Source organism: Perca flavescens, chromosome 13 (genome assembly GCF_004354835.1).
Source record: "Perca flavescens isolate YP-PL-M2 chromosome 13, PFLA_1.0, whole genome shotgun sequence".
In the NCBI taxonomy this organism is placed as follows: Eukaryota; Metazoa; Chordata; class Actinopteri; order Perciformes; family Percidae; genus Perca; species Perca flavescens.
Window position 1 is genome coordinate 5,584,259 of NC_041343.1, and position 122,024 is coordinate 5,706,282.

The 122,024-nt window shown below is 40.9% G+C and overlaps 4 protein-coding genes across 17 annotated transcripts; 3 read left to right on the forward strand and 1 right to left on the reverse strand.

Moving 5' to 3' along the window:
- The first annotated feature begins 8,166 nt into the window (after nucleotides 1–8,166).
- On the forward strand, nucleotides 8,167–18,793 carry tiprl (TIP41, TOR signaling pathway regulator-like (S. cerevisiae)). Of its 3 annotated transcripts, none has more exons than XM_028595159.1 (8): nucleotides 8,167–8,417; nucleotides 9,649–9,776; nucleotides 11,471–11,650; nucleotides 11,904–12,003; nucleotides 13,751–13,882; nucleotides 14,846–14,941; nucleotides 15,073–15,135; nucleotides 18,077–18,793. In XM_028595159.1, exons 2-8 carry the CDS (start codon nucleotides 9,652–9,654, stop codon nucleotides 18,206–18,208), a joined length of 828 nt encoding a protein of 275 aa, XP_028450960.1. In that variant the 5' UTR covers nucleotides 8,167–8,417; nucleotides 9,649–9,651; the 3' UTR covers nucleotides 18,209–18,793. The 3 variants fall into 3 exon arrangements, with proteins under 3 accessions (XP_028450960.1, XP_028450959.1, XP_028450961.1); XM_028595158.1 differs by having other exon boundaries at nucleotides 8,168–8,447; XM_028595160.1 differs by lacking the exon at nucleotides 8,167–8,417 and adding an exon at nucleotides 8,470–8,583.
- Nucleotides 18,794–21,656: 2,863 nt separating this feature from the next.
- On the forward strand, nucleotides 21,657–35,425 carry ska2 (spindle and kinetochore associated complex subunit 2). 4 transcript variants are annotated; one of them, XM_028595370.1, is made up of 9 exons: nucleotides 21,657–21,802; nucleotides 25,878–25,970; nucleotides 27,785–27,961; nucleotides 30,253–30,327; nucleotides 31,330–31,383; nucleotides 32,847–32,889; nucleotides 33,719–33,883; nucleotides 34,573–34,699; nucleotides 35,166–35,425. In XM_028595370.1, the coding sequence occupies exons 1-9, from the start codon at nucleotides 21,770–21,772 to the stop codon at nucleotides 35,290–35,292; spliced, it is 894 nt and encodes a 297-aa protein (XP_028451171.1). In that variant the 5' UTR covers nucleotides 21,657–21,769; the 3' UTR covers nucleotides 35,293–35,425. The 4 variants fall into 4 exon arrangements, with proteins under 4 accessions (XP_028451171.1, XP_028451172.1, XP_028451173.1 ...); XM_028595371.1 differs by lacking the exon at nucleotides 31,330–31,383 and having other exon boundaries at nucleotides 21,658–21,802; XM_028595372.1 differs by lacking the exon at nucleotides 33,719–33,883 and having other exon boundaries at nucleotides 21,662–21,802.
- A 684-nt stretch (nucleotides 35,426–36,109) lies between these two features.
- On the reverse strand, nucleotides 36,110–61,786 carry tex14 (testis expressed 14, intercellular bridge forming factor). Of its 8 annotated transcripts, XM_028595752.1 has the most exons (23): nucleotides 61,511–61,786; nucleotides 59,328–59,493; nucleotides 58,992–59,106; nucleotides 57,449–57,614; nucleotides 56,175–56,320; nucleotides 55,091–55,169; nucleotides 53,640–53,776; nucleotides 51,439–51,534; nucleotides 50,987–51,110; nucleotides 50,325–50,503; nucleotides 48,573–48,724; nucleotides 48,004–48,194; nucleotides 47,078–47,228; nucleotides 46,160–46,959; nucleotides 45,905–45,995; nucleotides 45,710–45,800; nucleotides 44,843–45,018; nucleotides 44,276–44,397; nucleotides 43,630–44,036; nucleotides 38,531–38,630; nucleotides 38,233–38,322; nucleotides 37,682–37,791; nucleotides 36,110–36,537 (listed from the first exon to the last, which is right to left on the reverse strand). In XM_028595752.1, exons 2-19 carry the CDS (start codon nucleotides 59,452–59,454, stop codon nucleotides 43,677–43,679), a joined length of 3,303 nt encoding a protein of 1,100 aa, XP_028451553.1. In that variant the 5' UTR covers nucleotides 59,455–59,493; nucleotides 61,511–61,786; the 3' UTR covers nucleotides 36,110–36,537; nucleotides 37,682–37,791; nucleotides 38,233–38,322; nucleotides 38,531–38,630; nucleotides 43,630–43,676. The 8 variants fall into 8 exon arrangements, with proteins under 8 accessions (XP_028451553.1, XP_028451556.1, XP_028451557.1 ...); XM_028595755.1 differs by having other exon boundaries at nucleotides 36,110–37,791; nucleotides 48,573–48,721; XM_028595756.1 differs by having other exon boundaries at nucleotides 36,110–37,791; nucleotides 47,108–47,228.
- Nucleotides 61,787–66,053: 4,267 nt separating this feature from the next.
- On the forward strand, nucleotides 66,054–114,094 carry hlcs (holocarboxylase synthetase (biotin-(proprionyl-CoA-carboxylase (ATP-hydrolysing)) ligase)). 2 transcript variants are annotated; one of them, XM_028596383.1, is made up of 11 exons: nucleotides 66,054–66,521; nucleotides 69,191–69,331; nucleotides 71,555–71,717; nucleotides 73,398–74,431; nucleotides 77,738–77,917; nucleotides 87,652–87,932; nucleotides 106,724–106,791; nucleotides 107,905–108,065; nucleotides 108,313–108,427; nucleotides 108,807–109,020; nucleotides 112,250–114,094. In XM_028596383.1, exons 1-11 carry the CDS (start codon nucleotides 66,249–66,251, stop codon nucleotides 112,419–112,421), a joined length of 2,802 nt encoding a protein of 933 aa, XP_028452184.1. In that variant the 5' UTR covers nucleotides 66,054–66,248; the 3' UTR covers nucleotides 112,422–114,094. The 2 variants fall into 2 exon arrangements, with proteins under 2 accessions (XP_028452184.1, XP_028452185.1); XM_028596384.1 differs by lacking the exon at nucleotides 69,191–69,331.
- The last annotated feature ends 7,930 nt before the right edge of the window (nucleotides 114,095–122,024 follow it).

Genomic DNA, 122,024 nt, shown 5'->3' on the forward strand with positions numbered 1-122,024 from the left:
ACCATGTAGCTCGGGGTCAGTCTACCTCGGATTGTTTAGACATTATGGCTGATATTCTAAATCCTTATGGAGAAAATCAATGGGTTTTTACTTCAGGAGTCGGCTGTGGGCGGGACTGTATAGGGGGTCTATAGGTAAGGTGTTAAGGAAAAACTCAGGAGCAGCACAACTAATTTCACATACGTGAGGAAAGTTCAGGAGACCTTGATGAAATACACAGAAGCATTTAATGAACACTCAATTGAGGAGACAGTTAAGCAGGCAGTAGGCTGCATTTTAACCAAGATGTGGAATTGTGCAGTGCCGTCCAACTCTCTGAAGTTCCTGTCCTCCTGAAGGTGTATTTAAACTCATGCTGGACACGTTACGTTTAGCTGAACCTTTAAGGTAAACAAAGATATTACAGGCGCCATAAACACAGATGCTGAAGCCTAGTTCAGCCTATCTCTCTCTCTCTGGGAAGTATCAGATACAAAAGCCTAGTTCAGCCTATCTCTCTCTCTCTGGGAAGTATAGGCTACAATGTGGCTGGCCCTCCGACCTCCAAAAGGAGACAGTCCTGAGACAAAACATTCCGTATCATACAGCTGCCTAGATTCCCTGAATCTGTAGAGAGAGGAACATAATTATCCATGAGCAGGTTTGGTTAATAGAGACTGGCCTAGTGGCTGAATGTTCTCGTCCCCTGACCTGTGACCTGTGAATGATCTAATGTTGTGTGAGCTTTCCCTTTAGTCTCATCATACCACAACACGGTGTTTCTGGAAATACCAGCACATAAGGTAGCCATCCACAGATACAGGTAAGCTGATAGATTCACTGTGCCTTCCACATGTATGTTTGACATTGAACATATGTAAATCATTATTATTTGATAGCTTAGTATTGTATGCACCATAAAAAGGTATGTGTAACGGCCTTAGGCCGCCCTACATGTTATTGTAGGCCCAGTTTAATATGCAACTTCATTTTATACAATATGAGTAGGGGGTCCATGCTCGTCTCTCTTTCAAGTTTGGGGCCCTTGTCCTAAAAAACGTTGAGGACCCTGCAATAGGTTGTATCAGTCAGTTAGATATCGTTCAAACCTGTCAGCATAACAAGGGACCCCACAAGGGTCTGTACTGGGACTACATATTTCAATCAGGTTTCTGTTTCTGTCTCAACCACCGAGGCCTTCACTTGATAATTAGGGAAATAGTCTGAATCTCACTTTCTTCACTAATGTCAAAAATTAACACTTGACTATAACGGCCAGTGTTACAAATTGTTACGTTAGCCTATTTATTGTGAAATATACCAACCAGCACGTTTCACCCACCTTATGCCTATCAAGCCCGGGCCAATGCGTCAATTTGGATAATGTGACGTCATCGCGTAGACAGTTACGGGGAACGTGTTTTCAGTATTTTTTTAAATACGAAAATACAGTACACTAAAAAATAAGATATTAGATCAAGTCCATCAAATACAAATTACATAATACAATTTTGTATTTCAAATGCTTATTTTCAACACATTTATCAGAAACACTGGCCACTCTAATGACATAGCCTATGCCAACAAAAAGATGCATTAGTTGTCCATGTCAGTCGATTGTGGGACAAAGCAATAGTAGGCTACTCTTTAGAGTTAACTGCTGGGCAGAAAAACTTCAGTACAGCAAAATACAACACAAAAATCTAAAGTATTATAGTTAAAAAAAATCTAAGAAACTCTTAATTAACTTAATTAGGAAATCACCAGGATTGACTGTATTGTCTTGTATATTCATACAAACAAACAACTTTATTCCTAATTGAATTAACATTGCCTTTGACACCAGACATTGACATTTTCATTTACTGTATGGCTGTGTTCTATTGTTGTGTCTCTTAACTTCTTTTATTTGTATTTTGCCTGTGTGAGTTATGTACTGTATGTCTTTATTTATTATGTACAGCACTTTGCTCTACTTTGGTTGTTTTAAAGTGCTTTATAAATAAATGTATTACAAATCACAGTAGAATGTAGTAAGTGACAGTTTGACATGTGCCAGGGGAGCCTAGAGCCTCCAACTTTGGGGTTATGGGGCAACCACTCTACCACTAAACCACAAGCCTCATTGATCTATCAGTAGACAACTGCCTGCTCGATGTCTGATTATCTGATATAAAATACCACATTGCATTGTGGGATATAAATGCCCTTGTAGAGTCCTGTCTTATACATTTCAATATCCAGTGGAAAATAATGTCAAAATGAAATAGCACAACGTGGTGTCACACACACATAAATACAGGAAACACTTGTTTGTTCCTCTGGAATGCTTTAATCCAAATCCGATGTTTTTCTCCACTACCACGGCCCCTGAAAGGACCCTCATCTGGCGGTGCCTGTAGCTGGCTGACAGTCACCTGTTGGCAGCTAAACAACTGCCGCTGGAAGCCGGCGTCCCGGAGCTCTGTAGCAGCTAAATACAACCAGCATCTGCCTCTCGGATTTTATCGTTCTATGGCACTATGTGTTCACGTTACAGCGCTTTACTTAGTTTAAAATACTTATATTGTAGGTATATTATTAATATATGGTCTAGGCAATTGGTGAAGTAGATGATCACTTTGAGGAGGGGAGGATACAGTTTGTCCCCACTGGGGATAAAAATAATTCAGCAGAGGCAGGGAAATGTTGACCAGGAAGGGGGAAATCCCACGCATCCATTTTGACCGATTACAATTTAATCAATTTTTGTGAGCTGGAGAGGTCCTATTACGAGGAAGATAGCTATAGCTCTGTTTGCCATTCATCCAATGGGGAAACATTGCTGCTAGAATGTCGACATGCATTCCAGTGGCGTATTCCTTTTGTTTGTATATAACTGCTGACTCAAATAAAACATGATTTTAGTAGCATCTGTTTGTCAGTGTTGTCTGTTTTGCAGTGTTACTGTGATATATATGTATGGCTATAATTATAATTTTAGGCTAATGTAATAGCCCGTGTTAGCAGCAGGGTTACTCCTGAGTGTACCCTCATGGTTGGTTTATGCCTTAAAATAATGGCCAGGATTTCTGGGAAAAGGTACGATATGTTAGTTTCAAAACATCACTGCAGTTTGATTGTTTTTCGCAGCAGAGGTTGATTGTGGGCGAGAGGGCAACAACACTGTCTTGGTTAGCTCGCCGAAGCTCTACTGCCACTGTCTCGGCAACGTTAGCTAATGTCCGCTAGCTAATGTAGGCTAACTATAGCTAGGGATGGCTGACGCGAAACTGACGTTCCGAAGCTTTGTTGAGATCCCGAAGCGCAGATGTTTCGAAACACTGATCCAAAGCGTGATTCAAAACACCCATGTCACGTGACTTCGGCTAAATGAAGCTTCGGAGTGTTTCACAAGTGTTTTGACAGGTGGCATGGTCCGCCGAATCAGAGTTTGAATCACACATCTGTATAAAAGTGAAGTCAATACATCTTGACCTCTTGGGTTTTTGTGAGAGGAGTTTGATTTTGAGATAGCAGATTTTTGGTGATAAAGTGACATTTATAGTGCGATTTGTTTAGTTATATTTAGGCTTACATTTAAATTTACACATTGACTGATAGGCTAGAGACAGAGTATACATACAGAGACACATTAATAGATAGATATATAGATAGATAGATAGATAGATAGATAGATAGATAGATAGATAGATAGATAGATAAATATGGAAACTCCGTTTTCATTTTCATTCAGAGCCACAAATGTCAACATCAGGCCCATCATAATCAACATCAACACCAGTAGAAACACAGGACAGTTTATGGAATGATCGTATCCGTAAAACCCAGATGATACACAATGCTACAGCTGATGCCACAGTGGAAGTGAAAAAATACCTCAACTATGCATTTTTTGCCCAGAACTCATGATCCCCTAACTTACTGGAAAGAGAGAGCAGTAATCTTTCCTCATTTGTATGTCCTTGCTAAAAGATATCTTTGCATGCCAGCAACAAGTGTCCCTTGTGAGAGGATTTTTTCAAAGGCTGGAGAAATTATCTGTAAAAAAAGAAGTAGGCTAAGTCCTTCCACAGCAGAGAAATTAATATTTTCGAATAAAAATCTATAAAAAAGTGAGACATTGTGGCTTGATTTCTTTTATTAATATTCATTTTTCATGACCAAAATAACATTATGCACAGTGAGCAGCCTACAGGCTTCACATATTAGAAAAATACAATAATACATTTTTTTTTTAATGGCTCGTTGTCAAGGTTGTTTCAGATCAACACCTGCAAGTGACCAGTAGGTGTCATCGTTGAGACGGGTGTCGGATTGTTTCGAAGCCTCGACACAATATGGCACATTTGCTTCAACTGTTTCATTGTTTCACGAAGCCTGGATCTGCCCACCACTATCAGGCACCCATCACTGGCTCTGTTTGTACAATTAACTACGCAACAACTCCTTGGCATTTTGACTTACGCTATGCTGCTACTACTACCTAGCTACACAAAAGCACAAAACACGTCTTCTTTCTGCCCCTCGGTTTCGTGCGCAAGCAGTGATGACGTTGCCGAGAAACCCATGTATAGGGTGATAATATGGTAACCTTGTGTGTACAGATTGTTGGACGCATTGAAAAATTCAAATAAATTCATGTTAAAGCAGTGATTCCCAACCATGAGTAAATGTACCCCTGGGTGTACAGTGCTGTTCAGCAGGATCTATTGCTCAATTCTGGAAAAAATATTTTTTTCCCACATTTTCCCAGTATTTTTTTTATTTTTTATTATATTGTGTGATCAGTATGCCAGGGTAAATGCATAGGGGTGCAGATAGCATACATTGATATTGGTACTAGACAGGGTATTAATAGAACACATGTGTGCACCGGGGTACGAATAGCATTCACTTCTAATTCTGTATCTGAAGTCTCTTTTATATAGACCTTAGTGGTCCCCTAATACTGTATCTGAAGTCTCTTTTATATAGGCCTTAGTGGTCCCCTAATACTGTATCTGAAGTCTCTTTTATATAGACCTTAGTGGTCCCCTAATACTGTATCTGAAGTCTCTTTCCCGAAATTCAGCCTTGGTGCAGAATTACAGCCACTAGAGCCAGTCCCACAATGAGCTTTCCTTAGGATGTGCCATTTCTGTGTCTGTAGCTATTGAGGAGGAGAGAGGGGGGGCAAGGTGGAGGGTGGGGGTGTGGTCTTGACCAACTGCCACTTTGCTCGTTTGAAAGCCGAGCCGTGATGTCTCTCTCTTTCTCATGGGGGGGCCAAATTCTCTGGGCGGGCAAAGCAGAGAAAGGGCAGGTAACCTTGCTCCTTATGACCTCATAAGGAGAAGATTCCAGATCGGCCCATCTGAGCTTTCATTTTCTCAAAGGCAGAGCAAGATACCCAGGGCTCGGTTTACACCTATCACCATTTATAGCCACTGGGGGACCATAGGTAGGCTGGGGGAATTCATATTAATGTAAAAAATACTCATAAAGTGAAATTTTCATGCCATGGGACCTTTAATGCATTTAGATGTTTAAGATGATCTTTTAAATATCAAGTGAAAGTCTCCTACATGTTTAGGATGGTGCTGATGATGATATATTATTGAATTTGGCTCTGATGTCTGATGTAGACAGACTGTCAGTACCTGATCCGTTCCACCTGCACAATCCGTTCTGCGCATGCGCAAGATGTTCACGCATGCGCAGATGATAATACCGTTTTACGACCTGCCCGATCAGTTCCACGCTAGCCTCCACCCAAGCTAACGTTAGTTTAGCTAACAGCTAATTCGGCTAACCGCTAGCCGACAAATAACGCATGCGCAGAACGGATCGTGCAGGCAGAACATACAGCTAGATTCAGTCTAAAATAAACAAACATAATGGGAAAAGCAGGCTACAGCAAAATTAAAACTTTACAGTAACAATAAAGACAAGTATTGAGTGATTGTATTTTAAATGAGCACAAGTAAAGTAGAACTGACGTAACCGCTGTTATATAAGTTAACGTTTGTTTTGAAGTTTTATTTTGAGGGTCGTTTAAAAGTTTGCATGCTGTCTCAGCTTAACTGTGGAGGCTGATGGACGGCAGACCGCTACAATCAGCTAGCGGTTAGCCAAATGAACTGTTAGCTAAAGTAACGTGAATTAGCTATTAGCTAAACTAACGTTAGCTTCCCGGTGGAGGCTTTTTTTTAATTTACAATCTTTATTAAAGCTTTACGATACAAACAGTACAGCACAGCATAAACAATCAGTCATTAATACAGAAAAAAACACATTAGTGAAGAGAGCCAGGGGGAGATTCAAATAAAAACATTAAAAAAAGAGCATAACTGAATGGTTTTAGCAGCATTCTTATTTTTTGAGTCATAGATGGTTTTGATGTACTGCTCCGTTTCCTTACCAAAAGCAATAAAAGAAGGTTTAGAGTTACTAAATTTGGCTTTGTGAATATGATATTTCCCTAAAATGATCAATAAGTTAACTAGATATATTTCTTTCTGTTTTTTACTTTTGTTGTCATGGAAACCAAACAGTACATCTTTCCACAACAAAGAAAAATCAGCGATGAGTTTATCAGTAATGTATCGAGATAAATCCTTCCAGAACATGATGGTATAGGGACATTGCCAAAACAGGTGCACCAATGTTTCTGGACATATTCCACATAGAGAACAGTTAACACATATATCAAGCTTAAACCTAAGGAGATATTGCTTAGCAGGATAATACCTGCGTATGATTTTGAAAGAGACTTCTCTTACTTTATTAGATATTATAAGATATCTCCAGCAATATACTTAAAGTAACTATGTTTCTTCTAATAAGCAAGTCTAAAGGTGAACAGCTCCGAAGTGTACGTGCACTCACACCGCCATCTTGCGCAGCGCCCCGCTTCCCGGTGGCAAAATTACGAATCCCACTATGGCCACGCCAAGACCCGCCCTACGAAGCAGCTCGATTGGTTGGGGTTAGGCATGTCACCCTGAGTGGTTAAGGTTAGGGTTAGGGGATTGGTCAGGGGATAGGACCTGTACATGTAAGCATGGACGCCTGGCCAATAGTAGTGTGTGAACGCTATTGAAGGGCGGGTCTTGGCGTGGCCATAGTGGGATTCAGAATATCGCTTTTCGGTGGAGGCTAGTGTGGGAACAGATCGGTAGTGTCAGAATCATCGTGTCAAAGCGCATGCGCGAACATCTTGCGTATGCGCAAAACGGATTGTGCAGTATCCAGTTGAACGGATCGGGTACTGACCTGTCAGTACCCGATCCGTTCCAACTGCACAATCCGTTCTGCGCATGCGCAAGATGTTTGCGCATGCGCTGCGGTACGATGATTTACGATCTGTTCCCACACTAGCCTCCACCGGGAAGCTAACTTTAGTTTAGCTAATAGCTAATTCACGTTAGTTTAGCTAATAGTTAATTCGGGCGGACCGCTAGGTGATTAAGCGATCTGCCCTTAGCCTCCACTGGGAAGCTAACGTTACTTTAGCTAACAGTTCATTTGGCTAACCGCTAGCTGATTGTAGCGGTCTGCCGTTCGTCAGCCTCCACAGTTAAGCTAACGTTAGTTTAGCTAACAGCTAATTCGGCTAACCAGTAGTTGAGTCAGCATGCAAACTTTTAAAAGACCTTCAAAATAAAACTTCAAAACAAACGTTAACATATATAACAGCTGTTACATCAGTTCTACTTTACTTGTGCTCATTTAAAATACAATCACTCAATACTTGTCTTTATTGTTACTGTAAAGTCTTAATTTTGCTGTAGCCTGCTTTTCCCATTATGTTTGACTTAACGTTATTTTAGACTGAATCTAGCTGTCCGTTCTGCCTGCACGATCCGTTCTGCGCATGCGTTATTTGTCGGCTAGCGGTTAGCCGAATTAGCTGTTAGCTTGGGTGGAGGCTAGCGTGGAACAGATCGGGCAGCGATATTACGAATCCCACTATGGCCACGCCAAGACCCGCCCTTCAATAGCGTTCACACACTACTATTGGCCAGGCGTCCATGCTTACATGTACAGGTCCTATCCCCTGACCAATCCCCTAACCCTAACCTTAACCACTCGAGGTGAAATGCCTAACCCCAACCAATCGAGCTGCTTCGTAGGGCGGGTCTTGGCGTGGCCATAGTGGGATTCGTAATTTTGCGATCGGGCAGGTCGTAAAACGGTATTATCCTCTGCGCATGCGTGAATATCTTGCGCATGCGCAGAACGGATTGTGCAGGTGGAACCATAGACAGTGGAACGGTACGGGTACTGACATGACCATGGATGTATTAAGAGAACTGACACAGACCGGTGTTTAGGACCTCGAGACAGACTTCAACAGCAGGAAACGGACACAAAGAAAGAGCGGAACTACAGCGTCAGCGTAGCAACATACCCGGACAGTTTATACCGGCGCACTCAAGTAGCCTCCATGACAGGTAGCTAGCTAACAGATGACAGCATCCAAGGTAAACAGATTTTCCTTTCTCTTAATGTTCGTTATAACACCCAGTTGTAGTGACTTCGAGTTTTCTGGTCATGGACGGCCGTCTTTAAGGTTCAACCGCCACCTAGACCGCCACGACAGAGTGCTCTCTGAAGCAGGTCTTACATATTACACATGAGGCGAAACTAACTTTATTGTTAAAACATATATTTTTCAGAAACTAAAAGAAAATACATTTGGAAACGCTTTTGATAGTTATTTTTGCTGAAATTAGTGTACCCATTTAACAAAAGAGGTGTACAGCAATCCAATATTCTAAGAAGTGTAGCTAGCTAACGTTAACGGTATTTGAAAAACGGTACAATGGTGGATTAAAAAAAAAAAAAAAAAAAAACTGGCAGCCGAACAACTGTAACGCTAGCTAAGTCTTTTGAACGTTATTAATTAATACATTATTATATGACTTTTTACTTGGTGGAGGCTGAAGAGAGCATTTGGAAATTATGAACTGAATTAAAAACGACACACTTAAAATGTGTAGGTAATTGAAGTGAGCATTAATTGTGCAAACAGTCCATTTATTTGTATTAGTGCAAGTCAAGAAAGTTGGCAGGCCTACATACAGAACACATGGTGTGTATTTCAACGTCAATGAAGAGCAGACAGACAACATGCACCAACAACAGCAAACTCATTCAGTGTCTGTGTAGTTGACATGTAGATTGCATAACGAAAGATAGGTGTGTGTGTGTGTGTGTGTGTGTGTGTGTGTGTGTGTGTGTGTGTGTGTGTGTGTGTCAGCAACTCTGCAGGCAGGTCCCAAGCAATTGGGGTCTGGTGGGCTGGAGGATTATTTTTTTTAATTTTTCCTGCCAGTCCAGTTTTTCTCCTCGATCCTTACCTTGTGTTTGTTTGCATGTGTGTTTCTCCCTACCTACCATTTCCTTGGTAACAATAGTATGTGGACAATTATTAGACCTGCTTTTTGGCCACCCTCAGACTCTGAGGAAGGTGCAGGTCCAGAACTGTTATTTTTTTTTTTACAGGCCCTGTATACATGTTAACATGCAGCTACTGAAATAGGTTCACCGATTTGGTGTGGAGGAACTTGACTGGCCTGCACAGGAGCCCTGACCCCCTCAACCACATCCAACTCAGTCAGCTCAGTGTTTCCTTCCAACAGTTGAGAAGTAAAACTAACAGTCTGCCAATCTCTTTTCTAGTTGATGTTGGCCTCTCTGTCCACGATGATGTCACATGGCTTTAAGAGCAGTAAGCAGGACTACACCTTTGGACCATGGACAGTTACTGCTGCCAGAAACCACATCATGAAATCCAAAGACATTGAACGGTGAGATGTTCCTCTAACAGTAGTTAGCAGATATGTGTAACTGTCTTCTGCCTTTTACTTGTTAATCTCTGTTGGGCCCTCCAGTGGGTTCAGCTTTTACTCACGTTAGGCATCCCAGGTATGTTCAACACAGCAGATCATTCTTTTTTGATTCCATTCTAAGTGTGTATAAAATGATTAGCCAACAAAAGGTAACACAAAAACGTGACACTGTTTCTTTGAGTACTGCATGGGCCCAGTTTTGCAACCTGTACCCTCCTAAACCTGCAGAGCTCAGTACTGGTCTTGTGGGTTGATGTTGAGAGAGAGAGAGAGAGAGAGAGAGAGAGAGAGAGAGAGAGAGAGAGAGAGAGAGAGAGCTTTATTGTCAATGTGCTCAGAGAACAATCTGAATTTGTTCAGCAGCTCTTCCGCAGTGTGCATAAAAAATATATGAATAAATAGAACAAAGTTAAGTAAACGGAACAGACAAAAGCAACTAGAAAACAAATATGAATAAAAAATATATATATATATATATATATATATATATATATATATATATATATATATATATATATATATATATACATACATACATACATACATACATACATACATACATACATACATACATACAAGGTATCTTAAAAAGTAAGAAAACATACAATTGCACACAAACCAAAAGCACCACTGAAGCACAAAGAGCCCTGGGCCGCTGCGTGTGACCATGCCCCCATCTTTAATGAAGGCTGCTGGACAAACACTTCAACGGGCACAAGTTGATAGACTTCAACTACCAATACTGGAACAGACCCGTTCCCCACAGTTATCTCTCAGTCAAGTGGGACTTCAAAAAACATAGCCTGCATACAAACTAGACAGACAACGACATACAGCATACATACAGTCCTAAAAGCCAGAATACAGCATTCAATTAAAGTTCAACGGTAAGCTTATTACAATCAATCAATCAATCAATTTTAGAAAAACATGTAACATACATAATTGATTTAAAATAAAGTCAACTGCAATGACCAGGGCAAAGTTTTACATACACACACACACACACACACACTAAAAATTACAAAGGTCAAGACATTGGGTTCACATTAGATTGCATTTAAAGTGGATTTCACATGTTGCAGAGAAGAAACAAATAGTAGTACAGTAATTACTGAGCAAACTGGCCACAAAGAATCTGTTACCACATGTAAATGAGCAGCAAACATATATTTGTGCTTGTACAACATGAACATTTCAGCAAAACAACTCTAAACTAAATTTTAAAAAGTCTGCTGAAAAACAGACGCTCTGCTTCTGAAAAGCTCCCAGTGGACATTGAAACCGCGATGGAGCCGGAGCGCAGCCGTCTCCTGAAGCCATTTTTTGTTTTGTTTTTTATAATTCAAGTGTTTATTGTTTTTCCGTGTGAGAACCACACCACGTTTAACACCATGTAACAGCACTAAACAAACACTATACAGCAATCTGGGCAACACAAATTCACTATTAAAACACATAAATAAAACAGCTAAATAATCAATAAAATAGGAAAAAAATAAGCCTTTGTGCGCGGTCACCGAAGGCTTGTATCATGTGGATGCACCGACAGTGTTGTTTTCATTACTTAGAATTCCTCATGGGGCAGACAGAAACTACGCACTTTAGCTTTAAAGGTTGAAAAGTGTTAGCCAGCTGTTTGCCTTTTCCAGGTTAGCGGAGGAGATGAATATGCCCTCCCTTCCAGAGATGATGTTTGGTGACAACATCCTGCGCATCCAACACACAGACGGCTACGGCATCGAATTCAACGCCATCGACGCCCTTAAGAGAGTCAACAACATGGAGGACGCTGTCAAGGTGGCCTGTGCTCAGGAATGGCAGGAGAGCAGGCAAGACTAACCACCCAGCGGGGGGGATCCTTTTTGTTAACTTTTGATATGTCAAGCTGTCATGGGTTTCAGACCAGGAAAACATTTAAAATGTGTCATCTGGCCACCACATGACATCACAGATATTCATGTCAGAGCAACTACTGGAGTTCTGTGTTGGAAAACAATGTGAAAGGTCTATAAAGCCGTTGATTCCCAGACACAAAGCGTGTCCCCTGCGTAGTTAACATGAATCTCTGTGATCTCCTTCCAGAGCGGACTCTGAACATTCCAAGGAGGTGGTGAGACCTTATGACTGGACATACACTACAGACTACAAAGGCACTCTTATAGGAGAAAGTATGCAGCTGCAGGTGGGTCATAGCCATTCATTCAACCTTCATTTATACTCGAGAAATCATTGAGGGGCGGCCCTCTTTTTATAAAGACATCGTGTCAAATTACAAAGTGACCCCATTATAAAAAAAAAAAAAATACACTAAAACTTTCTGAATTAGAAAAATGATTTTATAAATAAATTAGGGTAATAGGCATTCGTCAGGGTGCCAATAGGTGTAAGAGGGCGAAAGGCGGAGGTATGTCCCTCTTTGGCTAATGCTGCCGCCATTCGAGCGACTCGCTCGTATGTATTCTGAATGATTCTGAATGTCAGATTCTACGCTTACGAGAATACTTTGATTAGTTGGTGGAAGTAATTACACATGAATGAGCACATATTTGTGAAAGAACAAAGGGGTTTTTGCTAAGAATCAACTCAAAAAATTACACAATGGAGCTTTAAGAAAGTTCTGTAATTTGCACCAATACAACATTTACCGTGCTACATTTTGGCTTTTAAGCAGAGATTGGAACCAAAAGCAATCTCTGGGCACAAAAGTGTTTTTAGCTCCAGTAGAAGAACTAATCTCTGTTTTAAACTAATGGGGCCAAACCAAAATATCCCATCAACATTCTGGTATACTGGGCATAAACAGGAGGCAGCGTGTGTACTCCGCCCGCTGCTGGCAGTTGCCACGGTAACGTCAGTAGCTTAGTCTCAGAGAACGAAACGTCAAATCAGGCGGCGAAACGTTTGCGTCCGTGTCGGTGTTGCCAAAGGTCTCAGTTAGCGGCCAACACAACCCCGCAGATTCCAAACCCAAAGAGCATCAGAAGGGTTTTCAAAGGTCTCTGGTTTAGGGGCTCGGAAACGCCAGAGCAGGGGGAATGAGTAACCTGACTCCGCCAGATGGATTGCTTCGCATTTGCTCGGCATATCCATCTGGGAACTTACCACTGGAGAAGTTTTGGTAAGGGGTGGAAATACTGGTTAGCTGATTGGATGAACCATCTGTCTATTACTTATGTTGGTGATAGATGGGCCAAATCAACCAATCAGATCCACGAAGCGTATGAAAATGCAACCACAAGCCCGCTGCTGCAGGCAAAGCATAGCTTGTTAGCTCCTGCAAGCAAGCAACAAGTTGGTAAAGGATATTTGCCGTTTGTGTAACAAGAATTTAGGAATAAAAGGCACCATTTCAGATTCCCGGACCATATTCCAAAAGAATTATCCAAGAGGAAAAAAGCATTAGTGAGCGGCTAACAGAATTAGGGCTACCGCTGTCTTAAAATACTGGTTAGCTGATTGGATAAACTTCTGTCTATCACCACCTAACCCGCCTCAAAACCAACGCTGATTGGCCCGGTCGTCCAAATTTTCTCTACCTCAAGACTGATCTGCGAGTGGAAAACTGGAGCTTGCGAGATCAGGACGGTCTCACGAGGCTAGGGAATGAGAGGGGGACACGTAGCAAAAGATCTTTGTTTTTAAACCAAAATGTAGCGATGTAAATATAGCCTGAAGTTAAAAGCAGTTTTTCCAAGTTCAGAGCGAGCTCGTGGAACATGACGCAAAAGCCAATCAGCAGAGCGAGTCTGCTAATGTCCTTCTGAGTGACAGAGACGTTCTGTAAGGGAGTGTGGTAGTTTTCCAACAAGATCCTTACAGATGTTCAGTAATGGAATGGAACACCGTGTATTTAACACATTTTTGTTATTTTTGCTATGTGTGTGTGATTTATGTGAGTGTTTTGATTTCCACCTGGGGTTGATGTGAAGGTGGTGAAGACAGCGGAGCGTATCGACATGGAGAAGCTCAAGGCTCGGGAACAGATCATGTTCTTCGACGAGGTGCTGCTGTTCGAGGACGAGCTGCACGACCACGGCGTCTCGATGATCAGCGCCAAAATTGTGAGTGCTGCGTTGATGTTAAACTTTTTTTTAACTACTGCCATCTAGGTGTCGTTTCTGCCCACCCCTTCTGACCAAGAACAGATCCAAATTCTCTTTAGTACCACAAGCCATAAAAGCCTTAAATCAGTCAAAATAAGCTAGATGTCCAGCTGGCCTTATCATACCCAAGGGTGTATAGTGTATTGTAGTGTGCGATGTATGTTCTTCATGTTATGTCTGTCGGTGTCTGATGTATGGACTATTTCTTTGTATCATATGTCTGATGTGCCGCAAACCCAACTGCCCCACGGGGACAATAAAGTTATCTACTACTACTATTGATCAAAACGCCGACCAGATTTAGTAACATTGGTTTCCCACGGTTTGTGAAAGCGGGGGGTTTAGGCGTCCGTCCTCAAGAAAATGTGACATTTTTCTATATATATATATATATATATATATATATATATATATATATATATATATATATATATATAAAAGCAATTTACCTATATATTTTGTGTCTCTTTTTGGGGTCTTTGTGGTTATTTGGCATCTCTTTGTAGCCAGTTTATGTCACTTTGTGGTAGTTTTGAGTCTTTTTTTTTTTTTTTTTTTTTTTTTTTTTTAAAAAAAGGTCATATAATTTTGGACCGTTATTATCACCATATCTGTGTCTGAAACTAGAGCAGATAATCATAAATAAATAACTCTCAAAAGGCTTCAAGACAAAACTGGCTAAAGAAGTCCGACTCCAATCATTAGATCTGAGAAAAGTCTTTAAGTTACATTCATTCGGCTTAGTTGCTGCCCAAAACCTTATAATGGTCAGGAAAACCCTGATTTAAGAGGAAGACTGAGCTTTGAATCTTTTTTTTTTTTTTTTGCATTTCTGTAATATACAGTTTCTTGATGCATGCGAACAGTTTGAAAGAAGAAATTGAGTGTAACCTGTTGCTGTGTGTCCTGTTGCTGATGCAGAGGGTGATGCCCACCAGTTTCTTCTTGTTGCTGCGTTTCTTCCTACGAGTGGACGGAGTGCTGATCAGAATAAATGACACACGACTGTATCACGAGGCAAGTTGGTTTCCTCCAGCGGGGACCAAGTACAGCGCATGGTGCAATTTAAATGTGGCCGCTGTTAGCCACACTGACTAATGGTAAAGGCTCTAACGAGTAATTGGTGCTGTTGCTGTTTTTGATTCCAGGCTGGGAAAAACTTCATGCTACGAGAGTTCAGCACGAGAGAGAGCCATATAGCAGAACTGAAGGTGAGCTGTGACCCATCATGCACTCACTAGGGCCGGGACGGTGGGCTTTTGTCCCGATTGGATTCTCCTCGCGCTACATGGGCGCCGATTTGGATTTGGATTGCGATTTCCGTTTATTGCGATCCTAGAAGTATTGCGGTTGGAAAGTATTGAGTATTGCAGTTTTCTTTTCCTTCTTTAACAAAAACAAAAGTTGAATAATACACTTCGAGAGACAATATGCTACGAGACATTTCTAAAAACTGATAGTTTTCTAAGAAGAATGCAGATCAAATGTCAGTCAGTCTGACATTTATTTCATTTGTAAAGAAGAACATAACATGGATTCTCTGTCTGTTTTGCTGGAAACAGATATGATGTAGTTGCTGTCAGTGGTACCGTATGAACAGAACATATTTAGGTGAATCATTGGTTAAAAAAATTAATAAATCATCGTCCTTCTCTCCCCCCCCACCCGTATGATGAAGTGGGTGACACTAGGCCAGTGTATTGTAAGCCTGGCGGCCCACCAAGCCTAAGTTGCCCCCCAACAGGCTTAAGCCACTGGGAATACTTTTTTTTTTAGGGCTGTCAAACGATTAATTGCTGAATTTCTATAGTTAATCGCGATTAATCGCATGTTTAATCACATGATTAAAATTCTTTTAAAAAAAACAGTTTTTAAGTACATATTAACAATGGAAAGCAATTCTTACCAGTGTATCTTGATTGGGAATCAAATGAATGCAAAGAAAGAAAACTTGATTTTAAGATTTGTATTTGTTTATTATTTATTTATTTATTTACTGTAAACAAAAGAAAAATGTGTGAATCTAGTCACACATTTGAATCTAGAGTCAATATTAGGGTTGGGTATTGTTTGGTTTGGATACCGGTGCTAAAGTGGTACTTTTAAAACGGTACCGGTGCCTGAATCGATACTTTTTAAGAATGTAAAAAAAAAAAGAAGGGTACTAAACAACAGTTGGCGACATTAAAGAACGGCTTGTTTATTGCTAAGGCCATATGGTCAAAATTAAATGATTTAATAATAATGTAATAACTATAACAATAACTTATTTCACTAGTAAATAGCTGTTGAACGACAAAAACAACCACCAGATGGGAAAAGGACATTTAACAATAACTTTGAATGTGTTACGAGGAAGTATGGCAAAGGGTCAAAATTGTAGCCTGTTAGGCACGACGAAAAGCAGAGTGAAGTGAAAATAAATGAATAAATGGCGGCATGCGATTAATGCGACTAAAAAAAGTGTTTTTAGCTCCTGTAGAAGAACTAATCTCCGTTTGGGTGTTTTAAACTAAAATGCCCAAACCTCATACCTCATCAACATTCTGATATACTGGGCATAAACAGGAGGCAACGTGTTTACTCTGCTTGCTGCTGGCAGAACTTTGCCACGGTAACCTTAGGAGCGTAGTCTCAGAGAAGGAGACGTCGTGGCCGATAAGGCCGGCTGAACACTGGCTGCGTGGCGTGAGCGTGTCCGTTTTTATTTTGGCTCCCATGTTAACAGGTTAGAGTTGCACACTGCCTGCGTGACACGCACGTCTTAAGGCCGGGACACACGTTCAGACTCAAATCTGTTCGGTGTGTCCCGTGCCGTCGTACTTCTGGGGGGCTGTTGGCGTTCATTTTGGCCAACCTGAAATGTTCGGTCGGCCTCAGGGCCGTCGGGACTCACCCGGAAATGACGAGCGGAATGAGGTGACTAGAGTCTCTCAAAATCTGATGAAAATCTTTTAAACTGACCTTTTGTTGATCTGAAACGAAGACAGATTCAGCAACTGCACGGCCTATTTCTTGCTTAAAATTTTTTCAGAAACACGTTTCAGTGAACTATTTTAGTACAATATGAGATCGTATTCTGAACGAGCCGCCATGACAGTCTGGCTTTGGATTTCCGGAGAAAAGAAACCCATGTGACGCGTTAATAATACAGAGTAGCGCCGCCTGCTGCTATGGAGACGTATTACGTTTCTCAAGTCGGTGTTGCCTCACTGTGTTCCGAGGCAGTTTTTTGGACCTCGGGGACCCGACTGATCATTCCGACTGGCTTTTCTGTCGACGGTCGGCCGTCTGGTTGGTGTGTCTTGGCTATCAGGCGCGGCTCGAGCCGCACCGAAAAAGCGTGCATGCTAGAAATAGGACCGACGCCTATTTTTCACGTGTTTCCAGGCAAAATAGAATAGGAAAAGCTGTTTTATGTTATTTTGACATGAATACATTTAATAAATGACATTTTGATGTTTGAAAGTCTCTAGGTTTTGACAAATGCAGATATAAATGTAATTTAAAGTAATAATAATAATAATAATAATAATAATAATTATCGATTTTCAAATATTGCACCTGTCAATACAGAACAAAATATTCTGTAGCCTATTTTGCCGTCAATACTGCCGACGTTGTCTTTGCTGTAATCAGATGAGTATATATTTATGTTTAACATGGTATTTCATTTTATCAATGGGAAACATCCATGTGTCCAGACAAGGCTAGCAGCAGCAGCGCCGCGTCCGACACCTTTCTGGTGTGTAAAGACAGGAAACGCCACGCAGCTGACACGCTACAGAAACTCCACGCTCACGCCATGCAGGCAGTGTGCAGCCGGCCTAAGACCCAGTCAGGCAGCGAAACGTTGGCGTCAGTGTCCGTGTTGCCAAAGGTCTCCGTTGAGACTGCAACGCAGCCCCGCAGATTCCAAACCAAAATGGGGTCAGAAGTGTTTCCAAATTTCCTCCGGTTCCTCCAGGGGCTCTGAAACGCCAGAGCAGTGTGAATGTGTGGTGCAAACTTAGCAAAAGATATATATATATATATATATATATATATATATATATATATATATATATATATATATATATTATTTTTTTATTTTTTTTAAACCAAAATGTAGCGATGTAAATGTAGCCTTAAACCTGTTCCTCTCTCCTTCAGAATGTTCCTGCTGCACTGTACACAGAACCCAATGACATCGCCCAGCACCTAACGCTGAAGCTGACGGAGTGTGAGAGGCTGGAGCTCCCTGGGATGCAGCCTGGGAGCGCTGTCAATGACGTCCTTCCGTGACCAGTATACTAAGAGGTCCACAGTGATGTGTTGCATGATGAAGAAAACGGGAATAGTAGTCCAGAAGCACATCCTTAATCTTACAGTATCATACCAACCATTGATCTCCCCTGAAGTATCTGTACAGGAATAGTTTTTATATGTGACCACTATGATGGTGTGTTCTTAAAACTCAAACGCAACCTGACTTTAGACAGTTTGTAATATCATAGAAACTTTAACCCCCGGTTAAATACTTCGGTCAAGCTTCCTGCTCTGTTCATATTTGAACTGATTTTGTTTTATGAGACTTTTTTTTTTCACTCTCAAAATTGATCGCCCTTTTGACATGAAAGACATATTAGTAGGTAGGATAGCTGCTTCCACGCTTGTAATATTAGTATGTCGCTAATGTGTTTGTAAAAAAGAAAAACCGCTACACAAAACAGCACTGTATTTTCTGAAGTCATCGAGAATTTCTGTAAATATGTCTACTGTATTTTCTACGGTGACTTACGGAAGGTGAAAAAGCTTGTTTTTCCATTTGTGAATATATCTTCAATATGGCCAAATAAATTCTGTTTGTGCAAATGTAGCTAACTGCCACCTGCTTGTGCTGAATTCTTGTTTTCGTTTCTTGTCAAAAAAAGGGTTGGTGAGAATCGTTTAAAGGTCCCGTGGCATGAAAATTTAACATTAATTTGCGTTCCCCCAGCCTGCCTATGGTCCCCCAGTAGCTAGAAATGGTGATAGGTGTAAACCGAGCCCTGGATATCCTGCTCTGCCTTTGAGAAAATGAAAGCTCAGATGGGCCGATCTGGAATCTTCCCTTTATGTCGTCATAAGGGGAAAGGTTACCTCCCCTTTTTCTGCTTTGCCTGCCCAGAGAATTTGGCCTGCCCATGAGGAATAGAGCTACAACCGTGGCCGCAAGCTGGTCCCCACCCTCCACCTTGCCCCCCCCTCTCTCCTCCTCAATAGCTAAAGACACAGAAATGGCACATCCTAAGGAAAGCTCATTGTGGGACTGGCTCTAGTGGCTGTAATTCTGCACCAAAGCTGAATTTTGGGAAAGAGACTTCAGCTACAGTATTAGGGGACCACTAAGGTCTATATAAAAGAGACTTCAGATACAGTATTAGGGGACCACTAAGGTCTATATAAAAGAGACTTCAGATACAGTATTAGGGGACCACTAAGGTCTATATAAAAGAGACTTCAGATACAGTATTAGGGGACCACTAAGGTCTATATAAAAGAGACTTCAGATACAGTATTAGGGGACCACTAAGGTCTATATAAAAGAGACTTCAGATACAGTATTAGGGGACCACTAAGGTCTATATAAAAGAGACTTCAGATACAGTATTAGGGGACCAGTGGTAATATAATAATTTATATTATATAAAAGCATCCAAAAAGCAGCATGTCATGGGACCTTTAAATGAATCCAACACTCAACACAAATCAAATTTCATCACCGATAAATGTTGATATGCAAATCAAACTGTGACCTTTGTTAAGTTTCATGACATCAGCAGTGACCATGGAGCACATTTGAAGTTTTGACGTTACAGTAGGAAATGGGACGCAAACGATAGGAAGTATCCTTTGAGTGAGAACCCTTGCTAATTACTAAATATATATATATATATATATTACTAAAATACGGAATTATTCATCGAACAAGATAATTCCCCTGAGAGTGGGTATAATCGCAAAGAAATAAAAGAACAATTTTAAAGGCACAATGAACCACACTGTTGCACTGGGTGACATGTTCCGTTATTATGAATACACAGTATTTTATTTTTTGACTCAATCCCACACACACACCGTCTCGCTGCACAAAATAGTTAGAACGAGAAACTCAGTAAATATGTTTTTGTGACGGTGCCATGCTATGCTGCTAGCTAGTAACCATTGACTTGAGCTGAGAGCCACAAAACAAAGAACAATGCCAACCCTATTGCTGCTAGATATTTCAAATTTTACAGAAAGAAAGTGCATGGGAACATTTGAATGAATGAAGAGGGAAAACGGAAACTTAAGTTTTTGGTAATTTCCTTGTCTGTTTGGGACTTCCTGGTGTCCCTCTAAAACACCCGGCCCCTCGCAAATTTTCATCCGGCCCGCATATCAATTTAGGTTCACAATAACGTTTGGCCCGCCTAGTTGTGCGCCAAACCGAAAAGACCGGAAACTGCAATCACGCAACACTTAAAGCAGAATTTGGCAGATTTACTGACTCCCAGAAGCAGAGTTTTCATATTCAGCCTGTGAAACAGGTTGCTGTGAGTCAGTATTTTGCTTGATTTGATGATTGATAAACTCTTTGATGGCTACGGAACTTACTCAGGGCTTCATGTCGGTCAAACTGTAAGTAAGAAGACTATGTAGGACATGGAATAATACAGTCAAAGATATTAGACTTTTTCGTTTAAATAAAAGCATGTCAATAAAATACACGTTATGATGTCGTTCTCATGTTCCAGTGGCCCCTCGTGAAGTTGAGTTTGACAGTCCTGCTCTAAAAAAAATCTAATTTACTGAAAGGTGGATGCCTGGTGTTACAGGGTTATTGCACAGGGATGATCCTGACACTGTAGACTGGTAAGTATTTTTCATAGTTGACAACATTCCAAAACGTGTACTGTTTTGAATCTGCAGAAAGTATTAAACAATGCAGCAGATGATTGAATGAGTGAATTAATAATAATAATATTTAAATGAATACAGACAGTGGCATGCAGAAAAGGCACAAAATGTTGCAGAAAAATTCACCAGAATGCAGGAAATGAAACGTTTGATGCTTGAAATTTCCCCCTGGATATAATGTGCCCCCCCTCCGACCCCCCAATGTTGGACACAAAGTTACGCCCTTGGAGCATGGTGATGGAGACCAGTTCCAGGTTGTTTTGACCACAGATCAGTCCACACATCAATGGACCATGCAAGAGGCCCAGGACTAAAACCAGCAACATTAAAAAAAAGAATGGCTTGTGATTTAAAACTGTCATAATTTATATATATATATATATATAGGCTATGTAATTCATAAACCAAGTGTTTTTGCTGTCTAAAAGATAGCCTAGTTAAGCTGAAATCAATTCGAAAAACTGTCATAAAATGTTTGTTTTTTCTGATATTAGAGAATATCATGGATGAGCTTCAAGTGCTTTTGTGATGGAATATATCAAGTAAATAAAGTTTCTTTGAATAAAAAAAAAATGCAGCTATTTCACAGAAGAGACGGACGCGATATTATTACGAATCCCACTATGGCCACGCCAAGACCCGCCCTTCAATAGCATTCACACACTACTGTTGGCCAGGCGTCCATGGGTCCTATCCCCTGACCAATCCCCTAACCCTAATCTTAACCACTCGAGGTGAAATGCCTAACCCCAACCAATCGAGCTGCTTCGTAGGGCGGGTCTTGGCGTGGCCATAGTGGGATTCGTAATTTTGCGAGACGGACATCAATATGGCGCACACACTGCCAAAGCGGTCCAATCGGCTTTCTCCATTCCTGACAGCTGGCCAATGACAGAGCCCACATCAGGCTGAAAACTATTCAACATGGAGACAACAGTTGAAAAGCTTGAGGCGATGGTAAGCACAGCGTCAAACTGTTTGATTTTCTGTAATATTCGCCTTCTGAATTAGCTTTTTGTCCTTGGTGAACGATTCCAGACACATTTGGCAGCCCATTAATTATCGACGAGGTGTTCATCCTATCACAGTGAGAGCAGCAGGTCATGGTTTTCTCTTTGTATTAATAAACAATTCAAACTCCTTTGCGCCATTCAGCAGGCCTGTCTACGTAACGTTAATATGATATCCCTCCGTCTTACTGACTAGTACTAACGTTATTAAAACAACAGCGGAAGGCCAGTTCATACCTAACGTTAAGCTGTCAAAAGCCGCTTCCTTCTTCAAAATATAAAACATGGCCACCATTAAAACCTGTACGTTACGTAGCTGTCGTTCCGTGTGAAAAAGTATTCATGTCATGTAGCATCATAACAACAAGCCAGCGGTCAGTCAACACAGCTGGCCACAGCTCAGCGTTAGGTAGCTCGAGACTAGTCATTTTCACTATAGCTCAAATATGTTCCCGTTTGGTTTTAGCCCTTTCCAATTAACAGACAATTAACTTTTATTCCAGACATACCGTTACGTTTTTCAAAACTCTACAATAATGTTCGTAAGTTAGCTCTGTAATTAGTAAGCAGAGGACTGCAGATAGTCCAGTAAAACAGGTATACAATATTTGACCAAGCAATCTCAACTCATGTCCACTAACTAACTTTTTCCAGAGCTTTCAACATCATCTTGCCATTTCCCATATCCTTAATACAGTGGCTTGCATACGTTTACACACCCATGTTAAAGTTGACTAAAAAGAGGAATAAAAAAAAAACATCTTTTGGAAATTGATCTTAATATAAAAAATAGGAAAATTCCAACCTTTGAGAACACCAATTTTCTTTGTGAGTGAATAATGTATAGTAAATAAATAAATGTTCTTCCTTAAAATACAGGGGAGCATAAGTACAGACGCCCATATGTTAAATTCCCATAGAGGCAGGCAGATTTGTATTTTTAAAGGCCAGTTATTTCATGGATCCAGGATACTATGCATCCTGATAAAGTTCCCTTGGCCTTTGGAGTTCCCCCCCCGCCTTCATCACATCCCCTTCACCATACATAGAGATTGGCATGGTTTCAGTTAGCCTAATAGCTGGTTTGATTTGCATTGAGAGATGATCTTATGGAAAGTACCCCATGCCAATCTCTAGGTATGGTAAAGGGTATGTGATGATGTGGGGGGGCTATTTTAATTATGCATTTGCAAATGCATAGTGCATTTGTTATGCACTCATACGGCTATTTTAATTCCAAAGGCCAAGGGAACTTTATCAGGATGCATAGTAGCCTGGATCCATGAAATAACTGGCCTTAAAAAATAAAAATCTGCCTGCCTCTATGGGAATTTAACATAGGGGTGTACTTACTTATGCCCCCTGTATTTTAAGGAAGAACATTTATTTATTTATGATACATTATTTATTCACAAAGAAAATTGGTGTTCTCGAAGATTTTTTTGACTGTATAAGTGGAAACCTTGACCTGCTGTCAGCGCTGAAGGATAAGTCCCCAAGATTTCTCCTTGGGGGACCTTGAATGTCTGTACCAAATGTTATGGCAAACAGTTGTTGAGATCTTTCAGTCTGAACCGAGTGGTGAACTGAGCGTATAGGATATATTACACACAACATATGCCACACATTCTGTTTGACACAGCGAGATATCTTCTCACATTCATGTGACACACTGACTCCCAACTCCCTGAGCCGTGAGAACGTCCAGCCTTTGGCTAAGCCAGCGTTCTGTCTGTCCAGTGCCCCTTTTATATTGTGCTACTGGTGACCCTTCTAGAAAAGCAGTGCAATGTTAAAAGGGCATTGGCCAGAAAATGGTTACAAGCGATGGAAACGTCTCAGACTCTGAAGCTTCAGCTGTTGGCAGATGCTCTGACTTCATTGCACTACTGTATCAGACAGCTAGCAGTGCAATAGTATTGTCAAAGCATCTGAAAACTGCAGAGACCAGCTGCACTGACTACTTTTACATTTCTAGACTGTATCCAGTCCAGTGGACATGATCTTTGGACCATTGTGTGGTCTGATGAAGTGGGTGGGACTAGGCCAGTGTATTGTAAGCCCGGCGGCCCACCAGGCCTAAATTGCCCCCCAATAGGCCTAAGCCACTGGGAATAATATATATATATATATATATATATATATATATATATTTTTAAATATTATTTTTCGGGCATTTTTAGTAGTGCATTGAATAAATTCTTAGTCGACTAACACTTATTCAATTGTATCGACTAATCGATTAGTTGATTTAATTGACAGATCTGTAAATCTGAGTTTCTCCACAAAGAGTCATGCAAAAGCACCACTTTAATTCTTGTGTTTACCAGAGATGTGCTCGTACGTTTCTTGGAAATAAGTCATTCAGCATGAAAAAAGCATCAAACATGACTAATTGACTAAAGAGATCTAAGTTGATTAAGACCAAAACGACCGATTAGTCGACTAATCGACTAAGAGGGAGCAGCCCTAATTTTTAGGCCTATATTTTTATAGGACAGCTGAAGACATGAAAGGGGAGAGAGAGGGGGAATGACACGCAGCAAAGGGCCGCAGGTCTTATTCGAACCCGCGGCCGCTGCATCGAGGAGTTAACCTCTATACATGGGTGCGCGGCGCGCTCCACCAGCTGAGCTACCCAGGCGCCCATTTGTTTTCTGTATTTTAAGATGGTTTTTAAACTACAGTGGGGTGGCTCTGTTGGAAACTTAGACATAGTCATATTTTTTGATCTCCAGTTAGTTTTTAGCACTGACTTAATGTAGGGCTCTATGGAATCTGTGTTTAGCTCAGGGCTGTCAAACTCATTTTAATTCATGGGCCACATACCCGTGATTTGATCTCAAGTGGGCCGGACCAGTAAACCTCCAGAAAGATCAGAACCTTTATCTGCCACAGAGTTTTTTGTCAGCATGATGTTGGAGAGAGGGGGAATATTTTGAGAAAAAACTCAGAATTTCTAAGATTAAAGTCGTAAATTTACAGAAAAATAACTTGGATATTCTCTGAGATTAAAGTGGTACATTTGCAATTGGAATTAGTTACTTCTCTGCAAATTCCACACTTTGCAAAGTCATTCAGTGGGCCTGATTGGACCCTTTGGCGGGCTGGTTCTGGCCCACGGCCCGTATGGTTGACACCCCTTTTTAGCTTTTTTAAATTCTCAATTTTGCAATTCCGCCCATGATTCTGTTATTACCCAAACTATTGGGCTCTACGTTAATGCTGCCGTCAGTCTGGGACTGGTCCCAGCCGGGCCCTCGTTAGCCACCGGGCTAACCTTCTGTGAGTTTGTGCTACACTCCACATGATCCAATTATCGGGCTTGTTCAAAACTGCTTTCAACAGTAGCTGATAGATAAATGCAATGCTAAAGGGCTAAAGGACAGAATGTCATTTAGTAAAGTAAGCCTGGCTTAACAGCTGATCTCACTTTATGAAATACCCTTTGCAGAATTGAACTAGGGCTGCAACCAACGATTATTCCCATTGAAGATGAATCTGTCCATTGTTTTCTCAGTTGGGCCTAATCGATTAGTTGTTTGGTCTATATAAATGTCAGAAAATGGTGAAAAATGTTGATCAGTGTTTCCCAAAGCCCAATATATTCAGTTTACTGTCACAGAGGAGTGAAGAATCTAGAAAATATTCACATTTTAGGAGCTCGAATCAGAGATTTTAGACGTTTTGTTTTTCTTAAAATATGACTCGAACCGATTAATCAAATATCAAAATAGTTGGCCATTTATTTAATAGTTGACATCTAATCCGATAATGGATTCATCTTTGCAGCCCTATATGTAACCAGTCTCATCAAACACCACTGCAACACACTGGCTATAGTTAGACAGCTATAACTTTTGCCTCTTTTTTTATCCACAGAAACTGAATAGGCAATGTTTTACCAGTTGCACACTGTGTTATGGTTTTATTTATTTCAAAACTTGCCCTACTTAAAGCAGGCTATATGTGTGTGTGTACAGCAGTGTACTAGCAGAGCGTAAAGCTGAGTGTCTTTGCAGTTCCTGAAGTCCGAGGCAGACCTGGAGTACATCGAGAAGCGGCTGAAGCTGGACTTCATCAACAACGCTGCAGAGAATGGATGTCCCGCTGAGGTGATAACTGAAACCACAGCTGTTCTCTCTGCTGACATTCCCACCCAACTAAAGACAGGGTTCCATCCAACACCATCTGCAGTCTGCAGGATGTTAAAAAAGCTTCTGTAGGTCAGACACAGGAATTATCGGTGGACAATATCTATGGGCCATTGTAGGGCTGGGCAATATATCAATATTATATCGATATATGTAACTAGATATTGTCTTAGATTTTGGATATCCTAATATGGCATAAGTGTAGTCTTTTCCTGGTTTTAAAGGCTGCATTAAAGTGAAGTGATGGCATGTTCTGAACTTACCAGACTATTGTAACTGTTCTATTATTTGCCTTTACCCACTTAGTCATTATATCCACATTACTGTTGATTATTGATCTAAAATCTCATTGGTAAACAATTTTGTAAAAGCACCAGTTCTCAACCCTACAATATCGTCGCAATATCGACATTGATGTATTGTATTGGTCAAGGATATGGTCATATCTGATTTTCTCCATATCGCCCAGCCCTAGGCAGGGGCGTAGCACAAAATTCTGGCCCCTGTAGAAAGGCATTCTCTATGGGCCCCTCCCCACATCCACAGCTATTCATTCTAACATCATTTTGGGCCCCTCCTCACACAAGGTAGTACAAATGTTGAGGCACTTCTACTTTACTTGTCTTTTCTTTTCGTGCCACTTTCTACCTCTACTCCGCTACATTTCAGAGACAAATATTGTACTTTTTACTCCACTACATTCATCTGTTACAGCTTTCACATGTAGTTTATAAAATCTGATGTTTGATTCTAAGGTAAACTAGCCTACAATATAACGGTCTACAAGTCCAGCTGAGATGATGAGACCATTAAACACACAACTGGTCGGATCCTTTACTCTTTCTACAATGGGAGGAGAGTTCTGCATCGACTACTTTTACTTTTAATACTTTAAGTACATTTTCCTGTTGATACTTACGTACATTTACTTAAGTAATATTTTCAAAGCAGGACTTCTACTTGTAACAGAGTATTTGTACGGTGTTGTATTAGTACTTTTACTGAAGTAAAGGCTCTGGATACTTTCCACCCCTGGTATAAACCCAGTGCATTGAGGATGTGCTGGCAAGTTTTTTCATTTGTGTGTTTGAAACACATCACACATTAAGTCGTTTGTGGGGTTTCCCCATTTCTCCTACTAATATAGACATTTTAATTGTACGCTTTCTCATACATGAAGAAAATAATGCAACACAAGACACAATATTTTAATAAATGAATGGATGGGCGTAACTGCACGAAACAGATCAGACACGTAGAGATAGCTACATGTCCACAAAAGACCATTTAAATACCTTATACATACAGCATAAATGGTAGAGCACATTTTCACAATAGAATAAGTAGGACTATTTAGTCCCTGTTATCTTTCATTCATTGTATACGTTATGAAATGTTAGACCAAACTTCATAAAACCTGCACTGGTAATTGTTAGTTCCATCCATTAGAGGCAATGTCCATCATTCATTTTAACCTTCAGCAACACTAAGCTGTGTCTGACTTAGAGCTGGAACAATTCCAAATGTTGCCCTACTATTAATTGTCTGAGAAATAATTGCCACTAACAATACAATTGTCTCTTTCAGTCCAATTTAGAAAGACTGATTGATTAATGTATTACTTTTTTTAAACAAATTCAAGTTTAGAATGAATCGCAGGAACCATCTTTTGGTTATATATCCCTGTCATGTGACCCAGATAAGGTTATAACAGCCTATGAAGTAAACCACACCTCTTTTATTATCGTAAAACCTATTTTCTGACCGTATTGCAGGAGAACCCGGCGCTGATGCTGGAGAATCTGAGGGCCATCAAGGCCAAACACACGGCCCTGTGCTCCCAGGTGAAGGAGATCTCAGCCGCGCAGAAAGAATCCATGGCCTCCATCAGGAGTGACCTCAGCAGTGCCATGGAGCTGGTCCAGCACCTCCAGCAGACTGCTGATGTGGAGGTACCCACGCAAACACACAGCTCACACACACCACCATATGTACTCCTACTCTATACAGAGGAAAGGTTCCATATTCTACAGTCTTTTATTAGATTATCATGCCAGCGATGACTTCCGATGCACATGACTCTTGTCAAAAAAAAGCCATTTGCGAGCACTATTCACACACAGATTGCAAACTGTAGCGGATTTACGTTTCACAGAAGATCGTGGCTCACAAACGGCAGATACATTTGCAAGTCCTGCATGGTTTATGCACGCTGTGTGTGTTGATTGCGAACAATGAGTCAAAGTAAACATGAGAGGAAATGATCTCATGCTGCAAATTTCGCTGTTTGCACGTTGGAAGTTTTGGAGAAATGGTGCAAAATTGTACAACCATTGCAGTTAAATGTATATGGGTCTGTACATTGGCTTTCACAACTAGGGGTTAAGTGCCTTGCTCAATTACACACTGGTTGATGTATCGCAGTGGGATTCGAACCCCGGTCTCCCGCACCAACAGCGTATGTCATATCCACTGCGCCATCACTCCCCCTAGAAAGATAAAGCCAGCAACGTTCCAGATTCGGTCTCTGAAAAGAACTAGACAAACAAAAATAGTGCATGGTGATCATACAGGATACCCGCGGGGCCTTAAAGTCTTAAAAGAAGTCTTAAATATGGGCGCCTGGTGGAGCGCACGCCCATGTATAGAGGTTTACTCCTCGATGCAGCGGCCGCGGGTTCGACTCCGACCTGCGGCCCTTTGCTGCCCTTTGCCTCCCTTTCTCTCTCCCCTTTTATGACTTCAGCTGTCCTGTCAATAATAAAGGCATAAAATGCCCCAAAAAAAACTAAAAAGAAAGGGGGGGGGAGTCTTAAATATAATTTTGAAAAATAAGGCCTTAAAAGTGTTAACTTTAGAGATGCACCGATAGACTGGCCGGTGACCGGAATTGGCCGGTTTTCACGTGCTCGGCCATGACCGGAGACCGGCAGGTCAGTCTGACATATGGCGATGTCATGCCGGTCAGCGCTACAGTTAACTGCCAACACAAGTTCTACGAGTTACACTTCTCAAGGACACACGCACACACGGTCGCGACAGCACAGTCTCTTCTTCCTTTCTCTCAACTTCTCCGCCGTGTGTGGCTCGTACCCGCTCGCGGTGTGAAGCGCATGTCGGCGCTATTCTCGCACACGTAGGGAACCTCGTGAATTAACCTGCAACATGTCAGCTGTTTGGAAATTCTTCAGCGTGTGGGCAGAAGATAACAAGTTTGCAATATGCAACACCTGCAAGGAGAAAGTAGGGCGTGGAGGGACGACACCAAAAAACCAAAATCACATTTTTTTAGTGTGATATTGGATGTGAAAAGAAAGAAATGGTTCTGACATTGCTCTTTAGATGTGTGTGAATGTCCCACACCAGGAGTCATTTATATAGTTCTATTTTATAGTGATCCATTATCTGTTCAACTCTATTAAAGAAAATAAATATTTGTGTCTGCTGAAAGTGGTTAGTAAAAATGAAATCGGCTAAAATCGGTATTGGCTGGCCTAACTCTAGGTCACAGCATTTGTATTGTCCTTTTTATAAGATTAAATGACTCCTTCATTGTTTCGTCACAAAGCATGTACTATATCTAGGGCTGGGCGATATGGAGAAAATCAGATATCACGATATTCTTGACCAAATACCTTGATATTGATATTGCGGCCATATTCTAGGGTTGACAATTGGTGCTTTAACAAAATATCTTCACACTTAGACTTTAGATAAATTATCATCAGTAATGTGGATATAATGACAAAGTGGGTAAAGGCAAATAATAGAACAGCTAGAACAGGCTGGTAAGTTCAGAAAATGACATCACTTTACTGTAATGCAGCCTTTAAAACCAGGAAAAGACAACACTTATGTCATATTACGATATTACGATAGCCAAAATCTAAGACGATATCTAGTCTCATATCACGATATAGATATATCGATATATTGCCCAGCCCTAACTGTATGTATTGAGTACTACGATAAAATGTTGTTTACCAAGTACTTTATCTTAATACAATTATTTTTATAGCCTACAATGGTTTCTGATATTCCATTATATGCTACGTGTCATGCGTTTGCCAGAATGTCCATGAAGTTGGCATTAAGTTATATTCTAAATGGTGTTAAAAAAGCTCTTAAATTGAACATGTGCATAAGAAATGGGAAACGTGGCGTGTCCTCCTCTTATTAACCCCTGAGTACACCACAGCTGTGGGTACCAACGGTTGACCGTGTCCTTGTTGGCGTGCTGCAGGTTCCGCCGCTGACGGCGCCGGAGCAGGAGGCAGCGGAGCTCCTGGGTACAGCAGCCAGTGGGACCACAACAGAGGTAAGACCCAATCACTACCCAGAAACCTTTGTGGTTATTGCTAACCTTCGTCACCACTTCATTGGCTGCATCCCAACAAACCCCCCCCCCAGCGGTTCACTGAGCAGCACGGCTCTGTTCTAGGCTCAGTTTATGAAGGGGGGGTGGGGGGTTCATCCTATCACACTTTGAGTTAGATGAAGGGCTTCTCACTGTGAATCAAATAATATACCTATATATATTTCATAAAATGGAAACCATATTGTTTTTATAGTCTTTTGAGCTCCTCCAGGATTGTCACCTGTTCATCTTAAGAGGAGACTATCTTAAACTAAGCTGTATAACTATAGATATTACATACTGTCCATTCTCAAACTGTGGACAGGGATTTGATTTATCTCAATTAGAGAAAAAATAAATAAATCTAATTGCGGGTTTTTTTCTGCCAGATATTGCGATTACGATTTGATTTGCGATTATTATTGTTAAAGTTCAATATTCACTGTGTAACAGATAAAACATGTCACGGAGCATTATAACATGAGACACCATCACAACTGCTCTATATTCTTATGCAAGGATGAGAACATGGATATGAATTGCCAGCAATAAGTGTTTTCCTATTAATAAGCATGGAACAGTCAAACACAGAACATTTATTACAAAAGCTAAAGTTATGAACTATATATTAAAAACATATCAGTACTTTCCTATAAAGTGAAATGTCTGATCTGCCTCAGTTCAACAGCAGCATCTCCATATGGCACCTTCTACCATCATGTTAAATAAAGTCATACAAATAAATTAAATGTCCACTGAAGATAGGACGTTTCTGTAAACAGTCTGTGATACGTAACATTATTCCAGCATTTAGCTTATGGAAAAACAGTAAATATGATGATGAAAAGAGGAGTAAAACATGTTGAACCAAATGTTACACCAAACACTCAACTAAATATTGCACATTGGATTAAACACAGTCTTCACGCTTGGCTCATCGCATTCTTTCAAATCTCGATTTAGATTGGAGAAGGATTAATGGCTCAGCCCTATCACGGACTCTTGCAGCCTACAGAGGTATTTTGCTGTTTTTTGTCAAGATGTAGGAAAGTTTCCCCTCATTGTGGTGGAGGATTATGAATATTTGGTGCCCTTAGAAGCCCTCCCCCCTCTCTCTCTCTTCCTCCCTCCCTTCTTGAAGCTGTCCATGGCCTCCAAATGCCTGTCACGGCCCTGCCAGCAGTTTCAGAGGGCTGCTACTGTAAAGACTTCAGCGGTTCAAAGGCAGTAATCCTCTCCTTTCTAGTAGACTTTTAATTTGAAAGGTCTGTCCAGGAAGTGTTGAAGCTCAACACTGGCCATGGCCATGGCGGCCCCTGGCTGTTATTTGAGCCATAGTTTAAATACTAGCTTTTATTATGAAACCTGCTGCTTTATAGAATTAACATTTGAATATAAATGCATATGTTGGATTTTGTTCTTCAGGATTCTATGATTTGAGAAATCGTACATGCTTTAGCAACACAAGCCAAAAGATGTCCCTAAGGATAAATCTAGATTCACAAAGTAAGCCTGTATGTTGTGACAGCAGATGTGTTGCATCGAGAGATGAATGTGACTCAGCACTATACGGGATCCAGCCTGGTCCAGAACACCACCGGGTTTGCTGTACAATTAATTGTCTCAGAAATAATATATATATATTATGGCTGTCAATCGATTAAAAAAAATTAACTAATTAAGGAAAGGTTCTGCTAAGTTCAGAATGTTTAATATCTTTCAGAACAACAGCAGCAACAATTTGGCTTATTTAGTCCTGCTGAAGGCTGCTGAAACGGCTACAAACTGTCTGACTTGAGAGCAGATTTTTGTCACCGTCCCCGGCTGCTGTCGGCTGCTCTCGTCTACTTTACAGGCGAGGAGCAGTTCATCTCCAACGAGCCGAGAAATTAACGCGTTCATTTTGACAGCCCTAATATATATATATATATATATATATATATAATTGTCTCTTTCACTCAAATAAAAAAATATTAATGTAATACTTTTTTAAAACATATTATTAGTTTTGAATGATTCCCAGGAACCATCTTTTGGTTATATATATATATATCCCTGTAATGTGTCCCAGATAATGTAATAACACAAACACACAGCCTATGAAGTAAACCACGCCTCTTTGTTATCATAACTTTTTATTATCATACATTTTTTCTTTCTAACTGTTTCCCCCCCTTGTCATTTGTGTTGCTTTGAATATGTTTAGGGTAAAGTCAAGTGCCAACAGCTAACAATTAAAATAATAAAAATATATAGACCGACCAATAATCACTTATATAATTACAATTTGGCATATCTAAACAAAATCAACAATTACCAGTCATACGCCTTAAGACCTTTAGCTAATGTTAGTGATTCATTGCGGTTTGACAAAGAACCAATGATTATGTAAAACAACCCAGGCCTACATGTAAGCGTGTTAACATCCCCAGTCTTCTATCCCACTGATCCTCTCTGCTGCTGCTCTTTGTTTTTTCCAGGTGCCTCCTGCTGTAGAGGCTTCTGGCCCCCAGCAGCCACTGAGTGAGTCTCTTACCTTCTTAGTCCTCCCCCCCCCCCCACCCCCAATACTGTAGAGATGGCAAGAGTCAAGTCTGTCTGCTGGGTCGGTCCACAACCTTAATCCAGACTGAAATATTGGATTGGGTTACCATGAAATAGTGAACATTCATGTTCCCCCTCAGGATGAATTGTGCTAGCTTTGGTGATCCTCTGTCATCATCATCAGGTCAACCTTTTCATCGGTCTAATTCTTTAGTTTGGGACCAAATACCAACAAAACAAAGGCCATTCATATCAGCCTCAGCTCTACTTTGTGTTTAGTGCTAGTTAGCAAATGTCGGCATTCTAACACAACTAAGCTAAGATGGTAACCATGGTTAAACTTTATATTAACATCAGCATGTGAGCATCGTTATTTTGAGAATGTTAGCATGCTTAAATAACTAAAGAGCCAGCACTATCGTGTCCTGGTCTCAGGCTTTGATGGCAGCCAGGGCTCCATGTGTATAGCACATTCTTTTTACTTTGTATTAAACCCATCCAGGCTTTGGTCAGTATTCTACAGTCTGTAAATGTTTTACAGGTCCATAGGAATTTCGTTTTTTTTAGTTAGCTTACAAAAAGCTGAGTTGTTAACCCACCAGTTAAGAAATATTTGCACAAAATAGTTCTGAAATCACAGCTAGGAAATCTAAATTCTAGAGGCTCGACAGGGCCTCTACTGTCAGACTTAGATCTTTGCCTGCCATTTTTGATTTTTTTAATTTTTATTAGACACCACAACTTGAAGTTCAATTTGTCAGGTACTTCACATAAAGAATGTATTTGTATATATCATCAAATGCCACAGGGTGCCTTGTGTGTGGGTGCCGGATAACAAAGCAACAAAGCGGCGGTATTGGAAATATGAAAGCGCTGCCGTTATTGGCTGGGGGGGTTACACACCCTTCACGTGGGGCCCAAAGGCTCTTCGATGACAGCCAGAATCATCCCGCACACAGCAAAATAAGAAGAGGTAATCCAGGCCCGGGGCAGATACAGACAGTGCCACACACATCAGAAGTGATGATTGAGAGGGATTACTTTTGTAGTAGTCTATACGTTGTTTATTTAGGAAAACACTGCATATCACACCTTTTTAAAAGTAAGATGTAGTGGCCGGGTTAGCTCAGTTGGTAGAGCAGGCACACATGTATAGAGGTTTACTCCTCAGAAGGTCTAGTGTTCGAGTCCCACCTGTGACAATTTCCTGCATGTCTTCTCTCCCCTTTCATATCTAGCTGTCCTTAATTAAAGGCAGAAAATGCCCCAAAAAGAATAATTAATAAATATATATATTTTATTATTGTTATATTAAAGGGTCGGTTCACTCAAATTTCAAGAAATATAATTTTTTGGAGTCCCCTCTTGTGGTATCCATGCAGATACTTAGTTTTATTTGTCCATGTTGAAAGTAGGGTTTAGGATTACCATTAACAACCCCCGGACTATTTAGTTAAAATGTTTAAAATCCAACCCCAGACAGATCAAAACCTGGACAAATAAATCCCAAACTATCTCCATGGAAATAAGTAATTAGGGGACTGACCCTTTAGTGGAAACTACAAGAAGCATGTTTTCCACCTCCGATCAGCTGGACTGTACTTGTGCAGTTGACCTGTTCCTCCGTGAGGCTGACGTCTCGGTGCGTGTGTCCATCCCCAGGCTGTGAGTACGAGGAGCTGAGCGAAGCCACGTTGGCGACGCTTCCTCCCAGCGTGCGCTCCAACATCAAGCTGGCCGACCTCAACGCCTTCTACCAGCAGCTGCAGCAGCACCTCGGCAACAACAGGTTGGAGAGCTACTGCAGTGATTCGTTTACGGTCATATGCACAATAACATGTTCATATTCACACCGGTGTCCTACATGTGTACTCTCAAGTGATGTATCTTAAACAGGGGAAGTCACCCTACCTTTGAGAAGGTTTCGGGGCATAAGACCGCGTTCAGACTGCCTGCATCGGCCGTCCGAAAGTCTTTCCATTCATTTTGAATGGGGGTAGTGTGTTAAGGCCATGAAGTGGCGTATGTATGACACACCAATTCGTATGCCATTATTGGTGTGTTGTCAAGACGCGTACTTGCTTTTTAGCGTGTCTATCAACGCTATTTGGCCTCTGTTGACTTACATTACCTCACGATTGCGTGTGAATTGCGTGCAGATTATCAACATCGTGCTGCATCATTTAATTGAAATGAGGCCTGTTGAATTGATCAGCTTATTGCAGTGCATGTCTGTTTCCTGTTGTCCTGTGCAGCGGCTCCCTCAGTGTGCAGAAGATGAAGCAGTTGAAGATGAAGGGGAGCGATGCCAAGCTGAAGGTCCTGCAGCACCTCTCTTTAGTCGAGTTGGACAGGAAAGGCCACGTTCGTCTCGCCATGTGAGCTGGATCAACCAATGGAGACTGTTAAGTGGGTGGGTGTTGTTACTGGCTGGGCTGGATTTGGCCGCTCCTCCACCTGTCCCACCTGGAGTATGGAGGGGGGGGAACTTACTGAAGGATCAGACTGCAGAGGCTCTCGGAGGTGGTGGTGGTGGTGGTGGTGGTGGGGGGGGTGTTTGATTGGCCAGACCAGATGCATCCAGGCCACCAGATGTTTGTGGGCACATGGGTCATATTTTCAGTCCAGATGCCGTTCATTCTTTGATCAGGTTTTACCCGAGGTATATAAAAACATGAGATAGATTTGAAACCACGGTAAGGGCACAAGAATTAAGGGTTTCATACCCCGGCCCTATCTGTAGGTCATTTTATTAAGTGACATCTTCTTTAAACTCTGGAACTAACTCAAGGAATCTGAGTTGAGATAAATGCGTGGACGTCTGATGATGTTAATTCTTGATAAATGTCTTCATATGTCTGCATATGAGTGATGCTGATATTCCTGTACTACTGTAGACCGTAGTCTGATTGTATCAATCAGTCAAAGGGGATACCTTTCTGCCACAAATATGGAACCCAAAGGAGAATTTTGATTGCCATTAATGGGCTAACAGTCATATTCACCTACACATCTATGGTCAATTCAGTGTTCAGGTGCGTAGATTGAAATTCAGAATGTTGAAGATTAAATGGCATTCAACATCTTTGCTTGTGCCGGTGTTCTTCTGAGGAGAGGGCGGAAGGACTGTCACAGGAAACAAAGGTTAACCATAAGTGGGAGGGGGGGGTGGGGGGATTGTTTAAAATCAGACGGTGTGTCTTTGTATATAATTTTTATTTGCATATCCTTAAATAGCACAATGTAAAATAAAAACCTTTGCAGAAAAATGGCTCTAAGGTTGGAACCTGATGACTCATTGGGACTTTTTTTTTTTTTTAACAAACAATCTGTGTACATCAAAAAGACTTCTGAACAGATTTCATTAAAGTTCTTTTAACAATTCAAATGAATACAGCTGCGATTTCAAACATTACATTAATAGTTATTTTATGCACAGCTTTAGAAGCTGTTAGCGTAACACTGTGAGAATGTTACAGGATAACAAACCTTGCTTAAAACCATCAAACTAGTAACAGTGCTCTACAGACACAACTTCCCTGTAAATGCCACACTAGTAACATTAAAGAAGGTTTCCCTTGCTGATTTGACTCCTGAAGAGTCTGGTGCTGCTCCGACACACTCCTCCTGTACTCACAAACATACAGAGTGGGAAAGGCACTGGGAAATCATTTTCAATTTGACTTGTTTACAGAACCACAGGGAGATTATCAAGTCCATTTTTTCAATCATTACTGGCATCAAAGTCTTGCACTTTAAAGTCTGTTCTGATATGGGCGCTAGAAACCAAATTAATTGATAATACGCTTAATGACGGTAATTGAAATATCACTAGTGATGGTAGCTGACGGATTAATGTGATCATTTTTATACAGGTGCTATAAATAATGACAACTGCTGTAACAAGTCTGTGAAATGGCACTCATTTCCTGTTGTTTGACTGGCTGGTGGAGCAGAAACCATGTGTACACACAGCTTTATAAATCTGTCCAAAATAATGTGTTTTAACAAGCCGCAACAGAAATGCTGGTATTTTTTCCCCATGTTTTATACCCCATGTATAAACAATGCCTTCATTTTTATCCTGGATTGTGAAGCATTTTGTCAGCTTTAACAATAAGCAAATGAATCAATGACTGTTTACATGCACAAAATATATATGTTTAAAAGTAGGTGCGTTTCTCCTTTCGACCAGAAATGTGGACTTTTCTTTTGGCCATGCATCTCTACGGCAGCCCTGCAAACTAATGGCTGGTTGGTTTGTGTACAATAACCATAGCAACGCACCAAGCTAACCGTAAGCCCTAAACAGGCAAGAAGCTGTAAATTGTCACAAACTGCGGTAAAAACCCTAATTGAGACGCATATTCTGAATGTGCTGTATACATGCCCATGAAAGCTTCTAAAACCCAAATAATACCAGCACTCTTGCTATTTTTTGAAAAAAGGCCTAATTCAGAATATTTAAACGGAATATGCCGTTTAAATGACCTGTAACTCAAATTCATCCAACACTGGTGCTTAAGGGCATTTCTACATCTATTTATAGCTACCTGTGCCATTGAAATGAGGCCCGTGCACATGCACCCAGCTCCACAATGATTGAGATTTATTAAACAGAATCAGGTATATGTGTGGCTTTATGAATCTGACAAAAATAATGTGTATGCATATTTCTGTTTTTGTGCGTACACACAGGTTTAGTGTTGAATCTACACAGAGTTTTATGCACCGGGCCCCTGGTGTTTGACGTGCCCACTTTAAACTTTACCAGTTGAGACGGTTTTCAGGTGGTGGCTGAGTCATCACTGGAGCGGACTGTGTGCATGCTCTCCTGCTGGGTGTTCATCATCACCAGTCTGACCTTCAAACAGCTGACACCTAGCAAGGGAGGCACTCTGTTAGGACATTTCTTGTCATATTTGTCTGTTACCCCTAAATTCCACCAGGCATGTCTGCGCTGTGTTCCGGCGCCTGGTGGAATTCTAGGGTTTTAAGATTACTTTTTGGGCATTTTATGGCCTTTAATTGATAGGATAGCTTGAAGAGGGAGAGAGAGGAGGGACAACATGCAGCAAAGGGCCGCGGGTGGGATTCGAACCTGGGCCGCTGCCAAGGCCTCACCCCGCATAGGGTGCACACTCTACTGGGTGAGCTAGAGGTCGTCCCAAAATAATTGACTTTTTTGCCTGATTAACTGTGCTGTCTTTAACTAGCAAAACAAACTGAAAAAAAGTTAGGATATGAATAGAAATTGCATTTGAAACGAGTAGAGAGTTTTAGTAGTAGTTAAGTCATGCCCAGTCTGTACTTGAAACTCACAATGTGGCAACCCTTCCACTTGTTCCTGGGCTCTTCCTGGTGCCCTCCACTACAAAGCCCTGCAGCACATCATCTAGTGTTGAATTGGCTCTGGAAAAAGAAAGGAGAACACACACACAGAGAGTAGTTGCATTACCAGGACTCTGCTACAGGCGTTACAAAATCGGAATAAACCTGGAATGCTGTGTTTATAACTCAAAGGTAAGCAGATTGACATCGTTAAGACTAAAAAGGCACAAGCGGGAGTGGGTGGAGGTTCTGGCACACCCGTGCAACAAACACAGCTGCTGTCACCCACCTTTTTGTGTCCTCCAATAAGCTGGGACCTTGCTGTGACCCTAGAGACACCGTGAGCTCTTCCTTCCGATCTGCAGACACTGTGCCGGCAACAAGCTCACCTGGATGGACAAATCAATCCAAGACTTTTGGAATTATTGTCTTGACACACTACCACGCTATTCCCAATTCAACTGTAGGCCAGATTGTTGAGTATCTGTTACAGTGTCTACATTTTGCTTACTGATCTTAACCAAGGAATGGCCCCCTGTTTCTTCCCCATTGCCAAATAATCCTGTTATTTCCTTCCTCCTGTAACCAATATCTTCTTCATCCTCCACTTCTGACCCCACATTTTTAAAACAAAGTCAAATGCATAAATCTCCAATTTTCTATGCAGTGGTGAAAGGGATTGAAATTATACTACGGATATTGATTTTTTTTTTTTAATAGATATTTGAAGTTTTGTTTGCAGTTCAATGTATTATATACAGTATCTCACAAAAGTGAGTACACCTCACATTTTAGTAAATATTTTATTATATCTTATATCTTTATTAAATGACACTTTGCTACAATGTAAAGTATTAAGTGTACAGCTTGTATAACAGTGTAAATGTGCTGTACCCTCAAAATAACTCAACACACAGCCATTAATGTCTAAACTGCTGGCAACAAAAGTCAGTACACCCCTATGTTAAATTCCCATAGAGGCAGGCAGATGTTTATTTTTAAAGGCCAGTTATTTCATGGATCCAGGATACTATGCATCCTGATAAAGTTCCCTTGGCCTTTGGAATTAAAATAGCCCCCCCCACATCATCACATACACTTCACCATACCTAGAGATTGGCATGGGGTACTTTCCATAAAATCATCTCTCAATGCAAATCAAACCAGCTATTAGGCTAACAGACATAAAACCATGCCAATATGAGATACTGTATATATTAGCAAATAAAAAAAACTAATACAATACAATATCAACTGATGTTTGTTTTTTGAATGACATTACATAATATTCTTAGGAATGGAAGGAAGGGTGGTGGGGTTGCTATTTATGTTAAATCTAAATTCAATGTGAAGTTAGTCTATTCAGAATCAATCGGTAAGCAGCTAGAATTTTTGGCAGTGAAAGTGGAGTTGGCCAAGGGCCTTTACGTTACTTTTGTTGGGTGTTATAGGCCTCCTTCTGCCCTGAGTACTGCATTGCAGACTCTTATTCAACTCTTATCCAGATTGGATTACTCTGAAATTATTTAAGCAGGTGATCTAAACTGGGACTGGCTGAAACCTTGTTCAGATGAATTTAAGTCATTTTGTGATTCTGTTAATTTTACACAGTAAATCAATTCTCCCACTCGTTTAAATGTTTAAGTGTCATGAGAAATCCACCTTAATTGACTTGATTTTGACTAATGTCCCGCACAAATTTTCTGCTGTTGGTGTTTTTTGCAATGACCTAAGTGACCATTGTGTTGTTGCTGCTGTAAGGAATACTAAGATACCTAAATATAAACCTCGCGTAATATGTAAGAGGAATCGCAAAAAATTTAATGAACAGGGCTTTTGCCATGATTTGTTTAATTGTGACTGGAGTAGAATAGAGCTGATTCCCGATGTGGAGTCAGCCTGGATCTTTTTCCGGGATAGCTTTTTGCAAATTATAAATAGACGCCCCACTAAAGAGATTCAGAGTTAAGGGGCGGGACAATCCGTGGTTTTCCTCTGAGCTTGGAGATATTCTTCGTGACCGCAATTTAGCTTGGGCCAAAGCAAGAAAAACGGGCTCTTCGTCTGATTGGCTTATTTTTAAGCAGTTAAGAAATAAATGTTCTTCTTTTATTAAGAAAGCAAAATCTGACTTTTATTTGTTAGCCACAACTAACACCTTAAATGATCCAACATTTTGGAAGGCTATAAAATTACTTTCTCTAAACAAAGGTAGTACTAATGTTCCTTCTTTTATTATGAAAGAATCTGTAGTAGTTCATGACAAGCTGGAGATATTGAACCATTTCAATGAGCATTTTATTCAGTCTGGTTCTTTGTTTGACACTGCTTGTCCTTATACTGTGACACCTTGTAGAGATGAACCAGTCTCTACAAGTGTCTTCAATCTCACTCCATTCTTAGTGGCTGACGTTCAAAAAGCCTAAGGGCTGGTTCCTGAAAAACCTCCAGGACCTGATCTTATAGAGCCCTACTTCTTAAAAATAGCTGCTGATTGTGTAGCACAGCCTCTAACGTACCTTTTTAATCTTACTTTAGAGAGCAATACTATTCCCAAAATATGGAAATCTGCATTTGTTTGTCCCTTATTGAAAGGGGGTGATCCGTCAATTTTAAATAATTACCGGCCAATTTCTAATTTGTCTGTTTTGGCCAAAACGCTTGAATCCCTGGTGAGTGATCAGATGAAAAACTTCTTGCATGCTCAGGACATTTTATCCCCAGTTCAGTCAGGTTTTAGAAAAAAACAGTACCATCACAGCTGCAATGAAGGTGATAAATGACATCTCTGTTGCTCGTGACAAGAAGCAGCACTGTGCATCACTTTTTATTGATTTGTCAAAAGCTTTTGACACGGTTGATCATGATGTTTTAAAGATTAGGCTTCTTAATTCGGGGTTTTCAGAGAATACTGTCTCTTGGTTCTCAAACTATCTTAGTGACAGAACGCAGTGCATTAAGTATGATGGTGTTCAGTCTGGTATTTTACCAATCCTTAAAGGGGTTCCACAAGGTTCTGTGTTAGGCCCTTTTCTATTTACTATTTATATAAAGAACCTTAATCGGCACGTGTTTGATGCAAATTTTCATTTTTATGCAGATGACACAGTTATTTACTGCTGTGCACCTTCTCTTAAACAAGCCATTGCACATTTACAGAATGCCTTCACTGTGGTCCAAAACACGTTGCTACAGCTGAAACTTGTGCTCAATACAGAAAAAACCAAATGTATGCTCTTCACGGGCCACTGAATGTTCCCTCAGTGATTACTCTTGACGGACGTGAAATACAGACTGTTACAACTTATAAGTATCTTGGTATTGTAATTGATGATTGCCTATCATTTAAGCCTCATGTTCACTGTCTAGTGAGAAAGTTGAGCCTAAAATTGGGTTTTTACTTTCGAAATAAGCTGTGCTTTTCTTTTAATGTTAAAAGACGGTTAGTGGCATCCACTTTTTTATCTGTGCTGGACTATGGTGATATATATGCATTCATCTGTTCAATGCCTTCATATGATTGACGCAGCCTATCATGCATCGTTGAGATTTATTACTAATTGTAAAGCTCGCACCCACCACTGTGGGCTTTACTCTCGTGTAGGTTGGTCTGCTCTGGCCACACGGAGGCTTTGTCATTGGTACACATTTATATATAAGGCTATTCTTGGTGTGCTTCCATCCTATTTATGTTCACTTCTTATGAAAAAAAGTGCTGGTCATTATTCTCTCCGTTCTCAGGCTGTTGTCTTGCTTTCTGTCCCACAGGTCAGTACTGAGCTGGGTAAAAAGGCCTTTGTTTATTCTGCTCCCTTTACATGGAATTTGCTGCAGAATAACTTAAATCTTAGTAAATTGATTCCTTTGAGTGCTTTCAAGTTAAAAATGAGGTGTTTTGAGTTGAACTCCCTCACTTGTCAATGTTTTTAATTGCAATTTCCTTGTAAGTGCATAATTGGCTTTCAAACTGTTTCTATTAATTTAATTTATTTGTCTTTATTTTCATGTTTCTTTTTTTGTGTCTTTGTACGTCTGTAATGATGTGATGTAACTTAGCTGCCTATCTTGACCAGGTCTCCCTTGCAAAAGAGATTTTTAATCTCAATGGGCTTCTCCTGGTTAAATAAAGGATAAATAAATAAAAAAAATAAAAAGGTCCCTTACATTTAGTTAGTAAAGCTTTCATGTTAAGATTTCCATTGAATCAAACCCAGTTTTTGGATGGTCAGCAGCATTGTTTCAGCAGTAGCCACCTGTTCACCTTCCTTGCTCAGCGTTGACAGGATTGTCACAGTTTGGAATTCTACTTCTTTGATATCAGCCTCCATGTTTACTGTTGGATGAAGTCAGTGCTAATGCTAACTCACTGTTGCTGCTGCTCCACATTAATTTTTTCCCCTACTGATTTCAGCTCTTAATGGTCACAAAAATAGAATAATCCACAAAAACAATGATATTGCACATTACGTTTTGCAAGTCAACTTTCGAATGAAAAAAAAAATGTTCAAATGGAAAAGTATTAAAAGAAATCTACAGTTCTACGTGTTTTCATTGTTGATTTGTTGAACGTTTTCACTGTTTTTTAAGTTCAATAAATTAGGGTGACCAATCGTCCTCTTTTGCCCAGTCATGTCCACTTTTTACCTACTGTCCATTTTTTTTTTTTTTTTTTTTTTTTATAAATTCATGAAAATGTCCGGTTTTAACTGTTTTTAATGGGACCATTAAGCGTGTACTTAAATTGACTGGCGCTTTGCACACAATACTACGGTACTTTGTTGTGTGACGTAATTCGCGAGAGGCTGCCATGTTGCACGTACTGTCCCGGTCGGGACCGGACAAGTGGAAGGCGGACTGCACCGTATGCAAAGCTGGCACAAATGTTTCAGTGTCTTTATTATTTCTCTTATTACATTGAAAAGGTATTAAGAGATATTTTGTTGAAGCTGGATCTTCTAACAGAAGACGTCATATTTAGAACATTATTTCATATTATTTATTTATTTTAAAAGAGAGCTATTATTTTGTTACAGATTTTATTTTATTTACAGAAGTTATTTTTGCACCATTGAGGCATAATAAAGCATGTTCATTAACCTCTGAGAAGCCGGTCTGGATTTGTGTCTCAAGTCCGGGCCAAGCGTCCTCTTTTTTGGAAATCAAAATATGGTCACCCTAAATAAATGTAACATCTTTCCAAAAGACAATGAGTAATTGAGTTAAAAAAATGTGATTTCAACAATTTTTTCCATATGGAGCGGCCCTATGTTATCATTATTTTATTCCAAAATGTGTAATGCTGCAGACCAGGGCTCTGTGGTGATACAGGGATCTACTGCATAAAGCCTGACCACAGGGGGACTGTTCATCAGACATGTTGGTTCTCACCTCTCTCTGGGTCACGGCAGCCACGCTCTTCTTCCTCACTGCCTTCTTCAACATGCCTTCCTCCCTCCTCCTCTTCCATGTTTTTTTTCTTCTTCAGTGCACCCTTTGACCGTCTGCAATCCTTCCTCCATTTCCTCAAGCTCGTCTTCTACCCTGTCCTCCTCTTCTTCTGCCTCCACAGATGGTTGACTAGTTCCATCCATTTCCTCCTGCCTCTCTTCAATCTGCTCCTGTTCAGACACTCCTTCTTCCTCTTCTTCTTCCCTTTCTAGTTCTTCTTCTTCTTCCTGTTCTAGCTTCTGCTCTCCAATGCAGCTGGGAGATATAGTATCTGACCGCCCTTCCTCCTGGCTGGCTGTGATGAAGCCCTGGGGACTGCTGGCTGGGTCTGCGTCGAAAGGTGGAGTCTGAAGAATTGACAGGTAACAGCAAATATGGCTCAGCTTTAAGAACTTTTTTTCTCTTGGTGTCATTTCTAATCTTCTAGAACCAACACAAAACAATTATGTAAGACATATACAGTATGGGGATGTTAAAGCTGGAGTGAATTAAAAAGGAGGCAAGTTAACACTTCATTAAAATGCTTTGGGTCAATCCAGGGTCCTCTGCAGAAACCCCCACTGGTGAATGAAATGAGTGACTTTACCCAGCTTTCTCTTGGTGTGGTGAAACTCTCAGTCCTGAGATGCACAGAGCTGAGGTGGCTGCAGACAGGGGAGTCCACGAGATTGGCCTCAATCATTCCTGTCATCACACGCCGGCGTACGTCTGTCAAAACACAACACGAGCAACATGGAAAGACTTTATGTCACTTATGTTCTCCTTTACTGGAATTTAAATGGTTATAGTTGTCCATCAGTGGGTTTACATGCATGTAAGTAGGCAGGTTACAGTTGCCTTCCTCCAGTGAAGTAGTGATTTCTTGAATGCCATGTAAATGTAAATCTTCTTGTATCTCCCCTCCTGTCCATCTACTCTCCTTGATGTTGATCCTACAGTGTGGTGCTATGTGACAACTAAGTTACAGGGGCATAGCTAGCATTTCTTATGCCGATTTAAATGTTCTAGATATTTGATCCATCTCCACCTGTTATTACTAGTAGGTTTAAACATGGTGGGACTGCCTAAACATTTATGGGTGAAAACACCCAAGTCAAATGATGTGAAAAATAGAGGTACTTTTCACTATAGTGCACATTGTGTGTGGGTTTACCTGGGCTACGTGGGGTACTATTACAGGGTGGGGCTTGTACGCTCACAGAGATACTGTAGAGTTTCCCCTGAGGCTGACCTGGAGAGTATGAGATGCTGTAAAGTTTTTCTTGAGGCTGAGCTGGAGAGTATGAGATGCTGGAGAGTTCAGCCAGCCCAGCCATGTCAAAGTGAGCCACACACACACACACACACACACACACACACACACACACACACACACACACAACACACACACACACACACACAGACACACACACATACATACACACACCAGATAGTTTTTATTAAAGTTAATTAATTGTATGAGCGGCAGCACAGATATGCTCCTATTAATATTGTTGTTAAGCTGATATGCTGTTATCTGTTCCACAGTGATTATAGTTGTTAATAGACTTGGAGGTGATTAGCAGACTAGTTTCTCTGTTAGACAGTGACTCTTAGATGTTATTGTGGACAGTGTTATATGTGCTACTAGCAGGCCATTTTATATCCGAGCAACGTATATTTGCCCCCCTTGAAGGTCCCCTTCCCTATATGTAAACATTTACTTCACAGGCATCAGTAGGCCACCTCTTTACAGTAAGCAATTCCTAAAGCTTTCACTGCATTGTTTATGTGTGTTTTTCAAAAAAAAGAAATCCTCCCTGACTTCCTGTGTTTTGATTGACACTCCGGGAACAAGGGCCATCCTATATATCCGAACATATCCTTTTCTACAATTGTCTTTGGCCTTATCGTGGTGTAGATGAGCCTTAATTATAAATAGTTTTCCTACACGCTACACTATGTAACCTCATCCAATCCCATATAAATCCTCAATACTATTTACAATATATAGCACTTAGGTCCATGTCAGTGTCCTTACGTGTTAGTGTTGGGTGTATACTGAGCCTGTGTTCCACTGATTTCAGGATCAGAGTCCGTTTTATCAGAGTTGTTTGGAAAGCTCTCATATTCTGGGGAGGAAAACATTGAAACAGAGTTAAACATTTACACTGGTTCGCATACATCGTCCTCACACATTTTCACACTTCAGTGGTAGGAAATATCAATGACTTACTGGTGTTGTGAGTATCTAGCAGTAGACTCCCACTAGCTGCTGGCCTGCACACCTCCATTGTAACGTCTGCATTTTCTTGTGAATTGGATTTCTGGAGGAGACATTTCACAGTTTACTCTTACTTGAACTGTTTGGCTTGGGGCAGTAACTCACTCCCAACCCGGAGAGAACAACAAATTAGGGAACTCAGTATAGGGATGTGTGTCTAACCAATTGTAAAACACTGCAACAGTCTTGTTGAGTAAACCCATGTACCTGCTGCTTCTTCCCAGAGACGATGTTGAGAAGGCTGCTGTCCAGAGCTGATCTGTACTGGCTCAGATCCTCTGTGCTGTGATCAGCTACCACTGAAGGGCTCTCCGTCATGTAGCACCCTGAGGAAAGCCAAGGCAGCGACCAGCCCCCCTGATACTGCTGCTGTTCAGCTGGATAGCGACTCAGCCATAAAGCCAGCTCTTCCTGGCTCAGCAGTTCCCAATCTCCGCTCAGAAGCTGGGCCTCCAGGTTCCTTCCCCAGTGATCTCCCCTGTTCGCTAAGAGACAGTACTGCTTTGAACGTGGTCCAACAGCAGCGCTAACTCCTGAAAGATTTGTGGTGGACATAGAGAAGGAAGAAAGGGAAGAGGCACAAGAAGCGTCGGTGTGGATATAAGAAGGAGCATCTCTGAGCCGGGTCGCTGAGTCTAACCCTCTGTGGTCCAGCTGCCGGTGTTTCTCCACTGTGTCTAGACTCCTGTTGGCCTGCTGCAGCAGCTCCCGGGACACTTTGAGGTTGACCGCAATGGTGCTGATCTGTTGATCTGAGATCAGTTTCAGGCCATCCAGGTGCTCCACTAGCTCCCTGTCTATGTCTGCCTCTGGTTCAGGTTCTTCCTCAACACTAACTGAGTCAAAGTCAGCAAGCAGATGAAGCATGTCTTTGTAAGGGTACACCTGATGGAGCATCGTGTCTCCCCCCATACATTCATCTCTGTCTCTCCCCAGCTTTGGTTCTTCTCCTCTGTACAGCTGTCTTGCCACTACTGTGTCTGCCTTGACTTTGACTGGCCTGGCAACTAAAGGAGACGGAGGGATTTTATAATCAATTTGGGATGAATTGTGTGCCTGTCTGAAGCACATTAGTTGTGTATTTTGCACACAATATTAATCCTTTTTAGTACACATGAACCCTACATGTCCATGTTTGTGTGTTGTGCTCAGTACCTCTCTGTACTGGTTCCCCCACTATGGTTTGCTCTGCTGTGGTCTGAACTTCAGATAGCCCCAGATCTTGTTCTGGGTAAGCACACAGACCACCACTCAGCTGTTCATCCAGGGAGAACCTCTGCAGCACACACACACAAACAAGTGTATCATGTCAAGTCATTTCTCAGGATCATAGTACAGGATGGAAAATGTTCGGTGTCATGCGGTGTCATGCAAAAACTCAATCTTTGATATTTGTCTAATGAGAAAGAAAAGTTTAAACGGGAAAAGTATTAAGGGAAATTTCGCAGTTCAAGGTGTTTTCACTGTTGATTTGATTAACTGTTTTACAGTTTTTAAAATTAAATAATTGCAACATCTTTCCAAAAGTCAATGAGCAATCGTATTAAATAATTGTATTTTCAATATTGAACAAAGTATGTATTGTGATTATGCTTTTTTCCATAAACGATCAGCCCTAGTCTTTTAATACCAAATTCCCACTTTGGGTTACTATCCCTGTGTAACAGTGTCTGTGGAAGCACAAAGAGGAAATTTCATACTAAAAATACTGGAAGATTTCTTCCACTTTTTTTTTAACTCAAGCTAAAGTCTCATATCAGCTTCATTTGAACTTTGGATTGCATTTTTGCACAGAATGACTGTGGATTTTGTCCCCATCACTTACATTATAAGTGCTTGAGGAAGGGCTCTCTTTGCAGCCAGTATGGACAGGGGGAAAACATTACAGCAATCAATGTATTGGTTTCAATGTACAAATGGGCATGCCAATATTATTTTAAGATATAATTAGAACATTGTGAACTTGTCCTTTAGCGCAGAACAATGAATCCATAAATACACATACACACACCTTGACCTTGCAGAGACTGAAGCATATAGTGCGAGGCTACCTTGATGTCCTGTTGTAGCGTGTAGCACAGACTCTGCAGGCTGCACGTGCGGTCCCGTGGGTGTGGCTGCAGGCCTTTCAGGACCACATCATAGTAAGGCTGTGGAATGCTGCTGTCTACTGCCAGGGCCCGTCCTGCATCCATCGCCTGTTTGATTCCGTCCAGGTCCACTGTGTCCCATGGTTCTCTGTCTGAAACGATGTATGAAATGTTGGAGACTGACGTTATCTATTTGAACAAACTGTCACCTACTGTATAGCCTATCCTAAAACTACAGAAAGTGACTCCCTGCTGTCGATTTATTTGTCTTAATTTCCTGGTTGAAATACTCAGTTGTGTTCAATTTTAAGTTCATTAGGCCAGTTTTCATTTGATAGAGAAAAGGAAAAGCAGAAAAAACACACCATGTTATTTACAAAATTCTATTCTGGTTTCAATTCAATATTTTCTGAGACCACAATAACTGTGAAATCATCTCAACAATAATTTATTAATAATAAAAGGCAACAACATATTCCCTGACATACAATGTTGAAGTCCAAAGTGAGAAGGCAGGAAGTGAGAGCTACCTGTGTAGAGTTCCAGGATCAGAGCACATAGACTGTAGACGTCAGCTAGCTTTGTGCACGGCCGCTGTTTAATAACCTCTGGAGCAGCCCATCTGTAGAGGCTGGGGGGCAGGACTGTGTGCATGGGGGGTTTCACACATGTACTTTGACTGCTGGACACACACACACACACACACACACACACACACACACACACACACACACACACACACACACACACACACACACACACACACATGGAATATGATTATACCCAGCAGTGCAGTGAAAAACATTTTATTCAGGATTTGAGACCGTCTCCATACTCTACTATTGGGAAATATTGACAATCAAGCAAGTCAAGTCAAGTCATAGCTTTGGTCAAGCAAGTCACAAGTCAAGTCATACCAAAGTTTCCATTTTTAAACAAGCTAAAGACAGTGGTTATGAATTACTGGAGTTTTATTTGCATTTTTTACTCAAAAGACATCCGACAGCGTCCACATACATCTGAAGAGTTTAAATTAACACAGATAAAAAAGCACAGCCTAAAACTGATATTAGGCCAACAATAAATCAACATTGTTCAATATAAACTCAAACATGACATCAAATCATGAAATTCCTTCAAACAATTAAAGTATAATGGTTCCTAAGTCAAATAATATTCTAATAATATAACATGCCTCACTTTTATGAGACAGAAACACATCCTTTAACCATTCCTTCTCTTAAAGAACAAAACATATTCTTTAAGAGTAGCTGAATCCCACCACCTTTGCTTATCACATGGAATGGAAAGTATATGTTGATATTTGTCAGTGTATTTGTGAGTGAATGTGTGCGTGTTTGAGAAAGAGTGAAATGTTATTAATATTGGTGAGTGCATGTGCGTGTGTGTGAGAGTGCAGAGTGTGTTGTATGTCTCAAGTCTCAAGTCTCAAGTCCTAAAATTTGCGACTTGAGTCCAACTCGAGTCAAGTCATGTGACTCGAGTCCCCCATGTCTGCTACACAGTAAATAACATGTTTCCATTCATGGTACCTTGTATTCACTACAGACCACCAACTGTCTGGCACTGACATTGAAGCCCCCCCTCTATGTTATAAAGTTTGTAGAAATACTCTGCTATGTACAATATTTTGTTTAACATGGTTTTTGTTTCTCCCTCATTGAGAAATCTGATCTGGCCTTGCACCCCGCCTTCCACTACGCTATGTTAATCGGTGAAAGAGCAGTGCGCATCAAGATGGCTGAAAACATCTGAAAGATTCAGCCATACATGTTTGAGCCTCACAGCAGGTTGAGACAGCCTGGAGCCCCCAAAGTTCTGCCCATTTCCTTTCGGTGCCCATGCTAACTAACTGGGCTGTTCCGACCTGGCCACGATCTGCAATACTTTCAGCGTGTCAGTCAGACTCAGATTAAGAGTCTGTTGCGCACCAAAAATCAGCATCTAGCAGACTATCAGAATGGTAGGTGTTGTAAGCATCTGTTATTTGTTTGTGTTGTTTGTTAGCCTGTTAGCCGGTTAGCTTGTAACTGGCCGTGGTTGACAGCTACGATGATAGTGTGTTTTCTTTCTCTGTAGTGACATCATAGTCAGACTAAATATTGAAATGGTCATTCAGTATGAATCAGGCTACTAAAAACAGATTTTTTTTCTAAATTCTCAGATATTTATTAGAAACACTTTTCATCAATCAGGAAGTTAAATTTGTACCTCCTCCATTGAGGATACATTGAGCCTGGTGTAGGCCTGGGCCTGCCTACCTGGGGACCATGAAGCATAAATCAGTTAGTTTGGCTACTGTGAACTTTGTGAGGACCACACTGTGGGAAGACAGGGCCCTCATCACCAGGCCTCCCCTGTGGATGTACTGCAGACCTTCACAGACCTGCAAGATCACTGACAGCAGCCACGTGTTCTGCAGCACTGGAAACTCTGTACGCTGCAGGGACAGGGAGTAGACAAGACACACACACACACACACACACACACACACACACACACACACACACACACACACACATCCATCATTTACTTGTGGATTTTACTTGTCCAGTGTTGCTGGACCGACTAAAATTCACTTGCGAATGTGCATAAATGTTAGTATGTATACTACCGGTCAAAAGTTTGGGGCCACTTAGAAATTTCCATTCCACTCCATTATAGACAGAATACCAGCTGAGATCAGTTGCATCGTTTTTTTTTTAACCAGGGCAGCAGTTTTCAGATTACATTATGTGCTTACATAATTACAAAAGGGTTCTCCAATTTTTTCTCAGTTAGCCTTTTAAAATGATATCAGATTAGTAAACAGAATGTGCCTTTGGAACACTGGATGAATGGTTGCTGATAAAGCCTATATGAATGGTATGTACTTTATGTGTCTGACAGGAGTATAAAATAATCCTCCAGGTGTCTCTGTTACCCTGTTGTGCAGCAGGTTGTGCAGCGTGCCAACGTTGACTGGTTCAAACACCAGACTGGTCCTCTGGAGGTCATCAGACACACTCACTGCCATCAGCTGCAGCAGCTGTGGGTGGAACAGCTGGCTGACACACACACACACACACATACAAATTTAATTTTGGTCATCAAGTTAGTCATGAAATTAATGTTAGTTTGCAACAGCTGATATGCAGCAAAATGCTCGCACTGTAGAGCCCTGATACCTATATCACAATGTTCTCTTCAGTTTAATCTTTTTGCATATGTTTACTCCTTTTATCCTGTTTCTCAATCAGGTTGTAATTATGATGTCAAAAAAGGAATACAACAAGTATAAACTATTATGTTGTTATGTTACTTTAGAAAATCCACAAGTAAACAAAACCACAACCAAAAGAAAGACATTCCTACACACATCCTGTTCTCTCTCACCTACAGTACTCTTGTTCTATGAGGAGCAGGTCCAAATAGGCAGTCTGACTGTCCCTCATGGTTTTCACTGTCACCCTGGAGCCCCTCCAGCTGTAACTGAAACACACAGTGGCGCACAATTTGGTCATCAATGTAATAAACTATCTCTTGGTTGAAGAGCAGGTCTGACTGAACCCATTAAGCATTTGTTTCTTAATGATTGTTTCTTAATGGATTACATACTTGAGTATAATGTTGATACAAGTTTCCTTTTATCCTTATTTTTATACTTATCAATGCATATGTCAGTATCCCTTTAATTAACTTAAGATTGACTGACATATTTTCCAATTATGATTTGATAAAAGCACAGTTAAAATTGATACCAACATATATATGAATCAATACGTCAATAATAAATGAACTGTAGTTTTCTAGTTCGCACCTGCCCCCACTGCTAAAAAAAATCCTAAAGGAAACATTGAGCTGAGCTACTGACAAACAAAGTCAAATTCCTTGATTGTGTCAACATTCTGATTCTGGTGTGGTTCTAGCTATGGTTCTGAGTGACTAAGGGCCAGTGACTTAGTAACGCGTTACTCTAATCTGACCACTTTTTTTAGTAACGAGTAATCTAACGCATTACTATTTCCAAACCAGTAATCAGATTAAAGTTACTTATCCAAGTCACTGTGTGTTACTATTTTTGTCATTTTCCTTAGTAAAAATATATATTTTTGCTTTCTTTCTTGCGTCTCGGGGAGTGCAGTCACGTATGCGACAAGTCACGTTTTCAGCATGAGGACAGTTCACGTGTACCACGCAGCGACACAAACGTATTACAACAATGGAGGGAGGAGAGAGGTGAGCGTTTTCTAGCTGGAAATACAGTCACTATTTTGAGTTTGTGTCAACTAAAGACGGCAATATTAAGGTTTGTTGTACACTCTGTGCTGGTGGCGAGAAAGTGCTATCTAGCTACAAAAACACTACATCAAATCTGAAAAAACATTTGGAGTCGCAGCACTGCAGTCAAACTTACACAGCAAGTCCCAGCAGGTGGAGCGAAGCAGAGAGGAGGAGGTCCCCCCACCACCTAAACAGCAAAAGCTGGACTTCGGTGCAAAACCAGTAAGTGGGGGAGAGTTGAAGAAGTTGGTCGGGCAGTATGTTGTAGTGGAAATGCTGCCCTTAAACACGGCTGACTCACTCTCTTTCGTGCCATAATAAACCAGATCCTACTACTGGCAATGCCGAGCTGCCTCACAGTAAACCGGTTGTCATTTTTATGTTGAGGCTGTGGGGGTGTTTTCGGCAGCTGCTGAATGTAACTAATAAAGTAACTTGTTGTTAAAATCAAGTAATCTGTAAAGTAACTAAATTACTTTTAAAATCAAGTAATCTGTAAAGTAACTAAGTTACTTTTTTAAAGTAACTTTGGCAACACTGCTAAGGGCGCTTCCACAACTGCCTGATTTAGTTTGGTTGAATCGTTTGGCCAGGTGAGAACGCGGCAATCGCACTCGGATACGCACCAAAAGCGCACCAAACAAGTGTAACGAGACCTGCTTGATGAGGTGTTCTCATTACACTTTCAAACGAACTCTGGAGCACTTCGTTTGTGGTGAGAACGTGATCCGACCTCGAACCGCACCAACTATATGTACTCCGCAAGTCTAAGCTAATCTCTCTGTAGTAGGGTTGGGCGATGTCTCCTAATCAATCAATCAACTTTATTCAAGACACAGAGGTCCATAGAAACAACAAAATACAAATATATATATAAATATAAAAACAATACAAAACATTTAAGAATGTTGCCGATGAGGGATCATTTTTTAAAACATATACAGGCTTCAAGTCCATTGTTTCCAAAAGCAAGATGTATACCTTGTGTCATTCTTAGTAGTTGACGATGTTTACAGTAAAACATGGCGATGGACGATGATATTGTCGTGAAATTAGCTGGTTTGACAATGGATATGCAAAAAATATTCACTAGTCCAGAACACAGGACCTTCTTCCTGTATTTACTTTCTTGCCCCCGCTCCGGACACATCCGACCAATAAGAGGAGTGAACGTTCTTCCGTGATTTGTAATGACACATTTTGGTACCCTTGGATTTTTTCTGGAAATCACTCCATGTTTCCAAACTCATCAACTGCTGCAGACCAAAGCAAACAAACTATAGGTGTGAAAACGCCCTAAGTAATGCTCTTACTTGGTCATGGAGGTTAAAGAGCCACATGTGAAGGAGAGCAGAGGTTCATCATCATCAGCCTGGCTCAGATCACTGTCTCTGATCAGTGGAATAGATGCTGGCACAGCCATCGTCGGGCAGGGCTTGTTAACACACAGCTAGACAAACATACACAAGGAGAACACTCAGTCCACTAGTACTACAGCGTGACTTATTATATTACAGTGACTTTTCAGTCTGTGTCCTATCCACACAGGCTTTCCAGATAACAGGGAGAGTATGGGGAATATCCATAACACACCACGCTCAGCCTGGTGGTGTGGACAATCTCAATCTACATGTGCATGTACCACAACTAATTGTTTTCAATTTTTTTCCCAAATGTAAAAACATGTAAAGCTGCTATAATGTAATGCAATGAATGATATAAGAAATTCAAATCTTATTTGGTATTAATTGCAGCAATAACTTAATAAACTCTCTACCTTCCAACCTGAAGCTGTCCAGGTGAAAGCCACAGTGAAATTTGAACATTAAATCCATCCAAAGTCCGCCTACAATTTAAAAACACCGGAAGTAGCCTCCAGAAGTCTGAATAAGTTGGTTTTCATCGCTGAACATGTCAGTAATACAAAATTCAGAGACATTTGTGCATCAATGTGGTCAAGAAATGAGTAACTACTGTACTATTCTATGGGTCCAACTCATGTTTGGCATGTAGAGGGGAATGACAAATTACATGTCTTTGGAATGGCTATATCTGGTTGTATCGATGGCTTTTTAAGCCGAGTCATGTGGCTCAAGTGTGCCATACTCTGACTTCCGTGGAAATTTGCTTCTGTATGCTGTCAGAGCTTGTTGAAGCTGATTTGGGTTCTGTTCAATCACAAACAAGAGTTGTTGTCCCTGCCTTTTTCCCGTTTTGTGAAATGTTGTTGTGTTTTCTGTTTTGTTGTTTTGTGAAATGTGTTGAAAATAGCATGATTATTATGCTTAGTTGGCATGCACATTATATAACAGGCACCAGGAGATTGTCCACCCTTAGCTTGGCTCAGACTGCATACGTAACAATGTGTAAATCAGCATCTACTTTACACTGTATGAAGTAGGATTGGGCATCGAGAACCAATTCCTACTTGGAATCGTTTCAAAAATTACGATTCCAACTGAATCGTTTCTTTATTGGAATCGTTTGGAAGTGTTCAGAGGATTTGGTTTCAAATCCGATCATCGCTTCCCAATTTAATATGCGCAAGTTTTGGTTTCCGTTGCGGCCAGGCACTTGTGTTGTAGCCATGGAGCACAGTAAGCTGCGCTCTAGTGTGGCTTTATTTTACATTGAAAAAGCCCAGTAAAACTGCAAACCACCATTGAATCAAAATAAAACGTTCGGAATCAAAAGGAAGAATCGCAATTGGAATCAGAATTGTTTAAATCCAAACAATGCCCAACCCTAGTATAAAGTGAAATACCTTTCCAAAACCTAAACAGTGGGCTGTTGTACCAGAAGACTTGCTGTTTGTCCTCTTATTGAACTGCTTGTGATGTCCACTAAAATGAGTAGAAACACACAAACAAACAAAAATATCAGTTGATTAAACATTATACAAACAACAACAGTACTATAGTGTACTGTACTGTGGGTAGGCAATCATGAAATAATGTTTATTCTAACTAGCTATTATTTCATATACGTTAGATTTTGTGGTACATTTTTTTGTAGAATAATTCCTCTTAAAGTACCCTATCTTTGAAGTGGACAAAACACAATGCACACCACATTATCATTATCTGTTCCTCTGTTTTATAGCATATCCTCTAATCAACTTTAATATGTCTGAGTGGGTATATGAGAGTGCATGGCCATCTTTATAGGTCTGACCTGAGGGTTATTACGGTGTGCAGGGGCAGAGGCATCTGTTATCGGCGTGTTTTGCACCACTGTTTTTGGAAACTACTCTCATCTGTCACATTACACGATACTCTACCTGTTGGACGGTGCTCTGCACACTGAGTTAGGGATGGTGATTAAGACACTTGTTGAACCGCCTCCTTGATTTTCAATTACAGATTTTGCTCTGCACTTAGTTTTTTCTAAAGTATACTAGAAGGAAGTAGAATTAGTCAAATTCCTGGGAAATAGCGGGACCTTCATTTCCAGTATTAAATTGTAGTATTTCCTGTATAGTAGGAAGTGCATATCTTTGTACGTCAGAAGTTGTGTGTAGTTCACACAGGATGTGGTTTCCCATCTGTTTAGGGATGATGACCACAAGACATTCCTAAGCAGAAATGGAGGGTTCATTTAATTGTCTCCTTCATTACATTGACTTCTTGGTAGAGCCATGGTTTGGTTTCTGTCAGCATGTCTTGTGTAACAAATGCTTTTTGGTTTAGAGCATCTGCTCAGGCCAAATGAGCATTAACAAAATTATATAATGTTCTTCAAAAACAAAATTCTGGATAGAAAACGCCTCTAAGAAAGCAAAAAGACTTTAAACATGAAAAATGATGTTGTATAGATGTATGATCCACATGGCGTTTTGTGCACCATACCGTGCTTTGAGACGATCCAGCAAAGATACAGGGTGTAGCAAGATGGATGTTGACATGTGGGACGAGCTAGAGTTGAGCTTCGTCGCGGCTGGGCTCTGACACAGCTGTTGCATGGACGACATGCAGCTCTCCAGGAACTCCTGCATCTAGTGAGGTAGAAGCAGTTTGAGTTCCAGGTCTTAACCAAACACTGATGCAAATGAGTAGAACACTGATTGAGCAATCTAATTCATCAGCAGTCATTTTGGACTTGCCTACCTTTTGGACATACCTAACATGGTTCAAACATCAGTGATCTATATAGTTATGCAAGATGATTTGGTAACCATGGACACATATGGATTTTCCTAGATCCTACATCAGAAAAATCAGTTAAAACAGATGTGTTGTGCTTGCGTATAACCCCACGTGTTTTCGCAATTCTACAGTAACAAGTTATGGATAAACGTGTATTCCCATTGACCAGATGTAGCTCATTCTAAAGGATCACTCCACTGTTTTTGCACATGAGGGCTGGTTGGTTAGAACTTCAGCCAGATGTATTTTGTCCTCTGTTGCTCTGGATGAGCTTTGTTAACTCTGAAGAAGTGTTCCGACTGATGAGACACAATTGCATATAAAGTCCATGAAAAGAAAAAGGAGAGCTCTCTGCAGGATAAGAAAAGAACTTTTGGCTATGTTTTAAGATTGGTAAGAGGCTGCGTCTGAGCTGTCAGTAAATACACTGCTAGCTAGCTTGCAGCTAACCTCTGCAGTTGGTACATTGGCTGTTTGACTGCAAGACCATTCTGAATGTTAGTCACACGGGTAATACAAGCTGTAAATTCACTTTGCATTCTGTGTGAAAACAACAATTACTAAACAATTCCTGCTGATGTCATCAGTTTAGGGTTTGGACAGAGACTGCTTTACTAACTGTAGGTGTGCACAACAGTTTGAAAGATGTTGCTTTTTATTGAAAAATGCCATCAAGTCGGATTTTGCGAAGTGGATAATCATAATGACAATGTTTTTGGAGTTTGACACATATTGACTACAAGTCAAGATACCACTGCCTCTGTTGCTTCAATTTGGACATAAAAATACACTCCCTTTACTTTATGGAAGTGCAATGCTAAATCACTGGAGTACCTCTTTTATCAGACAAACTGTCCGCTTCCTTTAAGTTCTGCCTCCACTGTTGTTGCAAATGTGCATGTCCCCTTCACCAGCACCCAGTGAGAGAACACTGACACGCTCAAACTAAATTGAACTGTTTCCATTCAGCAGCGTACCTTGTCACTGTCTTTCTGCTTCACAGCCCTGAGCCAGTCAAAGGGTGTCCTGCCTTCCACATCATGGAGTCTTAGATCTCCTCCAGCATCCAGCAAGCCACTCACCACTGAAGGGTTGCAGGAGAATACACCTGCATGAACTGGTGTGCTCCCGTCCTCACAGCGACTAGAAGAAGGTAGATTGTATTTCAATATCCTGTCACCTGATCATTCTCGGGGTTGTTAGACTATCAAACAACTCATTGTTTTGCAAGTCACAAATAAGTCTAGGAAGTTCAGAGTCAAGTCCTAAGTTACGACCTACAAGTCTCAAGTACCTGACACATTGAAATGTCAGCTGTAGCCTACTTTAGATTCATGAGCTAAATGATTATTTCTGAATGATTAGATTGTTATATTGATATCATATGAATCAAAGTTTAACTGAAAGATTTCAGCCACTGAAATGTATGTGAAGTGGCTAGATATTTTCACTAGAGAGGAGTTGCTACTCTGTTGAGGGTTTCCACCAGTGGGCCTTGAAGCCCACCAAGCCTAAGTTGCCCCCCAACAGGCCTAAGCCACTGGGAATGATTTTGTAATGTATTTTTTAGAATGTTTTTACAGTTAAAGTGGGGCGGCTCAGTTGGAAACTTAGACATAGTCCAATTTTGCAATTCCTTTCATGATTCTGTTATCACAGAAACTATTAGGCTCACATTATACACATACATTAATGCTGCCATCAGTCTGTGACTGGCCCAAGCCGGGCCCTCGTCGAAAAAAAGACACTTGCCACCGGCATAAACAACTTTTCTGGGGGAAACACTGCTGTTGACCTTGTCTAAGACATACCGTCCACTCAGGATATTGGAGTGACATTACAGTTTTACCTCACTAAAGATCTTTGGCTCAGTACGGACACCAGCTTGCAGAAAGGACACGGACCAGACATCAGATAAACATTTAATTCTGGACTTTTGGCAAGTAAACCACAGCTGTTATAATCTGCCGTCCAAGACGTTTGTGGTTTAAACTGGCCAAAAAATAAAAATTAGAAGTCTACTTACTGGAATGTTTTTGGGGTATTTTCACATTTAATGGATAGGAAAGCTGAGATATGAAAGGGGAGAGAGGGGGGGAGGAGGCGTGGGGGGCGGGGGGGAGACATGCAGGAAACTGTCACAGGTCGGACTCAAACCCTGGACCTTCTGAATCGAGGAATAAACCTTGACATATGTGTGCCAACTGAGCCAACCAGCCACTACTGCAATATTTTTAGTGTTCGAATGTGATACTGTGCTGGTTTGCACTGCCAAACTCATCTATCCCTCCTGCTTGTGCAAAGGCTGCTGTTAGATTGAATCAGCTGTGAAGAGGTAATACGAGGCACACTTTTGTTTTTTTATATTTGGGCTTGGGGAGGGATTAAGCCATTCCATGTCCGAAAGCTAAAGTCTGAGTGAAGTCAAGAGTCATTGTTGTTAAAGTCAAAGGCAAGTTGCAGTTCTTTTTTTTTTATATCGCCTAGTCGAGAGTCTATCAGATTTCGAACCAGACTCACTGGTTGGGATCAGCTCCGTAATGCAGGAGCAGCTCCATCACCTTGACTTGGCCAAACAGAGCAGCACAGAACAGTGGAGTCTGACCCAAGTGATTCTCACAGTCCACATCAACACCTGGAGCACATCAGAAAACACTGATACCATGGTTTTGTTTAGCATTTTGAAGTACAGGCGTCCCTTTATTTTAAGCACTCTGTGTGTGACTTAAGAATAGTATTGACTTTTAAGTAGTACTTTTTTTTAAATTATATTTATATTATGCATGATGCCATACATAGATGTATAACTGGTACAAGTACAACACAATACTAGTACTATTACAATTAGTTACATACCCTTATTCAGCAGTTTCTCCAACTTGGTCAGATTTCTTTCCAAAGTGTATTTGTGCAATTGAGCGTGTGCACCTCCAGTGGTCACAACACCCATATGTACAGGACAGGGGAATAGCAGTGCATTCATCCTGTTTCATCTGGTCCACCCAGCTGTCAGCAGATGGCGCTGTGAACACAGTGAGGTCAAACTTGTCAAAGCTGGTTTGTCTTTATGGATGCTTTCATATCTAACATGGTTGGTGCAGTTCAAACATCAGTGACCTATATAGTTATGCATGATGATTTGGTAACCATGGTCACATATGGATTTTCCTAGATCAGAAAGTAGGAGTTAAAACAGAGATGTATTGTGCTTGCGTATAACTCCATGTGTTTTAGTAGAGAGGCCCGCGAGGTCATGATGTTTTAGCGGTTGTTGCAGTAATTTTAAGCCAGGATAGGGTGTCTGTCAGTCGGGTACAGAGCTCAGCCGGAGTTGGGGCTTTTATGACTGTCAACATAACCAGCATCTAACATTAGCTACTCCGCTGCGCTGTGGAGTAATGTCTGGCTATGTGAGACTAACGTCTTGCATAATTTGCATCAGTCACTAGAATTTGATGTCTCCTCCTGTATCCATGTCGCTGTGATGATGCAGGGTGACAGAATTGTTTTTACCTGCGGTCCATGTGACCATAGGACCTGTCACGACCTGGCTCAAAGGCATGACAAAAGGTGGAGACCACACATTTGCTCAACCAAATTCAATTTATTGTAATAAACAAAGATAAACGTGCAATCAGTTAATCAGTAATGTGTGTAATGTAAGGATGTGTGTAGATGTATCAAGGCTAGAACGCAAAACTAACTAAACCCAAAAGCCAAAAAAACCAAGCAGCCTTGAGGAGGGAGAGAGGAAGAGCGACTGCCCTGGCACTCCTATTTATGGACATGTGAGCAATCAGTTGATCAAGGTGTCCATCATCAGTCCTTATTAGCCAATCCCCAGATCCCAGCAACCAAAGGGACTCAATAGGTATTGAGGCCTAGGAGCCGTCACAGACCAACAACGTGTAATTTTCCCCTTACCAAATAAACTAAACTACAGGTGTAACCCACTGGAAGTGAAACATACAGCTTTTCTGCTGTGGCCCTTGTACTGCACTGTACAAAATGTGTGCAGATTAATTCCTGGTCTGTTTATTGGTTTTATTTACCAAAATCAGATTCTGTGAAGGCACAGGGTAAATTATTGAAAAAAAAGTTGACCAAATATTCAAAGTGGATTCTCTGTATATGGGCAGGCTTAAGTAAGTTCAGTGGTGGAATGTAGGCAATACATTTTACTCAAGTACTGTGCTTAAGTACAATATTGAGGTACTTGTACCTTACTCGAGTATTTCCAATTTTATTCTACTTTATACTTCTAATCCACCATATATCAGATAAAATTGTACCTTCACTATTATCTTACTTGTTACAGGACATAATAGTGTTAACACTTGTTAGTGTTAATATTAACACTATCAATTAGAATTATCAGTAAATAAGAACTAGTACTTTTACCTAATAAAAGGTTTGAATTCAGCCCTCTATTCATCTTCTTAATTTCATTAATTTAGGCTATATTATTTTCTACTTGTGACGTTTCTCTCTGAGCTGTTCTGTTTTGTTTTGGGTTGATGCAATACAAATGCAGGACTTTTACTTGTGATTATTAATTTTTAATATTGTAATAACTTATTGCTAGTTTGAATTGAGCAAAGCATCAGCATATTTCATCTCGCCCCGGTTTCTGCTATCAAAAAAAGCATCCTCTCTGTAGGGTCGTCATTTCTTGTAACTAGCTAAGTTACTAACGTTAGCCATAACATTTTTAAAATGTGTAACGTTAGCGTGTGTGAAGTTGCTAGTTAACGTTAGTGCTATTAAGGTTAATTACTGGATGTAACGTTAACACCTTCCATCAGTTTTCAGTAAAGATAACAATAAATAAATCCAAATAATTTGGCAAATAGCTAAATTAGCAAAACTGCTAACGTTAATACCATGCTAACGCTAGCTGTCTAACTTTATTTTTTTGTATAACATTAGCTAAAGAAACAGAGACCAGTAAAATAAATCTGACAACTGACAAAACTAAAGTGAATACCATATAAATGCCTCACAAGCAATGTTGAGAAATAAAATGAAGACATACATACAGATAACCGTTGTGTTTAGCTTCTTTTGGACGCAGCAAACTGTTCTAATGGAGTAACAGTAGGCTACCTAGCTAGCTAGCTAGTCTCTGACCCGCTGGCTCGTCACTTTCGGCCAATCAAAGACGAGTCACGGTTACCTTGACAGTCTATATTTTCAATTGTTTCCAGCATAAATTGATGTAAACTATTGTGCCTCTCTAACCTCTGTGCATCTCTAAATGTAACTGTAAATAATTCATTAAATGTTTCATAAAATGGACGCATGGGCACAGAGGATGAGGGCCAAACCTTACTGGGCCTTGGCACAAAAAAAGTTTGAGAAAGGCTGTGATATGACACATGCACAAAATGAGCAATGCTGTGTCTTTTGTCTTGCTGTTGGTATTTTTCAGTCTATTTTCTGCTGGACCTTGTGGTGGGGAAAGACCTTGATTGAAGAATGAATTTCTTGGTCTTTGGCCACCTGGTATTCCTGGTGTCCAAAAAAAAATGGTTATTTCTGTTTATTTAGTTTGAAAGGATTAGAATGTATGTAAATCAGTGGTTTTCATTCTTTAGAATTCCAGTGGTCCTAGTAGATCCCTTTGGTAGACCAATGTTAATTTAACTTTGGGTCCCTGGTGCCTACACTGAGAACCACTAGTGTGTGTGTGTGTGTGTGTGTGTGTGTGTGTGTGTGTGTGTGTGTGTGTGTGTGTGTAGTAGTAGTAGTAAAGAGAGAGAATGGGACCCCCCTAGGGAGAACCCCCCCCACATAACAAATCACAATTTAAACCCTGACAGTATTGATGCTGAGTGAGCCAAAGAAATTTGCTTTGTACGCAGCAAAATTTGGGTTCGCCCCACCAAATCTCACTCCAAGGTTTTTGGAAAAGTTGGTAGCTCTGCTTGACTCATAGTCCAGTCATTTTAAGCCAAAACCATAGACTGTTAATATTAATAATATACAGTCTATGGCCAAAACGGGGGTCAACCTTCTTATAAAGCCTACTGTCTATGGGGTCAACCTAGGCCAAATTGCAACAGAAGCAAACTCAAATGATTTTGTATACTCAATATGTCCTGAGTAAGGGGAAAAAAAGCCCTGAAGAATCCGGGGAAAGTTTCGAAAAAGACCCAAATATAGCCTATTCATACAACTGTTCATTCTTTTTCTCACGTGATTAGGGTAAAACTTTTTTTTCAATTACTAAGTTGATTACTTACATCAAGACAAACAAAAAAATATTTTTTTAAACTTTTTTTTGAAATATTTTGGTAACATGAGCAAACGGTGTATAATAATGCTAAAATACCACAACATATCTAAATATTGGATATAGCCAGGTGAAATGGTCTTGTAGAATCTTGTTGACATCTTACAGTAAAAGACTATCGAGGCAAACACATTCAGTCACTCATTCAAGGTCCACTCAACTGTCACTCAGGTAAGAAAGATTTCCTTTTGTTTCTCCTCAATGGATTATTCAACCTACATTAATAAAACAGACCTGGTGATCAGCTACAATTAACTGGGAACATCTGGATCATGTGTGTTGAGCTGTGCTACGACTATTATTGGTGAGATGCACAAACTCAATGCAGATGGCCTGTGACGAGAATGAAGATGAGATTCTGGGTAGATGCGTAGCCTAAATGGGTTCCATTCAGCCTTTAACATTAAGTCTTTTACTGTAAGATGTCAACAAGGTTCAAGACACAACAACAAATAGATTATGCACCGTTTGCCCATGTTAACAAACAATTTCAAAAAAATTGTAATACATTTTTTGTTTGTCTTGATGTAAGTAATCAACTCAGTAATTTTCATGGTGATATCGAAAGGTTAAAAGTTTTACCCTATTCACGTGAGAAAAAGAATGAATAGGCCTATGAATAGGGAATTTGGGTCTTTTTCAAAACTTTCCCCTAATGGGATTCTTCTGGGCTTTTTTTTCCTTACTCATGACATATTGAGGAAACAAAATCAGTTGAGTTTGCTTCTGTTACAATTTGTTCTACCTTTTTTATAAACGACTGGACTATCATAGATATAAAACAATGTTATATTACTATATTATTTCTATGTTTTAGACATGCCTTGCACACCCAGAATAAAGTTTATAAAACTAGATATAGACTGAGATAGGCTCCCTAAAAGATATAGTAAAATAAATGCCACATTGAGGTTTCTGTAGTTTCACATAAGGCTACATTGTGCTTTAATGATTCAAACTAAATTTAATTTGTACAAAATTACCACAAACTAATTGCCACACAGTGACCTTTGGGCCTTTAAACAACCCAAGTCGCATCAACATTGACCTATATTTTCACAAAATACCACAGTACAAAAAAAGGCTTAGCCAACACTGCCACCTAGTGACCACAACCCAAAACTCTCAGAGTGAGCTACCCATATATGACAATAGGCTAATATGAAAATGTCGACAGAGGTATTGTATGGTGCATCTTCTAATTCTGCAGAAACTGGCTAATCAGTAAGCAATACACTTTGGTATAATTCACATCACTGTCAGCATTTCTAATGTTCTGGTGATAACAGATGTACAAACTTAAGCCATTCCAATTATCCAATAGTCACATGCTGGCAAAAATTGTGAGCTAACAATGTTTGTGAACTTTCATCTGGTATTATAAAATCATACGGCTTTCAGCTCTTCTCCCAGCTCCACACAGCTTTCTAACACTGCAGGTAATGTGCTGCCAATTTTAAAGTCCGGCCTAACATGAAATGCATATATTATATACATAGTAAGCTCAATTTCAAATGCAGCATTTGGGTAAAAAATCTGCTACATCTTCATGTACATGTACATTGTACAGGTGTAACTCAACAAATATCAGTAATGTTTTAATGCACATGCAGGCCTACATTGTGCTGACTTTAAGATGATGCTGCACACAAAGATGAACATGGTGCTTATGAAAGACCAGAAACCAAAGTTCCAGATGTTGGCCTCCCTGAATTCTCGGAGGGCAGGAGAGCAGCGTGTGCAGGACGGTCTGCAGCTGGAGCCGTGAACATCCCAGGAGGAGTTCAGGAAGTTTGAAGACAAGCTGCAGGACAAGCAGTTCTTCCAGCAACAAATCCCTGTGGTCTCAGTCAAATTAAAAAAAGCTTTAAGTTTTCACAGAAATGTTTACCAGATTCAGCCAGACATCAAAAATCCTGTCCATGTATTCTTTGAAAATCTAACCACAAAATGAACTTCTATCTTTGCAGAGTTCCAAACTGAGTCAGAATCTTCCAGCTGACCTACTTCAGGAAGCCCAATTGTATTCACAAAGGTCAAAGATCACTAAACAGGACTAATTTTGCTCAATGGTGACAACAAAGCAACACTTGGGAGAACTCTGGTGGGTTTCCACATGGCACAAGGACAACTTCAAAAGTAATGTCTCAGTCTGTGTTGTAGTCGAGTCACCAACGGTTGAGTCTGAGTCCTATAGTCCTAGTCACCAAAGAAGAGTCAGAGTCAAGTTGGGGTTGAGTCACCATTACCTATGTTTTGAGTCTGAGTCGAGTCACGAGTCCAGAGAATCGTGACTCGAGTCGGACTTGAGTCCGAGTCCAGGACTCCACACTGGTCTCAGCATTGTTCACACAGACACAACTAGAGAATGAATGGGATAATATTTAAAAGGTGATTCCCTAAGATGGTTAACATGAACTAAACAAAACTGGGGAATTCCAAACAGGTTTAGTGAGTTAGTTTGCATTGAAAGGTTCATGAACTTTGACTCAGTTTTCAGAAAATAATTTCAATGTGGGGTATGGGGACCACCAAGGGGTCCTTGAGGGGATACCAATGGGTCCAGAGGAAAAAGATTATAATTTATTTTCACTATAATTCCATCTATTGGTAACACATCAGCAAATGTGTTGTATTTGTAGTTTAAGAGAATATGCATGCACATTTTCTTTTTTGTATGTAGCGTAATGTTAGGTGGAGGCATAGGCATACAGTCTATGGGCTTGTAAATAGTCGTCTCGTGTTTTTGTATATTTGTTCTAAATGTTCAAAACACAATACAACAATTAATGGACACTGAGTACAAGATGAATAGAGTATGATATAATTTTATAAAACAGAGATTGGATTGGATGTAAATGTATAAAACTGTCAAGTTCATTTGTTGTCCAACAGTATGGCCAGTCATGAATGAGGGCATTGTAAAGAAAACCCACCAGAAGAAGGTGGTGCAGTATGGGTGCAGTAACTGGCTAGTTCCAGAAGGATGCAGCAATGCAACATTACGACTGCCGGTTGCCGTAAACCTCCAAAAAGAAGAAGTTGTTGTTGTTGTTGTTGTTGACTTCCGCCATCTTGTCCGAGCCAGGACAAGGGTTACATTTTTATGTATTCCACCCATAGACTGTTAATATTAATATTTACAGTCAATGATTCCACCCGAACTATAGAAAACGGGCTTTTATTTAGAAAAATAAAATTAGAAATACAATATTTGCAAAGAACTTTAGAAAACTGACTTTTATTTTGAAGGCGAAGAAAGCAACGTGCTACTAGGCATGGCTTGACTGCATGAACCGCTGGTCCACACTCCAGCGTCTAGGTGGCAGTAATGCGCTTTAACGCTTGTTATTACCCGCTTTTTTAAATACATAGACGAAATGTCGTTGCAAGTAGCTTGACAGTTCGGCAGTAATGTTGTGACCGCTGTGGTCGTCAATTTACATGGCATTAAAATACGGCCACGATGGCACCCTTCGTGTATGCCGGTTAAGATGTTAATAACCCTGTGCTACGTCTATCTGTGGGTGCGCTTTCACAAGTGCTACTCGGTGCTGATCCGCAACAGCCTGTCCAGACTGAACAGCAGCACCTTCGGCTTCAGCTTCAGAGTGTGCTCCAGCCCGGCCTCAGCACCAGCCGCAGCATCGTCGACTGGACGCCACACAGCACCCAGGCAGCCCAGCCCGGTCCCACTCGAGGACAGCGTCTTCCTTCAGCTGGGAGACAAGGCTGTCTATGTCACGGAGCCTCAGGTTGGAACTTGAGCTAGCCTTTAAATGACATATATCGCATGTATACAGTTTGTGGTGACTGCACTGCTTGGGCCTGGCACAGCCTTGTTTACATTTGTCATTTACTTCCGGACAGACAGTGCTGCAAGAAGCACTCAGATCTTTTACTTGGCAACAATAGCCTACATTCAAAACTTTACCTAAGTCAAAGTACAAAAGTATAAACATTAAAATATACTTGGAAGTACTCAACTCAACTTGTTGGTTGTGATTAAGAAAATTACAAAATTAAGACAAATCAGCAGTGTTTGCCTGGTACTGAAAGGGTTTCCATACCTAGCCCTGAAGCACAGATTTATGTCACAGGTACACTTGAGTCAGGACAGGAGAGACTCGTCTTGGACTTGTGAGACTTGACTTTCTTCACTACTTGAAGACTTAACTTGATATGACACCTGAAGGCCTGTTAATCGGTTGAGCCTGTGATCCAGAGCACTGCCGTACAGGTGTAACTAATTGATAACATACTAGGGATGTCAGTTGCCAGTGTTTCATAACTTAAAATTAAAAACTTTTAAGTCCTGCTGGCACCTTTAGATCATTTAGTCTTCTTCTATCAGAGTGGCAGGCTGCGGCCCGGATGTCATTGTGTCACTCTCTACTCTCACCTTGCTTTTACATAGGGCTGGGCAATATATCAATATAAATCGATATCTTGATATGACACTAGATATCGTCTTAGATTTTGGATATTGTAATATCGTGATATGACATACAGTAAGTGTTGTCCTTTCCTGGTTTTACAGGCTACATTATGGTAAAGTGATGTCATTTTCTGAACTTTCCAAACAGTTCTCGCAGTTCTATTATTTGCCTTTACTCACTTAGTCATTATATCCACATTACTGGTGATTATTTATCGCAAATCTCAGTGTGTAAATAATAAGAGTGTCACGATTTCGATTTAAATTCGAAATCGACCGAAATTAAGTCACAATCTCAAACTTCGAATTTAAAACAAATGGAATCTTCGATGCTGCCACGCCCCCCATGTCACGTCCGGTTGGCTTGCCATGCGGAAAAAAACACATACGTGTTGAAGTCAAGGGGTAAGCTTCTCCTTGGAACGCGTAGCTCCTATGGCCTCCTATAGAGGAGGAATTACCGTATAGTACATGAGAAGCTCGCAGACAGTTTGGACTTACATTAGCTGTTTAAGTTTAATTACTAATGTTAACTAGCATTTTAGTTAGCAATAATTAGTCTGTGCCTATGTTATCTTATGTTATCTCCTTACATATACCTGCAGAGACGGAGAGCCCATCTCTGCAAGATTGGGAATGATTGAGATTTCTATTGGCACAGCTACCAGAAGACTTCCAACTTTCAGACAGGTTGCTCACGTCACATCTACGTCGTCAAGCTCAGTTGGAGGCTGCGCAGTAACGCTCAGCCCTCACCGGGAAAGTGCTTCTAATAGACTTCGTTCTCCGTTCAGAGCAATGGGATCTTTTGGTCCATTTTATATATGTCAATGGTTGAAGTGCTGCGAGTCAAACTCCTCTAACTTAGCTACAGCCAGTCAAAAGATAGCACGGCAGATGCAGGAGACCCATCGACAGAACTTGAACCCCCTCCTCTTTCACTGAAGTCGCCGGTGTGGAAGTATTTTTGGATTTCCAGTGAGTGAAAACGTTCGATAGTAGTGGCAGCACCGCGTGGCTTAGTTATCAATGCCGTCAGCATCGTGGCTAACACTTTTGTTGCTTTATTTTTTTACAAATCGTTTCGACTGTGCTTTCTAACATGATGGCATTGTGCTAACCGAGCACCGTTAGCCTTTACAACAGAGCCGCTTCACTACACTTGTTAGATCATGTTTCATCACAGAGTTCTCTGTTTGTCGCTGTGTGCTCGTGGGGGAAAATAATGTAAACAGAGAGTGGCGTGTCGGAAATGCGATGCACTGTGACGCAGATCCCTTCAAGGCCAGGCTGATGTTGGAAGTCCCTCTAGCGGACAGAATATGTAACAACAACCACACGCTTATTCAATTTCAATTTTTCAATTCAATTTATAGTATCAATTCATAACAAGAGTTATCTCAAGACACTTTACACATAGAGTAGCTCTAGACCACACTCTGTAATTTACAAAGAACCAACAATTCCAGTAATTAAAGAGCAAGCATTCAGTGCGACCAGTTATAACGGCATTGACAATGCATAAGCCTGAGTAGTGTAGTACATATTAATAACAGGCTGCATTGAGCATTAAATCTTTGAATATTATTAGACTAACGGTATAGCAACCTGTGCTTTTAAAAAAAAAAATGTAAAATTCGAGAATCAAATTGAACCATGACCTTAGAATCGAAAATTTAATCGAATCGAGGATTTGGAGAATCGTGACACCCCTATATATACATATTTTTTGAGAGCACCAATTGTCAACCCTAAAATATCATCGCAATATCAATATTGAGGTATTTGGTTCTAAAATATCGTGATATTTTTTTTTCTCCATATTGCCCAGCCCTAATTCTACATAGTGTTCCATATGACTTGATGCCATTCTGTGCCTTTGGCCAAAGCGTGTGATGACTCTTGTCACTAACTACTAATCAATGTGTGTAACAGCCTTGTAGTGTGTGAAGTTCTTCTTTTCTGTGCTGTCTGTGCTGTCCCCAGGCATGTGATGACCTCAGCAAATGGACTGTGCTGTTGGGGTCCTCTCTGGTTTGTGGTCCACGAATAGAGAATATTTCATTCATCATAGAAGCTACAGGACACAGAGTGGGCTACCATTCTCCTCACACATCGAATAAGAAAGTAGGCACCACACATTGCTTAACAAGTAATATTCTCACAACAATTATTCTAATCTAGCAAAACTTTTAGACCTTTTAGCAAAGATATATATACAGTGTATGTAAAAAAAACAAAAAAAACCATTTGGGATTTAAAAAAGGAATATGTACCTTTAGTGCATTATATGGTCATTTTAAGACACCGTAAAACTCTGAGTTGTAAATGGTATATAGCATATTTAATATATGTATTTCTACCAGTCAGAATAAAACATTCTGTAATATCCTAACAGCTGTGAGCTTGCAGCCAATAAATGCTGAGATATTTATAGCAAGACATTTTATTTGTTTACAATGAGAGTGCATGTTGCGCCCCCCAGTGGCCTAACACTACCAACCTTTTTACAGAATTTCTGAATCCACAGTTGCACACACATTCAAAATGATGTGCTGATACAGCACTGCCAACCTAGTCTTTTAAATATATATATGCCTATTTATACTGCAGCACCACCTATTGGTGAAATGCCATCACATTTAGCAGAACTGTTCACATATGAACCACATATTTGGTTACAATTGCGTGATGCATTCAGGAGTTATGACAGTGTTTTCTGGCCACATGGTTGTGTCACAATGTGTGCATATGTTGAGCACATGCCCAGGGTGAACCCATGTGCCAGCGACAAATACACAAAATTAAAAGAGCAGGCAGGGCCGGACTGGGACAGTAATTCAGGCTGGGACACTCGCGTTAGCCCAGGACAAACTGCACATTCACAACAGAGTACAACATGTATGCTGTGACTGTTTTGTTGAAGTATTCTTTCATGTTTGATGTTTGTGCCAGTAGCATATCTTTTTAGTTGTATTACTTAAAACCAAAACTTGACACACAAAGAGTTAGTCAATTGTACTTCCATAATAAAGGCTACAGGACCATAATTTGTGTGCACTTTTAGAGGTTTTTCCTCAGAGCTCTGAATGGACTTGTGGCATGTGGCTCTGAGTAACTGGAGGTGATTTCACCTGAGAATAAAGTGCACAGGTCTTTATTTTCATTATTATCTCCGTTCATATGCATCTCCTGTCTGCGTTTCTACAGAGCATGATTAAATAATGCCATTTATTCATTTTCTAGTAGTTGTTTCGTTATGACATGCTGATTGTGGCTCTTCTGGCATGTTGATTTTTATTTTTATAAACCACTAACCATGGCCTTTGCTCATGAGCATACCTTTAATTTTGCAGCATTTCGTAGCACTTTCCCGCAGGGCTTTTCTCCTTTTTAATGCGCTCCCTCTCACCTTCACTTTCTCACCTTCTCTCTTTCTCCTATGCTTGTCCATTCTTTCCTCCACACAGTTCAGCCATGCACATCTATGCGCTGAAATGTTGTATTTCTGCCCTGTGTTGTTTCTCGCTTTGATTTACCCATTTCACTTTGCATTTTTAACACTGGCCTAACAGTCCGGGCTGATCAGCCTGACAGCAGCTACCTGCTCTTTAAATCTGTGTATACATCTGTTTTTACGTCATGCGAGTCCCTTTACGATTATAATATTTGGAATATTATAAGTACAAAGATAGCGAAATGCAGATGGCGTTCAACCAGAAGAGCAAAAAAAAGCAGAAAAGTGCAATGTGATATACAAGTATAGACAGGTGGTGCATAGGCAGGACAAGACCTCTATTGCAGTGTTATACATCAGTATTTCTACATCAGTATTTTGTCCTCTAACATGTGTCGCGAGACAAAAATCTCATACAGCATTGCCAAACTTTTGTTGCTCCGAGCATGGTACACAAGACAAAGGTTAGTTTGCATTATGCACACCAATGGGACGCTTTTCTTTCTCTTTAATACCTTGGCTTGGTCCTCCCCCCTCTGGTCAGGGAGGGTTGTTTCTTGCTAACCAGTCAGAGGTGAGAATCTTCTGATTACATCTAGGTGGGAATGCCCTGTTAGCAAATGCAGTCAGGTCAAGATTCACTCAGTCAAAGGTTACATTGACAAATGATTCAGCATGATCTAATACAACAGACGTTAACCTAATTACATGCGTCTGGCCAAAGGTGATTTCATTACAGCATGATCAAAGAGTTTCCCTCACACTTGTAACCACCTAGTTGCTCTGTACATCTCTCTCTCTCTCTCTCTCTCTCTCTGTGTAGCAGACGGACATAATGAACTCTGTGGATCGGTACTGGGTGTCAGCTAACCAGAAACGTGTGTTGTGTGCAGGTGCTGAAGTGGTCTGACTACTGTCTTCCTCTGGCCTGTAGCCCTGGCCAGCCATTCCGGGCTGTAGCTCAGGCCAGCGTAGACAACTTCAGTCGACTGGGGGTGGCTTTTATCGAGGATCGCCTTCAGCTGGACAATGGACTTATGCCTTCAAAGATAATCCGTACGTTGCCTTCGATTAACTTTCGTATTTCCCTTTATTATATTTTATTGTATTTTCACATCACCACCTCAGAACACCTTAACTTATGTGTTGATTTATCTCTTTGGAATGCACATTTCATTGAATTTGTTATGCATTACGTTCTATTTTGTGAAGTTAATGAAGTAAAACAATCAGTTCACCAGCAAATGTGAGCCGTAACAAACTGTCTTTATTTCATCTACATTTTGCAATACGTTACTTGTAGTGACAATGCACATATAGCATTATCACAACAAACTCCATTCTCATTAACCTTGTTCCCAACACGCAGCTGTTTTCAGTAAAAAAGCTGTGATAGACCTGTCCACTAGCTGTTGAGCACCAAACATCAGACCGACCCAGTTAGAGACTAGCTGGTGAACACAGTGAAGCTTTTAGCAGCTAAAGAGCTAGATCTTTTTCTCAAGAGTCGATGGGAACTTGAATATTGAACTTGTAGTCATAGTGACTGCAAATGAATGCTAATGCTATCTGGTAAATATGCACAACAACTGTTTAAAGGTCCCATGGCATGAATATTTCACTTTCTGAGGTTTTTTAACATTAATATGCGTTCCCCCAGCCTGCCTATGGTCCCCCAGTAGCTAGAAATGGTGATAGGTGTAAACCGAGCCCTGGGTATCTTGCTCTGCCTTTGAGAAAATGAAAGCTCAGATGGACCGATCTGGAATCTTCTCCTTATGAGGTCATAAGGAGCAAGGTTACCTGCCCTTTCTCTGCTTTGCCCTTCCAGAGAATTTGGCCCCCCCATGAGAGAGAGACATCACGGCTCGGCTTTCAAACGAGCAAAGTGGCAGTTGGTCAAGGTCACACCCCCACCCTCCACCTTGCCCCCCCTCTCTCCTCCTCAATAGCTACAGACACAGAAATGGCACATCCTAAGGAAAGCTCATTGTGGGACTGGCTCTAGTGGCTGTAAATCTGCACCAAGGCTGAATTTCGGGAAAGAGACTTCAGATACAGTATTAGGGGACCACTAAGGTCTATATAAAAGAGACTTCAGATACAGTATTAGGGGACCACTAAGGTCTATATAAAAGAGACTTCAGATACAGTATTAGGGGACCACTAAGGTCTATATAAAAGAGACTTCAGATACAGTATTAGGGGACCACTAAGGTCTATATAAAAGAGACTTCAGATACAATATTAGGGGACCACTAAGGTCTATATAAAAGATACTTCAGATACAGTATTAGGGGACCACTAAGGTCTATATAAAAGAGACTTCAGATTCAGTATTAGGGGACCACTAAGGCCTATATATATATAAAAGAGACTTCAGATACAATATTAGGGGACCAATAAGGTCTATATATATATATATATATATATATATATATATAAAGAGACTTCAGATACAGTATTAGGGGTCTATATGAAAGCATCGAAAGAGCACCATGTCATGGGACCTTTTAATAACGTTCAAATATCAACTTTGTAAGGCAGCTTTTGTGCTCCCATTTGTCCCCCAAAAAAATCACTTAATATAGTTTGAACTATTTTCATAAGTAATGTACGATTATGTTTAGTTTGTTAAGGCCTCGTTAACAGAAATACTTGTTTGTACTTGTGATGTTTACAAAATGTCGCTGGACTGCACTCACATTTTTGCAAATGTTTGTGACATTCCTATAGCTGTCCTCCTCCAAGAATCCACTCTCAGTGAGCTGTTGGAGAAGCAGTGTCCAAAGACTGAGACGTCATCACATTGGCTCTGTGGCCCCCAGTCTGGAGAAGGTGTTGCTGAGCCTTTGCATTGTCGGCTGTCACCCAACCACCAGCACCTCCAGTGCCGTAAGGGCAGCCTCCGCCTCACCCCGGAGCTAAAGGGGAGGTTAGAGGAGCGGCGAGGGTCCGAGCCGCTCCGTGGCACCAAGGATCCGGGAGCTGCTTGTGACTCGGAGGACCATTCCCTGGGGAGTCATCACCACATGGAGGGCCACAAACACCACCTCCATCTGTCCAGCTGCCACGAATGCTTGGAGCTGGAGAACAGCACCATCCTCTCTGTCAAATATGCCTCCGCTGAGAACATTCCAGACCTTCCCGATGACAACTCAGTCGGGCTAGATAGTGGAGATGAGACTCTGGATGATGTTGAGCATGATTCCAAAAGGTTTTCTGGGCAAAGCGGTGGATTTGACTGTAAAAGCAAACCGCCAAATATTCTGCTGTACACGGGTGGTTGCCAGGAGCGTTTTGAGGCACTTCGCCAGCTTTTATCCGAGTGTATAAACATGGAAAACAACATAATATATCCGCTCCAACCCCAGCAGGCTCTGAGCGACCCTTGGCTGGACAACACCAGGCTCCTGGTACTGGCAGAGGAGGAAACCCTCACCCCCCAACTTCAGACCCGTTTCCTTACCTACCTGAGCCAGGGTGGCAGGGTCCTGGGGCTAGCCTCCACCCTGTGCCCGGCGGGCCTCTGTCTGAAAGTCAGGGAGAGGCAGCGTGGGAAGGTCAGCAGGCTGAGCTTCACCAGGGAGGACAGCACCGAGCTGGAACTGAGCGTGTTGGCGAGCGGGATGGTCTACGTCAGGGATACTCACGGAGGAGGGGAAGTGGAGCTCTGGGGCGAGCTGAAAGGGGACAGCCCTCATCAGAGGGATATGGTTGTCGTCAGGGTAACCCACCGAGGGGATGACGGCGAAGCTGTCCTCTGTCAGGTAAAGACGTATGGCATTATTGAAAGCGATGCTTGTAGTAGTGTATGGGGTTGACTATTGTTGGAAATGTTTCCAAGGTGCAATTGTTTAATTTGTCTCATACTCAAACAGCTCAGCGGCAAATTTTTTAGGTGCACCTGTTAACTCTAATGCAGGGGTGTCAAACTCAACTTCAGTAAGGGCCACACTGTTAAATAATAATCACATCAAGGGCCAGACATGTTTAGTTTTTTGATATGCTTTTATTTGATTGAAAAAGTCAAATATCTTTGACTGTATTATTGCATGTGTCATATACTCTTCTCACTTACAGTCGGGTCGACATAAAGCCCTAAAGAAGTCACGAAAAAGTTCGCAAAAACGTTGGAAAAAGTGACAAAAACATCCCAAAAAGTGACAGAAACGTCAGAAAAAGCAACAAAAACTAGGCGGGCCAAAATGTTTTGTGAACCTAAATTGATATGTGGGCCGGATGATAATCAGCGAGGGGCCGCATTTGGCCCGCGGGCCTCGAGTTTGACACATGAGCTCTAATGCAATCCAATACAACAGCTCAGTCATAAATTCTACATTATGTTCCGTTTTGATTGACACTGCCAGGCGTTGATTTAACTGAATGTTTATTGTCGTGGTTGCAGTGTGCAGTGGTGTTTCTAATGATTCACTTACGTAGGCGAGAGGGAATATTAGAAATGCATTTCAAAAACTGGGCTCCACTACAACACCACCACCCACTACGGACCCCAGTAGTGAACATTCTTATTAGAATGATCCCCTTAGTTTGACCACACATCTTAACCTCACGCTGCCTTATATTTCCATCCTCCTGAGTTGCATGCAGCAACATGGCTAGTTTGTACGGTACGTCACTCAAGGGCAAATTTTGTTGTCCAGCATCACTATGATATATAGCTTGTCACTACTTCCACAGACTCACTGACTGCATTTATGCACATAATATTCAGTTTTTTGCCCTTATTCCAAAAAAGACAATATTCTGACTAAGCTGTTAACATGGTGAAACAATGAAAATTAATATTCCACTAATATTCCTGTTTACATGCAGCCATGCAAAAAAAATGTTGCTAGGCAACGCGCACGCTTAGCCGGTATGGTAGTTCCTGTGTTAGCTCTGTACAAATGTAAGCCGATTCCACGTGGTTAAGCTAGCAGCGCTAGCTCGGAAGCTACGTGTGTGTGTGTGTGTGTGTGTGTGTGTGTGTGTGTGTGTGTGTGTGTGTGTGTGTGTGTGTGTGTGTGTGTGTGTGTGTGTGTGTGTGTGTGTGTGTGTGTGTGTGTGTGTGTGTGTGTATATATAATTAGTAAAAGTAGAGAAGAAGTGTAAAGAAAAGAGGCACTCTGATCTTAGTTATCGAAAATGACCAGTTTCCCTCAGCCCCTCAGGTCTGACTCTGGACCACACGTGTAGTTAGGACAGACTGAGACTTTTGACTTATCGAGGGAAACGGCCACTATAACCACTCTAGTGGCTAACAGCTGATTTACCGCGATTATCTCGTGGACAGTAACTAAACTCCGTGAAAGGAGTGACTTAGCAGGTAGCGATTACAGTTATACCCAGCTACTTAACACACATAATCAACAGTATCGTGATCAATTATACATTCACAGAAACAGATTAATAATCACATATGGACCATTACATGATTACAATCAGATCACATTAATGGCAACAATGGTAGCGAACCCTTTGCTCATTAATAAAACAAACCAAACACACTAGTTCTAACTAAGTTCTAGTTCAAGAAACGGAGCGTAGTCCTTTCTTGAATCCGGGCTGATTAAACCCGCTGCAGATAGAGGAAATACTGGGCCAGTATCTCTCGGATCCCCTTTGTATATCAGAAAGATATAAAATGTCCCAGCTCAATCTCAACCAGCAAGGTGACGCTGGCTAAGCCAGTCCGGACTGCCTGCACCTCCTGTCGGTAAAAATTACCGTGGAAAGCAAAGAAGCACAAACGCCGACAGCTTTTATCCTTCCTCCACCTCCTAGTGGCGGGGTGGTGCATTCAAAGGCCCGACGGCCAATGGGAAAACTGGAACTTTGTCACAGGTGTGAAGCAGTTCTTTGTCTCACCACCAGTCTGCCTTGTTCCTCACGTGTTGAAGGTAGATTCTCCATTTTGCGAAGTGGCGGCCTGTAGGAGTTTGGTGAAACTGACTTCTGGTGAAACTGGTTCACATGTAGGCCAAGATCCTTTGTCTTGCCTTCCCTGTGTCTTTTGTCTCTGCAGTCAGCTCAATCTGAGCCAAAACTGTTTAACCAGCTTCTTGGTCCCCAACATCGTGCATATCTAAACACCTGTTAATATCCAAATCTTTCATAATGTTTAAAAGTACATAGGTACGTTTCTCCATCCGACCAGAAATGGGGGGGCTTTTCTTCTGGCCATGCATCTTTACCCCAGCCTTGCAAACGGTTGGCTAGTTGGTTTGTGTACAACAACCACAGCAACGCACAGCTGCTAAACTGTTGCAAACTGCGGTTAAAAACCCAAATTAAGAAGAAGCATATTCCGAATGAGCTGCATACATGTCCAATGAATGCTTCTGAAAAGTGATATAAGTGCGGCAGATCTTTTTTCAAGGTTCGCCTTGCCGATATCCTCGGTCCCGACGAGAGCAGCATCCGGCTCCCGGCTTAGAACACCATTAAGCTCCGTCAATGCTGCGTTTTCCAGCCCGTTTCACAAAGCAATAGTCAGGTCAGGCGCTCACATGAACATTCAAACTTTCCTTACTTGCTGTACTCATTCCTCCTTTCCTTGCTGAGCTGCAGTGTAGGGGTAGTACCACAAATAGGGGAGTTTGTACTAAAAAAGACAGCAACTCAGCCACATATTGGCTTCAGTTAAATGTTGGAATGCATTTTGCACAAAAGGAGGACTGTGGATTTTTGTCCTGCATCACTTACCTTAAAAATCACATTAAGACTCTCACTGTTCACACTGTGTCAATGTAACTCCAGCCAGGTGCACCTGTTAGAGATATATTTTGGTAGGTAAATATTGTTGAACATTCCTGTGTGTCTTGCTGCTGTGGATGTTGAACTTCCGTGAGTGTTGGAGTTGCTCTCTGAGCTGCTCAGAGCAGCAGTGCAGGCAGTGGTCAGTCCCAAAACTTGAAGAATTTGTTTTAGGTATTCGGTTAGTGTTTAAGCTGCAACGATTACATTTGAATAGGTAGACCATACACAGGCTGGGAGTGAGGGCTGACTTATTGTATTGACTTAAGTAAATGCATCAACGCTTGTTAGACATGCTGTATGTTCCCTGTCTGCAGGCCCACCTGGAAATCGCTCCCGACTCGCAGAATTTGACATCGGACGGATTTGATGAACTGAAGGTCAGCAATGCACTGCGTTATGAAGTCCTGACAGAGATCCTCACCTCGCTGGGCCTCAGCTGTGAGCGAAACCAGACTCCAGCCCCAAGCCCAGTCCACCTGCTGGCCACCTCCCAGGTAAGAACCACACTGCTCATCTCTCGGTATCAGTCATTCGTTAGATTTGTCTGTGACTCTCGTGGATTCTTTTTGTCACACCATGTCCAAACTAACACGGCCCATCGTTCCCTGCAACATCAAGTACACAGACATAAGCAGGGGTGCCTTCGTACAACTTTTCAGTTTCTATCTTTGATTCCCAAGAATGTAAAAATACAGTTAAGTCTAATGATGAAAAACATATTTCTTGTTATTTTTACATTTCTATTGACATTCTGCCCCTGCATGAGAACAAAAATCTATTCATCCATCATCATTATCCATTAATGACGTTCGAATAGTCTTTTTTTTTTTTTTTTTTTTTTTTTTTTAAAGATTATTATTTTGGGCATTTTAGGCCTTTTATTTTATAGGACCGCTGAAGACATGAAAGGGGAGAGAGAGGGGGAATGACATGCTAAGGGCCGCAGGTCGTAGTTAAACCTGTGGCAGCTGCATCGAGGAGTAAACCTCTATATATGGGCACACGCTCCACCAGGTGAGCCTCCTAGGCACCCCGAATGTGTCTTCTAAAAAAACACATTGGTTTGAATATATTCAAATGTTTATTTATGTGCATTATGTCCATAAGGGGGCAAACAATTACAAAGGGAGACATAACTAAGGGTATAGGTATATTTATTTTAACATAAACATGTATTTTGAAAGATCTACATACCTACACATTACAAAATAAACCAAATAATGTCCTATATAATGTAAAACTTAACATAAAAACCGTAGACCTCTCTCTCTCTCTCTCTGGAGCGTGCAGGAGGCAAGACATGACGCGGATTACACAGAGATCACGTATCTGGTTTGTAATCTGGTCAAAAAAAAAATAGGGCCTCTTGCCGTTCCTTGAATTTGTCTGACAATTTTGGCGTCGGTCCTTACCGATCGAAGTTCCAGAATCTAGTTGTCTCTCCAATTAGACATTTTCCAACCCTTGTTGGTTTACTTCTGATCGTCCGCAGCATGATAGAAAGTTCATCAACACCCCCACTCGCTCGCTGTGAAATCTCCGGACTACCCGCTGGGCTCAGACAGACAGGTTTAAGGTTTTAGGGAGCAGCGACCCAGACCCACCCGAAAAAACGTGCGAGGCAGGTCCCGCAATATTCGAAAATGCAGTTTCATATTCGAATGCCTGTTTATTTTTTTACTATTCGAATTTAGAGTATTCGTTGACAGCCTGAGAACACACACGCACACGCACACGCACACGCACACGCACACGCACACACACACACACACACACACACACACACCAGATTGTTTTTATTAAAGTTAATTGTATGAGCGACAGCACATATATGCTGCATATTACACGTGCAAACAATTTGGCTTCCTAAATGTATGCAAATATATGAGCATATATGCAGCCGGCTCACAGCAGGTCTGTGTACAGAGGGCCAATACAAACGTGAGGGCAATAAATCAGTCTTTGATCAGCCTTCACGGTGACTGACCGCAGCAAGCGCTGCTCAGTTTGGGTACCATACGGTTAGATTTTTGCAAAACATTGAAGTTCATTCTAAAAAGGCGGTCTAATTAATAAAAAGCTAAAAGACTATTTTTGGAATGATTGAAAAAAAGTAATTTGAAGTGTATAGGTATAATGTGTATCTAATCTGAATCCTAATTTTCAAGAAGGATTCAATTAAGTAATTCATATTTACAGATATTTCTTCTGGAAAATATTTGTATGGATGTGTAAGAAAATGACAGCAATAGCAGCGTTTTCATAAGACTGAGAATGTTTGTCAGGAATGGTGCGTTTGTCATAGTGTTGGAGCTCAAGAAGAGCCACTAGGGGGAGTCAGAGCTCCAGGTTGCTGAGATACTGGAATCGAGGACCTGAGTCTTCTTCAGGGCCACCCTTCCAGTGGCTGGTGTCAGTGATGGGAGGTGTCCTATCTGGGCACAGAGCCTGGGCCTTCCTTAAAAAAAAAACTAAAGAGTATTATTGTAGTAATATTGGTAGTAGTTGTACTTTTTGGCTTTATTGTTGTATATTTGGATTGGTGTGCGGCCTTTGACCTTGCCCCACCCCCCGAGTCCCAACGAGAAGCGGGCTTATGGAAATTGGGGGCTGCAGAATTGTTTCCAGATTGTTGTGTAGGTTGAGAAGGAGAGCTGGTAGCTGTGTACCTCAACATGTCTGTAGAATGGCTCCTCTGCTCCTGGTGTACTTCGCTTGGCTTGGTTCCAGTAGCTTTTATTCAGTCCAAAAGTTGTTCGGGTTGTTTTTGTCAATTGATGTTTTGGTCTTGAGTGGTCTTAAGTATGAGTGGTGGAGGTTTCCATACGTGCTTGTTGTCAGGCACTGCTACACACTCTCAGCAGGTTGGAAACTCTTTACCTGAATATGTAGAATTTTACACATTCCTTCCCATTCATGTGACAAATATTAGTAATATTCTCACCAGGACTTTGAAATCAACGTATTTGGAGCCCAGAAATCTAATCTCTGCAATCTTTGCTGCTTTTGGCTCTTATATATATTATTATAATTGAAATAACTGAGTTTTGGACTATTGATCGGACAAAACAAATACACGTGAATGTCAGCAGAAATTATAACGGACATTAGAAACTTAATGATTATTTTAACACTTAGTAGACCAAAGGATTAAAAATAATCCACAGATTAACCGATAATGGATTTTTTTGTAGATGTAATCATATTGGAGCCAGACCGATATATCGGCGGGCCAATATTAGGCATTTTCCAAACTATCGGTATCGGCATTTATAATGGCCGATAAATTAACATTTAAAAAATAAAATAAAAACGGACGAAACACCCTTCGACCATGTTGTGAGTTTTGGCATTGCATAGTCTGTCCACCAGAGGGCGCTCTACAACCTCCCTGTTGGCAACACTGATTCTTTTTTTTTTTTTTTTTTTTTTTTTTTTTATGTATTTGTTCAAAGGACTTTAAGTTTCATATCATAAGTTTGTATTTTTATACATTGAATTTATCAGAACTTTAATATATTTTGATGTTCCTCTGTTCTGTTGCGACAATAAAACAAACAAGTTTATTTTTGCATTATCATATTATTTCAGTGAGGACTCCTAAATAACTACAAATAACTAATGTTAGGGAAATCTGATTAGGTTTTGCTACGCGTCTCTGGATTTAAAAAAAAATAATACATATTGGTCGATATGTCGGAATATCGGATTTTTAAACCACCAAATATTTGTATCGATATCGGCATTAAAAATCCTTTATCGGTCGGGTATAAATCATATATAGTTGTTACTGGGTATAATAAATTGTCCATCCATCCATCCATCTTCGTCCGCTTATCCGGTGTCGGGTCGCGGGGGGAGCAGCTCCAGCAGGGGACCCCAAACTTCCCTTTCCCGAGCAACATTAATCAGCTCCGACTGGGGGATCCCGAGGCGTTCCCAGGCCAGGTTGGAGATATAATCCCTCCACCTAGTCCTGGGTCTTCCCCGAGGCCTCCTCCCAGCTGGACGTGCCTGGAACACCTCCCTAGGGAGGCGCCCTGGGGGCATCCTTACCAGATGCCCGAACCACCTCAACTGGCTCCTTTCGACGCCGAAGGAGCAGCGGCGGCTCCGAGCTCCTCACGGATGACTGAGCTTCTCACCCTATCTCTAAGGGAGACGCCAGCCACCCTCCTGAGGAAACCCATTTTGGCCGCTTGTACCCTGGATCTCGTTTTTTCGGTCATGACCCAGCCTTCATGACCATAGGTGAGGGTAGGAACAAAAACTGACCCGGTAGATCGAGAGCTTTGCCTTCTGGCTCAGCTCTCTTTTCGTCACAACGGTGCGATAGATTGAATGTAATACCGCACCCGCTGCGCCGATTCTCCGACCAATCTCCCGCTCCATTGTCCCCTCACTCGCGAACAAAACCCCAAGGTACTTGAACTCCTTCACTTGGGGTAAGGACTCATTCCCTACCTGGAGAAGGCATTCCATCGGTTTCCTGCTGAGAACCATGGCCTCCGATTTAGAGGTGCTGATCCTCATCCCAACCGCTTCACATTCGGCTGCGAACCGACCCAGTGAGTGCTGAAGGTCACAGGCCGATGATGCCATCAGGACCACATCATCTGCAAAGAGCAGCGATGAGATCCCCAGCCCACCAAACTACAACCCCTCCCCATCCCGACTACGCCTCGATATCCTGTCCATAAATATTACAAACAGGATTGGTGACAAAGCGCAGCCCTGGCGGAGGCCAACCCTCACCTGAAACGAGTCCGACTTACTGCCGAGAACCCGGACACAGCTCTCGCTTTGGTCGTACAGAGATTGGATGGCCCTGAGTAGAGACCCCCTCACCCCATACTCCCGCAGCACCTCCCACAGTATCTCCCGGGGGACCCGGTCATACGCCTTCTCCAAATCCACAAAACACATGTAGACCGGTTGGGCATACTCCCAGGCTCCCTCCAGGATCCTTGCGAGAGTGAAGAGCTGGTCCGTTGTTCCACGACCAGGACGGAATCCGCATTGTTCCTCCTCAACCCGAGGTTCGACTATCGGCCGAACCCTCCTTTCCAGCACCTTGGAGTAGACTTTACCAGGGAGGCTGAGAAGTGTGATACCCCTGTAATTGGCACACACCCTCTGGTCCCCCTTTTTAAAAAGGGGAACCACCACCCCAGTCTGCCTTTCCATTGGCACTTTTCCAGACTTCCACGCAATGTTGAAGAGTCGTGTCAACCAGGACAGCCCCTCCACACCCAGAGCCTTGAGCATTTCTGGACGGATCTCATCAATCCCCGGGGCTTTGCCACTGTGGAGTTGTTTGACTACATCAGTGACTTCCGCTTGGGAAATTGACGACAATCCCCCGTCATCCTCCAGCTCTGTTTCTAACACATTCAGGAGTTCCTCAAAGTGCTCCTTCCACCGCCCTATTACCTCCTCAGTTGAGGTCAACAGTGTCCCATCCTTACTGTACACAGCTTGGATGGTTCCCCGCTTCCCCCTCCTGAGGTGGCGAACAGTTTTCCAGAAGCACTTTGGTGCCGACCGAAAGTCCTTCTCCATGTCTTCTCCATGTCTTCTCCAAACTTCTCCCACACCCGCTGCTTTGCCTCTTTCACGGCAGAGGCTGCAGCCCTTCGGTACCCTGCAACTGCCTCCGGAGTCCTCCGAGATAACATATCCCGGAAGGACTCCTTCTTCAGTCGGACGGTTTCCCTGACCACCGGTGTCCACCACGGTGTTCGTGGGTTACTGCCCCTTGAGGCACCTAAGACCCTAAGACCACAGCTCCTCGCCGCAGCTTCAGCAATGGAAACTTTGAACATTGTCCACTCGGGTTCAATGCCCCCAGCCTCCACAGGGATGCACGAAAAGCTCCGCCGGAGGTGTGAGTTGAAAGTCTGTCGGACAGGGGCCTCCTCCAGACGTTCCCAATTTACCCGCACTACACGTTTGGGCTTACCAGGTCTGTCCAGAGTCTTCCCCCACCCCCTGACCCAACTCACCACCAGATGGTGATCAGTTGACAGCTCTGCCCCTCTCTTCACCCGAGTGTCCAAAACATACGGCCTCAGATCAGATGAAACGATTACAAAATCAATCATTGACCTTCGGCCTAGGGTGCTCTGGTACCAGGTACACTTATGAGCATCCCTGTGTTCGAACATGGTGTTCGTTATAGACAATCCATAACTAGCACAGAAGTCCAACAACAAACAACCACTCTGGTTTAGATCAGGGAGGCCGTTCCTCCCAATCACGCCTCTCCAGGTGTCTCCATCATTGCCCACGTGTGCGTTGAAGTCCCCCAGCAGAACAATGGAGTCCCCCACTGGCGCCCCATGCAGGACTTCACTCAAGATCTCCAAGAAGGCCGAATACTCCGAACTCCTGTTTGGTGCATATGCACAAACAACAGTCAGAGTTTTCCCCCCCTCAACCCGCAGGCGTAGGGAGGCAACCCTCTCGTCCACCGGGGTAAACTCCAACGTAGCGGCGCTCAGCCGGGGGCTTGTTAGTATCCCCACACCGCTCGCCAACGAGCCCACCGTCTGGGCCTGGCTCCAGACGGGGGCCCCGGGCTTCCTCCGGGCAGGGTCACTCCATCTCTACCTCGATCACTCATAGGGTTTTTGAACCATTCTTTGTCTGGCCCCTCACCTGAGACCACTTTGCCTTGGGAGACCCTACCAGGAGCACAAAGCTCCAGACAACACAGCCCTCAGGTTCACAGAGACACACAAACCTCTCCACCACGATAAGGTGATGGTTCACGGAGAAGTATAATAAATTGTGTTTTGCTGAAATTCTTCTTCTTGTGTCCAGGTGAAACTGGGCCAATGTTTTTTGTTTTTTTTAACAATATTTTTGGCAGACAGACACATTATTGCAGTATTACATAAAACAATATAATAATATAAACAAGCAAAAAAACTAAACAAGGAACAGTGCTGTAATAACCACTCAACATAATAACTGGACTGTATAACATGACATGCTCAAATTCCGAACAATACATTGACATGGGCAATGTTATCGGACAATTTTATATTATTATTGGTGTGCATACACGTTGGCTGATAAGTAACAAGACATGCCAGTACAACAGTGTGAGAGACACTGTATACATATGTCGATATTATAAAGCAGATAAGAATTAGATCATGTACAATACCCATGGAGAATGATGACCATTCAACTGGCACTATCCCCTGGCATAATATGCATACATCTCACTTGTGTCATTTTCTATCTCTCCATTAAGGAAGGAAATGGGTCAGTTGTGTAGTTTTAAAGGTGTGTGGGGCCAGGGTAACATTCTCGGCACTTGATCGTGCCACTGCAACAGCTGTGAGACTGAGACACTCTGCTGTAGTCGGTCTAGTAGCAGGACTCCTTGCAGGTGATGAAAACCCTCTCTAGCACACACTAATGCATTCAGTGTGGTGGTGATCAGTGCGGCTGACTTCCATCACCGCTCAGTGGGTGTTCCTGTTCTCTGCCATGAGGTGGTAAATCACCATTTCCCTCTGTCTGGAAATGAAGTGGGTTCTTGAGTCAAATAGAAGCAGGACTGGAATAAAGTAAGTAAGTGAATAAATATTCAGATAGAATTTGGTTGGAAATATACCCAGGGTTTTACCACACTGTTTGGAGGTTTCAAATGTCAAATCTCGTTAGAAATGAGACTTCTACTCAAACGTTCATTCAGAATACATTATACATTACGGCCATCCTTTCACTCCTTCTGCTGTTACATACATACAGGAAGTTGAGTTAAAGCAATCCTTGTCATGTATCAGACTTACAAAGATGTCGGACACTGCGACCAATCTGTCATGCTCAGCCAATCCTGTGACAGGATTTGATGAGAAGTATGGTTCATCTTAAAGCTTTAGTGTGTAACGTTTTGATATTAATGAACGTCCGTTACATTCCAGCCATCGCCAAATGAGTTGCTACAAAGCTAATTAAGCCTATCAGCTCCACACAACTCTCTCTGGATTTCTCAGTATGGCTACGTTTAGAAGATTGTGGCGTCCAGTGACTTTCGGGCACAGAAACTCGAGTGAAGATAATGACCTCTTTTGAAGAGTCCATCATGTTGTTTTTAATCCTCCGTGTCATCCTTGGCTACTAGCAACTGCGTGGAGGAGGGCGGGAGGAGGTGGGGCTTGATCACTGACCATGTTGCCGTCATTACTTAGAATTCCTCATGATGGGGGGGGGGTGGGGACAAACTACTATTGCTGTGCTCGATTGAAGAAATTCTTAGTCGACTAACACTCATTCAATTGTATCGACTAATCGATTAGTTGATTTAATTGACAGATCTGTAAATCTGAGTTTCTCCACTAAGAGTCATGCAAAAGGAAGCATATATTGAATAAGATAATAGCCTCCTTTGCATATTTAAAAACATTTCAGAAAACATGTAATCAAACAAATAACTGCCTTAATGAAAGTAATCAAAGTAGGTTTCACAGTGATATCTATTAGGTAAAATGTCAACTCTTAATTCTTGTGTTTACCAGAGATGTGCTTGTACGTTTTTCAGCATGAAAAAAAGCATCAAACGTGACTAATGGACTAAAGAAATCTAAGTTGACTAATCGACTAAGAGGGAGCAGCCCTAGAAACTACGCACTATAGCTTTAAAATTAGTTTATCACCAGTCTATGAAATGTCAGTATCATACTGAGTGCAAACCATATCCTGTTATGTCTTATGAGGATGACTTCATGTTAATGTCAAATCAAATCAGCTTTTATTTACATTTTCAGGCAGAATTGCACAATAAAGTGCTTCACATTATTACGTCACATACATTAAGATTACTAACAATGACATAATCAAGTCAAATCTGATAAGAGAGAGGGGTGAAGGAAGTCCATAACACAATAATATATTCACCATAGAGAAAACATAGTAAACATTCAGACAACCTGTTTTGTGTGTGTAAGGACACCGGAGAGAAACCTGATTGATAGGAAGTGACTGGAACAGAGCAGACTGGGACTGCTGCCTAATTACACCATGTCATTGATTAGCCACACACACTGAACAACTCATTCAGCGCATTTATTTCTAAGGGAAAATCCATCAACTACATTACAACTCTTATCTTGGACAGATGATTCTGAATATGAACTGTTTCTCTAAAAGCTTGGAAGGAAAGATGGTGCCGGATATGAACAGCCAGTTAAATACAGTATGTGTGCATGCTCACTGACGGGATTATTCGGCTAAGTAATGCCAATAGCAGAACCCCTTAAAGCAACTATGAGGAACTTTTGAAATGTTTCTGAAACGGTTACATTTTCCATCTGATCATCATAAATGATCTGTAACAGCAAACAAGACTAACAGTGAAAAGAACGCTATTTTTCCATAGTTTTTATTAATGCCTTTGCCTGGGTCTGATTTTTCTCGCAAAGTCACAAAATGATTTAAGGCAGGTAGACGGCGCTACAGTAACACATTCAGACGGGTCACAGATTACAGTGCAACACTGAAAAAAAGCCTGTGTTAGCGAGTATCCAGCAAGGTAAAAGGTAGCGGGAGATTTCTTATTGTATTTTAATGTTATTTAAGAAGTTATCTGCTGTAGTTAGGGCTGATACTGGGGCAGGACCATCACAGAAAAGAAGGAAATGAAACGAAGAACAACTAAAAGCTAAAAGGGAAAGTGAAAGACAGATGGAGACAATTACAGGATTGTAAAGGATTCAAAACTGACCCTGAATTGGGATCTACTAACAAGTATAATGTGTGTTTCCAAAGCTTGACATATCTTATTCCTCTGTACGACAGAGCTTCACGTTGTCCAAAAAAAAAACTATTAAAAACACAGCGATGAGCCACACGATTCCACTGAGTGACATGTTCCTTCATTACCACGAACCCTAAAAACGGTCCCCAGCTAAACTATTAAATTACACAAAAAGATTTAGATCTTTAGTAAGAACCAATAGGCTCGTAGCTGGGAGCCACAGAGTAAAGGAAGTCAGAAGGTTCTGGCAAGGATAGCCTAAAATAAACCTAAGTTTTACTGCCCGATGTATAATTTAAAGCGAAAGCAATTCCAAACTTTTCTAAGAGACCTCAGGTGGTATATCCAATAACATTACAGAAAATGTGTGTCTACAGAAGACAAGGGTACATATTATTTATATTTCATATAAAAGAAATAACTGATGGCATTATTGTCCTACTCTGCTCCTCACAGGAGACCAAGGCCATCTTCCTGAATTGGCTGCGGACACGTGCAGATCAAAATGGCCTCCTCACATTATCCAAGGCCTCCCTCAGGATGTTGTCCTCTTCTGAGCTCCAGGATGGTCCTTCGCTGCCTGAGGGCTCTCTGGCCCTGGTCACCAACTCTTTAGAGTCCCAGAGCTGGCCGCACTTCAGTATGGAAACCTACAGCAAGAACCTGAAGACCAGTCTGCTGGGGCACACTGTGCTGTACGCTGAGGTGGCCACGTCTACCATGGACCTGCTACAAGGGTAACACATGCTCCTCTGAGCCTGTTTAATGTTTGAAATGTACACTGAGGCTGGCAGCAGTGTGTTCTCACAGGCAAAATGGTGTCAAGACATGCAACGCTTGGTTTTGATTGCTGCAATGTGCACAAGCTAACCAGCTGTAACTTTCCACCGCCGCTCTTATCATTGTAAGGCACAGTTCCCCGCAGCTAGTCAAATAAACTAGTTCAGCTTACCGGCAATAGTGATTGTTCAGAGCCCCCAAAGTACAGATGATATGTTTTTATCCTCTGGTATGCATCTTGTGAGTAAAAGGGAAAAAAGAGCTTTTTAATGGTCACATTCATAGGTTGATTGTGACCCAGATGAGTTTAGGGGTTTGAAATGTAGTCAGCTGTCATTGCAGCATTGGTTGTCACACACCAACTGGGATGATAATTCACATTGTGGATCTGGCGTCAGCCTCCAACAATCACACACATTCTCAAAAGTAACTATTTGGTTGAAAGATTAAGGGTTCCTGTGTAATGCCAGTTTGAACAAAAACTGCTTAGAAAACATCCAGAAATAGTGCCAAGTGTCTTCAGTTTCAAGAATTGTTAAATTTCCATAATTAAGGGGCTGACGGGCTACAGGTCTGAGAGAGTGTAGCTGCCCCATGTCGTTGTCATTTTGATGTACCCATTTCATTTTGTATTTTTAACACTGGCCTGACACTCTGGGCCAATCAGCTGGCCAGGCCAACGGTGCAACTGATGAAACTTAATGTAACCTTTTAAGCCACTTGTGAAAATGGTGCAACATAGTGTATTATGTCTCTCATAGTTTTTTTCAAGCTGTGACAGGTTGCTTTGTTCATCTTTACAGTTAAGTAACTGTTATGAAAGAGCTCTACATGTGGAAAAGCCATCTGCAAAATTCATAACATAACTTAATTAATGCATAACTTAACTTGGGGGCAGCTGTTTGATCCTATACATGAAGTTAAGTTCACAGCATTGACATCAATATATATTCACTAAATATATCATCGCACTGCAGACACCGTGTTGTATTGACAAACCTTGTGAAAAGGATTTGAGCTGAAACCAAACAGCTTTTGAATAAATTAACAAATAAACACCCTGCGCAGGAAACAGACCACCGACCACCCTATCTGAAATATTCACTCACACGTGCATGCATACAGTACATGTTATGTGTGAAGCATCACCATTGTCAAGACCTCTACAATACTACCGTTCCTCTCGGAGAAGGTGGACTCAGAGCCTGCAGGTGGATGCTGGGGTGGAGGTGGGGCTTTTGAATAGCTACATCACCAGCAGCAGTGGTATTAGTAGCAGGCAACGACATAGCTTTAAGGGGAATGCTGTGGCAACAGAAGAGCGAGCACAACACCGGCGAATTAAGTCCACACCCGTGACTAAAAGGGTGTGTGTGTGTGTGTGTGTGTGTGTGTGTGTGTGTGTGTGTGTGTGTGTGTGTGTGTGTGTGTGTGTGCGTGTGCGTGTGCGTGTGCGTGTGCGTGTGCGTGTGCGTGTGCGTGCGCGTGCGTGTGTGGACAGGCTGGAACTAATTTAATGCCTAAGTGACCTTACTGCAGCAAAGGCAAGTTGCACCTAATAGACTTCTTTGTCTGCATCCACACGTGAGTAAAAGTGGCCGTTGAGCGAGTCCACCAGGCAGCAGGTGGGAGCAATTAAAACTGTCATAAAGTTTGAAAAATGGATTGTGGAGCAGCACTGAGCTGATTGGAACAGACAGTGTTGTCATTAAGGTTATACAAAAACTAATGCAGGGTGAATGAGGAGGCCATATAACCCCAAACCTGTTGCTGCAGTTTGATTTCACTGCTAATGTTTGAGTTTCCAGATGTCCCTCTGGAGCAGCCTTGATTAATGTGATTATCATGGAATGTCTGTTTTATTTCTTCAAGCGTTTGTGTTTATTAGGTATTCAGTATGTACTGAATATTTTCAGAGAAAATCCACCTCTTTGGTAGGATTGACAGTTTTAAAAGGAATGCTAGTGGGAGCTAACGGAGAGAATTGCATTGACTTTTTGCTCGGTCGCTGTTTTTTTTTCGGTATTACACGATGCGGCAGTGAAACTGTGTTCTGCGTGTTTCGGTGTGGCCACTTACTAACTGCATACTATCAAACAAATGTTTTTTGTTGGACAATACTCAACGGATTAAAGGGGCACACTTTTACAGTTTGATAATGTCCTCTGTGGCTCCACTTTGTCAAACTGGGGCCAGGAGAATAGTAATTACTAACAGAAACCCTGCAGGATCCATTGTTTTAGAGTTTGACCCATATTAAGGACTAAAGTCAGGTTATCTCGGCCTGGCTGCTCCAATTTGTAACCTTTTTTGTGTCTCTTGCATCTTTTTTTTTTTTTATTTTAAAGATAATTTCTTTGGGCTTTTCTAAGGACAGCGAGGGGAGAGGGGGGACATGCAGGAAATCGTCACAGGTCGGATTTGAACCCTGGACCTCTGCGTCAAGGTATAAACCTCTCAGTATATGTGCGCCCGCTCTAACCACTGAGCCAACCCGGCCTCGTGTCTTTTGAATCGTTGATGTTCAATTTTAAATGACCGTAGTATCCCATTTTAACGCTTGATATTGATTACATTTTTGTCATAATCTAACATTTAAATTAGTTTTAGTCCCATATTAGTATAGCACCTTTGCTATAAAAACTGTAAATGTAAATGAATAAAAATAGAAAAATTAATAAAGAAACTACCCAAAGGAAGGACACACAGGTGGGTCGGTCCACAGATCTTCAGTCCAAAGTTTAGGATTAGATTGAAGCCCGGAGCCAGGAACTACCAAGAAACCGTGATCTGAGCACCTCAGGGACCTGCTGCTGACATAGGGCTGCATGTCTCTAATGTAGCCAGGTGCCCGACCATACCGAGCGTTACAAGCGATAACAAGAACTATTAGAAGACTTCAGTTCTCAACTGGCTGGGGAGTCAGTGAGAACGATATCAGGGCGAGACCTTTTTGATCATGTGCTCAAAAGCTTAGCAGAAGCGCTTTGGGCCACATGGGAGCCTTGCAGAGATGTTTTGTTGAGGCTGGTGAAAAGTTGGGACGGGAAGACAAGTGTGAATAATCATCTCAGCTGACACAATAGGCCTCCGCAGTGTTTCTCATTTGTCATAGCCATATATTTGGTTGGTAGTAAGGTTTCTTTTATCAATGCAAATAATTTGGTTTAGAATTATAATTTTACAAATGCATATCTACATTAGACATAACGTAACAATACAGCACAATAAATAGGTACCCTAATAAATCCCCCATCAGGTATGGGTAAATTAAATATCAGTGCATTCTGTAAATCTGAAGGATGATCAGCTGCAGCATTGTGAGAACAATTTAATTGAAGTAAGAATTAAGCTAATCTTTAGCATTGACACAAATATTGTACCTTGAGCAGCACCGCTGGACTGGACATGGCATTTTTCTCGTTAGTATTACATTTTTTTTTAAAGTATATTTTAAAAGATTGAACGATGTAATCTAAAGAAATATGAAAAGATGAAGTAAAGACTGAAAAATATGAAGTATATATTGACTGAATTGAATGAAAATATCAGTGAATTGGGGCGTCCTGGTGCCGGAGGGGTTAACATGCATACCATGCAGCTGGTTGGAGTCCAGCAGGGCGCCTTTGTCGCAGGTCACTGCCTCTCCGTCTCTACTCGCCTTATTTTCTTGGCACATGCTTTATATCAGTGGTGACTCGGTGAAATATGGAAGTAAGCTCCTCTTTGTGTGAGTAATAACTGGATGAATTAATTTGCAGTTTGTCACTCACAATTAGAACATACACACACAATATCAGAGATGCAAGTAATACAAAAAAACATATACAGTGCTCAGCATAAGTGAATACACCCATGCTAAAGTTGACTAAAAAGAGGAATAAAAAAAAAATCATTTTTTTTTAATTAAGGCATTAAGATCAATTTCCAAAAGAAGATTTTTTTTATTCCTCTTTTTAGTCAACTTTAACATGAGTGTTTTCACTTACGCTGAGCACTGTACACAACAGTACATCACATCCACCTGCAGATGAAAACAAGCATGTATGGCTAAATGTGGCACATGGCGCATTACATGATTGACTCAAGTGCCTATGTTAATTATTGTGCGTAAAATACACAAATGTATGTAGAGCTGCAAAGATTAGTCAATCAGTTGTCAACTATTAAATTAATTGGCAACTGTTTTGATAATTGATTCATTGATTTGAGTTTAAAAAAAACAACCTTTGTTGTAGTTTCTTCTCTTCTCTGTTAAAGTAAACTGAATATCTTTTAAGATGTGGACAAAAAAAGACATTTGAGGACGTCATCTTGGGCTTTGGGAAACACCGATCCACATGTTTCACAATTTCCTGACATTTTATAGACCCAACAACTAATTGAGAAAATAATTGTCAATGAAAAAAATTGTTACTTTCGGCCCTAAATGTGTGTTTGAAAAGTATAAAATAGATATGCTTAAAACAAGGTCATTTGTGTACAATGCAAAAACCAGACAAATGCAGTCAGTTAACATTCCTGAGGATGTTAATGGAATAGTATCTCAATTAAAAGAAAAATAGGGTTCATTGTTCGTCAAATAAGCACATAGTCAAACAGAAGATGGGATTTCGGATGAGTCAGTTATTAAAGAGTCCTTTGAAGTGACAATGACTGTGGCCTTTCTTCTATGTGGAGTCTAAATAAAGGATTGAGAGGGCCTAATAGGCAGAGAGGGAATTGGTTTGGAGGCGAAGCGCCTGCAGGTCAGTGCCGGCTGAAATTGAGGAGCTGATGAAAACACAGGTTCAGCCACTTGAGTGCAGAGGCTCAATGGCAGGCAGCCTGTGTGTTTGTCCAGGGTATTAATGCTTTGTTTGGCAGGGAGCGGCTAATAATAGGCCAGTACTGAGACACTGAGGATAGTGTGCTCACAAGGGCACACCAAACTGGAATGTCAATGCTTTTTAGTGAGCAGCGTCACACCCGGCAGCCCTCGTACACAGTGATGGCCCCGTCATGTGTCCCACTTACACAGCTAGTACAGGGTGGGCACCGCTCGGCATGAGGACAATATGTGATCACGTTGAATATCGCGATAACGATATTACTTGCGATAAATAAACAGATATTAAAATGTAGTCAGTTCTGCTTTTCTGCTACTTTCAGTATTTTGCCAAAATACAACCAATATGCTTTTTGAATTAAACACAAATGGAATGAAATCATTTCCAGCATTCTTTTATTGAACAAATTGAACATTGAATTGAATATAAAAGGCAACACTTAAAAAAAAAAGTGAGTTAAAAGTGGAGTTTTCTGCTGATATTTTCTTTCAACTAACACAAAAAATTTGTTTCTTTCGTGATATGTCGCAGCCTTTCGCAATGTGTTTATTATTGATTGTGTTTATTAATCCATTAGTTATTTAAATAAATAAAAAAAAAAAACGGTATTTTGTGCAGCCCTAGTGAGGGGTTTCAGTGCAGTCTCGGCATCAGTATTACTGTTCGTTAAAACATTACCAACCCCTTCATTTAAGTCCAAACATAGATTCAACATGACCAATATTGGTCATTACGCACAATACAAATACAATAAAACACACTCATACTACATACACATATCGTGGTTACTTTAACAACAATGGAGTTTTTTTCTGGCTTAGTTATTAATAGAGAAAGTTATAATTATAGTGTGTGTGTGTGTATGTATGTATGTATGTATGTATATATATATATATATATATATATATTTTTTTTTTTTTTTTTTTTAGTTATATATATATATATATATATATATATATATATATATATATATATATATATATATATATATATATATATATATATATATAAGAACTAAAAATGGATTTTGAGAAGAGTTTAAAATAGTTGTTTCAGTCATCCCTCTGTTTGCTGTATTTCCATGTTGAGCATTGCACATCACAGGTCAATTTAATGACACAAATACAAGGCAACAGAATTACTAGGGACAGCCTCAACAATTTTTTATTTATTTATTTTTATTTCATTTTTGTTATTGATTGCTCAGTCTAATTGTTTTTTTGTATTTATTTTCAGGAAATTATGAAAAATGCCCGTCACGATTTCTTACAGTCCAAGATGTGTGTCTTAAACACATCTTTAAAAAAGCTTATGTTGTCCAACCACAGTCCAAATCAAATAAATGTTCAATTAAGTGTAGAAAAAAAAAAAGGAAAATCCAAGGCACTCTTTTATAAAATTATTTAAAAAGCCTTTATTTTACTGGCTATTTCATAAAAGAAAATCTAAAAGACATAGGGAGAAGCAACATAACAACATAGTTGCTTCTCCTTATGTCTTTTTAAATGGTCTATTATGAAATAGCCAGTAAAATAAAGGATTTTTAAATAATTTTGAAGAAGAGTGCCTTGGATTTTCATTTTTTTTTGTCTTTCCAAATAAATATTCCCTTTACAGTGTTGCTAAATCCCCACATTTCGAGAAGCTGGAACCAAAGAATAGTTGGGCGATCAATCAATTATCAGAGTTGTTGGGGATTCATTTTCGGCCAATGAACTGATTGATCCATCCGCTGCTGGTTACGGCCCTATTTGTGTGAGTGTGTGTGTGTGTGTGTGTGTTAGCAACAAGCTGTTGGTGTTTGGTTAAGGACAGTTAACAGTGTGGAAGTGTTTATTTGTGAGAAAGCTGGGATAAGAGACTATAGGGGTTTTCCTAACACCACTTGGCTGGTCCAGAGAGCATAATGATTCTTTTCCTGCTCTGCTGAACTTGATCCCTGCGCCTGGAGCAACACACTTCCTACTTGTTGACTTTTTCTTGTAAGAGCTTCAGGCTCAGACATCAAAACCCAAGGGCCCACTTTTACTTTTGTATTCTTTTTTTTACCCCGCTTTATTTTTCTCTGATGCATAAAGGAATCGAAGCAGCGCTAGATGTAAATGTGATTCTGATTATTTTCCACTTCTACTTGTGGTCATAGAAATTCTGTTTTCCATACTGTCTGCACATTGGAAAGGTGTGTTTCGCATTTACCCAGTTTTTTATTTTATTTAAACACTGTCATAATGTCACAGTTGCTGTGACTGAGAGTCACATAAAAAGATAAAGAGTACCTGCAGTGGAACGCCTTCATGTTCTGGAAATCTGAATAGAAAAACAACCTTAACAACGGATTCTTCTACTTAAAGCTGTTCCAGTCGTTGGGCAATAGCCCTGGCGATCACTGTTTGTTTTGACAAGCAATCCAATATCCAAACTGACACTGTATGGAATTAGAGTCCTGTTTCCTGTGAAAAATACAAACCACAGAACAAGCAGTGTGGGGGGGGGGTTGGTGCAGAGAAAATGGATTCCTCATAACTGTGGCAACAGGTTTGACCATAAAAATCAAATTGGCCCAATTGACCTTGCATGCTCCACCTGCAATTATAAAAGATTGTAAGCAGATGCCTAAACGTCCCCATTTCTTATTCTGGGGAACATATGGCGCAGTGTTTGACTTGCACTTCACATGTCCAGTGGAAGGTATGTTATACTCTAGAGCCTTGTGATGTTGAAGTTCCATAGAGTCGCACGCAGGGTCCGCAGCTTCGACAAGACTACACCGACCTGTCAGCAAGCAGTGTAATCTGTTAGAATCCAAAGGCTACATTTAGTGTGAGCAGGTAAAACTACTCTCTCTTGTGATTGGTTCCGGGCAGGGCTTTCCCTGCCATTATCATTTTTTTAGGTCTAGCACTCAAGCCGTTTTGTGCAGCACCTAAGCCCAAGAATGTAAAATCAGTGTGAGCATCAAAACTAACGTAAAGACTTTCCTCAGATCTTATCGTAGTGGGACTTCTTTGACTTTAATCCTTTTGAGTGCTATACCCCTAAATAGCTATAGTCCTAAACCCCCCAGCCGAATACATCCACCTAAGTCTTTTCTTTTTTTTAAGATTATTTCTGGGGCTTTTCTGCCTTTATTTGATAGGACAGCTAGGTGAGAAAGAGAGGGAAGACGTGCAGGAAATCATCACAGGTCGGTTTTGAACCCTGGACCTCAGGAAGTATATGTGCGCCTGCTCTACCCTCTGAGCCAACCCGGCCACGTGCACTTTTATAAAGCTGAGGAAAACACTGTAGTGTATTGAAATGTTGACCAAAAACAAGCCAATGGCTGCATTTGTACAACATAATACAAACCCTCTTACTTAAGCTTAATTCAGTTTTTTTACATTTGACATCTTGCTGGGAGCAGACTGTCCAGCCTCCCTACAGCAGCTCCCTTAAAGGATCATTCTTGTTCACTGCAACTAGGATATTACTTTCAGAGGGTTGGCCATTGTTTCTATCAGTAATAATAACATATACAGGAACATGATGACATCACTCATAAAGTCTGATGGGAAAAGAAACATGACTGCCCTGGGGCCCCCGAAAGCCCCAGGAACCCTATGAATCAATCACTTTGAGGTGATTTTGTTAATTGCAAAAGTGATATGGAATGTGCACCGGTAATGTACAAGAGGAACTCAAATGACAAGTTTTCATATTGTTAAAAGGCGGGGCTTGCAAGAATCTTCAGGCCTTGGATCAAAACCCAATTTTTACTTAATATGGTATTCCTAAATGCATATATGTTGTGTTTGTACATATACAACAAATATACTCAAACACAAAAAAAATGTGACTACTTGTCACACCTGTTTTCTGTTATATAGTGTGTTATAGACTTTACATAAGGTAAACACAGATGTCATGCCTAAAAATAGAAGCATGCATACTGTCTAGCCTCAGTTGAACTGGTGCATCAGGTAGTTATAAAAAAGTAGGGATCGACCGATACTGGTTTTTCAAGACCAATACAGATACCAATTATTATTATTATTATTAGTTAATGAAACTGATAACTGATATTTGGAACCAATATGCATTTACAGTCCAAATTAAGATTTTGGAATGTTACAAACTCCAACACAAAACGTTGTTTAGATGCTTGAAGCAATCATTTAATAAATGAGAAACTTTTAACATAATACCCAGTAAGAGAGAGTCAGATGGTGTTGTGGGGGGGGAGTCAAACCCCTGTCCCGAAGCAGAGGGACAGACACAGAGCTGGAGCCCAGCCAAAGTAGACCACTTGTTAATTCATTCACTTTATCGGTTATCAGGCAAATAAAACGCAGATACAGATCATCTGCACACTGCCAAAAATTGGCCGGTGCCCATAATCGGTCTATTCCTAAAAAAACAAACAAAATGAAACTGAATGATAAATTACAAAAAAAAACTTCTACTGGCCACCTCTCATCCATATGTTGAGCTTTATCCCACACAACGAGCCCCGTTTCTTAATGAATTGAGACTAATGTGACAGTGAACACTGCTGCAGGACTCATATGAACATATAATATATACTGTACGTTAACTTGCTTTAAACACACTGTTCATCATAATCACACCTGAAAACGGATCACTGTGAAATGAACATTTGCTCATTCGGTTCAGTTCACATGTGTACTAAAGTTACAATAGTGACTTTTTAACTGGCATCTTTTCCAGGACATGAAAGGTATCGTTCATATTTTTTTTTATAACTACCTGCAAGGATTTTTTATAAGTCCCTGCAAAGCAAGGTAAACTCTGTGGGCTCCAAGTGGAACACCACAAAACAGTGGTCTCTTCTTCTGTAGTTTGCTCTCCAACAACGGGCAATTGCTGATAACCATAAATCTCTGTGATGTTTGTCGATCTGAATTTGACAAAATGTAACTCTAGATTTGCTACTTCCTCTACTTGTGCGGCATTTATTTTTTATTTTTTATTTTTTAAACACGTCTGGTGGATAAAAATTGACTTTGAGACTATCTCATGTGAAAGTGTGTAATAACATCTACATGCTAGCAGCTCCAGCTGTTGGAGGCTGTGACGTAGATTGCAGGACCTCAATAACAGGAGACTTGCTTTGGCCTAAAACGCAGAATAATGGCCATTTAAAGGCATGCATTCAGTCTAATGGATTATTTCGTATTGCTGCCCAGAACCTCTGCCAGACCAGGCAGGCCGAGTCCAGACAAGCAGTCAGCAAAGCAAGGTCATGCATTGGTGCCTCAGCTGCCCTGTGGTAATGGAGCTGCGCTCTCTCATTGATCACTTCCAATAGTGCTATTTGGAAATGATAATTTCTGCTGTCCCTCAGTAAACAGGATTAGCTCAATTAATCACATTTACAGATTAGTTTGTCCTCTCCTATTGATCATGCCTTTGATGCCGCTGAATGATCAATGCAAACACGCTTATGCACGGCAAATCCTGTTTCAAAAATGAGCATCGATGGCAGAAATAATCTTTTAATCTGAGATATTTTTAATCTGGGAAGTGAGAGGTTTTTTTTTGGGAGGAGAATGGTTTGGGACATAAATGGCTTTCAGAAAAATTATATTTTAACTGACCACTTCAAATTCACCCATGTAATTAGTTAGATTATGTGTTTGTTAGGAAATGTAATGATAGAATCTGTTTAATTCCATCCTTAGTAGATTAGTATCTTTACATCTGTCTGTAAATATGACTCAGCTTTATTTCCAAAGTGACAGGTGCTGTTGGAAAAAAAAATTTCTTGATCAGGTGTGTTTGAGAAGACCTAACAGATTGATGTGTGGGGCTGCTTTAAAGAAACCAGAGCCCCCACTCTCTCCTTTTTGTTTGCTGCCATTGGCCTGCCTTGTTGCGGTGTGTGAGAAAGATGGCGACATGCACGTAGCTTATGATCACAGGTCCTCTTCCACCTTTCTTCTCTCGGCTGCTAGGCGTTTATCCTCCTGATCCGCTGTATCTTAGAGGTGACCCCTGTGGCTTAGCTGCCCCCCTAAAACAAAGAGTCCTGAGCAGGGATTTAGAGGCCCATGTTCCTCCTCTTGGGACAATGCCTCCCCTCTCTGTCTGTCAAACGTGCTACTTTGTATGCCTTTGTTCTGATCTTGTTGGAATGAATGGATGACAATGGTCACAGAATGATCTGAGGACATGAAATGGGTCTCAGCAGTGAGAGTGACACCACAGAGTGCACATTTTCTGGACGGCTTTTGATCACCTTCCTCAAATAACCTAAGCCTGTTTTCCTTTGCCTATTGCACATCTGCACATTTTACTACAACTAGAGCTGCAACTGTTATTATTATTATTATTATTATTATTATTATTATTATTATTATTATCATCATCATATAAAGTTAATCATTTCTTGACAGAAATTCTTTGGTTTGAACTTACATTTTCTGTTTTGTTTGTTTTCTATTATTGTAAACAAAACAAGACACACAGATTACTCGATAAGCAAAATAATGGTTTTGGTGCAGCCATTATTACTTATAACTTTGTTCTTATTTAGGTTGTTTTAAAAAAAGTCCTGCGGGTTACCCAAAACATCATTGTAAAGATCTATCACAGTCAATATACCAATTTCTGGCTTGAAATTTGACTAATGATGGGAATCTCAAAATAGAATTTGATTCTGATTCTTGATTGTGGGGGCTCTAGGTTCATTGCCAAACCATTCTCTTTTGTCCTTAGTCAAAAGAAAATTGCTAAATAAGATGTAGCGAAGTGATCTTTATTAAGCTCACTGATAAAGCTGTATTTCTTTAAACCAATGAGAACCATCCTGGGCGGCAGTAAGCCCTGGTTGCAGCGACGTTGCCCTTGCAAAATAGGTAGCGTCTGTTCTTTCATTATTGCTATATAGTATTGTATGCCAATAAATACAGGCGTTTATACATTTACAAATGGATTCCACACTTCAGAGATGCATTCTTATTAGCCAATGCAATTGTTCAGGTAGCAGCTTCCTTATTTTTTAGCTGGCTGTGACCATCACCAGTTATAATGACCAATCCAAATTGCAAAGCTTTAAAACTGTTAGCAGGCTGTACGCTGTTTGGAAAGGGTTACATTAGTATAGCACAATGCAAACCTTGTATGTTTCTCAGTACTCTAGTTTTCAGATTTTTCCACTTTAGCGTGGCTGTAATTTTAAAGTGGGCTCCCACTAGCCAACTGGACTGGTTTGTTCCAGTCCTGGAGGGGCGAGCCAGATCCTACATCTGGCAGTCTATCATTTCGATCTGCTTTGAGCGGGTTCGTGAACCGCTGTTCCTGAACAATGCAAGTACCTCATAAGAGAACCCGTGCTCATATTAACACTCTTGCACAGTAATTTCCTAAACCAGCTGGTCACTGTAGTTTTTATCACACGCTCCTCCAACGGGGAAATAGTGCATTCGTGGGGACTATTTTCAACGGTGGATTAATCAAGTAAGTATCTAGGGGAGTGGGAAGGTGTAGGTGGGATTGAGTCCAAATAAAGTGTGTGCGTTCATGTTAATGAATTCACCCAGTGCAACAGTGTTTTAATAACATAATAATACAAATTTTGAAATATTTTAAATAAAATAAACATTTTGGAGCTCAATGGCACACAGACACTGCTTGTTAATAGGATACTTTCATTCTCGTTTGGGTGTTATTATGGGATAAGAAAATATAATATCTCCCTTTCTCACCCTCTCTTTTTTTCCCCTCTTCATTTTTTTAACAAGCCATGGCGGCATATTTGTGTTTTAGGACCATAAGTAGAGAGTGCCTGCTCCGATCCAAACATACATGATTTGTGAACAGGCTTGTGATCCCACAAATGGATTGCATTGTAATGTGTGCCCACGTGCTGTTACCTGCTGTTCCAGTGAGAGTACTGATGGCAGTCGTTTCCATCAAGCCATCGTTTTGAAAGAATGTGATTAGCTTATCGCAAAGACCTCGATTAATCGAATGTGTAATATTTGGTCTAATTTAACCTTTTTTATTCCTCTTTTCATTGTTATATTTACCGTTTTTTCATAAGATAAATGCTGGAATAATGTTACATATCACAGATTGTTTACAGAAATGTCCTATTTTCAATGGATTTATCTTTTCTTTTTTATTACTTTAACATGATCGTAGATGTGCAATATGTAGCTTTAAAAAAATCGCAAATGGAATCGTAATCGCAATATCTGGCAGGAAAATCGCAGTTAGATCTTTTTCCTTATATCGTTCAGCCCTACCACATAGTCTGTTTCCCTCATTTGCAATCTTTTTCTTTTACTTTTTGTCATTGTGTGGATGTAATTGCTTATTATTGCTACTTAGTTTGCATCCTTCTATGGAGCCGAATGATCATTTTGGTATTACATTAAAGGCTTTTCTCCGAGCTCGCGGTGGCCTCTGTAACATTCAGTGGATGTGCTTTCAGAATGAGATTAACTTTCTCCAGGAATGCAATTGCCCCCAGCGTTCCAGCTTTGAGCTGGCCTATGTACAGATCACTTGAGTACTAAGGAACGCATTAAGACACATAACCACAGCACTCACCCTCCTCCTTTATTGACAGCCACCCATCGAGTGTGTAAGAGCATTAAAGTGTTAGGACACAAGAGGGATATGATTTGTTACTGATCTCATAATTGAGTTCCAGAAATGAATTTGAGCTTCTTTGCATGTTGAGATGGCCATGTTGGCTGAGAGAGTTTCATTTCTAAATAAGACACTTTCCAACTTTAAAGGATCGGAGGCGTGGTTCTCTGACCCGTTGCAGAAAAGTCTGAGCAGAAACCCACCACAGAAATAATATAAGACACATATTAGGACTAGACCATTTAAACCCATTTACCTATTCTACTACACAAGCACTAAGGTAGACATCAGTTAACTACAATCAATAATACAGTCGTAATAAAAGGTGTTTTAGTGGGCTTCCACCTTATTTTCCACAACTTCCATATGCCGGTGGTCCTGATTCAAAACTATGAAGATAGGTTGCACACAACTACAGTACATGTAAGTACAGTAGGTCAAAGCTGAAGCAGGACGTGGGTCTGTAAGATGTTTACAGTGTATATTTTGGGAAAATAGTTTCCCCCTCCATTTAAGTTAGACTAACTTGGAGGTTTGTTCCCAACCTGTGGGATTGACTGACTGCTTGGGTTTCGTGGTGTCCCCATGCACTACATACATCTTTCATATCACTTGGTTGTAACCAAAAAAAGAAGGTTGGGAGTCTTGAGAAATGTGTGTTATATCTATAATATCATCTTTTTGCTGATCCAGTCCGCACGGATACATATTTGATCATATAGACCAATCCCAATGTTTGTTTCCAATAACTTCCGGGCAGAAACCCCCCCGTGGTCCCGTACATATGATTTAACAGCTGTAAACAAACAGGGACGAGGAACAGCTGGATATACTCTCATCTCCTTCATCTAAGATGCGTGTTTGATGCTCCACACTTTGGCTAACGTTAGCCTGTAGAGCTAATTTACCTGTAAATCTGTAAATACTATATACAGTCTATGATTGGGCCGCAGACTAAAGAAAAGGACACCACCCAACCTAGCAGTGTGTCTGACCGGCGGTGACATGTTGCTGTTCCTGGCACTAGATTTGGTTAATCAAAGATGCTAGCAAAGCTACACAGGACAGAAAATAAGCCCAGCAGAGAGGACCCAAAGGTTAGACCTCGGTGTTTAAGTTTGCCGAGTTCACATATCTCCATATCTCCGCAGTTCTCATCAACTGCCATTTGTCTACCTTTAACCCCTTGACGCCTGAATTTATTCACAATTATATAAACAAAATATTATGTGTGTTTCTGGCTCCAAGCTGATGCCTATTAAGTTGAGATTGTTAATTTGTCTATAGCATATGGAATAGATATAAATTTAGGTATGATGCAAATTAGCGACAACAGGCATTATGGTAAAATTCTTTACAAAATGGTAAAATGAATAAAACACACAGTAGATTTCATTCATGTCACAAAGTTGTTAGAACTTCTAAACTGTAAATGACAAATACATGGATCTTGACAACGGCAAGAAAGAAAACACTCTCCTACTCCCTAACATTGACAATAGTTTCTTTAGGGTTAGGATTAGGGTTAGTTTTAGGGGTAGGATTAGGTTTAGGGTTAGGGTTAGGGGTTAGGGTTATGGTTAATTTCGCTTCCGTGAACCGGATGTATCTCCCACTCCGACCGGTCCTACGAGAAACCAGTGCATGCAAAAGGTTCCGAGGTATGTATCGCATGTAAACACACCGGCATTGGGGGGAATACACACGCTATCTCGCCTGCAGTCGGAATGGAAGGGGTCTGATGCAAATTAGCGACAGTCGGCGTTAAGGGGATAAGGGATTTTTGTGTTGGTGTGACGTCACGGGATTCGGTCTTTTGCGCTTGAACATAATGTTATCACTTCAGCATTTTTAACTGATAACTTGATAATTGTTGATGGTAAAAGTATTAGTGACAGGATCAGAAATGAATTAGGAATGGGCATCTTAGTGTTTTGCAGTGTGTACATTGATCCACTTCTACAGTTCAGGCCTTCACAGATTGAATGGGGTACGTACGTTTCCCAAATGTATTCCCAGCTCTGTCCTGTGTCCCCACTTAGTGCAGACAGCAGGGTTTCCCTGTCATAATAAGGCTTTGGTGCAGCACCTAAGTAAAGTCAATGTGAGCGTCAAAACTAAAAGACTTTTCTCAGATCTAATGATTGTAGTTGGACTTCTTTAACGAGTTTTGTCTTTAACCTTTTTGAGTGTTATTTATTTATTATCTGCTCTAGCCTTTCCACTGTTTTAGACACAGATATAGTGATAATAATATGTAAATTTTAGTGAGGGAGGACCCCTAAACCCTAAAAGAAATCTAAAAATCTTCCACAAACCTAGGGGAAAACCCTGGACAGTTCTGCAATAACAGAAGAGGCCAGCTCTTCTCATATAAAGCTAATTTCTGAAGCACGAGGACTCGAGAGAGCCAGCTGGGCCCCTGGTCTTGGTCTCCGTGGGGGTTGATTGTCGGCAGAGACCTGTCAGTCACGGATCAGGCTCATTCTCCGGTGGTCCTGCCAAACAGCAGCATCCCCCAGTTCCAACCTCAGCAGGGACTAACCCCCTCCTAACCAGCCTCACCCTCAGCAGGGTCATGCTCCAGCTAATACGGGCGTACATTAAGATCTCACACAGTAAGTGCTGGACCGGGTTCCACTCTCATCCCAGTTGTGTGTGTTTGTCAATTCATATCGAAATATTTAAAATTCTAAAGATTTGTACTCCCAACATAATTCAATCACGTAGAAAAAATACGTTTTTTTTTTTTTTTTTCTTGTCTTTCCCAGTTTTCTGCATATGCAGTAGGCTATTAATATTCAGTTTGCAAGATGACTTCCTTCCATCTGAGGCTAAAGACGATAGGTTTTTGACAGCAGAGACCCAGGGTTTTGTTTTTAAAATCAGTTTTTTCTTCATCAGTGAGCACATGTTGGCAGTTACTTGGCTGCAGAAGCGCTATACAAAACGTCCACTGTAATCAGCCTCAGTTAAGTGAACAAATTCCTGAAGCTGTGAGCTTTTTCAGAAAAACATCCCCACATGTTTTCTTTTGCCCTTAGCTATACACGTCTGGCTGACATATTTGCATAGATTAAAGGATTTGCAAATAGTGCTGTTATAAAAAAAAAAAAAAAAAACCTCCACAGGTGAACTTTAAAGGATAGGTTCCCATTTTTTTCAAGGCTGTCTTAAAACAATAGTCAGGTGCCCATATGAAGATTGAAAGAGATTTAGCTTGCTGTAATCATTCCTCCTGTTCACACTGGCCACTTTCCTAATGGGCTTCAGAAGTCTGAGTTAATCAAATCAAGTGGGTAACCAAAGTAGTAACAGTGGCGTAATAAGAAGGCTGTAACTTTGGATGACACTTGATTCGTCTAACTTGGTTCATTAGCTTCAGATCAAATTTGAATACATTTTTGCACGCAATAAGGACTGTGGATTTTGTCCACCATCCCTTTCATTGTAAGGGCATTAGGAAGTTACATATGGGCACTTGGCTATTGTTATGAGATTATTCTCGCATTGCCAGACCTTCCTTCACAGCGCTGCAGAGGAGGATCTGGCTGGTCCACACAGCATTCCGGCATGGGAGAAAAACGTTCTCTGGTTTATTGGCATTTCTTTAAACCAATCACAATCGTCTTGGGCGGCGCTAAGCGCCAGACGGAGCCACGGTGCCACTGCAAAATAGCCTCGGGAAGGAACTTGTTTTGGTGGAACGTGTACGCTCAAAAGTAGTTTTAGTCGTGCAACAGAAAACTCTGATTGGACAGATAGTCTAGCTAGCTGTCTGGATTTACCCTGCAGAGATCTGAGGAGCAGTTAACCATAGTCCTCACAAATCCACCGGAGGTTAGAACGCCAACACAAAGGAAGAGGAAGGTAACGAACATCCGGCCGAAATGAAAGACATCCGGCGGAATTTCCAGCGGCACCTGAACAATCCCGGAAGTGGAACGTCGTGGTTATAGACCATTATAAGATAGACGAGAAAATTGGTGAACTGCTTTTCATAATCAATCGTACCGATCACCTGTAGTTAACCTGCCTGAAGGCTTATAAACTTGATGCTAATTTAGTCTGCAGTACAAAGTAAACAGCCTGTCACCCCAAAATTCCCTGAGCTCAGAATCTAGATTGAGCTATCCATCTATCCCTTTGATAAACAGTTCTTAGAGAAGTCTGTTACAAAGCTCTATCCAGCAGCCTCACACTGGGACTGTGCTTAAGCTGATTTACCACTGACCAACTTTGCATCACAATAGCAGAAAGGCCTTGCTCGCTTGCTTTGGCAGCTTCACAATCTTTGTTCACTAGCCAATAGAGGGCAGTTGCTTTGGGTCACTGGATCAGCTTTAATTGCATTTGGAGATGAGAGAATGTGCAAACATTTTCTCTTTGGTTTCTGGTAGTAACACAGCCCCCCAGTTTTCAAATGAGCATTGATGAAATGCTGACTGCCACACTGTGCTAATAATTACAACCTTGCAGGATGATCATGGCAGTACAACCACACTTCAAGTTATAACTTGCATTAACGTTATTAAGGAACTTCATGAACCGTAAAGAGAGAGAGAGAGAGAGAGAGAGAGAGAGAGAGAGAGGTTTAGTAAGTGACCATCTCCGCTGGCTTTAATGACAACTGTAGCTGACGAGTTCAATCAGTTGGCCAAACTGCAAAATGAAAAGTGCTTCTGTCTGGTTAATATGCTCTCTGCATGCTGTGTGTGTTTAGTCTCAGCCAAAGACGGTTTGCTCAACAAAGAAGCAAGTCCTTTTTTCGCGGTTTAGAAAGAGTACTTAATCTTGTAGTAACTAATTAATTATTATTTTCATCTATCTATTATTCTGCTGATTATTTTCTTCATTAGCGGTAATTGACTGGTATTTAAAATTATTTGTTTTCTTTCTTTTTTTTTATAAAAAGCACAATGTTAATATTCTCAAATATCTTTTTCTGTCCAACCAACTTCTTTGAAAAAAATGTGTTGATTATTAAAATAGCTGCTGATTAATTGTCCTTTAACTTAAGGGAGTAATCCGGTCACCCTGCTGGCTCTTGCTGGATTGTTGTTTTGGAAGAATAGCAACGGCAGCGGGTGTTTAATCTGTGCGACAGCAATAACCTAACTGTTGGCGTAGAGAAAATGGCTGTGTAGTGTCCAAAAGTTGTTGTTTTTTTCATTTTATCGCTGAGCTCCCATAGAACTCCCCGATTATAGGGAGTAGTGAACCAGTGAATGATTCCAGACACAGCGTAGGTGTCCCTTTTTAAGGCACTTTGAAGAAGGTTTTAACTAATTTCTGTGCTCATCGTTCTTCTCTCTCTCCAGGCTGACTCTGCACTTACCAAAGGATGTGGGATTAATAGCGGTAGCTGCTCGACAAAGCCAGGGCAGAGGTCAGTGCTCCAGCACACTGTAAACCTGCACACACACAACGATCGCACACACACACCTCAAATGTATTACCATGGCAAAGTTTGACTTGCATTCAGTTTTGGTTTTATTCATGGTATTTGTATTTTGAAAGGCTGCGGCGTATCACGATAGACACTCTGAGAAAGTTAGTTGAAAGTTGAAACTGTCATTCTGTTTTTAGTCCTCCCTTTTACATTTAGTTCAATTTGTTCAATAAAAGAATGTTGGAGATGATTTCCTTTCATTTGTTTTAAATTCAACAAGCAATTTGTTGTATTTTAGCAGAATACTAATATTTTTTTTCCCTTTCCTTTATTGTGTTATATATCTTTTCGTCTACCTTATAGGTTTACAAAGTGAAAAAGTCCAAAGTCCCCCCCAAAGGGACTTACCATCTCCAACAGAAAACACTGTTCACCAACTGCTCCAAACAGCTCTATTGTAGTCCAGCCTTTACTTCAGAGACCAACGTGGTCACTTTGGAACACACGTTATAATGCTCACCTAGCTGCTAGCATGGTACACCCTCATACTCTGCTTCTGACTGGCTAGTAGTCCTTACCTAGGTACTGTCAGGGCACACCCTCATACTCTGCTTCTGACTGGCTAGTAGTCCTTACCTAGGTACTGTCAGGGCACGCCCTCATACTCTGCTTCTGACTGGCTAGTAGTCCTTACCTAGCTACTGAGCATGTGCGACTCCCAACAAAGATGGAACAGAAGTGAGATGTCTCACTCTGTAGCTAAAACAGAGAGCTCAGCATACAGGGTGAAAAGAGGAGCTGCAGCAATGTGCAGTACAACAGAAATATGGTGTTTTTGGAAAATTAAACCATGTAAACCTATTCTGAAATTAACCTCTAAATACAATTATGAACCTGAAAATTAGCATAATATGATCACTTTAAAACAACAGAATGGCAGCACTGAGTACACTTTAGTATCTGTTTATTTATCGCACTTAATATCGTTATCGCAATATCCAACTACATTATCGCATATTTTCCTCATCTCGTGCAGCCCTATTTGGTACCACTTAACGTCCCCTTGCTTAACGTCCCCGTGTATGACCCCTGTGTTTGCTGCGGCTGCAGGTCGGGGCGGGAACGCGTGGCTCAGCCCCCTGGGGTGTGCCATGTTCACCCTGGCGGTCCAGGTTGAGCTGAGCTCCAGGCTCGGACAGAGGATACCCTTCCTGCAGCATCTGGCTGCTCTGGCCGTGGTGGAGGCTGTTCGCACGCTTCCTGGATACGAGGTATCCGCCTACACACTCTTCATTTATACCAGCTTCCTCAACACTAAGATATTATTAGGCTGTATTAGCCTACACATACTGTCTACTATATACATTCTCAACATCATTCAAATAGTTTTCCGGAGCAGCAAAATATCATATTGTATCACAAAGTGATGGCATATTTAAGACCACTGCATTGGGTAGTAAATGAAAATGTCTTCTGTAAATGATTGATGGTGTGTGCACATATTTCAACCTTCATCAGGACATAGACCTGAGGGTGAAGTGGCCCAATGACATCTATTACAGTGACCTGATGAAGCTCGGGGGAGTACTGGTGACTTCCACTGTACTTGGATCAACTTTTCATCTGCTCATAGGTAACAACCTCCACCGCAGCCATTACTTTTTTTCCCCTTCCTTACTTCAGTTGATTCGTCTTACATACCATATCTATAACAGTTACGGGGCATTCACGGAAAAAAAAAAAGTGATCCGGCGATTTGCCGCTGGGTTGTGCGGCGGGGGGAGTGTGAATGAAACGGCCCATTTGTGTGTCGTCATGTTGTATTCTTAATTTGTATTTAGTATTTAGTGTGCTTTCACCTTACCCCTACTCTATCCATAATAATAACGGGTGGGACAAATAATTAGTCGCTAGTAATAATACAGGCTTTTGCAACGCATCATCCAACAAGTAGCAGTGAAATACAGTCTCTTGACCTATCACTATTTTCTTGCCCATGGTATGCCCTGCAGGCTGTGGGTTCAACGTGGCAAACAGCAACCCGACCGTGTGTATCAACGACCTGATCCAGCAGTACAACACGGAGCATCGCTGCAGCCTGCAGCCGCTCGGCGGCGCCCAGCTCATCGCTCGCTCCGTCAACTGCCTGGAGACGCTCATCAGCAGCTTCCAGCAAGGGGGCCCGGACGCCGTTCTGCCCACCTACTACAAGAGGTGGCTGCACAGGTGAGCCACTGCACACACCCCCACTGGGCTTTGTACTCAGGTTGTACTTCTCATTTAGTCACCTTTTTTTTTTTTTTTTTTTTTTTTTTTTCATGTTTTCAAACATGCATACTGTACATACAAACATTTTGCGTATCCATATGCTGTTCATGAGAGATCATTTTTGGGCGCTTTTTCTTTATTAGATAGTATAGACCGATAGGAAAGGGGGGGGGCGAGAGAGGGGATGACATGCAGCAAAGGGCCGTGGGTCAGATTTGAACCTGGAGCCGCTGCAAACTTTCTGAATGAAACGAATCAAACAAAGAAAGAAATGAAGTGAAATACAGAACACATTGTTATATGTATTTTTATGTATGCATTTACACTGTCACAGTCAAATGAAACATATGTTGAAAGGACAATTATTTAACTTTTTGTCTTAATAACCGAATGCATTGTGTTGTGAATTTTCCATGCCACATTAAAATCAAATCATAACACAGAAAACAAAGTGAAGAGTGCCTCACATGTCAGCGTTGTCTAACCGTACAGCATGGAACTACCAATATTAAATGCTAAGTACTGCCAGTTTTCATGAAGAGTAGCATAGGAGCTGTTTCCTTTTTTTCTGGAGATGGAGACACATTGCCCATGTCAAAGTGATAAACAATCAACTGACCAATCCCAGCTTGGGGGCAGAACCATGGGTGGAGATCACCGTTGTCACAGGCATGTAGTCAAGTTGATTTGGAAATCAAACATCAGCCAGTCAGAAGGACATGAATTCACTTCCCATGTTGCTGTCTTTGGATAGTGTGTAGCTAGCAACAATTCTCACTCTTCAGTCCCTCCAGAAAAACGTGATTATGCGATCGCATAATTCAGTGCATAATCAGCCAAAGTCCGCATTTTTTCAAATACGTCGCACTTTCGCCACATAAATTGCCGATTTCCGCGCAAAATATGTGGGGCTTGCATGATTTCATAATCCCCGCATTTTCGTTTCAAAAAAGTCACATATATCTTAGCAGAAAGTTGAAAAATGTTGCGTTTACTTCACACAAGAGCAGCAATTTTCCCCTGTTGCCATGGGAACGTTATGAAGTGGCATAATTACGCAACGTGAACTTCATCAAAATGCAGGGTGTTGGGGGGGAATTTGACATGTACTTTGAGTCTCTTAAGTTGGTATCAGAAAGCTATCTTAATATCTGATGTCTACTGCTGTCTATATTATTAACGATTTTAGAAAGTCTGTCTCTTTTGTATCTTTTATTTCCCTCTGTTTAGACTTTTAGTATAGTATTTGTATATATTTTTGTATCTTATTTGTTTACGTATTGCGATGACTGAATTTCTGTAAACTATTTTTTGAAATGAAGTTTTAAAAAAAAAAGCAGGTTTTGGGCAGTGTTTGGGAATCACTTTTGTTTTCTTTTTCATCAAGCCGCAGTTTTTGCAAATTCCCCCAATTTCATCGCATAAAATTGCATAAATATCCCGCATATTCACATTTTTTAAGAAAACGTGCCGCATAATCAAGGATTTTTCCCCGCAACAGTCACAAAACAACTAATCTTTCTGGAAGGACTGACTCCCTACCTGTATCTATTGCTCTGTTTTGATCTTTGTACGGAAAGTGTGTCTCCATCTCAAAAAAGAACCGTTCCCTTACTGCTTGTCATTACAACTAATGACAGCGGTTTGTGTTTAGTGGTGAAAAGACGTGTAATACTCCTCCTCGCATGGAAAGTGCACGTCTAAACGGCTGAATCATTGCTCTTTTAACACTTTTTTAAGTTAATCACGACACAATAAATTCAAAAAAATACACCCATGTTCCAGTGTGTATTATATTTTACTTTAAATACGAACAAATCAAACACCGAAATCTACGATTCTAATGCAGTCTTTGGCTCTGATAAAAATGTGCATACTGTACAGAAGTATTTGGATACAGTGAGCATAATGTGCCGAGGACAGGAAATGGAAGGCAGTGAAACATATGACACATGGCAGTCAGTAGTAGGGAGAACATGGCATGTTGGGTAATATTGTTTATCAGAGTTATTGCCTAAGGAAAGAAGCTACGGAGATGACGGGTAGTCTCCAGTCGTTTTCACATATGAACTCGGGACAACATCCGAGGAATCGGGTCCCGACGATAGTTGGAAAATAGATAGATTTTTTTTTTTTTATTGATCCCAAAGAAATGGGAAATAGTGGTGTTGCAGCAGCAAAAATATCAGACACACAGCACACATACAGAGTATACATTAAATAATAGGAAACAATATACATTAAATAATAATTGAATACTACACGAGCAATATTTAAAATATATACAATTTGGAAATAAAATGTAAAACCGATTGAACAGATATAGATAACGTTAATGTACAAGTTGGGGAGTAAAAATGTACAACTGTTTGCCTAGTAAAGATAGGATGTAGATAAACCTATTGTGCAAGGTTGTGCAAAATACTCTGGTTTAAACAAGGGGTGGCGCTAGGTAGAGCATGCAGGAGACGGGACATGACGCCGATTACACCGCGTCACGGAGCCGATGGTAATTTGGTCATAAACAACGAGTCTCTTGCGGTTCCTTAAATTTGTCGGACAGGTTTTGCCATCGGCCCTTATCGACAGAAGTTCCCGAATCTCATTGCCTTTTCGGTTAGACATTGATGTTGTCGTCTTCATGTAAATCACCCTTTTTCTTCACCCTCGGACGTTTGTTTTTCTTCTGGTTTGTTGCGAGTTTTGCCCAGTCTAAATGTCATCAACACACCCACGCGCTTGCTGTGAATTCTCTCTCAGTCATAGATTACACTGGTTTTTCCATTAGGCAGCTGGCAGGGTAAAGCCTGTTTGATGTCCGATCCAACTGATTCGGACATTTGCGCTACGCTATGTAATGTGTAGATAACTTAAGGTTCGCACTGTGTGTGTGAAAGGGGCTGAAGTCTTTAATCTTTAAGGCTCTCACTCTTGATTTGTTTATCTGTGTTTTAAGCCCCCAACGTCTCCTTCCAGGCTGCCTGGAAGGCACTAGGATTAGGCTATGGTTAGGGTTAGGTGCCTTGAAGTCAACGATCGCAGCGCTGCCTGGAAGGAGACGTTGGGGGCTTAAAACGCCATCGAGCTCTTGATTTAGGCTGAGAAGCGGATACCACTTTGAGTTGCAGAGTTTTGTAATTCCCGGGAAGCAGAAGTGTGACAGTGGCTCTCTGTGCTCTGACCTCAGCGGGACCCGGGTGCATCTCTGGAGCGAGGACGGACTGGAGGCTGAGGTGGTGGGTCTGGACAGCAACGGCTTCCTCCAAGTGTACAACAAGGAGCAAGGCACGGTCTCAGTGGAGCCTGATGGGAACTCCTTCGACATGCTGAAGAACCTGGTGGTCATCAAGAAGCATTAGGACCAAATTCAGCAGACTGAACCAATAACCGTAACTGACAGAAAACTTTATCTACCTGTATAAATGTATCAGGGTTTTCTAATTGGTTAATGCATAGCTGAATATGTTGCTGGTTTACAGTGGGAGTACGGGTTAGCGTCTCCTTATGTTAACCTGACATACATTTGAAGTAGTTTGGGGTTATTTGTGGGAAGACATCCAGTGATGGTAACTGGCTTTAAAGGCAGCGAGTAGCACATGCATCAGTGATGGATCACAAGCACATCCATCCCTTAGATTATGACTTGCTGATTTGGGACCACCAGTTCAAACCATCACCTAACAACGTGCACTACTTTGTGGGAGCAGTATGTCTTGTACCCCTCATCCAAACAGCTAACCTGAACAGGGATCATTGCAGCTTTTTGCTGTTGCAAAAAAAAAAATAAAGATTTCCACAGAAAAATGTTGGTCATGTCATGTCAAACTAACCAGATTCTGTTCACTTACCCGGTCACAGCGGTTTTACAAAATCCCCGATTTGTCAAAGAACAGATGAGTCCAAGTCAAAAAGATACATGGAGAGAGAAGGACCTGCTCGAAAGATCATCACTCATAGTGATGTGTCCTAGCATCTCAAATATTATTCAATCAGAAGTCTTACTGAAAGTAATATAAAAATAGAAATAGTAGCTTGGATATATGTAAAATTCTGACCGTTTCACTGAAAGGAAAACCTGAAAAATAGTCTAGAGGCAGCGTTGTATACACTTTATCACCACTGCAAACATTAACATAGATCTCTGATAGTGTCGATCACAACTGAACATTACTATCTTTGTGGCTAAGCTGTTGTATTGTATTGCATTACAGTTTACAGGTGTACCTAATAGGGATTGACCAATCATCGGCCTGACCGATATTTTTTTGTTTGCAGATTATCTGTATTTGTGTTTTATTTAATCGATAACAAATAAAGTTAATTAATTAAAAGGTGCGCTACTTTGGCTCCGCTACAGTTCTGTTAGCAGTCTGCAAAACCTACAAACAAACTGTTAGCACATTAAAACTTCAGGAAGCTACTTTTTGACTGTGTATTAAGTTTAAAATAAATTCATATCGGTTCCAAATTTCAGTTTCATTAACTACTAATAATCGGTATCGGTATTGGCCTCGATATGCCGGTATTGGTCGACCCCTGGTATCTAATAGAGTGGCCACTGAGGGGGTCTGCATCACAGGTTTCCTCTGATGGATTCCTATAATATTGAGTGTATTGCATTGTGTGATATCTTTCTGGAGAGGAGTGTCAGTGTGTATCTTCTGTGGCAGAAAGCTTCAGAGAGGAGTTAACACATTCTCTCTTCATCGCCAACATGAGAAAATAACAACGCTGTAACTGAGCTGCACTTCTCCAAGAACCCATTAGGAGAGGATCATACATGTTGTGGCGTAGACCCAGGGTTGTGTTCCTCCAACTCACGGTTACCCTCAGCAGTTCTGTCACCACTGCTTATAAACCCAGGCATAAGTTTGAATAAGTATTTAGTTTGTGAAAAAAAAAAGATGGTCACGAGTAGCTGTAATTGCAATGAGTTGACTGATACTGAAAGGGGAGAAAAAGTCTGTGAGCTGTTAAAGGAATACTCCACCGTTTGTTGAAATAGTTCTTATCACGGTCTACCCTGGCTGTAGATAGGTGGGCCAACGCATTTTTTGTCTCAGTGCAAGTAATTAGGTTGCTTTTTTGTCTTTTGTTGGCTCACTTTTACTCACAACATGCTAACCGCCAACATAGGATTCCATTCACTACGCTAAGCTAACTAGCGGCGGCGCTGCCGGTGTTGAACTGGACTAAAACAATCCATGCACAAAAAATGCGTTGGCCCACCTATCTACAGCTAGGGGAGACCGTGATAAGCCCTATTACAACAAACGTATCCCTTTAAAACAGGTAGATCTATATTTACATCTATATACAATATATCTAGATTAATCTATTAAGCAAGCATCAGATCAGGCAAATTGGATGACTTTGGTTTCTAGTAAACAGATTTCTTAAATCACTAAGGAAATCCTCCTGCTCAGGAGCAGAAAACCCTAATAAAGTTTAAAGGACAATTCCGCCGCAAAATGAACCTAGGGGTTGATACATACATACAGTATGTGTACCGAGTCGGAGGTTCTCTGGGATATGTTTTCATGCCCCCAATGGTGTTTCTCAGTTAATATTCATGAACTTTCTTGGTATGTAGCCTACATATCTAAGAAATAATATTAAAAAACATTGAGTGAGTTTCGTGGGGGACCAACCGTTTCAAAATGTTATTGATCATTCTAGGATGATTTAAGGGCTTTCTTTAAGCGGTGAGAAGAACCAACTTGAATGACCGATATAAACTGTACGGGGGACATTTAAAAAAAAAAAAAAAAAAAAAAAAAGATCAAGAGGTAAAGAATTGAAGTAGAGCATTAAAGCAGACTGTCTCTCTATTCCACAATCCCTTCACTCATCAAGAACAATATCAAGCCCAATATTCAGATTATGTTGCAGCCACCACTTCCATCTGAAACGGAACACAGCAAGTTATGTACTTCCATATTAAACATATCATTGTTCACATTTTTGCCTTCCTGGTGTTTTTTTAATTATTACAATCTCTGGATAGCTCAAATGTGCTCATTTAATTGCAGTGTGTCGGGCAAATGACAAGATCTCTTGTGCGCCGAGTTGACATCTTGAGTGTCTGAAATGGAAAAGATTTTCAGAAATTCATAATGTAAAAGCTGCAGATAATCGTGTAATAAAATGTTGAGCCAATAATATAACGTTTTATTTTCCCATCGTTCTTCTATATATGAATGTATGTATATATAACCTTTATTTATTCAGGGAGGGCCAATTGAAAGCAACCTCTTATTTCCAATAATGATGCCCTGATTACATGCCATATAAAATTACAATACATCTAAAAATTACTGAACATGGTAATTAATATATAATATGCAGTTGCAATACACCCATCAAACAATTACAGAATGTTAAACAACTCAAAGTGCACATGTACATTTTCATGGCATTCATGTAAAGTGATTAAATGGAACCAGGCTGTTCCATTTTCAAAAGAATATGCATGTTATTCCATTTATATAGAGCACAATAGTTGAATGCAGTTTTGTCTAATTCTGTCCTAACAAATGGAATATTTAGGATTTAGTGATACAATTTAAAAAATTCAGCAAGTTTGTTAAATATACAGGCTTTTTTTTTTTTCAAGCAAGGCTTTGCAGATGGATAAAATGCAATGTTGCTCCCTTTATCGAGCCAAAGAAGTCCAGCCTGCGTTTTTGATAAAGGAGACAGTTGTGGGTACTGAATCCATCGCCAGATCTAGATCTTAGGACAGAGTGATAAACTGCAAATGGCTTCAATGTGGAGGAAGGCGCATGCATATGAACGATATCCCCCGTAATCTAAAACTGATACAAACGTAGTTTTAACAATCTGTGTGCTACAACTTGGGGTGAGGCAAGATTTATTTCTACAAAAGAATTTTCATTTCTTTTCATTTCAGTTATGTGTGGTTATAATGTTATACAGCTGCAACACAAGGCTCCATTTGAACGCTCGTACATGATAGGACAGCTCTGATGACATCACATGCATCCACAGCCTGAGAGCAAAGGGCCAGAGCTGAAGGCGAGCGCCTTCAAATAGCCTCGACCTGAAGAACCTTAACCCTTGTGTGGTTCTCGGCTCAAATTTGATGATGATGATTCGCAGGTTAAATTAATGATTACTTTTATTGAATTTTAGGTGTTTAATTCAATTTTATAGCATTTGAAAAAAAAAAAAAAAAAACATTTTAAATGTTTTCAAAACCGTATCCTGACTAAACTTTGAGATAAGTGAGTCTGTGATTCACTCAACATCCTGTGATCATAGCTTTTAGTCAAAAACAATTCATTTCTTCTCTTTTTGTAAAACTCAAAAATGAGGTAATTGACCATGAATAAAAAAGCTTGAAAAAAGAGACAAAGAAAAGGAAAATGTAATCTTTAATTTTGACCCGGAAGGATAACAAGTTAATGGTGGACGGGAAGTCTCCTGACCCTCTTCAGCCCATATCTGTCTCTCACAGGTGGACAGTAACACATAACATTTACTCACGTTACTGGAATTGAGTTGTTTTTTTGTGTACTTTTACTTTTTAAAGTAGTTTTTAAAATCTGTACTTTTACTTTTACTTAAGTATGTTTAGTTTGAAGCGTTATGTACGTTTTAAATCACCTTCGTTACTGAGTAGAAAACAGTAAATAAAAAAGGTCTCCAGCGGGGCAGCCTCTAGCTCACCTGGTAGAGTGCACGCCCCATGTAGGCTCAGTCCTTGCCAGCGGCACGGGTTCAAATCTGACACGTGGCCTTTGGCTGAAAGCTGCTTTGTACCCTTATCAAATCGCAAAAGATAAATAAGTTTAAAAAGGAATGCTGTTAAATGAAACAAAGTAACTTTTATACCTATTCTCTAAATTTTAAATCCGCTGCTTTTTACTTTTACTTGAGTAGATTCTTATACTGGTAATTTTACTGTTACTTACTGTAAGTAGAATATGTGTGTACCCTTTCCACCTCTGCATCAGAATAGTCAGATGTGCAGGAACACAATTTGCAGCAGTTTACACACAGTTTTACAAGTTTTTCGATTTTATTTTATTTTTGTTGAAGTATCCTCTCAACTGTGGTCGAGGGTTTTCATCCATTTGAATGATCTTTCTTATATGTGTGGTTTTAGAATCTGTTAAGTCTATTAAAATGTGACTATTTTAAGCCTTTACAATTTGACTTTTACATTTTGCTATAATTACCACAGTGTGTTATGTTCCATTTCAGAAATTATTATTATTATTATTGTTATTAGGTAGTGTCATGCACACAGGAAAATGGACCCACAGATACACGACTCAGGTATGTAAAATTCAATGCGTTATAAGCAACCTAATAAGTCCAAGCAACAGTGTCCAGTAAACGGCAGGCGTAGGGAAAATCCAGAAAAACAGGCAATGGTCAAAATCCAAGGGAAACAACAGGAACTCAGGATAACAGGACACAGGGAAGCAGACAATCTCACACTGGGGTAAGGGGAAGACTGAACTTAAACTTAACATATACAACAGGAAGTAGAACAAGACGACACAAGGGAGAACAGAAAACATGAAACGTGACAGGTAGATTTCATATAATATGTTCAATGAGTTAGTTTACGGTCAATTTGAGATATTCTATTCACACAGTTTCCAAACTGTGTGAGACCATTTTGGGAATTAACTTCTAAGTTTGACAATTGACATTTCATTCATTTGATTAGAAAAGTATATTTTTTTGTTCATCCTCAGCATAGATCCTCAGCTGTTCATAAAAAGCAGCAGATTTTGCTTGTGTTGAGTGCATTGCGTCATTTGTTGAGGTCTGTGCTCCATATTACCAACTTTCTTTTAATAAGAGGTTGGCATGCATTTTGATGTTTCAGAAGGAATGAAGCATGTTGTGGACCCTACATAATAAGATGGTTCACGGCCATTTATGGACAGAATTACAGGACCAACTATACAATACCTTATGCATAGGCTGAACTAAGTTTGCCATTATTGTGTTTAATGTTTTTGGCCATTTTCTGAAGTGGATTGTGGGAAGGTTTCTTCATTTCAGTATATAAAACCGTTCACATGCACACACTGTAAAGGAGCACTCTGCAATCACTGTATGTGGTTTGGTTCCATCGGGCACAGCTGGAATGGGAATCATGCAGACCATGAGGGGATGGTTGGGATGGAAATGTTATATATGACAACTAGATTTCAGTTTGGTATTACAAGACCTGTCCAAAAAAAATTTTTATTATAGTTTTTTCCAATCACTAAAACACAATTTTGCAAACTAGGCCGGTTTTATCAAAAATACTCAACACAATTCACAAAACCACACCCAAACTGCAAAATATCTCATATATATCTTGCAAAATGAAGCACTGCAACCAAAACTACATCTAGCATTATCATAGTCAAACTTTTGCACCAAATGGCACACACTTCATTCATATTACCAGATTTTTGTCTAACCAACTACACACCGTTGGGCATAATGAAAAGCACTCTCATCTTTAGTGTGCTTTTTTAATACTGAAATAGCTCAAATTGTAGAAAATTCTTCAGATTGTTTTTTTTTTATTTTTCACCAAACAAGTCAGTGCAACATATGCACAGAAGATATATTTACATTGGACTGAACAAAAATATGCTCACAAAAAACAGCAAACTGAAAAGAAAAGAAAATTGCAGAAAAAATGTGCAGAAAAAAAAGAGGCATCATAGTGCTTACTTCCTGATTGAAGTGGAAACAATGAACCATTGAGGTGTTTGGCCAGGTGGCACATATGTTGGCCAATCAGCTCATGTTTTAAAATGGCAAACATGTGACTTTATGTGAGATTGTTGTGTCTTATGCAGAGAACCGTGTTCATTTAAAAAGTGCCATTTTGAATTGCAAAATGTGTGTAAAGCAGAAAATGTGTTTAGACTTTTGGAGACTTGAGAAGAGGTTTTGATCTCTGTGTGTGTCAGTTTCAATAATTGTGCTATGCATGTCATTTTAGTGTGTTAGCAATTGGAAAAAACTGTAAAACTTCTATAAAATGTAATAACTTCTAACATTATGTACAAAAACGTACGTTATTCGCTCAACATTTATCACATTATAGGCAGTTCTACAATCTTTATTTCATCCTTAAAAATAACAATATGCACGCTTATCACATTATCCCAAGCATGTGCTCAGGATATGTTTTGGCAGTGTGACCATTAGAGAGTGATGTAGTAGAAAGTAGAGGATAGCCAAAAACAAACAAGAGAAAAGAATGTATTTGGGTGTATGATGTGTATTTCTTAATGTACATAAATACCAGTAAATGGTTAATGCAACAACTAATAGATGGGTGGTGTAGCAAAGGCAGGGTTGAGGGTTGGAGCCTGCCTCCTCCTGTTTACGTGTCAGTCTTTCTGAGCAAGACACAGAACCCCAAACTGCTCCCAGTGGTTCGGCCTGCAGTGCTATAAGAGGTTTCCCTACTACAGTGGGGCTCAGGCCCAGCACCCAAGCCGTTTTAGGCACCATCTAAGCCGAATTAATGTAAAATCAGTGTGAGCATCAAAACTAACTAAATGACTTTTCTCAGATCTGATGATTGTAGTCGGACCCTTCCTTAGAAAAGATATGTCTTTTAGCTTTTTGAGTATCATTTATTTATGATGTGCTCTAGCTTTTACAACATTGAGACAGATATGGAAATTGCTTTATTTCTTTTATTGAAAAACGTAGCATTTTCTTGGGGGAGTACCCCTAAAAACCTCCGACAAATATGGCCACCTAAGTCTTCCACAAACCTAGGGAAAACACTGCTAACTCACACCATTGGTTTGTGTGTGTGTGTGTGTGTGTGTGTGTGTGTGTGTGTGTGTGTGTGTGTGTGTGTGTGTGTGTGTGTGTGTGTGTGTGTGTGTGTGTGTGTGTGTGTATGGGAGGCGGTTATTCCTCTGAAGTCAGTCCCACAGCTACTTGATGACAGGTCATTTGTCTCCAGCACCTGGGCCTCCTGTCTCATCCTCTTCAGATGAAGTGAAAATGTCAAAGGAAACATGCAAACGGCTGGAAATGCAGTCATCACGGTTACAGTACATTCTGTAAAATACTTTAAGAAACCGTATTTACACAGTCTGGATTAGTTTAGAGGTTTTTTGGCTTTGGTTACAATGACATGACTGAGCTATCATAATGTAACTGGGCATGTTTGTGCATATGAATCCGGATTTAAAGATCAACAGGCATGTATTACAGTTGCTGTTGCTACAAACGGCTAAAGCTAACCTGAGATCGTATAATAACGCCACACAGCTACTAAAGGTTAACCTAGACGTTAACAGGACTCCCCCTGGCTCGTGTTCCCTGCGTGTTGAGTTTAACGTGAGAATCGGACTAACTTGCCTGGGTGAGTGTATGTCTTTCCTACTTCTAGAGGGGTTTGTGCTGTGTTAAACTGACTCACCCGGAATACGCATGGTTTCGCATCTGAAGATTGCTGCGTGCTCCGACGACCACCACGTAGCTCCGGTTCCGTTTCATCGGCGGAGTCTTCGCCGGACCAGCCCCGCTCTTCCTCATCGTTGTAGTTCAGGTTTTAAAAAGTGTATTCACAAACGTTTGCGATGTGGGAAAACAAGAACAGTCTTTCAGAGTCTTTGTCTTCAGTAGTGTTCTCTGAGTAGAAACGTGTCCCAACCGGAACTCAATGTCGTCAATGAATCACTTCCTCATCATCTCCACACCTGGTGCCCTGGCTACATCAGATCAGCCAACATGCCAGTGTTGCGGTACTCAAGATCGGTCTTCGTCTCGAGACCATTTTTTGAAGTTCTCGGACTCGTCTGGGAATTAACTAAATTTTGACTCAGTAGGCTATTGTCTAGGTCTCGGATGAAGAGGACTCGGGACCCTCGGGTCTCGGGACTCGGGACCCTGCAGTTTAATTGTCTGTGTATCATCTGATTTATGTGTTAACATCATTACTGTTATAGGAACTTCCAGCTTCAAATGCAACCAATTACTGTAAATTAAAATTTGTTACTGTTAAACCCCTCTCCCCGGCCCGCTTAACACACATTCTATGCAATCTATGGTAGTTAACCATAGTCCTCATAAATCCACCAGAGTTTAGAACGCCAACACAAAGAAAGAGGAAGGTAAGGGAAAAAAGCAGGGACATCCGGTGGAACCTCCGATAGAACTCATGGCCAGTTAAGTAGCCTGGAAATCCAGAAAATGGCCCATCTTGAGGGGTGGCACCAAGCATGCATTTGAAAATCTCACTGCACGCAATTGGATAACACTACGACCAATCACAACAATGCACGGGGTGACCTATTCAGAGCCCCATACACCTAGCTACCAGCGGAGCTAACTGGTAGATTAAACTCTTAGCTACCAGAGGACCTAACTGGTAGATTAAACTCTTAGCTACCAGAGGAGCTAACTGATAGATTAAAACTCTTAGCTACCAGAGAAGCTAACTGGTAGATTAAACTCTTAGCTACCAGAGGAGCTAACTGGTAGATTAAACTCTTAGCTACCAGAGAAGCTAACTGGTAGATTAAACTATTAGCTACCAGGGGAGCTAACTGGTAGATTAAACTCTTAGCTACCAGGAGAGCTAACTGGTAGATTAAACTCTTAGCTACCAGAGGAGCTAACTGGTAGATTAAACTCTTAGCTACCAGGAGAGCTAACTGGTAGATTAAACTCTTAGCTACCAGAGAAGATAACTGGTAGATTAAACTCTTAGCTACCAGGAGAGCTAACTGGTAGATTAAACTCTTAGCTACCAGGAGAGCTAACTGGTAGATTAAACTCTTAGCTACCAGAGGAGCTAACTGGTAGATTAAACTCTTAGCTACCAGGAGAGCTAACTGGTAGATTAAACTCTTAGCTACCAGAGAAGCTAACTGGTAGATTAAACTTTTAGCTACCAGAGGAGCTAACTGGTAGATTAAACTCTTAGCTACCAGGGGAGCTAACTG

Bases quoted from the DNA above. Each gene is read 5' to 3' on its own strand.
- hlcs (XM_028596383.1), top strand. From the start codon at position 66,249: ATGCCGGTTAAGATGTTAATAACCCTGTGCTACGTCTATCTGTGGGTG. The intron at 74,432-77,737 runs GTAAAGACGTAT...CCCTGTCTGCAG, and splicing joins GCGAAGCTGTCCTCTGTCAG to GCCCACCTGGAAATCGCTCC. The intron at 106,792-107,904 runs GTCAGTGCTCCA...CTGCGGCTGCAG, and splicing joins TCGACAAAGCCAGGGCAGAG to GTCGGGGCGGGAACGCGTGG.
- tiprl (XM_028595158.1), top strand. The intron at 11,651-11,903 runs GCAAGACTAACC...ATCTCCTTCCAG, and splicing joins CAGGAATGGCAGGAGAGCAG to AGCGGACTCTGAACATTCCA. The intron at 14,942-15,072 runs GCAAGTTGGTTT...TTTTGATTCCAG, and splicing joins ACACACGACTGTATCACGAG to GCTGGGAAAAACTTCATGCT.
- ska2 (XM_028595370.1), top strand. From the start codon at position 21,770: ATGGAGACAACAGTTGAAAAGCTTGAGGCGATG. The intron at 33,884-34,572 runs GTAATCCAGGCC...GTCCATCCCCAG, and splicing joins ACACAGCAAAATAAGAAGAG to GCTGTGAGTACGAGGAGCTG. The intron at 34,700-35,165 runs GTTGGAGAGCTA...TGTCCTGTGCAG, and splicing joins CAGCACCTCGGCAACAACAG to CGGCTCCCTCAGTGTGCAGA.
- tex14 (XM_028595752.1), bottom strand. From the start codon at position 59,454: ATGAATGCACTGCTATTCCCCTGTCCTGTACATATGGGTGTTGTGACC. The intron at 56,321-57,448 runs GTACGCTGCTGA...CTACCTCACTAG, and splicing joins AGCAGAAAGACAGTGACAAG to ATGCAGGAGTTCCTGGAGAG. The intron at 50,504-50,986 runs GTAACAGAGACA...CTGTCCCTGCAG, and splicing joins ACAACCTGCTGCACAACAGG to CGTACAGAGTTTCCAGTGCT.